The sequence below is a fragment of the Prionailurus bengalensis genome, chromosome B2 (assembly GCF_016509475.1).
Source record: "Prionailurus bengalensis isolate Pbe53 chromosome B2, Fcat_Pben_1.1_paternal_pri, whole genome shotgun sequence".
Lineage (NCBI taxonomy): Eukaryota > Metazoa > Chordata > Mammalia > Carnivora > Felidae > Prionailurus > Prionailurus bengalensis.
The window spans coordinates 128,169,097-128,313,275 of record NC_057349.1 but is presented as its reverse complement, the minus strand read 5'-3'; the positions used below and the strand labels follow the sequence as shown (position 1 = coordinate 128,313,275).

At 37.1% G+C, this 144,179-nt stretch overlaps 2 protein-coding genes and 1 pseudogene across 2 annotated transcripts; 1 reads left to right on the top strand and 2 right to left on the bottom strand.

Moving 5' to 3' along the window:
* The window catches only part of LOC122489037, a 1,368-nt pseudogene extending 77 nt beyond the window's left edge, over nucleotides 1–1,291 (top strand).
* Nucleotides 1,292–52,272: 50,981 nt separating this feature from the next.
* VTA1 (vesicle trafficking 1) lies at nucleotides 52,273–122,043 on the bottom strand. The gene is given in 9 exon segments (XM_043592478.1): nucleotides 52,273–53,658; nucleotides 60,383–60,463; nucleotides 66,721–66,894; nucleotides 79,632–79,740; nucleotides 96,679–96,754; nucleotides 97,422–97,549; nucleotides 100,371–100,465; nucleotides 121,918–122,001; nucleotides 122,004–122,043. Coding segments are annotated over 9 exon segments (918 nt in total). The 5' UTR covers nucleotides 122,029–122,043; the 3' UTR covers nucleotides 52,273–53,512.
* An 8,833-nt stretch (nucleotides 122,044–130,876) lies between these two features.
* Nucleotides 130,877–133,541, bottom strand: GJE1 (gap junction protein epsilon 1). Its single transcript, XM_043590545.1, has 3 exons — nucleotides 133,308–133,541; nucleotides 132,439–132,621; nucleotides 130,877–131,902 (listed from the first exon to the last, which is right to left on the bottom strand). Exons 1-3 carry the CDS (start codon nucleotides 133,344–133,346, stop codon nucleotides 131,507–131,509), a joined length of 618 nt encoding a protein of 205 aa, XP_043446480.1. The 5' UTR covers nucleotides 133,347–133,541; the 3' UTR covers nucleotides 130,877–131,506.
* Nucleotides 133,542–144,179: the final 10,638 nt, after the last annotated feature.

Sequence of the window (144,179 nt, the reverse complement as noted above, 5' to 3'; positions counted from 1 at the left end):
AGGTGCTGGCAAGCATGTGCCCAGGGCAGTGTTTGTAGACCTGGAACCCACAGTCATTGATGAAGTTCGCACTGGCACCTACTGCCAGCTCTTCCACCCTGAGCAGCTCATCACCGGCAAGGAAGATTTTCCAATAATTATGCCCAAGGGCACTACACCATCGGCAAGGAGATCATTGACCTTGTCTTGAATCGAATTCGGAAACTGGCCACCCAGAGCATGGGTCTTCAGGGCTTCTTGGTTTTCCATAGCTTTGGAGGGGGAACTGGTTCCAGGTTCACCCCCCTGCTGATGGAATGTCTCTTTGCCAATTATGGCAAGAAGCCCAAGCTGGAGTTCTCCATTTACCCAGCTCCCCAGGTTTCCACTGCTGTAGTTGAGCCCTACAACTCCATCCTCAGTACCCACACCACCCTGGAGCACTCTGATTATGCCTTCATGGTAGACAATGAGGCCATCTATGACATCTGTGGTAGAAATCTTGATTTTGAACGCTCAACCTACACTAACCTCAATAGGTTGATTCATCAAATTATGTCTTCCATCACTGCTTCCCTAAGATTTGACGGAGCCCTGAATGTTGATCTGACAGAATTCCAGACCAACCTGTGCCCTATCCCCCATCCACTTCCCTCTGGCCACATATGCCCCTGTCATTTATGCTGAGAAAGCCTACCATGAACAGCTTTCTGTAGCAGAGATCACCAATGAATGCTTTGAGTCAGCCAACCAGATGGTGAAATGTGACCCTCGCCATGGTAGATACATGGCTTCTTGCCTGTTGTACCATGGTGACATGGTTCCCAAAGATGTCAATGCTGCCGTTGCCACCATCAAAACCAAGCGTACCATCCAGTTTGTGGACTGGTGCCCCACTGGCTTCAAAGTTGGTGTTAATTACTAGCCTCCCACTGTGGTACCTATGGAGACCTGGCCAGAGTACAGAGAGCTGTGTGTGTGCTAAGCAACACCACGGCCATTGCTGAGGCCTGGGCTCGCCTGGACCACCAGCTTGGCCAGATGTATGCCAAGCGTGCCTTTGTTCACTGGCATGTGGGTGAGGGCATGGAGAAAGGAGAGTTTTCTGAGGCCCGTGAGGACATGGGCCCTTGAGAAGGATTATGAGGAGGTTGGTGTGGATTCTGTTGAAGGAGAGGGTGAAGAGGAAGGAGAGGAATACTAAAGTTAAAAATGTCACAAAAGTGCTGCTTTTACAGGGAAGCTTATTCTGTTTTGAATATTGAAAAGTTGTGCTCTGATCAGCTAATTTGTATGTAGCAGTGTATTCTCTAATATACAATTTCTGACCTATGCATTAAAACACAATGCTTCATTATAGATCCAAGCTGTACATTTCTCTCATGGATTTGAATAAAGTATTCCCTGTCTTAAGTGAAAAAAAAAATTAAAAAATAAAAGTAGCATTTATAATCCCTAGAGCCACCACTAACAAATTGGCAAGATATATGTTAAAAAGTAAATACAGGATGCAAAATATTTGCTCAACACAGAGAGAAGAAGCAGGGAAAGGAGGAGTAGAGGAACAAAATAGAAATGAAACAAATAAAAATAACAACAAAGTGGCAGACTTAAAGTCCATAATAGACATAATTTTATTAAATGTGAATTGACCAAATACACAAAATAAAAGACAGAGATTGTGAAACTGGATTGAAAAGGCAGGACTCTATGCCATGTGGCCTAAAAGAGGCACCCTTAAATACAAAGATGCAAATAGGCTGAGAGAAAAAAGATAGAAAATAATGTGCATGCAAACAGCAAGCATAAGCAAACTGGAGTTGCTGTATTGATATAAGACAAAATAAACTTCTAGCCAAGGAATGTGACTGCAAAAAAAGTGAAACATTTTATGAAGTTGAAAGAGTCAATTCAACAATTGTAAATGACATACATCTAATAACAGATCTCCCAAAACTGTCAGAAATAAAAGGAGAAATAGAGGAAATAAATTTAAAACCATAGTAGAACATTTTCATATTCCTCTCTCAGTATTCAATAGATAGGAAAATCAGGAAGAATATAGAAGACTTGAATGACACTATCAACCAACTAGTTGACACACACAGAAGACACCACATAAACCAAGAAGATCTACAATCTTTTTAAACATATATGAAGTATTCGCCAATACAGACCATAGGCCATACAACAACTGTCAATAAATTTAAAAGATTGAAATTGTACAAAGTGTATTATTTAATAACAAAAGGAAACTTGAATTCAAACATAAACATATGTGGAAATTTGTCAAAATGTTATGAAATTAAATAATTTGGAAAGTAAATAAGTTTTTAGAAACCAAATTAACAAATTAGCCAAAAACTAAATCAAAAGGGGAAGTAGAAAATATGTTGAGATGAATGCTAGTGGACACACATAATAGCAAAATTGTAGAATGAAAATAAAGCAGGGCCAAAGGGAAATTTGTAGCAACCCATGCTTATCTTAGAAAAGAAGAAAGATCTAGAATCAATGATATAAAATTTTAACTTAAAAAGCTAATATAAAACCCTATCTAGGGGCACCTGGGTGGCGCAGTCGGTTAAGCGTCCGACTTCAGCCAGGTCACGATCTTGCGGTCTGTGAGTTCGAGCCCTGTGTCAGGCTCTGGGCTGATGGCTCAGAGCCTGGAGCCTGTTTCCGATTCTGTGTCTCCCTCTCTCTCTGCCCCTCCCCCGTTCATGCTCTGTCTCTCTCTGTCCCAAAAATAAATAAAAAACGTTGAAAAAAAATTAAAAAAAATAAAAAATAAAAAAAATAAAACCCTATCTAAATAGAATGAATGAAACAAAAAAAGAGTGGAAATTAATGAAATAGGAGTAAATCAATAGGGAAATATGTGAAACAAAAAGGTGGCTTTTTAAAAATTTTGATAAAATTGGTAAAACCCTAGCTCACCTGATCAATAAAAAAAGACACAAATTATCAGTATCAGGAATGAAAGAGATGAAAGAGAGTTTTCTATAGATATTAAAAGGATCATACATGAAAAACTGTATGCCAATAAATTAATACTTAGATCAAATGGATAACTTCCTCAAAAGAAACTATTAAAATCTGACTCCAAGAAGGAACAGAAAATCTGAATGTCCCAGTGCCAATTAAAATACTGAATTCATAACTAAAATGCTTTTTACAAAAAAAATTCCAAGCCCAGATGGATTGGCTGATAAATCCTACCAAACATAAAAGAAATAATATTAATCCTACACAAATGCTATCAGAAAATGAAAAAGGGGGATATGTACCAACTTGCATTATTCCTCTGGCAGAAAAATCAGAAAGAAAAAAAAAATTACAAGACAAAAAACCCTACAAATATTCCCCAGAAGTTCAGCTGCAAAAATCCTTAATGACATCAGCCAATTAAATACAATGCGACCCAAAGAGTGTAAGAAGGGGAACAAAATATTTGCGTTTGAGATGAAGTATGCAAGTTGGAAAAATTCCAAATGAAAGGAAGAAACATGAAGAGCATCACTTTAAAGTCAGGTAGAGGCAGATTCACATTCTGCCTGCATTATAACTCTGGAAGCTTACTAAAACTCTGTGTACCAACTCTAAAATGGGGAGAAGAAAACTCACGTCATCGGATTGTTGTGAGAAGTAAGTAGTAGATAATGTATGAACACTACTTACAACAGACCTCAGGCTATGGAAGAAGTTCAATAAGTTTTAGATACAGAAATGAGGCTGAGAAAAGCGTGAGAAGGAGCACAGAATTAGAACAGCACGGACCTGTTTTGGTAAAGACCAAAATACATTCTTCTTTTCCTGGATGACTCAACGTGAAGTAAGGGAATCAACTCTTGAGATGGGGAATAAGAGGCCATATTTTGAAGATTTTGCTAAGTAGAATGTGCATTTTATCCCACATCTATCAATGGATAGTTGAAGCAGGTTGCAAAATATTCAAAACTTTAAGAATAGTCTGACAAGTGTAGATAATGGGTGGGAAAGTTAAGATATTAGTGTGTGCATATTTCAGTAGTTTGGGCGAGGAAACAGACCTTAAACAGAAGAGAGGGATCTTGCTTTCTGGGGACAAAGAAAGAGACAAAATGGTTCTGAGCTTATATCTGGATAAACAGAAAGATGGTCATTATAAAATGAGATAGAGGAAGACGCGTAGGCAAAAGAAAAAAAAGGTTCAATAAGACACTTATGATATTAAAGTGATCCGACTCTCCCTTTCTGGGTATAGTATGCTTTGCAGACATGAGAACTTTCTGCTCTTTAAACAAGTCATTTAACTTGTCTAAGCTTCAGATGACTCATTCTTTATTGAAACAGAAAATGTAAAAAGAGAGGAATTAACAAACCCCAGACATCATCCCAGAATTGCTATATTGCAGTGAGGATAAAGACCTATGTCAACATGAATATTACTGTTATTACTCAAATGGACATAATCTAGTCATATAGAGCATTTACTTAAGCCAGGCTGTTTTCTGGTGTAGAGCATACTTTTCTTATAGCCAAAGGCAGACTCTGTGTTGACAGGGTTCTCTAAAGTCCTAGTTCAGGGAAGCATCCTTTGTTCTCATGAAAGAGAACACTTTGTTCTCTCTCCTCATCTCTTGACTTCAGAATTAAACACTGTGAAAATGACTTGCTCCAGGTTTAGGCCAACTCTCTTATGAATTAGAAGCAGGGGGTGGAGGGAAAAGAAGGAGAGAGATTTACAAAATACATGTGTTCACAAATCAGGAGATCAAACATTTGCAAAAGTGACTGCAGTGCAAGGGAGTATGTGTGAATATCATGACATTGGTTGCTGAATCCTCCTGGATTTGATAGGAGAGAGGCACCATTTTGCTTCTGATTGGATCACATGAGAAAGACTTCAGGGAGAAAGTGGCATTAAATGAGCTCTTAAAAAAAAGTGAACATTCATACTAATCTCCCTTTTATAAAGCCTCCCCTTTTTTCCTTCTTTATCTTATACCATCTCCCGCATGCTTCTGATCCAGGGTACCTCACGGTCTTTCTGTTTCTCTCTCTCCCCTCATCAAAATCCACCGCCAACTAGAAAGTTGAGAGAACCATAAGTAAATGCTAAAACCAGAAGGGTTACAGCTGCTTTCTTCCCTGGGTACTTATAGTTTAACACATAGGGAACAAAATTGATAAATATCTAGTGGTAAAATTTCAAAAATTGATAATATTAGCAAAGGTAATTTTTAGGAGAAGGCTTTTGCCAGCACCTGGGAAATCAGTTCTGTCTACCAATTTTAAGTGGCTCACAACCTGCAGCTACATTCTAGTGTGAGTCAGAAAAATATCACAATGGCAACTGGAATGTGACATTTGGGGGGGGGTGGTCATCCTTAAAAAGATCAAAAGAAAACAGCACCTTGTTATTATACAACATGCCCATGTCGATACAGAACCCGAATAGTTTATAAGAGGATGTGAAAAAAAAAAAGACTGTAAAGGCTTTCGCTTGGATTGTGTCTGGAGCACTACAAGGTCAAAACAAAACAAAACAAAACAGAAACCATTTACGTACCTCCCAGGTATACAGAAATGCACATCACGGACACTTGCTTTTTGAAGTGTTGACAAACCTGAATGTTAACTTGGTAGCTATGCCCCACAGTTGTTCACGGCCAAGTCGTTATTAAATTCCTCCTTAAAATATCCCATGGGTTGAGTGAAGGGAATATTTTGATAAGTGCCTAGAATTCCACTAGAAATTTGTATACTGTCTCTGTACTTGAGGCTAATAAAGATATGCCCTCTGGAACTTCCCTAAATGTGGTTTCTATGAGGTTTCCTTTTGTTTCCTTTTATTCTGTTTGCAGGAAACTTTTCTTTAGCCACCTGGACGTCATAGCACCATGTGTTTCTCTGCATTCCCGTAAATGCGTTTGCCTAATGGCTAATTAATAAATCAAAAGAATACCTAATTTCCCTCCCTCGAGGTAGGAGTTTCTACCAGAAATGTTCGCTGAAACATGTGGTTTTAAAATTTTTTATGCATGAAAAACAAGGATCTGGTGGGTGGTCGGTACAAGTCGGTGGTCACAATGGAAACCAGAGCAAACTGAAAAGCGTCTTGTTTCTTGTAGGAAACACGATGTATATACTTAGAGATAAATGTAAAGACCCAGGTTGGACAGGGAGCTTCTACAGAAAATGTAAAGGGGTGCGTGGGTGGCTCAGTAGGTTGAGTGTCCAACTCTTGGTTTCAGCTCAGGTCATGATCTTACGGTTATGATTTCGAGCCCCGCATGGGGCTCTATGCTGACAGTGTGGAGCATGCTTGGGATTCTCTCTCTTTTCCTTTTTTCTGCTCCCCGCCTGTTCATGCTCTCTCTTTCTCAAAATAAATAAATAAACATAATATATATATTTCTAAATATCCTATAAAGTAAATTTAATGTTGTCTTAGAATGAAGTTTTTAGTCGTTTGGCTTAAAAGGTAAATAACAACAACAGGTGATAGAAAAAAGCATGAAATGTCATCGAGCTAAATCAGTAAATCAGTGAAAAATAAATTACTGATAAAAGGGGAATAATGAACTTGTTTTTTAAAAAATAAGAATGCTGATATGGGTATAAATCATCATCCCAGGAGAATTCTGCCTGGATACAAAGATGTGAAACCCCTGACGACCTGTTGACTTTTTTGTTTTTCTGTGATTGATTATTTATGTTTACTGCTGAGTTAGAGTAAGGAGCCAGAGCTCTGACTTCTGCTGCCTCAGAAGCTCCTAACTAAGAAAAAAAAAAAGAGAAAGGTATAAATGATCCCAGAGCTACTAAAGAGGCAGCCTCTCAAATTGCCCATAACATACTGAAAAGTTATGTGGGGGGTGGTTCATGGAGGTCCTGAGGTTTCTGAAACAGAACACGAATGACAAGTAATGACCATCTCTGGGACCACTCTGATCTCTGTTCCATGAACATTTCTGAGCTAAAACAGTTGGATACATATTCAAGTTTGATTCGCTTTAGAAAAGAAAAAGCCCAGAACAACATTGAGTTCTCTGACTCCTCAGATATAATTCTTTCCCATTTCTTCCTTTCTGTGGAATTCAATTGTTAGTGACTGACATCCCATGAATGCACTTAGCAGATGGCCAGCTTCTTTGGAAAGCTGAAAAGAAGTGAAAGATGTGATTCATCTGGATGTATGAATGAGATAAATGTGAAAAGGGTCAGGGGGAAGGAAACATACTTCTAGGCAAAGACACTATCATCAAAAAGTATTGCAGTTGATATAAGTAGGAAATATGAGATATACCTGGCTAGATGGCACATTCTAAGAAGAATAGAGAATGATGAAACCCGCATTTTATGGAACATTTTAAAACAGGGGAAAGATATTATCAGTCTTGCCTGAGAGGTCTTTGACTTCTTCCAGTTCCTTAGAAAGTAAAATACACATTTCACCTGTCTCCTTTGACCTATCATCGATCGATGCAGTAACAACTACAATATAACTAACATGTTGTAGCTACCAGGAACTGTTCTATGTGTTTTATATTCGTTACACATTAGTTGGGGATTATTTGCACTTTATACTTTAAAAATCAGAGACTCAAAGAAGTCAAATGATTTATCTAAAGTTGTACACCAAGTAGATAATGGAGATTCAAATGTAGATTCTCTGACACCAGCATCAGCTCTTAACATTTCCTTTTCCCTAGATAACCATAATTGTTCTCAGGAGCTTCACAGGATGTGTTAAGGGTTACTGACAGCCAAGAATAAACATGGTATATATTTCTGGAATATCCATTTACCCACCAAAAAAAATCTGAAAAAAAATCACAGATATATTAAAAATAACGTTAATTTTAAAAATAAATGAAAAAAGTAATCAAACCTCGGTCTTTAAGGTGATGAGACAAAAAGCTCTCTAAAGGCCTGAGGTATAAGGGTGGCCATTTTAGATTTCTTTCTAAGTCAACATGACTGCACATAAACTTTGTTTAAACCATAAGCCTGATTTATGACCACCAAGCATACATTGTGCACCTGTTTGTAAATGAGTACCCTAAAGGGAAACCATCTTGGTCTCAAGATATTGATCAATATTCCCACTCCCTGCATGCCTTGCCTTAAATCTTGTGATTCCTGCTCGTATGATAATCTATAATCTTTTGAGCTTTTACAAGATGTAAAAAGGTATATACTCCTGTAAAAACTGTTCATTCCCCAGAGCACTTTCTTCCTTGTGAAGATTGTTTTTCCTGAGCAGCTATCTTAATTTGGGCTAGAATAAAACTCTCTTCTAAAATCTCTACAAGTTTTATTCATTTTGCATTGACAAAGGAAAACTTCGAGGGTGATTTGTCATTAAAGAAAAATTCAGGCTTTCTTCAAATTGCTTACTACAGTGGATGGATGTTGGTGTCCACTCCTCAGCACCCATTCACTCTTTTTTTTCCTTGGATATTTACATCTCCGAAGTTCCCATAGCCTTTCATTGTTTGCAGTCTTGGAGCTATCACAAAACAGTGTGCCCTCCCTGACTTGCCAAAAGGTTAGCCGAAAGCCTTAACTATGCTAATGAGCTTTTGTCTTCTAAGGATTTTGACTCTTGAGCCTAAAGTCAGAAAAGATTGTTGGAGCTTACACCTTCTAGTTTGGGTGGTTCACTGATAAAGGCAATAGGGTTTTTATGGCCACAAGGACCCCTGGAGCTAACTGCTTCTTGAACTTTCTTACCCTGGGTCTTATACTTCTTTAATTCTGTGATCTCAGCAACTTACAATAAATTCCCCTTTACTTAAATTGTACAGAGTCTGTTTACTCTGCTTGCAAATGAAGAACCCTGATGAAGGTACCATTTTCCCCTGTGCAGCTAGAACATTGGTTAATATAAAAACAAAACAAAACACGATTTAAACACATCTTGCCCATGATGTACAATGTGATGTGATGTGTGTGTGTGTGTGTGTGTGTGTGTGTGTGTGTGTGAGAGAGAGAGAGAGAGAGAGAGAGAGAGAGAGAGAGAGAGAGAGAAATATCTCTATATAGATTGAAATAGTAACAGAGGTTCAGGTCAGGGAGAAGTTATCAATCTGGTATGAATGACCTTTTGGCTTTTTTCCAGTTCCTGAGAAAGTAAAAGACATAAAATCAATGAATATATCCAGACACTCTTGTCTTACTTTTCTTGGGCCTCTGTTAGAACATGTAGCCCTCTTTGTTCTATAGCCACAGGTCCACACTGGATGCACATCGAGTTTGCCTAATAGAAAGTAAGCCCTTGTCCATAGGATCTATGACTCATCCATCCCTCAGTCTACCATTCCAGGGGACAGGATGCACAGTGCTTAGAGGTTCCTACATACAGTATTGTTGCCTGGAATTATATAATTTGCACTTGGAATTGTAGAAATAGATTACTGAAAGAGATTTAAAGATTATTTATTCAGGGCTTTATTAGCAAAGAAGTCAAAGGCTAGAATACATAAAGTGATTGCCCTAGGTGATCTAGAAAGTTTGAGACAAACTTGGCCTAAAAGTCCAGATCTCTTGACTTTAAACCCAAGTAACCCTCCCACTTCTGTCTCATGGCCACACTTCATCATCTAGGAGTCTAAATGCATTTGACTTGATATTAAGTCAAAACAAGCCTTGCAAGTTTGTCTTAGGGAAGAGTCATTTCAAGTCTACTCAACTGAAATATAAGCTCCTAAGGCAGGATATATGCCTTCCTCTTCTCTTTGTGAGAAGCCTGCTGGGAGTACAAGGGGAGTCAATAAAATCTCTGTTAGGTATGTGCATTATGGACTTCATCCTGACACCTGAAGAGCTGAGGAAGGACTTGGCCATTAGAATATAGCATACATGAATCAGAAGCTACTTAAAAGGGATTCCTCTGGCCTTTTGGAGCAAACTAGTTGCAGGCAGCCCTTTGATCTATTTTCCTCCCACATCAGGCTGACTTTCTTAACATCTGGCAGCCACCTTCTCATTTCCCCAGATTTTTGTATATCACATGGAAATACTGATGTCTGGGTCTCAGTTCCCTCCCAAGAAAGGCATCTTTGGGGATGGACTTTGCAATTTATAACTGAAAAATCTCTGAATTAAGTGAAATTCATACAAATCCACTTGAGCTTACTAAAATATTTAGAAAAGAAGGATGTGGCTGGTTAAAAATGTTACCCCAAACACTTTCCTGATGAACAATTGAGCTCTTCCCATGTCTTGGCATTGAAGAGGGAGCCATGTTTTCTTAGACAAGCATGCTTTTTAGAGATGTCTGACACATATTTGATCCACTCACATAGCTAAGAGCTTTTCTGTTTTGGTGGCCTGGCTGAAGAAGAAAAGGAACAACAAACTTCACCATGGAAAATTGAGATGGAGAGTTATCATCACTGTCTGCAAACATGCGTTTTCTGCATGGCTAAGATTAGAATAGCACCAAATCATTACAGGGCTGTTATTTATGAAGAAATTATTTTTTCCAGAAGAAATAGAACCATCTACAGAGAAATTATGACCTTTTAGGCAGAAAAAATGAGTAGGAAGCAGTTTTTAAAAAGAGTCAGAATGAGTGCCCTTGGCAATGAAAGTTAAATAATAACGTCTTGACCTAGGTATGCCTAGTTCTGTTCCAAGGTATGCCTACTGTTCCAAGTAGATTCACTCAGCTGCCTGGATTACTACGGAACACTGTGCTATGATTTTAAGTACATTATTTCATTAATTCTCAGTTACTCCATGAATAGATATTAGCATTATCCCCACTGTGCAGATGAGAAAATTTAGGTTGAAATCACATAGCTAGAAAGTGATGGGACCAGCTTTTGAATCCAAATCTTGTCTGCCTCCAAAGGGCATCTTTTGACCCATATACTTTACTTCCATACCCAAAGAAATAACAGCAGGTCCTAGAAAAGAAGGGATCAAAGAATATTTTCCTCAGGAAACAATCTTCATAGCATCAGAAGAGATAAACACTTAGAATTCCCTCCTCAGAAGGCTGAATGCCTGCTGTGAGTGAAACAAGTCTGGCTAAACATGTAAGCCCACAGATCAGAGCTACTTAACCAAGTACACAAAACAGTGACTCATTTGTGGCCCTCACAGCACTTAAGCAAATGTAGACACATAAAGCAATTTCACAGAGCTCCTTAAATTAACATGACAATGATACATAGTGCAAAATATATAGTCTCTGGCATTGGATAGATTTAGGGATAGATTCTGTTTTTCCCACTTATTGACCAAGGTGACATGTTACAATTCACTTAACTTTTCTGAGCCTGTTGGTTCATTTGCAAAATAACAGTAATAAAAATAATAATATGTGGCATTATTTTTAGGATTAAATGAGAAAAGTAAAGCTTCAGGCATCTCGCACTTTTGTGACGACTCTGTTCTTTTTCACTGGGTAGTTCTTATTTTACAACAGTCCACAGCCTACAGTCAAATTCTAATCCAAAAGCAGGACAGACACAAAAGGGACATGCTGAGAATTCAAAGAAGAGAAAGATGACGGTTGGGTCCTTCGATGTGTACAGCTTTGCTCTTTCGCCCTCAATCCCCTGGACATGGTGTAGTGGGCGTGGTCTGCTCTGGCTGACATTCATTGTGACACCCCCCCCCCCACCCCCCCCCCCCGTTGTCTGAATCTTAGGGGCAGGCATTGATCTCATGGGAGGTGTGACAAGAGGCATGTTTAGAGTCTGTCTCTATGGTAACAACAACTGCAACAATAATAATAACAATAAAGTATCTGTGAAATTCTTTAGCCGTATTCTTACTAGTTGAAAATCCTATTTTGGATTCCAGAGCCTGGTCCAAACTGATAAATTCGTATGGGCATGAGAGTGTTCATTGTCTTTCTCTGGCTGTATTCCCTTTTCTGTCTTGTCCCCAGTAGTTCACTTCTTTCTCTACGTTTGAGCTAAGAATTGGGAATTCCATCTGGTTTTCCCTTTGATGGAGCTGGAAGAGTGAGCACTTTCAGGTCCTGTGTGTATCTGGAAGGGGTGACAGAAACTGATCCTTCCTGAAATACTCTACCTAAAATAGACGTATGTCTTCAGACATATGTCTCCTTGGCCTCTTGCAGCTTTTCTGGTACATCACTATGCCAAGACCTCTGGCACTATTGTTCCATTTACTAAAGAGTGATAAGATGGCTTGTTTTGTTTACCCTGACCTGGCATAGGTCAGGGCCCCTGGAGGAGGGTAGGGAAGCTCCCTGAAATATGATAAGTGGGGGATAGAACTCCTCCTGTCTCCTCTGTATGTAATTAGTTTATAAAGTAATTTTGCATAGTGGGATCAATGGGCAATCAGAAGGTAAATTTCCCGAAAACACAGACTTCACATAATTCCTATAAAAATATGGGAAGGAAAATATATATCATGTTATAGAGTGACAATGCAACGTACACTTTGCTTTTATAACATTGCACAAAACCATTTGTGACATTTTATGCATTTTTAAAAATCATCGTATTTCTTGAAATGAAGACAGTTGTATACTATTTTCTGTTTTGCTACACTTGTCAAGATTAGAAATCAAATTGAATGTACGTCTTTCCTTCAAGACACACTATTAATAGTGATTTTTCCTAAATATATTATAAGATGATCATTCACTGAGGTTTGGGAGCTACACCAAATGTGCCAGAATGTAAAATGTGAACGGTAGGGGGTTTACCTGGTTTTACCCCGTTGTATCTCAGCTGCCAGTGCAGCAGGCACTTACAAAGTTTTTATGGAATTAACCAACAGTTTATAAAAGGGCACTTCTGTGCCTATGATAACAATCTCTATCTCTGACCACATATTTCTCTCTATTGTAACCAAATCTTTTCCATCTCCAGCCTTTCCCTCAGTCTTTACTTTCCCTCTCCTCCCACCATACTCTTACTCTACTGCCTATCCTCTACCATCCAACACACATACACATCCACCCCCAACTCACCCTCACACACATGCATGCACACTTCTTTACATTATTCTCGAGCTCTGTCTGGAGATCTGAGAAATTTGCTATGTTATTCTCAATCTATTGACAGAATTTGGGTGCCCATAAGCTAACAGATTTCAATGTACATGGAAGTGATGATTTTATGGGATGTCTTCTTCAAAAAGTAGAACTTTCTCTATAATTTTTGTATTTCTCTGATTTAGTTGTAGTGAATGGAATGTTAAGGCAAGGCCACAATGAGTTTCCCAATGTGAAGGCCCCAGTTGGGATGGTCATAACCACCTAAGTACAGTTGGTTGACAAAGTGAGAAGTAATCTAGGAAAAACAACTCATATGCCCATAGTTTTTTTTGTTTTCCACCTAAAAACTCTCTTTTTTACCCACATAAGATAAAATCTACAGTAGGGTTGTTTCTCAATTTTTAAAATATCTTCAAACATGTCATTTAAAAATAGCTATTTGAGCCTACATTCCCTTTATGGCACCCACCAGAGAGTGGTGAGGAAAGGATTTAAAAAGAACATTTGCTCTCAAATGTGTTTTACTTAAAGTACATGATGGCAGCTCTTCTCAACCAACATGAGCTGCTTGTGTACCAGGAGATATTGATTCCTTCACCACTCTGGGGGGCGAGAGCCCTGGGGATGGTCATTTCTGACCAAGAGCAGATTTGTCTGGATCTTCTCAAATGGTAAGTGGTGACACAGGGCTTAGTGGCACACTTCCCTGTCTCTGCAGGTGACAAGCATCCAGCACTTCCCATCCCTCAGTGATATGACTGGTAAACCAAGATCATCGGGAAGTTGTCATACCACTGGGACAACTCCATGAGCAACCAGCTTCAGAGAACGCCACTGCCCATCATGTTCCTCCCGTGGGGAAGCCGTGGGATGACCTTATGTGCCAGGTGCCCCAGGGACAGGTGACAGACCAAGGTCAGCTGATGTGAGGAAGCTTGGCCAGATCCCCCGGCAGCAGTAGCACCAGGTGGTGGTGACTCCAAGTCTGTGTGCTCACTAATCAGGACACATGGTCATAGTACATTTATCCACAAAAGAAGAAAAAGAGACATTAGTTTCTTTAGTAAAATTTCAACTTTTGTAAGTTTTGGGGTGGGTAAAACAAGAGGTTGTAATACTTCTATCACTGCTTTGTGAACCAAGTATTTCTTCATCAAAGATAAGGAATTCCATGTTGCTATTTTAAACTGACTTTGAAAAGTTACACTCAAAAAAGCAAGTTCAAGTTTCACGTGAAATATTTTGGAAATTTTAATTTTGACGTTGTATACTTCTTGTCTTTGTAGATTTGCATGTTGAAGCATATATGAATGCTATATAATTTTAAAACAAAACTTAAATTTAAAAAAGTGTTCCTAAATATCAAAAATTATCTTAAAAAACAAGTAAATCTACTTTGCATTTATTAATGCCACGAGTGTGCCAAGTAGAAATATTTCAAATTACTTTAAAATACAGAAATTCATGTAGTTTTAGTAAGTTATCAAGGGACAGAAGAACTGCTAAAATGCTTAGTTCTTTCAATAATTACATTGTTAGCAGTAATGATGTCATTATTCTGAGAGTGTTCTGTGAATCACATGTATTAAATCAAATGAGTAATGATGTGATATTCAGATTTCAGCATCCCATTATCCTGTAAAACTAGAATTCTTGGTTTGGAGAAAAGAGACAAAAATTTAAGATAGTTGAGGATACCTAAAACCCATACAGTTCTGAAATTGCATTGAAATAATTGTGCCAGAATTAATTTATATTTTTTTGTAGCTCTGTTCACTGAAAAGGCCTCGAAATAGTGAGTAATAGAAAAGCCTGACCCTGAGTTATGGTCCCTGAGTGCTATTTTTCACTAAAAAAGAATCTTATCTTAAAGATATATAATTCCTAGGTCTGGGACAGGAAGTATATAAGATGAGCCTGGAACATGTTATCATAGCAGATGAATGAACCTATGAAAGGCTGGAATTGGGTCAGAAGGACTTAGGTTCTAACCTAAAGCGGTCCCACCAATCAAATGTGGGACATCTATTAGGATGATGACTACAATGGGTGAAAACATATCATATATGCTTATATCCATGAGTTCTAGTAATTCTGGGAACCAAAAACAACCCAGTGTTTGTCACTAGAGGATGCTGTGGAACTGATTGGTTATTACAAGGATGGTAAATAAAGGAAAAAAGTTGAATGTGTGCTCTGCCTTTCCTATAAAATAGATGTCAGTGTACAACCAAATCATAGTCAAGAGGAGTTTCTCTTTATAGATGGGTTCCAGGCAGGCGATGGAAGTAAGAATGACATTGTAACCTGTAATGACCTAATGAATCAGGTCCTTGAGTATCACTGGCTGTAAACATCACAAAAAGAAGGAGAAGCACTAATTATGTGCCTCTTTATGGAAGAACATGACACCAATAAAATGGTCTTCAAAACTATCAACATGAATCTGGTCATGCTGCGTGCTTATTTAAAGGAAATACATGTTAAACCGCACCACAGTGTGTTATAATCTGCAAAAATAACCAGGTATCTGCAACAAATAAATTGGGCAACAACAACAAAATAAATAGAACTAGAAGGAGAAACCTCAGTATAAAAATATACATAAAAACAATGGTACACGGTAAAACTGACTGGGGAAAAGAAAAGTCACGGATTTGTAATATTTGCCAATTTTCCTGGTAGAAAAATTCAAAAACTACAAGACCTCTTCAGTATCATGTTGACTTTTCTGAGTCTTTTGCCTTTCCATATGAACTCAGTACCAAAGCACTATTGCAAGTCAGGTTTAGGCAGTAAGCGATGAAACTCAGCCTTGTACAGGCTTCCCAGCTCCTAGAAAACCCAGAGGAATGGGGGGAAAAAAGATAGTGAAGGCAATGACTACCCTAATACTCTTCACACATTATCATTCTTCTCAGGACCCCCTCATTTTGGAGAAAAGGATGTATGCCTTAGGGACTGCCTGCCCTATGGTCTTGCCCTGGCATTATAGGAGACACCAGAATAGTGGTTCTCAACTTTGTACACAAAAATCAGTATACCACTAGTATACCACTAGAGCTTGTGATTTGCCTATGGTCTGGAGTGGGATCAGGGTATTCGCTTTTTTTTTTTAAAATCTCTTCAGGTAATTTTAACGTACAGCCAGAGTTGAGAACCACCGTGCAGAGAAAATCCCTCTGCAAAATAAAGCAGATTCCAGACAGTGTGCTTCAAAGGGATTAAGAGAGTTTGAGATACTTATTCCCTCAGTCCTCTGAATTACTTGGGCCCCTGAACCTTTGCCTGGAGCAGCCTCCATTATTTTCCATAATGTGCTGCCAATACATTATCCTTTTCAACGTTTATTTATTTTGGGGACAGAGAGAGACAGAGCATGAACGGGGGAGGGGCAGAGAGAGAGGGAGACACAGAATCGGAAACAGGCTCCAGGCTCTGAGCCATCAGCCCAGAGCCTGACGCGGGGCTCGAACTCACAGACCGCGAGATCGTGACCTGGCTGAAGTCGGACGCCTAACCGACTGCGCCACTCAGGCGCCCCTACATTATCCTTTTCTATGTGTGCCCAAACACACACACAAAAAGCCTGGGAAATGTGAATGTAAATGAGAGCAGAGCCTTGTTTCCAGAGAGCACTAGAAAATGCCCACTTGTTACCGGGGCAAGGAGAGAGACACAAAAGGGGCAGATCTCTATTCTTTCCCAGTGGAGATCATAAAAACAGTCCTGCAGTGGGAAGCCTATCTGACCAAGCTCCAGCTGTTGCTCCCATCACACCCCACATCTCCATCCCCTGGTTCCCTCCCAGCCAATGGCTGAGCACTGCAGGGGCATCAGGGCCAGCCATTCCTACCTGGCGGGGTCTGCTGTGATGGGTAGCTTTGTCCCAAGATCCCTCCATTGGCCTGGCCAAAATCTCAGAACTCTGCTGTAGTCTGACACTCTCTCCCCACCCCAGTCCTCCTGCCCTCACTCTTTCCTTCACAGAGGTCAGATGGAAGGTTCTCACATCCTCCCCTATTCCCTTCCCTTTAACCTTCAGAAGCATGTCCCCCCAAAACTCTCTTGCACTCCTAATTCCATTTTGGCATCTGCTTCTCAGAAGTCTAAAACTAACACACTCCCAATTAGCACATTAGTGAGAATCAGTACATCAGACAGAGTAGCTGTTTCCTTGGAAAATAGAAAAAGTCCAGCTTTGAGAGATCAGATAAGAAAATACATTTCTAGAGAAACTAAAGGAAGTCCTATTCAATTGGTTCAGGAAAGAGATCTTCAGTTATGAATAGGGAGACCAGAGTTTCAGGAGGTGTCCAGCCCTAAATATAAGGAGTGAGTTGGAAACAAAGAATAGAGCCACAACTCCAGAGGAGAGTATTATAAGTGAGTTACTGGAAAGGATGTGGGCTTATAAAGTGGGGGCCATGCATTCATTTAGTAATTAAGGAACAAACATTTGAATGTCTACTCTATGCTAGATATATTGAATATTATTGCTGAAAAGAAAAACAAAAATCATGGTTCCTTCCTGGTGGAGTTGCCGTGTTATCGTGGATACTAAAGGTTAACTCCCTACTTCTCAGTCTGGCGTGGGGGCAACCCTAAATTTCACTTCTCCGACTGCCTGCAGTTGGGATGTTTTACTCTCCTCTGCGCTGTTAATGCAAAAGATTTTTCTTCCCTATCTGCTAGTATTTTTCTAACCCAGAGTCAACCTTGAACTAAGCCTATTGTGTAACAATTTTGTTTGGATATCTGCTTTTGCAAGTACACTTTGAACTTCATGAGGTCTCCAGACTCCAACATAGTACAAGGTACCTAACAGGAATTCGATAAACAAATGCTTACTAAGCAAAAAGCAAGACAGGATATTGAAAGACATAGCTTTTAGGAGCAGCAGTGCTCAATGTATGTTCCTGGAAACACTTACCAAGTAAGAGGGTCTGAACTAAGTGGAGGATCACACAGTCTTGCACAGTAAACCTTTCTCTTGAAGAACAATCAATCAGATTAACAAAATAGAGGCTCTGAGAAGTCCTGTAATGAAGAAAAATTAATTTGTTTAATCTGAATTTTTCTAAGTTCAGTGTATTACTATTTACACAGATCTGTAAATTTATCCAGAGGCAGTGAACAGTGATCTCTTTTTAGATACACAATTTTCACATATAAAAACACCCTTACGTTAATATCTTTAGCCTTCTCATAGCAATGCTCTGACTGCTGTATCATATTTTATTGATCATCATTTTTTCTAAGTTATAATTTCTCTACATTAACTATTCTCCTTGGTAGATGCACTGCATGGAAGAACAGGACAGTATCTGCAAGATCAAACATTTACGTGAAGAATGTCAAGATGAGGGAGGTTGGGTCTTTTCAGTCAAATGAACAGGAGAGAATATAGCTGTATCATTTAAAGTTATATGAAGAAGGGTTTTCTATCTAGCATGTTATAATCATTCTTTTTTCATATTTTCATTACACTTCCGTTAGCATTTTATTTGTGTTTATTACTATTAGAATTCGGATTAGTAAGAAGAGAAGTTGACCAGGGAACTGCACGCACAAAATAGCTTCAGTACAAAATTTTAATAACAAACCAGTATCTTGGAATGTACTCATTCTTCCCGTCTCAGAGCACAGAATTAGATTGAAATGAGCCCACGCCTGTGCACTTTTATAAAGACTGGGCAAGAACAATCACCACGAAGTGGCCAAGAGCAGCCAAGGCAATTAACCCACCATTAAAAGTTGTGATGTGTCTTAGATGATTTTTTCATACTTCTCCGTGTTAAGGATAAGGAAAGTAAGAGAGTGTAGCTTAGTATTTCATAGTAAGAATTAGAAACAGATAAAGTTGGATTCAAATATTAATTTCACCACTTATTAGTTGTTGCTTAATTAGTCATGTGAACAGTTAGTGGTAAGAGTACAAATTGCTACCTTGTATTTTTGCTAAAACTGTAAAGAGTTTGTCAGTATATTTAAAGATGAACGTGAAGTATAGATATGAGCCATTTTGTTGATATATAGCAATAGTGGTTTCATTTATTATTATTCATGATTCTGCATTTTAAAAGATAAAATTTTGGCTTCCAATTTTTTCTAGGGCAACGATCAGGGGTGTTTATACATAAACCTTTAATTATGGGAAAATTTGGTAGATCAGTAGAATTTGTAGTACAATGTAGTATAGCACAGAGTAGAGAAGAATGCTCCCTGAAAATAACATAGAATACTTTCCATGACAAAATAATGTTGAGGGGCGCCTGGGTGGCTCAGTCAGTTGAGCGTCAGACCTCAGCTCAGGTCATGACCTCACAGTTCATGGGTTCCAGCCCCACCTCAGGCTCTGTGCTGACAGCTGGGAGCCTGGAGCCTGCTTCAGATTCTGTGTCTCCTTCTCTCTCTGCCCCTCTCCTGCTTGTGCTCTCTCTCTGTCTCTCAAAAAGATTTTGAAAAAAAATTTCTTAAAAACAAAATAATGTTGAATATCTTCAATTACCTATAAAAATATCTAAAGATATCTGACATTTTATAATTTGATTTTGGACTGAAAGAATTTTGCCCACCAACTCTTCCCAGAAGCCTGCCCCAACCTGATGGCAAACCTTTATTTCATTAACAATAAGTAAATTTTCAATTTTGAAAATTTCACAGTTCCCACTTCAAACACAGAGAAGAGCATAGAAGATACTAGAACACACGTGTACCCAATGCTGATAGTAAGCATTCGTAGTTTGCCGTATTTGTTTCAGGTCTGTAAACTACAATTTCCTCCACCCCCTCTCCTTTCCCCAGCTCACTTGCCTGAGGCAACCCTTACCTGAAAGTTGGGAGTTTTCTGTCCGGACGTTTTCCTGTGTTTAGCACATTTGTATGTCTCTGCAAACAATACACACTTGTTTTTTTCTACTGTAAAGTGTTGAATAAGTGGTGGCATGCCAAACATACTCCTGCCACTTTATCTGTTTCTCAGCGTTTTATGTTTTACTTTATCTATGCTGATCTCTACGGATGTTTTTTAATTCAATGACAGTGTAAATTATATTGAATGCAGAAAGCACTTGGTTATTTTTCTAGGATTTAAAAAAATATTTGGTATGTACTACAGATCTAATTTCATCTTTGTCTCCCACATTATTTTGCCCTGAAGCCATTTATTAGATACCCTTGTTTCCCTACCGATCTGCCTTCTTGCTCCCTTCCCTGGGTCTTCCAGAACCTCATTCTCTCTACCTTTTCATTCCTCAGCCATTTACAACAGAACCGCACTGACCTATAAAATGGGAGCCGCTAGCTACCTGTAGCTATTTCCATCTAAATTAGTTTAAATTTAACTAAATTAAGGGGCACCTGGGTGGCTCAGGCAATTAAGTGTCTGACTTTGGCTCAGGTCACAATCTCATAGTTCGTGGGTTCAAGCCCCGCATTGGGCTCTGTGCTGACATCTCAGAGCCTGGAGCCTGCTTCAGATTCTTTCTCTCTCTCTCTCTCTCTCTCTCTCTCTCTCTCTGTCTCTCTGCCTCTCTCTCTCTCTATCAAAAATATATAAGCATTGAAACAGTGTCCTTTTAAAAAAAATTAAAAACTTATTTGCTAAATTAGTCTAGCCCCATTTCAAGTGCTCAATAGCCACATGTGGCTAGCAGGCCACTGAATGGGACTCCACACTACATATAGAACATTTCTATCATCACAGAAAGTTCCATTTCTTGGACAGGGATGTACTAAAGTGAAAGTGACTAATGATATATTTCCTTCAGGAGGATCTGTATTTAACTAAATTCACTTACTAAATGAATCCAGCTCTGATATTAGCCTTTGCTATTTATTTTTCATTTTGTTATTATTATTATTATTATTATTATTTGGCCTTTCTTTAAAAGGGAGCTATAAGCATCCAGCCTCTGGGCTTCCCCCAAAGCACACCACTGAGGCCCTTGTTTCCCAGAACTAACTGCACATTAGAATCACCTGAGAAATGTAAATTATAATGTGGGTTGGTGGCATTATTGGTTTTAAAAGCTCTGCGGGTGATTCTCATACTCAGCTGGCCCTGGGAACCACAGACCTAACTGGTGGCCTGGCATGGCCTGATCTGCGAGCTTGCTGATTTTGCTGCTCTTGCTGTGGCCTCCCTCCTCTGTCACGGTCATCTGCCAGCCCTCTGGTCTCACACACCTGTTTCTGGACTTATGATTTACAGCCATACCCTAGCCCAGCCAGCCTTCCCACAGCAGATTCTGCTGTACCTTGAACTCTGCTTTGGCCCCAGCAAACTGCTGATTTTTCTTTACTTCACAGCAATTGTTAGAGTTTCAGTCTAATTGATATTGATAAAGAAGTTTCAGTGATGCTGTTAATAGGGTTAAAGTGAATTTACACAGTCAGACAGGGAGTCATTGGTTATTTGGTTTCTCCTGTTCATTTCCTATTATTAGCCAAAAGAAAATTAAGGGGAGAGAGAGAATATTTTTCCCAGAGTTGTCAGAGAACCCAGAACCAGGAGCCATAGAAGGACCACTGGAGACATGTAGTCTAAGGTAACATTAGCATAAAGAGGTACAGAGACGTGGAAAACCCACCTGGACACACTGAGAACTCAGCTCTGCTCACGCCCAGGCAGAGCTCTGTCCAACATAGGCTGCCATCTTCCTTCAAATAAACATTCATTTAAAGCAAAATCAAATAACTTGTAATCCATATAACAAAGCAATTATTTAACCGTCAGAATGACTTCTTAAAAAGTATGGGCTGGGAAGGGAGAAAAATCTATGTTTTGTGGATTTCCAATATCGTATAGTTTGTGGGACTCTCATTATGGAGAAGAATGAATCAGGTAGGAAAACAAATACTTATTTAAAAATTAAAAAGAAATAATAACTAATTTTCAAAAACCGATACCACAAACCTGAAAATACAGAAAAGGTATTTCATTAATTAACTGCTGAGCCACCTTATAATACATTTTTACTATCTATTTTTTGCCATATATAACAACTGTTATTTTACTCTTTTGACAAGAAAGGGAAGAAAATTCAATCTTTCCAACATTATGAGAGGCTAAAATGATTAGTCATTAATTAGTTTTTGGTATCTTAGAAAGCTTTCAGATTCAAAACCCAATACTGATAATGTTATAAATTTTTAGGATTGTTATAAATTTTTAGGATTTTTTAAAAGTATATTTATTTATTTTTGGAGAGCGAGAGAGAGAGAGGGACAGGCAGAGAGAGGGGGAGAGAAAGAATCCCAAGCAGGCTCCATGCCTTCAGCACAGAGCCTGACATGAGACTTGAACCCAGGAGCCCCGAGATCATGACCTGAGCCGAAACCAACAGCCAGAAACTTAACTGACTGAACCACCCAGCTTCCCAATTTTTAGGATTCTTACCAAATCTAGAGAACCTCTATCAAGTTCCTTTTTACATTTACAAGTTATAGGATTTTTGACATTTAAAGTTTTCTATTGACTTATTTTTTTGAATGTTTTTTTATTTATTTTGAGACAGAGAGAGACAGAGCGTGAGCAGGGGAGGGGCAGAGAGAGAGCGAGACACAGAATCAGAACAGGCTCTGAGCTGTCAGCGCAGAGCCGGACGCGGGACTCGAACTCACAAACCGTGAGATCATGACCTGAGCTGAAGTTGGATGTTTAACCGACTGCGCCACCCAGGCGCCCGTCTATTGGCTTATTTTAAATGCTCATTGAGGGGCGCCTGGGTGGCGCAGTCGGTTAAGCGTCCGACTTCAGCCAGGTCACGATCTCGCGGTCCGTGAGTTCGAGCCCCGTGTCAGGCTCTGCGCTGATGGCTCAGAGCCTGGAGCCTGTTTCCAGTTCTGTGTCTCCCTCTCTCTCTGCCCCTCCCCCGTTCATGCTCTGTCTCTCTCTGTCCCAAAAATAAATAAACGTTGAAAAAAAAATTAAAAAATAAAAAATAAATGCTCATTGAATTGCCAACACTCATTAACCAGTTTGTCGTTGATGAAATTAATAAGGACATGAACAAAAAACATGGTCCAGGAAAGGAAGGAGTGAAGTTTGGATGGAGTGTGGTGTAGAGGGAGAGCAGGAAGGGAACATCAGCTAGAAAGGTCTGTTTCAGCCAAGTAGGACATGGAAAGTCGTGTCACATGATGTTTGGTGGCTGAGGAGAGACTACCATGCTTTTAAATGAAGGAAGCAAACACTCGTGTATGGATCACTAAGCACATGAAATTTGGATCACTAAGCACATGAAAAGCAGGGAAGGGTCAGGAGCATTATCAATGGAGCCAGACAAACCTCTAAATCTTACCTCCACTAGACTGTGATGCCTCCCTATAACCCTGCCAGACATAGAAGTGACTGCAAACTATATAAATAGATTTTGCTAAACCTAAACTAAATGTATCGTCGACTCAACTCCCCATTAGCTGGATTTCAAAAGTGACGTGGTTACTCCAGCTCTAGTCGGCTTGAGAGCTCTCAAGTTGGAGTGGAAAGAGAGAGGGAGAGTATTCTTGATCAGTGGGCTAAAATATCTTATTTTTGCAAATCTTGTAAGAACATATGACCATGTGAAGATACTACGGGGGTTCCACCCAGAGCCTGGGAGTGGTCCATGCAAATGAGAAGTCCCAAAGTTTAAGCTTCATTAACTCATGGTAAATTCTTAGCTTAGAGCCAAATGCCTGGGTTTGAATCCTAGCCTTGTAACCTTTCATAAGTTACCTATCTGGTGACTCCAGGCCATAGTCTCCTCATTTGTGAAGTAGCGATAATCATATTATCTACCTCGTAGGGTCATTGAGAGAATCAGTTCATATACATAAATAGCTAATAATGGTGCTTAGCACATAGCAAAAATCTTTTCATTTCAGAAGTAAATTAGTAATCGATTGCATCTGTATGGTATTCTTAACTTTCAAAAACCTTCATTCTAATTCATCTGATCCTTTGAATATGCATGTGGTATAGTTATTTTTGTTTCCATTTTTCAGGTGAGAAAATCCAGGTTCCAGAGTTTAAGCAATTGGCCTCCCAATATGTTAGATGTCTCTCATTGGTTGGGGCTTCTTTGCATACTTTTCTTAATGCACAAATTATATTGTAACCTTCGTATTTGTCCATCTCTTTTATTCAAGTCTAACCATTGAGGAGACAGGCCAAGGTTTTGTCTGACTCCAAATCCCCAGTGCCTCTCGGTGGGCAATCAACACACGTGCTCTTTATATGCCTACATTTCTTAAATGACTAGTACTTATGGCCACCATCAGGCTTCACTTGTAAGCTCTACAGGTGGTTCTTCAAGATATAGAAATATGAACATCTCTGGGCATGGTAATGGTAAGAATCATTTGTAGTTCCTATTCTTTAAGAACAAGGCCCCCTTTCTCACATACAGGTCCTTCATCAATTTTATTTTTGTGAATGGTCTAAGAAAGTGGTCTAGATTCATCCTTCTGCATGTTGCTGTCCAGTTCTCCCAGCACCATTTGTTAAAGAGACTGTCTTTTTTCCATTGGATGTTCTTTCCTGCTTTGTCAAAGATTAGTTGGCCATACGTTTGTGGGTCTAGTTCTGGGGTCTCTAGTCTATTCCATTGGTCGATGTGTCTATTTTTGTGCCAATACCATGCTGTTTTGATGATTACAGCTTTGTAGTAGAGGCTAAAGTCTGGGATTGTGATGCCTCCCGCTTTGGTAACCATCAAAACCCTAGAGGAGAAAGCAGGAAAAAACCTCTCTGACCTCAGCTGCAGCTATTTCTTACTTGACACATCTCCAAAGGCAAAGGAATTAAAAGCAAAAATGAACTATCGGGACCTCATGAAGATAAAAAGTTTCTGCACTCCAAAGGAAACAATCAACAAAACTAAAAGGCAACGGATGGAATGGGAAAAGATATTTGCAAATGGACAAAGTATCCAAAAATCTATAAAGAACTCACCAAACTCCACACCTGAAAAACAAATAATCCAGTGAAGAAATGGGCAGAAGACGTGAATAGACACTTCTCTAAAGAAGACACCCAGATGGCCAACAGGCACATGAAAAGATGCTCAACGTTGCTCCTCATCAGGGAAATACAAATCAGAACCACACTCAGATACCACCTCACGCCAGTCAGAGTGGCCAAAATGAACAAATCAGGAGACTATAGATTCTGGAGAGGATGTGGAGAAACGGGAACCCTCTTGCACTGTTGGTGGGAATGCAAACTGGTGCAGGCACTCTGGAAACAGTGTGGAGGTTCCTCAAAAAATTAAAAATAGACCTACCCTATGACCCAGCAATAGCACTGCTAGGAATTTACCCAAGGGATACAGGAGTACTGATGCATAGGGGCACTTGTACCCCAACGTTTATAGCAGCACTCTCAACAATAGCCAAATTATGGAAAGAGCCTAAATGTCCATCAACTGATGAATGGATAAAGAAATTGTGGTTTATATATACAATGGAATACTACTTGTCAATGAGAAAGAATGAAATATGGCCTTTTGTAGCAACGTGGATGGAACTGGAGAGTGTTATGCTAAGTGAAATAAGTCATACAGAGAAAGACAGATACCATATGTTTTCACTCTTATGTGGATCCTGAGAAACTTACCAGAAACCCATGGGGGAGGGGAAGGGGAAAAAAAAGTTACAAAGAGGGAAGGAGGCAAACCACAAGAGACTCTTAAAAACAGAATAAACTGAGGGTTGATGGGGGGTGGGAGGGAGGGGAGGGGGGGTGATAGGCATTGAGGAGGGCACCTGTTGGGATGAGCACTGGGTGTTGTATGGAAACCAATTTGACAATAAATTTCATATATAAAAAAAAAGAACAAGTCTCCCTTTTACATTGTGGGAAAAACATGTAAATCTTCTGACTATATTAAAGCATGGGAACTACTCATAATGGGGAAATAAAAAAAAATCCTTCCTTTTAACTGCAGCCAGTGGAGAGAGACAGAGCCCTGCAGGCTGGAGCCCGGGCCATCCTCACCATTTTTGTTGGCCTTTTTGTAATAATTGGCATTTCCTTTGGAAATCACTTATTGTAGGTAGTTTCCCTCCCCTGGCCCACTATTTTTAGAACACACTTATTGGTTGTAATTTCTTGCCAGCGTGTGAGTTATTTGTAATGTTTTCCACCATCAAGCATGCCTGTTGTGGTTTATTTTTAATGGACTTATTGCCTATTCCCAGTAGGAAAGTTTTATGATGGAATTTATAGCTACTCAATTACTTTCTTCACGTGTTTTAGATTTGTGAAGCTCCTGGGAAGCAGTGTAGAGCAGAAATGTGGATCTGGCTCGGTCTGTGATTTTTACTCTGTGCCCCTGCAGGAGTATTCCAGCCTGCACAGTGGCCAGCCTTACCTCCTCCCCTGTCAGGTTGTGGTACAGCCTCATCCATCAGGAAATTGAACAAAAGTAAAACTGGAAAGTTCTCCCTTACACTCAAAATCATTCTCGGTTCATTTCAATTTTGTTTCCATTACAACTTTGAAGCACCTCAGCTGTGTGGGAAAAAGGAACTTGAATTGGGGCTATTTTCAGGCCTGAGCAGATTAGAATTGTTTTTTAATTATGGGTTTTCTTTGTCTTTGAAACACACACACACACACACACACACACACACACACACACACTTTCATCCTTTTGAGAAGATTCTTGCAAACTGAGTAATAATTTTAAAAACTATGCAACTACTTTTCAAACTAAGAAGACTTGGTGAGTGAAAGATCTGGGTAACCAGAGCTGTTCTGGGACACAGATGTCCCCCAAATGTGTCTGATAACCCTTCAAGGAGCAGACGCCCTCCCCCTCCCTTTTTAAAAAATGTTTTGGTTTTGTTTCCATCTAAATTCAGGGGGGAAGCATTTTGTTACTTAACTGATATTTAAAAGCGAACATTGATGAAAAATTAAGACTTTTTTGAGCAGAATAAAACCACTGACTGGGAATAAAAAGTTAACGGGTAAAATGGAAGTTAGTGGAGTGATAGCAAAGACAAAATATCAATAGTATCTGCATTTTTTTTTTACATCTTTAGACTTTTTGAATCTTTAACATAATTTTCACTGATCCACATGTAACTTCCCTGAGAGGCCTAGGAATAAAAGATAGGACTCTATCACTCCTTCCCAATAATAGGAAAGAGAGGGGAAAAGGATATTTCATAACAAATGAATTGACCTTTTTTATGTTAAATGTATTCCAAGACTCCAATTTCTAGAAATTTTAAAATAAGGAGCTTTTCTTCATTATTAATGGAAAGTTACATCCACTTAAAGGACTTAAAGTTTTGAATGTATCGTTTGGGAGCACTTTAATGAGTAGGAATGTCTTACTCATTCTTTCATGATCTCAGTATTAATAAGGGTAATTCAAGTGCACCATAAAGGTTCAAAGAATGTTGATCCCCCGGGAGTTAAGGTCCTATTTTTCTTATACATTGAAGAGGTTAATTAAGAGGCTAAAGGACATGGGGTAAAGAAACAGAACAGTATTTCAAGTTTTTATTTTGTTATTAACTCACCAATCCTAGCATTCTTAACCTCTTTCCTTTTCCTTAGTTATCGTTAGTAATTCTGAAGCATCTGCAGAACATCTCATGGTCTTTTAGGAAGGACCCAATAGGAAGCAAAATGGAGTTAATCAAGAGTGGATTTAGAACACCGTCCTTCTTGGGAAGTCTGGTCCATTCTCTGAAGCTCCAGAGAACCTCGGGGGAAGGAGGCAACTGGATCCTTGAGTGTGTTTGAAATCATGATACGTAAATGCTCTTTATACTGAAGGGCCAGTAAGAGAATAAACAGCCCTATAACACATTCCTTGGTAAGAACGTAAAATTAAACAAGACTTCACTCAACAAGTTCTACAGGCCAGGGATCATATAGCCAATGGAGGATAATACAGAACTCCCCGTAAAGGTTGGGAAGAGTCAGCCCAATTCAAGGGCCAGATTTTATATTTTCCAGTGCTCAGGTATTCAGTTTGGTTCAGTTCAATAAACTCACTGAAGGCCAGGTGTGTGTTAGTGACAGGTGCTGATACAGTGCATAAGGCATATGGTTTCTTCCTGCTAAGAGCTTGTCAATCGATCACCCAATGAACTGAATCTTGAATTCTTCCCAACCTGACTATCGGTGCAGCCCTGGGTTCGTGTGGAGTTTTGCTTCCAAATATAAAACAGATTCAGTCTCTTACCTGCCTCACTATATGTCTTAGTCCTTTTTTTTGGGTTATTTGTTGGTGGGAATGGTTATTGAATAGTTATTCTAGATATATGGGTCTCTTTATTACAATTTCACTTAAGCAAGTTGCCTTTTCATGAGCCTCTTGCCCTTGAGATTTATCCCTGGGTTTTTCCAAGCCATATATTATTAATTTCCTTCTCTCTTTATCCCTGGTCCTGACACATTTCTCTCTCTTTTTGTTAAGAATAAATCAAAGGCAGAAGGCAAAACCTTGCTGCAAAACCAAAATGAAGGCTAAAAAATATTAAAATATTTAACAGGTAACTAGGGACGCCTGGGTGGCTCAGTGTGTTAAACGTCTGATTTCGGCTCAGGTCATGATCTCACAGTTTGTGGGTTCAAGCTCCACACCGGGCTCTGTGCTGACAGCTCAGCGCCTGGAGCCTGCTTTCGATTCTCTCTCTCTCTCTCTCTCTCTCTCTCTCTCTCTCCCTCTCTCTCTCTTTCTCTCTCTCTCTCTCTGCTTCTCCCTTGCTTACTCTCTCTCTCCTTCAAAAATAAATAAACTTAAGACACACACATAAACACACACACACACACACACACCCCAGTATTTAACAGGTACTACATACAAACTCGATGATGTATTTGGCAAATAGAATGGGAATAAAAGATTATGGTACTTCAACTTCGTGTGTAAGGACTTATCTCGTTAAAAAACTCTGAAGTAACTACTCAGAAAATGTGAGGAGCCTGTTTGCTTCAACAGGCAGATCCATTAGTTTTTGCTGTCCTTTGAACACTGATTTTAGTTTGTAGAATTCACAGGTGAATGCGTGTGCTCACACCACACACTCATAACTTTTCTGTGAGGATAAAGCAAAAACTTCTTGGGTGCTTATGAAATAAAATACAAATTCTTAGTCTTAGAAATTATGGTCATCTGTAACTTTTCTGTCACTTACCTCTCCAATCTTTTTCTCCCTCCCTTCCTTCTGTTTCCATCTTGCTGCCTTCTTACTGCTCTGTGATTTCCTGCCTTCCCACCTGTGTTCATGATCTTCCCCCCCCCCCCCCCCCCCCCCAGCTGCATGGCCCTGAAGCCTACCTACTCTGCCTTCACTGTCTCTCTCATCATGAACCTCTTAAAACATCTCAGACCTTTGAGAATAATAATAGTAACAATAACGTCAACAATAATGTTATTAGAGGCAACCACGTGTGCCTGCTTTGTAGCAGCCAATTACCATGCTAAGCATTCTGCCTGGTTGGAATTGAAGCCAAGCAGAGAAAAACCATGTACTTTGAGATAATATCTTAAATACAACCTGTGGCATTTTTCTCTGAGTAACTGAGGTTAGTCCTTGGCAGCCTTTCTGCCAAGAAGGCTAAGACCTAAGCCTGATTTTATTGCTTAACGGCAGCAGAAGGAAGATCCAGACAAAGAAATTTTTAGACAATAATCATTGTTCCGCTTTGAAGTTCAAAGAGAAAATTTTGAAGTCCGTTACGAGATGACAGTCTGAAAGAAGTCTTTTGATTTGTCAGAGCCTTTCTTTGTGGGAGAGAAAGAGTGTTCTTAGAATTTCCAAAGCTAGGCTTTGAATATTAAGAGTCATAAACAGGACTATAGCATAAAGTCTTTTTTTTTTTTTTTTTCAACGTTTTTTATTTATTTTTGGGACAGAGAGAGACAAAGCATGAACGGGGGAGGGGCAGAGAGAGAGAGAGGGAGACACAGAATTGGAAACAGGCTCCAGGCTCCGAGCCATCAGCCCAGATCCTGACGCGGGGCTCGAACTCACGGACCGCGAGATCGTGACCTGGCTGAAGTCGGACGCTTAACCGACTGCGCCACCCAGGCGCCCCTAGCATAAAGTCTTAATATTAAATTATGGAACAAAGAAGGATGTGGTTGTGACATGAAGGCAGTTCCTGTTAGGGAGGAAAAGGAAATCAAAATTCTTTCCAAGTCTAGGGGGAGGAGCTGGGGTGTGTGGGGAGAGAGAGGGTAGAAGAGAGAGCTCATGAACGCAGTGAAACACGAAGAGAGGAGCAGATGGGCCAACTGGGGATCCAGTCCATGCTCCATTGCTGCCTCACCAAGGTAAAGGAGTAGAGGATCTGGTGCCAGGCCTTGTGGTGGAAAAAAAACCCAGTTGGTTTGGGAAAATCCCAAAGAGGAGGACTGTTCCTTCTTTCCTATGGCATGGCCCCTCTGAAAAGGCCTGCATTCAGCATAATCCCAGAGCAGAATGACATGCCAAGAATACAGTCATGAACAAAACAGTAATGTCAGTGACAAAGAAGGGGTTTAGGCGGATGGGCCTTCCGTGTCCCTCCTGGTTCCCAGAGCCTGTGTGTGGATTGCAAGGTATCCAGGACTTTCTGTATGTCTTGGAAAGGAACACGGAAGTGGTATGAGACCCAGCAGAAGCCATGAGGGCAGGACAGGGCGGCAGACTAGGTGATCCTTTCCTCTTCACGCAACAGGGCACAGAGGCTACATGAGACGTTACATCACCTCCGGTCAGACAAGCACAAAGGGAAGACGCAGAGACAGTTGAGGGAGGAGCATAAAATGCATTCTAGGATTTAAACAGGAAAGACATTAATGAATATAAATTGGCAGGCAGAAAAGGCAGGACAGCATGTGGGGTTATCTTCAGACGAGGCAGTTTAGATAATTTACAGAAAAAAAAGTTTACAGTTTTCTTGGAGCGCGTGGGTGGCTCAGTCAGTTAAGCATCAACTTTGGCTCAGGTCATGATCTCAAGGAGAGTTTGAGACCCTCTTTGGATCCTTTTTCCCACTTTCTGACCCTCCCCCCACTCATGTGCATGCATGCTCTCTCTCTCCCCAAAATAAATAAATGCTATTAAAAAAAAAGATTTTAAAAGAAAAATAAGTTTAAAGTTTTCTGAATCTGAGTTAAAGTGGGTCCATTCTGATTTCTCCACTACAGATGATCTCAAATCAACTTTGTACTTTATGGTGTGGGACCCAGATTTGTGTCATTAACAAATGGAGGCTATCTGGTAGCTTCCTATGTTAACTATTTTTTTCTCAATATGTAGGTGCTAAACTCAGATATTAAATTTCAGAATTAAGAAAACATTGTTTATTAAAAGCCATGTGCCTTATAAATGTGAATAGTTGGGACAAAGTTCTGGTTGTCCCACCACAATTACACTGACGAAAATAGGGAGCATAAAGAAAAAAAAAAGGCTTGGGAGGGAAATTTATGAATTCATTATTTAAAAAGTTTTTAACGTTTATTTATTTTTGAGACACAAAGAGAGACAGAGCATGAGCAGGGGAGGGGCAGAGAGAGAGGGAGACACAGAATCTGAAACAGGCTCCAGGCTCTGAGCTGTCAGCACAGAGCCCGACGCGGGGCTCGAACTCACGAGCTGCAAGATCATGACCTGAGCTGAAGTCAGACACTCAAATGACTGAGCCCACCCAGGGGCCCGTATGAATTCATTATTTTAACAAAATTTTTATTTTAGAATAGTTTCAGATTTACTGAAAATTTGTAAAGATTGCACAGAGGGTTTTCATCTACTCACACTCAGTTTCTCGATTCTTAACCTCTTAGTGTGGTACATTTGTCACAATTCATGATCATATATTTATACATTATTGCTAACTAAAGTCCAGACTTTATTCAGATTTCCTTAGTTTTAATGTCTTTTTTTTCCTGTTCCAGAATATCTTCCAGATTACTACATTGCATTTAGTTGTTATGTCTCCTTGGGCTCATCTTGTTTGTGATGGTGTCTCAGACTTTTCTTGTTTTTGATGATCTTGTCTGTTTTCAGGAGTACTGGCCAAGTATTTTGTAGAATGTCCCTTGATAGGGATTTGTCTGATTTTTTTTTTTATGATTACACTAGGATTATGCATTTTGGAAAGAAGACCACAGAGAAAAAGTACCATTTTCATCACATCATGTTAAGGGGATGTACTATCAATATTGTGGTTGATCTTGATTATCTGACTGAGGTGTTTTCCAGACTCCTCCACTGTGAAACAATCCTTTTCCCCTCTTTTTCATACTATACTCTTTGTAAGGAAGTCACTGTGCACAGCTCACACTTAAAGAATGGAGAAATATGCTTCACTCCTTTGAAAGAGAAGTTTGTATAAAAAATGAATTTAAAAAAAAAATTTTTAATCTTTACCTTTGAGAGAGAGACAGCATGTGAGCAGGGGGAGAGCAGAGAGAGAGGAAGATACAGAATCTGAAGCAAGCTCCAGGCTCTGAGCTGTCAGCACAGAGCCCAACGTGGGGCTCGAACTCACAGACTGTGAGATCATGACCTGAGCCGAAGTCGGACGCTTAACAGACTGAGCCACACAGGTGCCCCAAAAATGAATTCAGTTTTGACACACAGAGTTTGGGATGCCATAGAAATAAATAGTGGATACTCTCTGGGTTTTGAAAATGTAAAATTGTAGCTCCATGGAAAAATGATGGTGAGAAAGAGAGAAAAAGACATCAGTGTTGTAGAAGGATGATATTCAGCAGATATTCAGAAGATGAGACAGATGGAGGGAGAGAGGGAGAACTAAGATAGAATAATGCACTGGAAGCCAATAGAAAACAGTTTCAAAAGGAGGAAAGATTTTATTTTTTTTTCTTATTTTTTTTAATTAAAAAAAAATTTTTTTTTAACATCTACCTATCTTTGAGACAGAGAGAGACAAAGCATGAACGGGGGAGGGTCAGAGAGAAGGAGACACAGAATCCGAAACAGGCTCCAGGCTCCGAGCTGTCAGCACAGAGCCCGACGCGGGGCTCGAACTCACAGACCCCGAAATCGTGACCTGAGCCGAAGTCGGACGCTCAACCGACTGAGCCACCCAGGGGCCCCAGGAGGAAAGATTTTAAACACTGTCAAAAAATACAAGAAGTTCTGGAGGCCTATTAATTAACAGACACTAGAACATGTTCTTTTGAGTTTATATCATTGTCAACTCAGCCATTCCCACAGTTGACATGCCTGCCTCTCCACTGAACTCTGGCCATGTGTTATCTTGGTTTTCCAATGAATTCTTTACTACCATTATTACAAATTGGCATCCCACAAACCAGTGGAAGGCAGGGATTCCTGATGTAACAAAGTGTCATATGCTTTTAGATTACAGTTGGGTATTGTCTTATGAAAGACTTTTCTTGAGTGAGCTTCTTTTAAGTTCAGTGGTAATGAAGAAAACTAAGGGATGAGTAGCCAAATAGTGTTCCAAAATGATACACTGGGAGAACATTCCTTGGGAGTTCAGCATACAAATAGCACCCATGCCATCAGTAAGAGATGTAGAGGTGCAGTAGGAGAGGCAGGAAATGGAGTGAGGAGAGCTACACAGTATCCTGATCTGCATTTCTCTTCAAGCTGCATGATGTCACAGGGAGACCCCTCCTCTTCTGAGTTGACTTCATCACCTATAAGGTGCACCTGTAAGGTGCAGACTGGGCTTGCTGCACCCTATGTGTCTTTCATTACGTTATGTGATCTGAAGTGTACAAGGTTTGATATTGAATAAACTTGAGATAAAAATAGATATTTTATTCTATATATCAGTAAACATCTTCTAAACTAACTCCTTTTAGGCAAAGGAGAAGAGCACATTTATACCTCAGTGAGATCCATTTATTTATAAAGTCAATACTATCCAGGGTTGCCTGGGTGGCTGAGTCAGTTAAACATCTGACTCTTGATTTTGGCTCAGGTCGTGATCTCATGACTTGTGGGATGGAACCCCACATCAGGCTCTGCACTGACAGCATGGAGCCTGCTGGGGAGTCTCTCTCCCCCTCTGCCCCTCCCCTGCTCACGTGCTCTTTCTCTCTCAAAATAAATAAACACTTAAAAAAGTAAAAAAATCAAAATATAAAGTCAATACTCTCCCGACAGCCTCAGGTCTTTGTCAAATATTTCAGTCAGAGCCACATCGGAATTTTTCTCGCTTAAAGCTTACTGTAGAAATGGTCAATTCTAAACCAAATACTTGTGATCCCACATAGATGAAAATCAAAAGGAAATTAAGGCTTTTAGGGCCTTGCTTTTCAAACTCTGCCCTTGAAGTAGTATTTGGTAGATGAAGGGAAGGTTGTTCCTAGAAATCAAAACATTGTTGGGAAGACTAATTCAGGGCTCTAGGATAAAAATTTGTCTAAAAAGACAATTCTGAGGGAAAAAAAAAGAAGAAAAAGAAGACTATTCTGAGGAATTCTGATAGGGATCATACATGTAAATCCCCCAGAACCATCTCTGGTTCATGATAGTAACTCAATATATCTAACTTTTTATAACAAGGCTTAACTTTCATTGGGTACTAATTAACTGCCTTAACAATGGGCAGCCAAAGTACTTTTCTTTTTCTCCTAATGCAACATTAAGGCGCTAGTGATTTCCTTTTTTTTTTTTCTTTCAATTTTTGGCTTTCTCAGGAGAGTTATGTATAAATCTTTTATATTTTGAGCCATTTAAAAAATTTACCAGTGAAGATAATACTTATAGGAAACATGACTTTTGAAAATAAACATTTTATTTTTTAGAAATTGGGCTGTGGAGAAAGATTTCCAGGATCTTGTTGGATTTATGCTAACCAACCCCAACTGTGGAAAGATTACCCTGCCTGTTCTGGATGGAAGCCTGATTTCCATTCCATGTACACCAACTTGAAAATAATTAAGTCCAGATGAATGCTTATCACACTGTTGTACTTATTTATTTACAGGTCTCTGTCCCTTGAACTAGACCCTGAGTCCTTTGGGAAAACGTATTGTGTCTTTGCCTGGCACTTGGTAGAGTACATATGAGGTACTCAGTATATAGTCAAAGGACAGGTGTTATCTTTCGGCTCCAAAAGTAAGGATAAAACCAGTTCTTCAACCCAAATTTCTGAGATGGTGGTAAGGGGTCACTGGGTCTGACTGGTGGGTAGAGGTTGTGGTTAAACATTCTCCATAGTCTTCACCACCACCAAAGGTACATTATTAAATAAAGTCAGAGTACAGGTCAACCACGCTTCAAAGCAGATCTGTCTGGTTCTCCTTCCAAGTAGATGGCCTCTAGGCCCAGCTACATAGCAATTTTAGAGCTGATGGTGCTAAGTTATATTTGAGTGCTTTCTGCAACTGCAAGTATTCCATTGATGTAAAAATTTTATTCATGAGCTTTGAGAATTTTCCCAGAGCCTAGATTCATTGTGTTTTTCCAAGAACAAATGCACTGGGTTTATTGCATGTTCATCATTTTACACTCCTTCAGAGGTGAGCTCCTTAGAAGTTAGGAAGAGCAATTTTTGCTCTCTTTATAATATGTCCTTCCATTTTACGGGCTTTATGGCTAGTATGATGCTTTTTTGCATAGTCAAAGCTCAATAACTATTTTTTTAGGTGAACCTATATGCAAACCCACCCTAATGGACTTATAACCTCATTGCTTTATAGACAGGTTGTTCACATTGCTCTGGGTTACTCAGTGGCTGATGCCCCCTGTGATCTATGCTTGTACCTGGAGAAGCCTCTGCAAGTAGACATCAATAAAATATCAAGAATAGTATTCATACTACTACTTTTCACCGTGTCTCAGTGACCCACTGTTCTACCAAAATGAATAAATGAATTAATAAGCTCCTAAAGTATTACTGTATCTATTACATTAAGCATCAACTCCATGTAGTAAGCAATCCAGGCATTTCACACCATTATTTATGGCTGTTTAAACAACTCTTCGTTGTTATTTCCCTTTGCAGGTGAAGAAATTGAGGCTCAGAGAAGTTAAATAACTCTCCTTCACATAACAAATGGCAGGCCCAGGTTTGTAATACATTGACTGCAAAAGCCTCATTTTTTTGTATTACATAACCAGCTTCCTCAGATCAAGATTGCCTTGGCTTCCCTTGAATAAAATCTCACAATTTCCCCAAAGGATTGTTTAAATAGTGACTCTCTACTCTCACTTTTAGCTTTATAGGGTTTGAGAGAAAAATTGTTTTTATCATGATAACTGTTTTGATGCTATTCCAGGTGATAGTTTTTTTTCCCTAACTAGATTAATTTATTCCTTAAAGAAAACTCCCTCAACAGGTATATATATATATATATATATATATATATATACCATAGACAAAGCCCTGTTCAAATTGTGCGTCTTACTGGAAAAGTACCAGTGTGCTGGGAAGACCTCAAATGTATAAGATGCACCTTTTCATTGAGATTTTAAGGAAATTTTTAAGCTAACAAATATAAAAAATAAGACGTAGAATATAACATTTTTATGCATCATAATTGACACCTCATGATTTCAGAGACAGGTCATGTTCTGCTCTGCTCCACAACACTTGGCAGGTGTCCATTCATTCTCCTCTGCCTTCCAGAGACCATTCGAGAAGCATCGACTTATTCTATTTTCAAAAAAGCAATCCCCTGCCCTTTACCAATTATGTCTCCCACTTTATTTAGACATTTTTTTTCATATTTTAACATATTTTTTCTTCAGAGACTAGAGTTTTGGATATGTCAATTCTATAGCTTGAAAGGGAAGAAGTGGATTTTAGGGACAGCTTTTCCACTGATGGTCACTGCTGTGCTCTTACTTCATGCTGAGAACCAGATTCAGAAGATACAATGTTTTTTTCATCATCATGGATTAGGACTCTTTGCATCCTGTGTTGATTTATCACCAACTTGAGTGTCCAGAGATGGGAAAAGTTGATGGGCCCATCTGCATGATTCATCACCAGCATGCCCTAAAACATGTCCATATATATTTTACTCTACACAAGACATCACATAAGTGCTTCAAAAATATTCTATTTTTATTCAGGCAAACCTTATGTGGTAGGTGTTATTATATCCTCCATTTCATAAATAAGGAAACAGAAGTTTTGTAGTTTTAAGTAACTGGTCCATGGCAACATGGCTAGTAAGTTGCTGAGCTTGAATTTGTTCTGGTTACTGGAACTCGGGGCCTGTATTTTTGTATTTGTTTATTTTTCCCCATGAGGAGATAATTATTGGCATTTATCATACACCCAGAAATACAAAATTAGAGATTAGTTTATGTACATAAGCATGCACTTACTGATTCTACTGAGGTTGAGAGTGGAAGACATACTTTTAACAACTGCCTCAAAGGAAGTATTGAAATGTTACAGTTCTAATTGGAGATAAGAGAAATATTCTCTTGGCTGATCAGAATCCAGTGCTGAGTGATAGAAAAGAAGTTGGTGAAAGCCATTGCCTACCTCTTGTTAACATATCTAAAGGATTTGGTTTTTAGATAAGTTGGACACATGCACAATAAGAAAAATCTTTTTCTTCAATGAAGATGGCTTTTTCCCATCATAAACTAAGACATTCTTAAGAGTAGGGTCTGGTGACTGACTAGTTACTCCCAACAGAAGAGCTCAACATCATAACATTAACTTCTACACACACACACACACACACACACACACACACACATTTTGGTATACATATCTAACATTCAAAAACTACAGTTCTCAGTCACTCTTTAGACAAATTAACTGATTCTGTTACTTTGGAGACGTTTGAGGGCAACTCTTCCTGTTGGGGCCATCAGAGTAGAGTATAATTTATACTAGATTTTCTGAAGAATTCATGCTTTATGTCTTTCAGGATTACTGGTACTTCCTGGCATTGAACTTTCTAGATTAAAATCTTTGTCATTATATTTTATGACAAGAGTCAGGAAACTTTCTCTAAAGGGCCAAAAAGGAAATAGTTTAGTTTTTCTTTGGCAGGGAGCTATACAGTTTTGGTCATGACTACTCAACTACTTGCATTGCATCATGAAAGTAACCACAGGCAATACATAAATGAATGAGAATGATCATGTTCCAGTAAAACTTTATTGGTAAAAACTAGTGGTGGGCCAGATTTGTCCCATAGATCATAATTTGCTGATCTCTGTTCTATGATATAGAGTCCTGAGGTTTCTTCCTATGGGTAGCATTGTTTAATACCTTGACAGAATCAGTGCTAATTTGCCCTAATGAAGGGATGCATCTTCTCCAGGCAAATATACTCTTAGTGTTCTTAATTCTTATAATGAAATGTCAACTTTACTTGAATACACAGTGAAGTATGAGAAGCACTTAAATTACTAATAAAATATATATTCATTAGTAATTTTTCAAATTTTTCAAATTTTTCAACTGTAAAATCTAGAACTTAAGATCTCTTCTTGCAAAAGTGTGTTAAAACACAAATGTTTCCATATGCAATCTATCTGATGTCAAAAATGAATGAGATTGAACGAGATTAAGTACAGAATGAAGTTGAGGGAGAGTGTTTCTAGGCATAGCTTCAGTACATGTGAAAATTCTGGGACAGGATACAGCAATGACTTTGGGGGACCAAGAAGAAGCCTAGGGTGGCTTAACCCAAACAGCAAGGCAGAGAGTAATATGAAGCCAACTAGAGAGGCAGGTGTGGATCAGATGACAGAGCACCTGAGAGGAATGGTGAAGGATTCTGGTCTTTATCCAGAAACTTGACCTCTGCTCAGCAAGTATTGCTTCTTGAGATCACACGAGTGCCCTCCTCTTCCTCCCGGTGGTTTTCCTTCTTGTGTGTCCTGTCAGAGATCCCAATTCCCCACACATCGCAGAAAGTAGTCAGCCATGATGGGGGCGATGGGGGAGGGGGTTGTCATCCTCCAAGCTCCGTGCAGTGGGTGGATGAGGGTGGAAGGTGGCCTCATGGGGAAGAGTTGAAGTAACTGTGTACAGTGGGGGTTATGGTTTTCATGATTCTTATCTATCCACAGTGTTAGGCCAGAGAGAGTGGAAGACGGACCAACACAGACAAATGGAATTTCACTAAGAAAAGCAGGCCAGCCTAGGAGATTTTGACATGCTTTTTCTACGTAGATATAGCTGAAAAAGTACAACAGACATTGGGATTTCTCTTTACACACAGATGCTAAAAGAGGTGAGTGGGTGAGATAAGCAGTGAGCTATCAGTATTTCTTGGGGAGGAGAGCTTTTCTTTTTCAAACTCTTCACCACTGGCGAATTGCTAATACTTTGTTAAGGATTTTTCCGTTTGTGTTCATCAAGGATATTGGCCTGTGATTTTCTTTCCTTAGGGCATCCTTGTCTGGTTTTGGTAGTATGCCATTTTCTGTGAGAGAAAATTAATTAAAAAAAATCAGAGCTGCTAGGTGCAAACTGTTTGCATCACCAATATGCATTTTCTGCCTGTTAACAGCATTTACCATACAATGCACAAGCATTTAGGAAGTGTGTAGTTATATGAAAATACCAACAAAATGCTAGTCTCAGTTGAGGGTTGCTATTAGAGATGTGAGATGTTTTTCAGGTGTGAAAGTATGCAACTGCTTTAGTGAAAAAAACTTCCTATAAAACACAAGTTAAATATTTATGGATTTTTTAAGCTAGATTTTAGCATCACGTTTTCACATGTTATTCATTTTAATCTTTTTTTTAATGTTTATTGATTTTGAGAGACAGACAGAGAGCACGCATGTGTGTGTGTGGGGGGGGGGGGTAGAGAGAGAGGGAGACAAAGAATCCCAAGTAGGCTCTGTGCTGTCACCATAGAGCCAGACACGGGGCTCGATCTCACAAAACCTGAAATCATGACTTGAGCCGACATAAAGAGTTGGACGCTTAACTGACTGTGCCACCCAGGTACCCCATACTTTTTTACATTTTAGAAAACTCTGTATAAGGCATTTAAAAAATCTTCCATGTAAAAATACGCGTCATTTAACACAACTTTATGTCCCTGAGGCCAGAATGAGTATGCATCTTTAGTAATGAGAAATATTAGCTTTGAATTCCTGAAAATGCATTGGGGTTCGTGAAGTATGGAAAGCAGATGTATCAACTAAATGAGACCTTGCACAGTGGAAAGCTGGCAACATTCTAGGTTTGGCATTCCATTTTGTCCAAGGTCCAGATATCATACTTTATTATATACTGTATGTACTTGACCTCAGCAGAACTAGCAGCTCTGTCTTTAATCACCCAGAGGAGCCAGTCCTGGGAAAGGAAGGTTAGATTGTTTTACGCATGTTTTCCAAAGCACACTGATCAATAATTTAGAATTTTACAATGTTTGCATTGGCAGTTCTAATTTTTTTTTTGTTTTCTGTTTTCTTAAGATCCAAAAGCACACATTTAGCAAGACTGCTGGTAACAAGAGAACGCGGACACGCAGAGGGGTGTGTTGTAAGTTGTGCCTCAGAGCAGACAGATGCCGCTGCTGTTGACAAAGGCATATTCATGTTGCTTCATGATTGTGGTTTTCTATGGAGGAAGAAACATCTCTTTTGGAAATACAAAGAAAGATTTTTTTTTTCATTCTGATACACACAAAATAATAGATAAGAATGCACTGGTAGAATTCTATCAGGTACTTCCCTAGAACTTTACAGAACCCAAACATTGTTACCAATTCTAATTAATCAGATACTTCAAAAGGTGCCATTTACTTTTAACAAGTAAGGAAATGAAAACTCTTTTTTAAAATCATTTTTTGCATTAACATGTTGTAACAAATTAGGAATTGATCCCAAGAATTTCAGTAAAGAATCTTCAGAGACTCTATCACCACTGGGAATGGAAAACACATCTCCTTTGGCACAGGTCCTCTTTATTCGGTTTTCATTTCCTTACAACAGTTCCCTCGCATGATATTTTGGAGGCTGCTGGGTTCATTTGGAAGCTCATAAAGTAATAATGTCGATTAAAAGGATTAAAATCACTCCTCCCTTGGCTCTCATTCTCACATGAATGAGCTGCATATATGAATGTAATCCAGATCTGGAAATGTTGGAAGCCAGAAAAAATACGAAGCACTGAGAAAGAAGGTGGGAAGAAAAGTAAAGCTTGAATAAGAACTATAGTTGTGATTTTGCTACAAAAATTTCTACAGGAACATTTGAACCATTGTCAAAAAAATATACAATCTACCTTTGGGGCCCCAATACATACTGACAGGTGTCACTGGGCAACTAAGGTTTTCCTTTGAACTGCAGCAACAGACAGAAGTGGGCAGGAGTTTTCAAGCTATTTTTGTGCGTAAATGCCCTTGGAGAAGTTTCTCAGAGTATTATTTTTAAATATATAAAATAAATAGTATACTAGCTTTCTATTGCTGCCAGAACAAATATCCACACAGTTAGCTGGCTTAAACAGCACAAATAAACTATCTTCAAGTTCTGAGGGTCAGGAGTCTGACAGAGGTCTCAGTGGGCTAAAATGAAGGTGTTGACAGGGCTGCACTTCTTTCTGGAAGATCTAAGGGAGAATCTGCGTTCCTTGTCCAGTTTCTAAAGGCCACCCACATGCCGTGGCTGCTGGCTTCCTTTTTCCACCTTCAAAATCTGCGAAGGTTGATCAAGTCCTTTTCACATTCTCCTCTCTGACCACATTGGGAAAGTTCTCTGCTTTTAAGAATGCTTGTGATTAGGTTGAGCTCACCTGGATAATCCAGGATAAGCTCCCCACCTCAAGGGCCTTCACCTTAATTACATCTGCAAAGTTCCTTTTGCCATGTAAGGTAACATATTTACAGATCCTGGGGGTTAGGGTGTGGGCATCCTTGAAGGCCATTATTTTACCTAATTAGGATTATGGATGAAATAGTTACACAGAAACAAGTAATAAAGATATATTAAAATCCAAATGTGCAATATAATAATACATGTTTGCCTTTATTAACACACTAATATCTAGAACAGGTCAAATATTGTCTGTGAATTCAAAATAGTGGTAACCATAAATGACTTTTCTTTTTTTTTTTTAATGTTTGTTTATTTTTGAGAGAGACAGAGTACGAGCGGGGGAGGCAGAGAGAGAGGGAGACACAGAATCCGAAGCAGGCTCCAGGCCCTGAGCTGTCAGCACAGAGCCTGACGTGGGGCTCAAACCCACAGGCTGCAAGATCAGGACCTGAGCCGAAGTCAACCATCCGACCGACTGAGCCACCCAGGTGCCCCCAAAAATGACTTTTCAATATATCAGTAACAACTGCAATGGCTGTAATGAGGTAGGAAAATCTCTGTAATTTTTCTTGGTGACAGAGTCACAAGAAGTGCTAATTCTACTGATTTATTGTTTGTATTCATAACTGCGGGAATGTTAAATGTCAGCTAGAGATTAAGAAAGAAAAGATGTATTTTTTTTTTCTCATCCAAAACCACAGATCCTTTCTCAGGATAAATAAAAAAAAAAATGTTCTAAAGAGACATCAAGAAATGATACCCTGAGGTCGCTCTGACAGTGGCAGAAAGACCACAGAGCCTTATACAGTCAAGTAAAGTATCCTGGAGCATGAGGCACAGTGAAGATAGCAGGTAAGTGGGAGTTTCATTGACGCCAGGAAACCCTATTATGTTCAAGCTCTGCTTTCTCCATAAAGCTGGGAATCAAAGAGTTCATGTCACATTACTAAAATTTTTAACACTTCATTAGGACTGAGTTCGAGTTTCCAGGAGTATTCAGTTTCCCCAAGCCGTTTAACAATTTAAATGTCTGAAGATTGAGACTTTCCTGAGAAGGTAAATCATGACTCTATCACACACTCTCCTAATACAATTTATTCCTTCTTTCAAAAGACTCATTTGAAGTGACAGGCTATCTCCAATCCTAGTCCAATTCTTTCATACCCAGATGAAAGAGGGATTAGTTGGTAAGGTCTTCAGAAACTTTTTTATGAAAGCACGCTGTGAATTTTTCTACAACTTTCTTACAGAACTTTAAGCATCCAGGTAACATACCTGAAGCACTCCCTGAACAGACAGGGCAGCAGTGAGTCTCCGAGCAGGACTTTAGTGACTTTTCCTGTAAATTGTTGAGACGGCGTTGCCCCCTTACTTCTGTCTTCTAAAAATCTTAAAATATCCACCTCTTCACCTGCCTCCCATTTTCCTCCCTACCCTGCTCTCCCCACAACCCTGTTCTGTCTTGTCTGTTCCACAGGACTCTCCCCAGGGTGAACCCTTCCTTCCTTCTATCCTAGTCTCTAGGAGATGTAAGGCACAGAGCAGCATGGATGAAGATTGTCAAGAGAACTGGGCTTATATCAAGTTGGCATCTACAAGCAGATACATGTTCAGCTTCAGAAAGAATAAAAACACTTTATTTAGGAGGATTTAGAATTTCCTTAGGATTTATATAGTAGGAAAGGGTTTAGACTCGAATCTGTTCCATCTTTAAGAGATTTTGCTGCCTATCTCTCTGGGACGACATGACTATACTCTGTTAGGTGGTTTCTCCTTATGGCTGTTTTGCTATAATTGAAGAAAAGGTATCATGCACTTTCCCACTACTATATTTCTCTTTTTATGCTTTTCCCTTTACCTTAATTACCCACTTCATTTTATTGGAATAAGGTGCAGCTCAAAGGTCACCACCCCAGGAAAATGTCCTGTCCAGATTCCGTAGTTTGGGGAAAAAAATTATTTTATTTTATTTTATTTTATTTTATTTTATTTTATTTTATCCTATCTTATCTTATTTTTGAGAGAGACAGAGCATGAGCAGGGGAGGGGCAGAGAGAGAAGGAGACACAGAATCCGAAGCAGGCTCCAGTCTCTGAGCTGTCAGCACAAAGCCCAATGCAGGACTCGAATCCACTGATGGTGAGATCATGACCTGAGCCGAAATCAGATGCTCAACCGACTGAGCCACCCCAGGTGCCCTGGGGAAAAAAAAAAATTATTAAGTTTCAATAGCAATTCATGACTTTTCTCTTTATGGCACTTAAAACTATGCCTCCAGTTATGTTCACTTGTGCACATCTGCCTCCTTACATAGATTTTAAAACTCCTGAGCAGCAGAGACTTCTAATAAAACATCGTGCTCTTAGGTTACAATAATAGAAAATAATTTATTTCCTAATTTTCTTTGCTTTTTGGTACACATAATTTTAAAGATTATTTTCAAAAGGATTACTACTATCTGATACATAAACATCAATATATGCATATATGAGATATATATGATAGATAATATTTTATAAACACACACAAAATATATACTTAATGGGATTCTCTATGTTATTCTATCTGCAGTACTGGTATTTTTCTCAAAAATGATACAAATAAATAATAAAATTAATCTGAGAGTTTTTGCTATAGTAACCTGGAATACATTTTTTCCCAAGCTGCAGACTTACAGGCAGCTTGGGAAAAAATGTATTCTAAGTCACTATAGCAAAAACTCTCAGACTAATTCATTTTGAAAATACATAGAATATCAGGGATTTTTAAAGTTTATTTATTGGGGCGCCTGGGTGGTTCAGTCAGTTGGGTGTCCGACTTTGGCTTGGGTCACGATCTCACCACTTGTGAGTTCGAGCCCCACGTTGGACTCTGTGTTGACAGCTCAGAGCCTGGAGCCTGCTTCCAATTCTGTGTCCCCCTCTCTTTCTCTGTCCCTCCCCCACTCATGTGCATGCTCTCTCTCTCTCTCTCTCTCTCTTTCTCTCAAAAATAAACACTAATAATTTTTTTAATGTTTATTTATTTATTTTGAGGAGAGGGAGTGCACACATGAGCAGGGGTAGGGGAGAGAGAGAGAGAGAGAGAGAGAGAGAGAGAGAGAGAGAGAGAGAAAGAGAGAGAGAGAGAATTCCAAGCAGGTTCCATGCTGTCAGCATGGAGCCCAACTCGGGGTTTCAACTCATGAACCGTGAGATCATTACCTGAGCCAAAATCAAGAGTCAGATGCTCAACCAACTGAGCCACCCAGCTGCCCCTATCATGGGTTGTTTACAAGCAGCATCACAAGACAGTATTAAGAAAATAATCAATAAGTATATATACTCAATAAATATATATACTCATTTATAAATAACTGAACACACCCATTTTATTAAAAAATTAAGTTTGTTTATTTTGAGAGAGATAGTGAAGTGGGGGAGGGGCAGAGAGAGGGAGACAGAGAATCCCAAGCAGGCTCTGCACTGTCAGCTTGGAGCCCGATGTGGGGCTTGAACTCACGAAACCATGAGATCATGACCTGAGCTGAAACCAAGAGTCGGAGGCTTAACCGACAGAGCCACCCAGGCGCCCCCACTCCCATTTTAATTCATCACCAAAAGAGGCAGACATGTTTGGAATCTTCACACATATAGAAATAAACTCTCCAATCATGAGAAAAACAGTCATGAGGACAAATCTAAGGGTCCAGTATACCAGTCATATTTTCCTACTGTTCTATCAATTATTGATATGGGTATTAAAATCTCTGATTATAATTGTGGATTTGTTATTTCTCCTTGTAGTTGTATTAGTTTTTGCCTTATGTATTTTGAACTTCTCCTGGTAGAAACATAAACCTTTAGGATTGTTATGTTCTCTTGACTAATTGACCCCTTTATCATTTTGAAATGATTCTCTTTATCCCTGGGGATATTCTTTGCTCTGAAACCTTTGTTGTCAGATTTTTGCTCACTGGGAATCTTCACATTGGCAGAAGAAAATTCTCTACCCAAAGGAACAGTAATTATTTAGCCGTCCTGATCCTTCGTTTCAATATTTATTCAAAGGGATGTATTGCTGAACTCTTGACACATTGACCTAAGATATTCAGGGGATATTTATTTATGAAATAGGATGGATGTAAGGATTTAAATTTTGAAAACATAATGTAACAATGAATCTAGTTCAGTAAGAGGCGATTCGAGGACCGCAGACCTCAAATTTTGTCTACAGAAGTCTAAGAATTATTCAGAAGCATAAAGAATCTTAGATCTTCAGAAGGATGTTAGGTCTCCAGCCCCGCCCCCTCACGCTATCTGTGACAGGATTAATGCTTAGAGGAGGGTCAGGAAAGGCAAAGTCTGTGGTAGAACCGACTATGGCAACAGGGGGACCAGAAACCCAGTTTCCTGTCTCACAAAAGAATACTCTTTACGTTATGTCACCCTATGCCCATGGCTTTATAATTGTCACTCCTTTTTTCAGTTGTTTGTCTTTGGACCAATGGACAGAAGAGAGTATATGTATTGAGGAAAAAAATTCAAATGAGTTCCAACTTCCCCAAAAGTGTTCAGGTTTCAGTGTTCAGTGGCAGTTTCTATCATTTTAAACGTCCGCTTCTTTGTCCATTCACCTGTAAAAATGATTTTTCAGTTACAATTCCCTCAGACACACTAATTATTTTCAATTACAATACAGTCCATGTATTTTCCCCCTATTTTTAATACATGCAGGTTTTTCTGTTAAATAATTCGGATGGCTTGAGCATATTAATCTCTCCAAGAGTATGGATAGACCAAGAACACATAAACTATCTGCAGAGAACATGGATGTTGTTATTCGGATGTTATTAGTGTATTAGGATGCTCTGAGGACATCTGATTCACTGTTACACTTCACGATTTCAACAGATAAAGAACCATGCATTTGAATTAGTAATCAAGACTTTCTGGGGGGCATGGATGAACTCTACCCAATATCCCACTATTCTGATGTTACCGAATGAGGATTTTTTAGATAACAATGATCAATGATTTCAGAGTTTTTCGATGCAATTCTCATTCTAGTTTTATCTCACACTACAATAGCAGGGAACAGAGTTTTCTGAACATAATGAACCTTAATTTGATGATTTCAGTATAATTTCTTCACTCAATCATCTATTAATTTTACCAGTTAGTGGGGTGCCAGGATGGCTCAGTTGGTTAGGTGGCCGACTTCAGTCAGGTCATGATCTCGCAGTTTGTGGGTTCAAGCCCCGTGTTGGGCTCTGTGCTGACAGCTCGGAGCCTGGAGCCTGCTTCGGATTCTGTGTCTCCCTCTCTCTCTGCCCTCCCCCTGCTCACGTTCTGTCTCTCTGTCTCTCTCAAAAAGAAATAAACACTAAGAAAAAAAAATTTTTTTTTAATTTACAGGTTAGAGATACTTAGTCTGCATCAGGCATCACACAAAGTACTAGGGATTTACAGATTTAAATAGCTCTCACCATTAAGGAGCTTAGCATCTAATGAAAGATTTGTCATAATAAAGCTTAACCTACATGATATACAAAGTGAACAGGTAAATTGCCAAGTTATAGTCAGTCGGGTATAGTTTCATACAGAAAGTATAGAGGCACGGCACAACAGACACATCTAAGTGTCCTTCCTTCTGAAGAAACTCTGAATGTCCCCCATACTGCCACACAAATACCATATCTGAGGGGTCAGAGCCAAGAACAATTCTATGGGTTACCCAATAAAGCAAGCAATGGATATAGTCGAGAGCATATTTGAGCAAAGCCTTTATAGAGATTTGTAGATAAAGACCATTTTCAAAAGTGCACATTGGGCCACAGACTTTAGAGGAAACTGAGAATTGGAAATCATGCTTTCCATCACTTTCGAGATGAAAATATCAATTCTTTGGCAGGACTCTCAGTGCCTTTATCCTTTTGCCCCTGTTTTATTCGGCCTGGGCTGCCATTACTAAATACCACAGACTGGGTGGCTTAAGTGATGAAAATTTATTTTCTCACAGTCTGGAAGCTAGAAGTTCAAGATCAAGGTGTCGTCATGGCTGGTTTCTGGGGAGGTCTCTCTTTTCCAGCTTGTAGATGGCTGCCTTCTTGCTGTGTCCTCACATGGCCTTGTCTCTGTGTGCGTGGAGAGAAAGAGGAAAAGAGAGAAAAAGGGAGAGAGAGAGGGCAGAGGAGAGACACAAGAGAGATATTTGATGTCTCTTCCTCTTTTCATAAGGACACCAGTCCTATGGGATTTGGGTCCCGCTCCTCATTTCATCTTAATTATCTCCGGAAAGGCCCTATCTCCAAATATGTCACACTGTGGGGGCGGGGGGCGGGAGGTGAGGGGGCTCTGGTGGGGAGGGCTTTAACATCCAGTTTGGTGGGACACAATCTAGTCCTTAACACCTCTTCACCTGTGTAATCTCACACTTACAACTCCTGTTCTTGACAGGCGTTCTGCCATAGCAACACTTATTCAAATTCCCCTAATTTCTTACATTTTTTTTTTTTCCTGATGCTGCTGTGCATGCTTTTATTTTTGCTCACTTCTCCCTGCTTCTCTGCCTGGCATACCTATAATTCAACCTTCTTCTTCGAGACCTTCCCAGATTTTTCCCAGGAAGAATTACTGGGTCTTGTATATAACCTCCAAGGATATAGCATTATCACGTTGAACTTTAATTGACAAAGGATGCTCAATACATATAAATATTTTTGAACATATGGAAGATACTAATATTTTTACAAGATCTCCTAATATCGTTGAACTACAGAGCTAATTCTCTAGAAAGCTCTGTCGTGGACTATTGTTATACAATAATCTCTGCCCACCCCCCCTCTCCAAACAACAGGGGGTTGCTGAAGAGACAGGTGCTCCTGCCTCAGACTTTCAGGGAGAAGTTTGAGGAAATAACTAATTATAAAGATTATTGTTAATTTTATATTGACGTTCATATTCCAATTGCATTTCCTGAAGGTAAAGTCTAATGTATTTTTAGAATAAAAATATTTAAAATAGACATTATATATTTGAAATGAAGATAATAATGCTATTTAAAAAATGGGAAACTCGGGTCTCCCTAGCAATGTGGGACACGCTTTTCAAGAGAATATATTAATCCATTTGTATCCTGGGTATTTTCTCCCTGGACTCAGTCCATTTGCTGCCAGGCCATCGGCTCCAGAGTTTGTGTTCATGTTTTTTATTCACTGCCTAGCACCCCCAGTTAATTGGAACACATAGGCTAGATAACAGAAAAGTCTAGCTGAACACCTCTCACTAATAACAGGAATTGTGACCTTGGTTGTGACCCATAACCTTGATAATGTGGGGTTCACTTAGAACTTCTCACTATACTTACAATAATTTAACCGAAGATTTACCTAATGGGTGATTTACCTAAATGGGTGATACATATTGTCTGAAACAGGTAACCTGAGCTTAGAAACTTTCAGTATTAGCTGTTCAGCTTCAGCCACATTTACTATCTGGTGGCTCAGTTTTCTCACCTATAAAACAGGGACAGTGAATGATAGGACCCCCTCTCAGGATCGCTGGCAGGATTAAATGTATTAATACATTAACAATCATTAGTTAATAATTTTAATTATTGATTTTAATTAATTTTAATTAATTAATTTTAATTAATTTTAATCATTTTAATTAATGATTATTATATTACGATTATAATCAAAAATAATAAATAAGTTAATACAATATATTTAATATAATTTTACATTAATATAAATTTATACTAATATAAATTTATATTAAATGCTTAATATAATTAAATAATAAAATATTAATGATTATTAACATTAATGATATTATTATTAATTAGTATTAATGTTAATATTAGTTTTAATACTTAGAATAGTGCCTGGTCCCTAGTAAGCACCTAAATGTGAGCTACTATATTTATTAAGTAGTCTTACTTAGAATTACTCCTACTTAAATAAAGTCCAGTGAATGAGGTTTTGGTCTCAGAATTCCATACACACATCAGAGATTATAACCAGGTAAGCATACCTCCACGTGAGGGGTGTCTTAAAATTTTGTGAGCAGTACTGGTGGAGGTTTACTTATGGTCCAAGGTAGATGATCTGCTCCAACTGCTCGGATACATGAAATGAAATTTTTTTTTTTTTTTTTGATGGGGATAGCTAAAGAAAGCTGTGCAGATAACCAAAACTCTTCAACCCCTTGTCAGTTATCATTTTTTCAGTTGAAGGTATTTATAACGATGCTGCTAATAGGGTGTAAGTTTCTTTAGAAAGAACAGCATATAATCTTTTAGTGCATACACAGTAACCTCAAATTTCTACACGTCATATAAATAGGGAGGTCAATTCTATGAACACCCTAGGCTGTTAATTTTCAGGACCTGTAACCGGGATTTTTTTCTTGGAGTAATCTTGAAGGCTGCATACTTCCTTGGCCAGGCTAACCATGGGCTCTGTCCTTGGCTTCTAGCTCCAGTTCAGCAGTGATTTGGTGAGATATCTGTGACAATCACTATAGACAGAACTTATCTTTTTTCTTCCCCCTCTGTCTGCATTGGCAAACCAATGTTATCGAATAGCTTTACTTGGGATGGTCATCAGAACTTGGGAACATTGTACTTCAGCCTAAACGTCAGCAGAATTTGGCCACTATCCGTATTGCAATTAACAACTACTCTTCTAAGTGTTCAGGTTGCACATTTGGGAGTCAATCTTCACTCCTTCCATGCTCAGATCTCATATCCAGTTTATCAGAAATTCGATGTCTCTACTTAAAAGGACAGCCAGAAACCAAAGTCATCTTATTACCTCCACTGCTACCCTTGATCTAAGCCATCATATCTCACCTTTATTATTGCAATACTCTTAATTGCTCTCTCGGCTTCCACTCTTACCCACCCTATGGTCTAGTCTCCACACAGTAGCCAGTACAATCCTCTTAAAAGTTAAGTCACAATCAGGCCACTCTTCTGGTCAAAACCTCTCAGCAGCTCATTTTGTTCAAAGTCTGGTCTCTTATAAAAAGCCTGTATATGTTCCTAAGCCTGTGGCTCCCTTCGCCAACCTTTGTCGCTTATACCTTCTGACCTCTTCTGTCTACCTCCCTCTGCTAGGAATGCTCTTCCTCTACCTCCCTCAGGCAGTCACCTCAGTGAGGCCCATCCTATCCTACTTAAACATGAGCATGCATGTCTACACCCATCTAAGCATCTCCTATCCCATACTCTAGTTTTCCCCACTGAATTTATCACTACTACATAAACTCAAGTATGATCCCCAGAACTTTCTGGTAAGTTCCCAGGTGATGCTGATAGCTAGGGGTCCAGGAACCATACACTTTGTGAGCTACTGCTTCAGGAGAATCTCTCTTCTCACGTTCTTATTTGTGATTTGGGTAGGACTGAATTACTTAAAACTTTAGGGACCATCAGACTAAAGTGTTTCTTAACCCAGAATGCTGGGCCCCCACCCTTACAACTTTCTGATTGGATAGGACTGGGGCAGAGCCTAAGATTTGCCATTTCTAACAATTACCCTTTGAAAACCACTGGTTGAATATAAACTTTTTATTAAGTTTGTTTCCTTTCCCTAAGAAGATAAACTCTAAGAGGCCAGAATTCTTTTCTTGTTCTCTGCTGTTTTCTCATGCAAAGGACAATACTAGGTACACAATAGCTGCTCAATAAATACACGTTGAGTGACTAAATGAAAATCGCTTATTCTAGCACTACATCAAACAATTTTAACCTTATTTTGACAGATTTTATATAAAGACATGCAAAGCCAAAAATCTCTACAGTTCAATCCTCTCAGGTAAGAAAGCACTGCCAGAGACAACTGGGATTTCCTGATATTTGGAAAACAAATTATTAATAATTTACATTATCTTAACATGAACATTAACAATAAACATTTATGGTAAGCTACTGGTTCTTGAGCACTTCATGTAAAGTATCTCCTCTAACAAATTCTGAGGAGGCTGGTGATATGGCTTCCATTTTAGAGATAAGGGCTGTTATAACACAGCGCACTTATCAGCGGACTCCAGGGTTTCCACATTATCTTTTCCCCTCAATGTGCTCTCCCAATAGGGAGCAACAAAGTAGGGTGTGAGATGGGAGGTGACAGTTTTCTTTCTGGTATCCACACACGTTAAAATCTGAATTAAACTTCACTGAATTTATTTACTTCTTATAACATTAAAAGATCATCCTAGACACTCTTGTACTACAATAAAGTGCTAGAGGAATGTTTCAGAGCACTGGAGTTCTAGATGCAAATATCAAATTCCACAAATGTTATAGGAATTTAGTTGTGAAAGGTATGAAAATGTTTTTCAGGAGGCATGGTTTGTGGGCTTGTTTTTGTAATGATTTACAATAGTTTATTCTGTCTGAATATTCATTCTATCAAATGCTATGCAATAGCATTATACTTACGCAAAGAAAAACTGAAAGACGAATGGTTATGAGATAATGATTCATTTTCTTTGGAATAGACTGTTAGAACAGGTTCAGCAAATGTTTTCTTAAAGAGCCAAAGAGTAAATATTTTAGACTTGCAGGCCATGTGATTCTGTAGTCAGGAAAAGCAACCACAGATTAAACATAAATAATGGGCAAGGTTTTAGTTCAATAAAACTTTATTTACATAACTGGTGGTCTGCCCATTGACCGTACATAGTTTGTGGACCCCTACGTTAAATGACTCCAATCTCAGTGGGATGAATGAAATGGACCAGATAAATTTCAGGTAAATTTAGCAAATTTACCTCCCTCTTTTTAAAAATTGTTCGCCTTTTACTTTAGAAACATCCATGTTCCTGTAATTAAACATAATGACTTAAAAAAAAAAAATGACAACTCTAGCATGCAAATTAAAACAGACATTTGGCTTTGTAATAAACGGAACGAGTTAAAAGAATCCTTGTATTTATTTTTTACACAGCACAAATGTAGGTGACACACAGTAAGTCCATCACTTCCCACAAAACTTATAAACTGAACAACTGAGAGTCTAAATTCTTGTAGTCTTCTGCAGCGCTCAGAGCTATCCACTTTATGGAATCCATTCCATAGCAGCAGAGGAGAACCTTAACTTAAAGCACCAAGTTTCCAGGCATTACTACAAATGTCTTCTTTTCATTCCCTAATACATGCAGTCAAACTGCCTATGAATAAATACCAATTCACTTTAAGCTTCAATGGAGAAGGGAAAGCTGTTGGGAAACCGACATTATTCTTAAGTCTAAAAGTGATTCTACCTCTTTACCTTGGTTTCTTCTGTAACAATTTTCACTTTTAATGTAGTTCTATTAAACATGAACATATTTTAATTTTGAACATAATCCCTTTCAAATTCATCTAACAGTTTAGGATGTTCATATTTGTTTTATAAATTCAGGGAGGGGGTGGAAACATGATCTCTTATCTAGAATATTCTGGCAATTTCTATTAAAAGTTAAATTTAGAATTTTATAGCAAAGTAATATAGCCTGTGTGCCCAAATTATAAGATTTTTAAAAGTCTTTAATTTATGTATATTAAGATACACTGCGAATCCCAATACATTTTATAGAAGTGTGATTTCATTCTCTGAAGCAGGGTTCAATGGGCATTTCTGGATCTTGCTAACATCAGCCCAATATACCCGGAGATTACTGGATCCACTAAATGGACAATGAAAACTGGTTGAGGCTGCTGCTGAATGCTTCAACAGGAATCTGATACACAGACACAGATTTCATTGTTATAGTCAATGCAACTGAAGTCTTCCTTAAAACTGTGCTCCTGATAGGCTGAAGAGAGAGTAATGGACTGTTAGTTCTTTAAGCCAAAAATGTACGGACGTGTGGTACAAAGGCTTCATTCTCTGCCCGTAGTTAGCAACTTGAGGGCCTTCTGTAGATTCTGCACCGCTGTGCTGACATCCTCATACTGCAGAGCACTGCCAGCATACTTGCAGTATTTCTGAGCTCTGGCAAAGTCCTCTGGTGTTAGACGGATATCCGCTGGAAGACACACAGAATAATTAAGACTATCCGTAAGAATAGAAACGTATTGTTAGGTTAAATGCTTACATTTAAAAGTATAAAAAAAATATTTAAGGTTATAGAAAAACATGAAGGCTTTGTTCAACCCCAGGGTATTTAAGTTTTTTCCATGCTTTTCAAATTTTTTCTTACTCATATCAACTATACACATGCCACTACACAATAACTTATATGAAAAGGTTTTTTTCCCCCAAGTAATAAACTAGAGGCTTTTGTATTTTGGTAGATTAATTGCAAAAAAAAATTATACTCTGTGTAAAATAAGGACAGTAGTTTAGGTGTTTATGTTAGAATTGCTAAGCCTCTCTTTTCATGGAACAATACACACAGACTAAACCACTGAACCCTCATTTGAACTAGAATATAAATATAATTCTCAATGACAAAAATAAGTAACATTTTTAAAAAATTACATAAGCCATTTGACTTTTATTTTAGCATGAAAATATTTTGTGTTTTTGTGCCATCCGTATATAAAACTCTAAGGTTTAACGAACATACTATCATTGAACTACAAAATTCAACACGTGAACAACTTTTACAATTTATGTCCAAAATTTATTCTTGGCAAGTTTTCCAGTTACATATATGGTTAATATGGGTAGTGCTCAACTAAATAATCTGGGTAAAAAAGAAAACCAAAATGCTAAAAACATTTCATTTATTCTAAAATTTGAATATACCTGAATATATATATATTTTTTTTTTTAATTTTTTTTTAACGTTTATTTATTTTTGAGACAGAGAGAGACAGAGCATGAATGGGGGAGGGTCAGAGAGAGGGAGACACAGAATCTGAAACAGGCTCCAGGCTCTGAGCTGTCAGCACAGAGCCCGATGTGGGGCTTGAACTCACGGACCGCGAGATCATGACCTGAGCCGAAGTCGGCGGCTTAACCGACTGAGCCACCCAGGCGCCCTGAACATACCTGAATATATATTTCTAAAGATGAAATTAAAAACTGACTTTATGTCTTGTCTTTTGAAATACCATTTTCTTTAGAATTTTTTATGAGGATTCTAAAAAGAAGTGATAGGAGGCTGAGGCACAGAATATAACGAGCAAATAATATATTTCAAATTCTATTTATAAGTCTGTACTTATAAACAGACTATTTTTGTTTAGTTACCTTTAATTTTGCCAAAGATATATGTGCGTATGTTATACATATCTATACATATAGCAACGGCAGGTATCTGGACACTAAGTTCTGACCCAAATTATTGTTTTCTTTAACATTTTCAAAAGAGTTCTGAAATAATGGATCATAAAGTTTCTAGGGCAGGGTCAGGCACCGATAAATGTTGAAGAACTTTAATGAATGAATATGTTTCCACTTCATATTATTTCCTACATTTTAAAATGAATCAAGTTCATACAGAATTACATATTAATTTCTGACTTTAAGAGAATATAAATATACACATAACTACTTATGGTAACTAGCCAGTGTGCTACATATAAATTCTTCAAATACTTGTTGAATGCTATTAAAGTTATAATGGTTAATCTTACTATTGTGAGAAATTACACATTCCAATTTTGACAGAACTTACTTCAATTTTCTTAAGTTCCAGTCTTGCTTAAAAAGCAAAAAAATACAAATCAATAAACTAGTAAAATGTAATTATATATTAAAAAAAAGTTCTCCAGTAGTACTAAAAGTTTTAGTACTACTGAAAGTACTAAATTCTTTTAGTATTTAGTGACTTGGCATTTGTTACCACTTAAACTTAAAAACCAATTATCCTGCAGCTCTATTGACAATTTAGTCAGGACACTTTAGGTTGTATTTTTTTCTTGAAAATACCTACTAGATTTTTCAAAGTTTTTTCTAGATATATTAACAGGCTCTGGTCATCTAGAGCTAAACATACTATCTAGGTGTGTGAGACATCTTTGAAAACTGAGTTCACCCCACTCATCATTTTGTACTTTAACAGCCTGTCCTCTTATTCCAGGGCAATTTTTAAATATGTAGGGCATCCATCTAGAATTTACTGGACTTGCTGGAAGGAAACCCAATGCACAGAACTAATAGTTTTTATACCATTGGCCTTAGCACTGTTTTGCTGACATACCACTTACTTATTAATAAGATGTCTGTAGTGGCAAGAACTCTGTCACTATTTTAGTTTTTACAAACTAAACTTATACACCAATGATAAAACTATCTTAAAACACAAATATTCAGAAAATATGAATGGAAGTATTTTAACAGGAAAATGTCATTACAGATACATATGTATCTTATAAACTTGTATGAAATTATGTAACTAGCAGATAAAATATCATTAGATAATAACCATCTTACACATTCAGATACAAAATGTAACTTACAGATTTATATAGAGATGTTAGATTTATTTTCAACAATTAAAAGAACTTAAAAAGCCATGTCAAATAGTTACTTTTGCTATTCTGTAACACTTCAGGCTTTCCTTCATTTAACAAATATCATCTAAGAGTCATCAATAATAAAACATGTCATTAAACTTTCAAATTAAAAAAAATGAAATCTGCTTAATTATGATTCTTTTAAATTAGCAGTTGAAAACTGAAGTGGAAAATACATAAGAGAACAAGAGTTCAATTTCAGTATCTGATATTATATTCCAAATTGTAAAAACTTCTCCGTGCACCCATATAGAAGCTGTTTTTTCAATTACTAAAGTTTACTAGAGGCCATAATCAGAGCAGAGAGAGCGTATTGTGGACCTAAAAGGTGTTTAAAGGATTAGAGAGGCTGTCTAACAGAACATCTCTTTTCTGAACCCTATGCCTAATATGTTCCAAATGGCTTTAGGCAAGACAGTCCTCATCACAGGGCTGCTTTTCTCCTTTACAGGGCAGTACGAGAAGGCAGAAGACAGCTAGGGCTATTAGTGAAGTTCCCTATTGCAGCACAAAGAGCCTGGGTCAGCACTGGATCAAAGATAACATTTTTGGTGTAAAGAGAAAATCTCTGCACACTCAGTTGACAGGACAGAAGAATCCATTTCCAAGGTTGATTTATCTAATGTCATGACAGAGCATAGAATATTTCATTGTAAAAATTTCCAAAATGGGTCTTTAAAGACTCTTTTCTATCTAACTTGGTAATTTTAGAAATTCACGTCAGGGACTTTGGATAATCTGACCCTAGTGGACTCTATAATCCTCTGACTTGAATGGAAAGCACAGGCAGGATCACAGGGGAACCATCTGATACCCAGTAAACCTTAAGGGTAGAGACAAACCTCAGTACTAAACCCTTATATGCAGGCACTGCCAAGATATGTCACTTAAAAATGGCAACAGCAGTAATGATTTGAGGCAGAATTTGACTGCATCGGGCACTGTGCTAAATACTTTTCAGATATTCCATTTAATCTTCCAAAAAAACTTACGAGGTACGTTGTTATTCACATTCTAATACTACCTAAACAAGTTAAAAAGGGAAATGCTCTGCTTCCTGTATCTACCACCTTTCCAATCCCATTCTCTTCTCCACAGTCAGCCACAGACTCACTACAAAAAATATTTAATATATTAACACACATATAATATGGGTATTAAAAGGCGAGGAGTACTAAGCACTAAAGAGAAAAATGTAGCAGCAAAGGGGTTTAGGGAGTATTAGAGGTGGTGGTGAAGCTAGTGATGGTTATGAGACGACTAGTTGTAGTCTGTGCATTCTCTAGAATTTTTCTATGTACTTAAACACATATGTACATGTGGCAAGGCAGAGTCTTAATTTTTTTTCCCTAAACAGGCTCATACTATACAGAATGTTCTACAACTTGCTTTTTTAATTCAGTATGTGGAGGAGATCTTTCATGTCAGAGTTACTATATTCTTTTTTAATATGTGCTCAGTAGTCCATAGGACAAATGGACCATAATTTTCATTATTATTAAATAATACCATAAGATTATTTTCTACTACTATGATGATGTTGAAATAAAATATCCTTGTAAACATGTTTAGTGTTCAGGTCTACGTATTTCTTTAAGACAGATTCCTAAAAGTGGAATATAGCCGGGTCAAAAAATTAGTGACATAATAGTGCTGCAAAAAACTTTACTAACGTATACTGCCCAGCAACAGCATGCCAAGAGTCATTCCCTAGGTCTTCACTGACACTGTAAATTATCAATCCTTTAAAATATATTTTAATATTTGTAATTAAAAAAAAATTACATTCCACGTTAGTTAGCATATAGTGCAACAACGATTTCAGGAGTAGATTCCTTAATGTCCTTAATTCCTTAATTCCTAATTCCTTCATTTAGCCCATCCCCCTCCCACCACCCCTCCAGTAACCCTCTGTTTTTGTTCTCCATATTTAAGAGCCTCTTATGTTCTGTCCCCCTCCCTGTTTTCATATTATTTTTGCTTCTCTTCCCTTGTGTTCATCTGTTCTGTGTCTTAAAGTCCTCATATGAGTGAAGTCACGTATTTGTCTTTCTCTAATTCTGCTTAGCATAATACCCTCTAATTCCATTCACGTTGTTGCAAATGGCAAGATTTCATTCTTTTTGATTGCCAAGTAATACTCCATTGTATGTGTGTGTGTGTGTGTGTGTGTGTGTGTGTGTGTGTGTATATATATATATATATATATACACACACCCCACATCTTCTTTATCCATTCATCCATCGATGGACATTTGGGCTCTTTCCATACTTTGGCTATTGTTGATAGTGCTGCTATAAACATGGGGGTGCATGTGCCCCTTTGAAACAGCATAACCTGTATCCCTTGGATAAATACCTAGTAGTGCAATTGCTGGGTTCTAGGGTAGTTCCATTTTTAATTTTTTGAGAAACCTCCATACTGTTTTCCAGAGTGGCTGCACCAGTTTTCATTCCCACCAGCAGTGCAAAAGAGATCCTCTCTCTCTGTATCCTCGCCAACATCCGTTATTGCCTGAGTTGTTAATGTTAGCCATTCTGACAGGTGCGAGGTGGTATTTCATTGTGGTTTTGATTTGTATTTCCCTGATGATGAGTGATGTTGAGCATTTTTTCATGTGTTGGTTGGCCATCTGGATGTCTTCTTTGATTCATGTCTTTTGCCCATGTCTTCACTGGATTATTTGTTTTTTGGGTGTTGAGTCTGAAAAGTTCTTTATAGATTTTGGATACTAACTCTTTATCGGATATGTCATCTGCAAATTTCTCCCATTCCGTCGGTTGCCTTTTACTTTTGCTGTTTCCTTTGCTGTACAGAACCTTTTTATTTTGATGAGGTCCCAATAGTTTATTTTTGCTTTTGTTTCCCTTGCCTCTGGAGACATGTTGAGTAAGAAGTTGCTGAGGCCAAGATCAAAGAGGTTTTTGCCTGCTTTCTCTTCGAGGATTTGATGGCTTCCTGTCTTACATTTAGGTGTTCCATCTATTTTGAGTTTATTTTTGTGCATGGTCTAAGAGAGTGGTCCAGGTTCATTCTTCTGCATGTCGCTGTCCAGTTTTCCCAGCACCACTTGCTGAAGAGACTGTCTTTATCCCATTGGATAGTCTTTCCTGCTTTGTCAAAGATGAGTTGGCCATATGTTTGTGGGTCCATTTCTGGGTTCTCTGTTCTGTTCCATTGATCTGAATGTCTGTTTTTGTGCCATAAAATATTTTCTTATCTATTGACATAAAACCAAATTCCTACTAATTCTCAATTTCCCTGATTATTAGTATGGCTGGGCATCCTTTCATGTGTTCACTGCTTATCTGTGTTACCAGCCATATTCTCTGTTTTTTTGTTTTTTTTGGTGAACTGAGTTTTAGTTATTCGTTTGTAGAAGCTCTTTATATATGCTCTGGACATTAATTCCTTAAGTTTCAATTCCCTCCTGGTCTATTAGTTGCATTTTAAGAATGTAATAGGGAAGAGGGAATCTTCCGTGGTATGGAATTTATTATTTTTCATTAGTTAAGCCTGTTAAGATGCAACTAAATCAGATACGAGAACTGGGAGACAGAATCTAATATATATTTTTTCCTGATAACCAACTGTTGTAACATCACTTCTGAATATATATTCTTGCAACATTGCTCCAAATGCCACCTTTGTCATTAATTTCCATACTCTGTGGCCTGGTTTCCAGATTCCCTACTGTGTCATTGATCTATCTTTTTCAGATATTTTCACAGCAGATTTTAGACAGAGCTTTTAAAATTGAGGGGGATTATAGAGGGGAGTCTGGAAACCAAGTTTAACAGAGGAATATGGTATTCATTGGGCAGGTGATATGTTTTCCATTATGTTGTTGGGTAATCTGCCAGTTTATTAAAGGTTCTTTTTTGTTTTTATTTTCAATTACAGTCACTTCCCTTTTCGGATAATCTAATAATTTAATGTAGTAGATAAGGAAGACCATAATCATAACACATGGTAATTCTGAAGTAAAGTCATCTAGTATAAGCTTTCATGATAGCTTTGGCTATATGTTTGTGCCACTATATCCATCATTATACAAAAAAAGGAACTGTAAAACTAAAAAAAAAAAGGGAATGCCTTCAAAGTTGGGTATTTTGGATAATATGAAATAATCTTGGCTCACTGGAGAATCTAGTGAACACAGCCATTCAAAGAAATGTGTTTCAAATTACCTAGGCATTCAAATATACAACACTCTTAAGGTAAAATTACCAAACAACGCCCAAAGCAGGAGATACAATATATCACAAAAACAGCTGACTTACCCTGGGACACTGTACTGAAAAGAGCAGGATCAATAGCCGGAACAGTCTGGGGAGTAGGCTGGATAGTATTACTTGTTACACCTGCAAATCGGAAAAGCACAAATGGGTATTACAGTTATACTTAATTATACACTAGGAAAGCGTTCAGAGGATCACGAAGGAATTTCATTTCTTAGTATTTTGGAACCTTAATGAATTATAATTTGACACACTTGTTTGATGTTGGAAGCTGCAATGGAAAACATGCAGGAAAATATATTTTGAGTGCTTACATAACGTATTTAACGCAAATGGTAATATGTCTGCATACTATACTATTTTGTACATTTTTCATTTAATATATTTTCGCAATTTACCTTATTAATTTACATGGGTACATAAGTGTTCCATTTCATGTATGAACCACAATTTATAAAGCAGTCCTTTACTGATGGACATGTAGGTTGCTTTCATTCTTTTGTTACTATAGATAACACTACAGTGAATATTCTTATATACTGTGTACATATACATATGTACAATGTGTATGAATTTATTTATAGGAAAAATTTAAAGAAGTGTAACTGCAAAGTCAGGTTTTAATTTTAAACTGACTAATTTAATGACTATCTTTCGCTTGATTTTGATAATTGCTAACCAAATATATTAAACTATCAACATCTGACATAATTGTTCCCACAAAACTTGTTAACCTTTAAAGGCACATAATAAATAACATTAACAAAAAAAAAAAGGGAATGCAACCTTTGGGAGGGATCTTCAAGACTACCTAATCAAGTGTAGTGTTTTGATGTATCTAAAGCATAGAGACGTGACTACATATTTTTCATTGATGTTAAAAAAAAATGAGCAGATCAATCTAGATATCATTGCCATTCCTTGCTAAATAATTTGTGTTTCTATGTAAATTAAGTTCTCCAAACAAATCTGTTCCTCTATGGAGAAGGAATATTTTTATTAATCAGCATCTTGTTATTTAAAAAATTTTAAAAATGTTTATTTATTTTTGAGAGAGAGTGAGAATGAGTGGGGGAGGGAGAGAGAGAGGGAGACACAGAATCCGAACCAGGCTCCAGGCTCTGCGCTGTCTGCATAGAGCCCGTTGCGAGGTTCAAACCCACAAACCTCGAGATCATGACCTGAGCCAAACACTTAACCTGGACACTTAACCAACTGAGCCACCCAGATGCCCCAATCAGCATCTTGTTATTAAATTTTAAATGCTTATTTGTACATCTTCACATGACTAAGTAGACAATATTAATTAACAAGAACAAAACAGAATTTGCACAGAAATTTAGTTATGTAGTAAAATTTTATTTAAGCAATACTAAAAAAAAATTATGTGGTGTGTATTTTATTAAGAACTTGTGGTCACAGTCGTTCAACAAAGACTTGAACTGACAACACAGGCTGCTCAGCGCCTCACGCAGCAGTAAGAAGATGCTGCCTCCATTTGTCCTGATGCACGAGCCAAGGGCTGTCCTTTGGCGGCCATCATGACATGTTCCCAGGGGGACCTAGTGTACAGGCCCAACACAAGCTCATAAATACTTGTTTTGTTTTTTTACATTTTATATATTTTTGATAGACAGACAGAGCACAAATGGGGGAGAGGCAGAGAAAGACGGAGACACAGAATCCAAAGCAGGCTCCAGGCTCTGAGCTGTCGGCACAGAGCCCGACACAGGGCTCAAACTCACAGACCGTGAGATCATGACCTGAGCCGAAGTCAGGCGCTTAACTGACTGAGCCACCCAGGCGCCCCTCATAAATACTTGTTGAATTTGTAAAAATAGCTTGTGGTTTATGTTACCTTTTTTTTTTTTTTTTCGAGATGCCCAAATCTATTTTTCTTTCTTTCTTTCGGGATTTGGAAAGGTCTCATTTGTCAATTCATAAATGGATCGCAGTCCCCAAGACTGCAATATGCTGGAGTGATGTGACCATAAAAACATTCCTGGGGAAAGCAGAACTGTGTTGGAAATTTCCTTCCTTCTGTTATTTAACAAAAAGATATTAACAAGTAACTTCTGGTTAATTTTTAAGTAGATGGTTACATAGCTTATTAAATGGCATTAATATACATTCAAGAATTAAACATTAAAAAATGTCTAATTAAGTACTGAATTGTTCTACTGCCTACATGATGTGGGGATTCTGAAAAGGGAGAAATAATAGGTAGTGGTTAGAAAACTAGAAGATTATCCAAAAAGTATAACCCTAAAGAGTAGCATTTGGAGAGGCAAAGAAAAGAAAGACATGCTATCTACAAGGAACACTGTAAGCAGAGGTAAGAAAATGGGAGGATTGGGTTGAGTAAAACCTCAGTATAATCACGGAAAATAGCATTGATTGAAATGGTTAGGACAAAATATTAACAACTCTGAAAGCTGTATAGGAGAACTCAAATGCAGTGCTGATACTTAAAAGAACAACAATAAAAGCGCTAAGTTTTTGATCTCTGTATGTGCTGAGCTACATTTATCATCAAAAGGCTAGCATTAAGTATAAAACAGTTCTAATATTTAACCTACTTAGATTTATTACTGAGCTCTTCTTCCTGAGCACTTACAGGCTGTGTAAAGCGTATGTTTCAAGAGAAAGGAAAAACCACCTGCTCCATCACCTACTTCTGACAGTCCACAGTGGTTCAATACAAGAGGCAAACACTCCCCCTGCGTAAACAAACGTTATCGCTGCCCTCCTTGCACCTCGGTGCGTTTTTGTGGAAGAACTAAAAACTGTATATTAGTACATACTATTCTTTTCAGCTATCTTAAGGATTTCCCTTTGATAAAAGTGCATCCTGGATCTTTATATGAGGGAAAGTAAATCAACCTTAAAGTGAGCAAGAGGGGAAACATCTGCTATATTTATAAACTAGAAATGTTATTTCATTTGCTATTAGGCAACTGTGGACTTTTTTTTTTTTTAACTGTTTTAAATATAATAGAAAAAAAAATCTGCCAGCTAAGAGGAGATTCCAAAACCTTAAACCAGTATTAAGGGGTAAATTACTATATGGGAAAAGTAGATTTTGATTTAACAGGGTTTTAGTTCCTTGGAGGAAGAGACATAGAAAGGAGGTGCCAAAAACAGAATCAGAAAGACACGGGTTCAATTTCTAGTTCTGTCACTAACAGGTATGCCTGTACATTTGTTTTCATGGGACAATTGCTTAATTTCTTTACAGTATGTAAATAAGAGACAACAATTTCTAATATAGTTGCTGTAAGAATTAACTTATAAAATAGCTATGGCAATTATTTAAATGCTAAGTCTATTTAGAGTGTATATAAAGTAACACAAGAGAACCTCAACCTAAATAAGTTCCAAGGCTTTTGGTTTTATGTGCTTGCTCTGAGGAACAAAAGAGAAAACATAAAATAAAATAAATAAGGTTTATGCCAGTTAACTGGATCAAAATTAACTGCTTATGCCAGAAAACTTCCTAACAGAAAACTACCTCGATATCTATCTTTATGTATGTCATGAATATTCTAAGCAGGAGATACTGTTAGTCTGAATGTATGGAACTACTAATATTTGATCAATTTTGTTGTACCAAACCTAATTCAGCTTTCCTACTAGAAATAAGCTTTCCCTCTTCTATATATGTACTGTAGAACTATATATTAAATATACAAATATATGCCTATACAGAATTCTGCCCAAAGATATTTTGTCTAAACCAACACCCCTCACGCAACTTTTTTTAAGGTCAATACCCTACCCCCAAAGGTGACACTTCCCTTGATTCACAAAATGGTTTTAAGTGTTCATTAGCTTGGTGCTAAATACCCTGTCTTTGGCACAGAAATAGGAAGGAAGCGAAAAAAAAAGGAAAAGGAAACTAATTTGCTGAACACTGATTTTGTGTTAGGCATAGTAGTAGTGAATTTTCAACCTTTTCCCCTTTAATAATTAAAATCACTATGAGAGTATGGTTAATTTCATTTTAGAAAGAGGCAAAACCTAGGTCAGGAGAAGCTGTATCACAGTTGAGTCTGTGCTTTAGCAAGGGGTAGGCACTAATAACCAATACAATTTGACTTCAAAATGCATTTTATTTTCTAAAACTGGTGTGTCTGAGGCTTCTGGTTAGTGTTTAAATTCACTAGTATAATTAGAATAGTATTAACCTAAAGCAAATACATATACGTAGTTGGTGGTGTTGCTTATATTGTTCTACCTGAAAATATTGAGTATTTCTTTCTTTTTTTTTTTTTTTTTAATTTTTTTTTCAACGTTTATTTATTTTTGGGACAGAGAGAGACAGAGCATGAACGGGGCAGGGGCAGAGAGAGAGGGAGACACAGAATCGGAAACAGGCTCCAGGCTCTGAGCCATCAGCCCAGAGCCTGACGCGGGGCTCGAACTCACGAACCGCGAGATCGTGACCTGGCTGAAGTCGGACGCTTAACCGACTGTGCCACCCAGGCGCCCCTTGAGTATTTCTAAAAGAAAAGAAAATATTTATAATTCTGTTCCATGATACTTACAGAACAAACTCAAATTGGTGTGTCTATTAAAGTCATCATACAGACCATAAAACAAAGTCAGGTTAAAATATGCAGAATGGTGACACAAAAGAGGTCAGTGTTAAAATGACCACATTCATCAATATTCTTCAAGACAAAAATAACAGCAATATTTGCAGGTAATATAAAACTAAAAGTTTTAAAGGTTTTCTTTTTGTTTGTTTGTTTCTTTTATTTATCTGAGAGAGACAGAGGCTCAGGGAGGGGTGGGGACAGAGGATCTGAAGCAGGAAATCCTGACCTGAGCCAAAGTCGGACACTTAACTGACTGAGCCACCAGGTGCCCCTAAAGCTAAAAAAGTTTTAAAATAGGAGCAAAGAAACTAACAATAGCTGGTACTACAATGGTCAAGTAGAACACTTTTAGATAGTGGTCAACTCATGCAAAATAACCTAGAATGGTTTGGGTAAACTGAGGCTGAAAATTTAAAAGTCAATGAAGTAATGATGTGTTATTAATGGGGCTCAAAGGATGACTTTCCTATCGATCAAATATTCTTTTTTTTTTAAAAAAATTTTTTTTTTCCACGTTTTTATTTATTTTTGGGACAGAGAGAGACAGAGCATGAACGGAGGAGGGGCAGAGAGAGAGGGAGACACAGAATCGGAAACAGGCTCCAGGCTCCGAGCCATCAGCCCAGAGCCTGATGCGGGGCTCGAACTCACAGACCGCGAGATCGTGACCTGGCTGAAGTCGGACGCTTAACCGACTGCGCCACTCAGGCGCCCCTCGATCAAATATTCTGAAATGTTTGGGGGAGCCTGGGTGGCTCAGTTGGTTAAAGCGTCTGACCCTTGATCTCAGCTCAGGTCATGATCTCACGGTTCATCTGTGGGACTGAGTCCCATGTCAGGCTCTGTGCTGACAGCAGGGATTCTCTCTCTGCCCCTCCCTTGCTCACACGCATGCTGCCAAAAAATAAATAAACATTAAAAAATATATTTTGAAATGTTTGTACAGTTTACTACCATAGATTATGTGGAGATAAAAGAAATATTGTAAGAATAATTTTTGGAAAAAAATCAAGATATTAAATTATGGTTTTAAATGCCCTTCTATTTGAAAAATAAGGGTGATCTGTTGTCAACAATGCAAGTACATGTCTGCAATTTTTAAAAGTATCTTTCATTTACTGACATTGACATTACTAGAGACTAGTGTTGTCAGATCTCTTCCATGAAAGCACAGACCTATGATACTGATTTATTCAAGGATAGTAGTTATCACTTCACTTTTTTTCCTTTAGTCACCTGTTTGTAATATTAAAAGAAACAACCCAAATCCCCTGTTTTCAGTTGTCTGTGATTCCACTGCTACTGAGATTCTGTGCCTCAGTGCCTGCTCCCTCCATCAATAATGTCTATGTTGAGGGCAGAGGTCAGGTCCTAAGGAAATAAAGCAAGAAAAATGAAATCTTGCTCATACAGTGGGACGCTGACCAACACTTCCTGTAATAGACCAGCTCACCTCACTGCTAATCCTGAACAGCACTAAAGGGCAAAAAAAGGGAGAGGAAAAAAAGAAAATATGACTCATGAAAAGCACAGAAGTTCTTAGTAATAAAACATATAAAGTTAATAGTAACATATGTAAATGTTTTATCATTTCTCAAAAGAAAAGACAATTACTATTAAAACTTCAACAAAAAGGATTTAACATTTTTTGTGGGTTCAAATAGAATTTAAAGATCTTACCATGTTTTATGACCATCACTATGAGGCATAAACATAAGGAAAAGGCGGTTCTTGTTTACGAAAGGAAGAGTTCAAAACTGGTTAACTTGAACTTCCTACCTGCGCTGGAAGGCACTTCCGCTGGCGTGTTGGCTGGAGCGTGCGCACCGGGGGGGATCTGGATTCCCGTGAAGCTGCTGGACGGCACACTGCCTGGGTCGTAAGCTGAAGATGAAGGCCGGGGTGGCTGAGTAGGCAGGGGTGTGGCCCCAGCATCTTCATTTTCTTCAACATCTATTATATAATATATATGTAAAGCGAAATTAGGTATTTTGAAATAAACACGCCAAATATTCTTATCTCGCTATACAGATAAGACAAACAGACCTTCAAAGGCAATTCTATTTAATGCAGTCGATAAGCAGGCTTTATCTCTTAAAATACTAGTTTTAACTGTTTTCCTTTTTTGAAACACTTAATTGTGCCTGACAATATGATTGTCACTTCTTTTAAGTTAAGACTTTTTACAATTATATAAAATCTTTGCGTATAGTATATTTTTCTTAAAAATCAGTTTTTTTTAAACTCACTCTTTAAACTTATGAAAAACAGGATATTTTTGGCAAAACATGTCATATTTAATGTTATCCATAAGAACTTTATTTTTCTGACAGCAGCCTTTTACTCAGCATTTGTTGTTTACACTAGTTATAAAATGATTACCTGTGTGTTTGTTGTTCAAGTATTAGGTTCATCAACAAAAACAAAGAAAATGAAATTTCACATTGAGCTACCTGCACAGAAAGTAGTGACAGACTTGTGTTGAGAAGTTTTGAGATACAGACTTAAAATATACTATATTATTAGCTGAATTTGATAACTACCTTGGGAAAGTTAAATATTGACAGTCTATTTAAAAATTACAATTAGTGGGGCGCTTGGATGGCTGAAGTCAGTTAAGCGGCTGACTTTGGCTCAGGACATGATCTCATGGTTCATGGGTTTGAGCCCCATATCAGGCTCTCTCTGCTGTCAGCACAGAGCCTGCTTCAGATCCTCTGTGTCCCTCTCTTTCTGCCCCTCCCACTGCTCATGCTCTCTCCCAATCTCAAAAATAAACAAACATCAAAAAAAAAAAAAAAAAAAAAAAAAGAAAAAAAAGAAAAAAAAGAAAAAAAAATGACAATTTGCCACTTTTGGGAATCTTAGTAATTTGAAATGCAAACTAGAGCAACAGATTTCTGAAATCAATTTATTTCCTATCAACTTTTTAAATAACATTTTTGTCTGATCATAGCCACATTATATATCCAATGCAGATAATTTTAAGCAACCAAAAAAATCTACCTACTCTGAAATATATGTTACTAAGTAACCGTGTACATGTATTTATATTTTATATACACTAAAATAATTTTCTCTTCTATTAGAGAACTGTAACATTAGTTCACCCTAAATGAAAGATAGGAAGGAACCTCTCAGTCCAATGTTTAAAGGCACTAGAAAGTGACTAAAAGTCGGAAGAAACCAGGGTGAAGATGGCCCCCAGGAGAGGAAATCTCACCAGGCAAGGTTTGCTTTCATGTGGCTTTTCACCTGCAGCACTCAACAGTCTGAGCAAAAGAAAGAACTGGAGAGAAGTGAGCCTTGAAATATGTGTATGAACCCCAAGTAAATACTGTACGACCCTGAATTACGCACGCGCAATCCAGAGAGATTCTTGAGGGTCCTGGTAAAGGTAACAGCCTTAAAGGTGAAAGACGGACAGTGTTCGAGTTCAGGCAAGTTAACTGCCATTAGAACAATAAGCAAGAACTTGCAGGGGAAGATAACAAAATGCAAAGGAGCTACAAGAGGTGATCAGCAATAAAAATTAATAGAAATATGGGTGGGAGGGAGGAAGAAAATGTGACCAGAGTCAGGAGAAAAAGAGAGTCTATAGAAATAGACCACAAATGACCCAGATATCAAAATTAGTAAAATAAATAAATAAATAATCACTTTAAAGCAGGTATTATAAATATGTTCAATATCACAGAAAAAAATATAGTCATAATGAAAGAAGAAAAACTCACCAGAGAAAAGAAACTGTAAGAGGGACAAAAACAGGACTAACAGAAAACAAATGGTAAAAATAATAGGCTTAAATCTAGCTATAGAAATAATTACATTAAATGGACCAAATATTATTTTGAAGGCTGATGTTGACCGACACAAAATACAACAACAAAAAACAAACAAAAAAGGGGCGCCTGGGTGGCTCAGTCAGTTAAGTGCCTGACTTCTTGGGTTCAGCTCAGGTCATGATCTCACGGTTTGTGAGTTCGAGCCCTGAGTCGTGCTCTGCACTATCAGCATGGAGTCCACTCTGGATTCTCTCTCTCCCTCTTTCTCTCCCCCTTCCCTTCTTGCTCTCTCTCTCAAAATAAATAAATTTTTTAAAAAATGAAAAACAAACAAAACCCTATATGCTTTAAGACTCAGATATGTTTATACTAAAATGATGAAAATAGATATACTATGTAAATACCAAGTAAAAGCTGAAATGGCTAAATCCAATAATAGACACAATAGGATTCATTTCAAGGAATATTAGTAGAGATACAAGGAGATGTTTCATAATGATAAAAAGGTGAAGTCATTAAAAAAAAAATCAAACAATTATAAAGGTGTATGTGCCTAATAAAAATGAAACGAAAGCTGACAGAACTAGTAAAATCCTCACAGTTGAAACTTTAATATGCTTCTATGACTCACATTCATGGGCCACCACACAAATAAATGTAGAATATTTTCTTTTCAAATGCAAGTAGCATATACACCAAGACAGATCATATTTTGTACCATGAAATAAATCTTAGTATACTCTGATATATTGAAATCTTGCAAAGTATGTTCCCTGACCAGAGAATTGAATTAGAAATCAAAAAGAAAAGTCCCAAATATTTTTAAATTACACAATATATTTCTAAATAATCCATCTCTCAAAGAACAAAGGAAATAAATATTTTGAATTAAATGATATCAAAATTTGTGAGATGTCATTAAATCAGTCCCCACAGGGAAGATAACTGATGCTTTAGGTGCTTTTTCTAATAAAGAAGAAAAGCTTAAAATAAAAAGTCTACATTTTCTCTTAAAAAGCTACAAAATCAAAACTAAAAGAAAATTAAATCTCAAGTACAAAGAAGGAAAAAATAATATAAAAACAAACATAAAGGAAATAGAAAATAAAGATATTATTAGAACAATTAAAAAAACTGAAAAATAACCAGATTAGAAAAAGGACAGAGAATTGGGGTGCCTGGGTGGCTCAGTCGGTTTAGCGTCCGACTTCGCTCAGGTCACGATCTCACGGTCCGTGAGTTCGAGCCCCGCATCAGGCTCTGTGCTGACAGCTCAGAGCCTGGAGCCTGCTTCAGATTCTGTGTCTCCCTCTCTCTCTGGCCCTCCCCCCGTTCATGCTCTGTCTCTCTCTGTCTCAAAAATAAATAAATGTAAAAAAAAAAAAAAAAAAAAAAGGACAGAGAAATGGATAATATAAATATTAGTAATTAAAGAGGCACTATCAAGGGGCGCCTGGGTGGCGCAGTCGGTTAAGCGTCCGACTTCAGCCAGGTCACGATCTCGCACTCCGTGAGTTCGAGCCCCGCGTCGGGCTCTGGGCTGATGGCTCAGAGCCTGGAGCCTGTTTCCGATTCTGTGTCTCCCTCTCTCTCTGCCCCTCCCCCGTTCATGCTCTGTCTCTCTCTGTCCCAAAAATAAATAAACGTTAAAGAGGCACTATCAATACACATTCTTCAGATATTAAAAGGATAATGAGGAGAGAAAGGAAATATAAAGTCAATGAATTACACAATCTAAGGGAAATGTCATTATCCTTTCAATGTCTGTATGATTATCATCATTATGAAAAATACAGACACAAACTACCAAGACTTACCCAAGAAGAAATGATCTGAATAGTTTGGTATCTATTGAAGAAATTGAACTCACAGCAAAAAAACTTTCTATAAAGAAAATGCCTAGCCTAGGTAAAGTGGCAAATTCTATCAAAATTTAAGTAAGAGATAATATCTGTCTTACGCAAACACATTCAGGAAACAGGAATAGGAATCACTGTCAACTTATTTATGAGGCTGGTCTAACTCTGATAGCAAACCTCATAAATGTGAACACATATCCAAAGATCCTTAGAGTGAGAACCAAATCCGGCTATATATTGTAAAGACATTACACATCATGACCAAATGGCGTTTACCAAGGAGTGCAGAATTGATTTATCATTTGAAAATCAATGTCATTCATATTGACAGAATAAAGAAAGAAAAAACCACATGATAAATTCAATAAATGCATAAAAAGCACTTGATAAAATTTAACCTCCCTTTAAAACAAAAGTTTTCAGTTCCCTGGAAGTGGGGCTTGGCGGGGAGGGGATTCCTTAGATGAGATGGGGCCATAAACGAAACAAAACCACACACGTAAATATCATTGCTGGTGCAACAGACAAGAAAAAGAAAGAAAAGACATAAAGATTGGAAAGAAAGAAGCAAAACTGTCTCTCCTTACAGATAACATGATTACCTACACAGAAACTCTCAAGGAATCTACAAAGCAACCACAACTAACAAGTAAATTTAGCAAGGTTGTACGATACAACATCATTATACAAACATCAATTGTATTTCATATTAGAAGTAAACAAGGGAATGAAAAAACACATTTCTTGGAAATTAACAAAAGAGGTTCAAAATCTATATTCTGAAAAATACAAAATACTGTTGATAAAAATTAATGCAGGCTTAATAAATGGAAAGATGTATCATATTCGTACAATTAAAGACTCAGCTTTGTTAAGGTATACATTCACTCTAAATTGATGTATAAATTCAATGTAATATCACTCCTAATTCCAGTAGGTTTTTTTTTTTTTTTTTTTCTTAACAGAAACTGAAAAAAACCTACTTTAAACTTTATGTGGAAACTCAAAGGATACAGAACAGCTAAGAACATGTGGGTAAAGAAGATACCAGAACAGGTGGATGATTTCTGCCAGCTGACCTCAAGATTTACTGTAAAAAGATGGAAGGCAGTGTGCTATTAGTATAGACAAAAAAATGCACCAATGTAACTGAACAGAGTCCAGAAATAGAATCACACAATTAACTGAATTTCTGACAATGTGTAACAACTGGTGATGAAATAATAGGATACCCTTATGGGGGAAAGAATCCTGAATCCCTACCTCACACCACGTGCACAAAAAAAATTTAAGGTCTCTCACAAGCCTAAAAGTAAAAATGCAAACTACAAATCTTCAAGATTAAATATATATAAAAGAATTTTTGAGATAGAAAAAAAGACTTGGCAGGACACAAGAAATAGCCATAAATTTTTTTAAATTATAAATTATACTTATCAGGATTAAAGATTCTTGTACTTAAAAGATAATTAAAAGAACAAGGTAAGCAACAGACTGGGAGTCAATATTGGTAAAAACATGTATGTGACAAAGAACTTATGTTCATAATTTATAAAAAAAAATCAATACTAGAATGACAGATAATCCATTAAAAACCGGCAAGTATACTAATGTTCATAGCATTATTCACAACAACCAAAATGTGGAAACAATCACAATGTACACCACTAGATGAATAAATACAATGTGTATATGCATACAATGGGATATTATTCAGCCTTTGGAATGAAATTCTAAAACATCCTATAACATGGATGAACCTTGGGGTGCCTGGATGGCTCAGTCAGTTAAGCGTCCAACTTCAGCTCAGGTCATGATCTCACGGTTCATGAGTTCAAGCCCCATGTCGGGCTGTGTGTTGACAAGTGTGGAGCCTGGAGCCTGCTTTGGATTCTGTGTCTCCCTCTCTCTCTGTCCCCCCTGCCCCCTACTCACACTCTGTCTCTCTCTCTCTCTCTCAAAATATTAAACATTAAAAAAAAAAAAATGGATGAACCTGGAATACATTACACTAAATGAAAGAAACCAGTTACAAAAGGTCAGAGACTATATGATTCCACGTGTATGAGGTACCTAGAGTAGTCAAATCCACAGATACAGAAGACAGAATGGTGGTGACCTGGGGCTGGGAATCCACAGTGGAAAGGGGACTTACAATTTAATGGGTACAGAGTTTCAATTTAAGAAGATGAAAAATGTTTTGGAGATACATGCTGATGATAAACTGAACAAGATGAATGTATTTAATGCCACTGAACCACACAATTAAATAACTAAAATGGTAAATTTTATGTTATGTATATCTTACCACAACAAAAAAGAACAGGCAAAAGATTTAAACAGATGCTTCACCAATAAAGATATAGAAAAAGCTGATAAATACATTTAACAGAGTTCAATAACATTTAGTCATTGGGAAAATGCAAGTTAAATCACAGTGAAGAGTCACTTTACATGGGTCAGAATGGCTAAATTTAAAAATGCTAACAATACCAAGTGTTAGCAATGACATAGAATGACAGAAACTCTAATACATGGCTGTTGAAAGTGTAAATGGTACAATGACTTTAAAAATAGTTTGGGAATTCCTTAAAAATTAAACGTATATAACCTAGCAATTCTGCTCCAGCTATTGACCCAGAGCAATGGAACACATGCCATGTGTTCACATATAATGTGAAGTATGTCAAAAACCACATGTATTTGCATTTAAATGTCACGTATTCAAGTGTCAAGAAGCTTAATTCTTCATAACCTCAAACTAGAAACAGCTAAAATATTCATTAGCAGATGAACTGATAAGTAAATTATTGGTATCTACAAAGTGAACTACTACTCAGCCGTAAAAAAGAATGGATTACTCATACACAAGACATAGATGAATCTCACAGATGTGATGCTGAGAGAAAGAAGCTGGGTGCAAAAGAATATTGTATGACTCCATTTACACAATGCTCCAGGTCAGGTAAAACTAAATTTTGATTAAACAAACAACTAAATCAGTTGCTTCTCAAGGTAGGAATGGACTGGGAAAGAGTATGAGGAATTTTGAGAGGTAATGGAAATATTATTTATTTAGAGGGATGTGTGTCAAAAGTCACCGAGTCACTGAATTACTCTAAGTAAACAGGTAAACTTTAATTTCTATCTTTGCTTTTTTACAGTGGTACAGATTACTAATTCTGACTCTATCATTTGTTTTTCAGACATGAGTAAATGGATGACTAAACTGAAGCTAATGAAAGCTAGAATACTTAGTGTTGAAGAATGAAAATAATGTGTGTGTGTGTGTGTGTGTGTGTGTGTGTGTGTGTGTGTGTCTCCCTTGCTCTGTGTTCTGAGAAGGCCTAGAAGCAATGATATATCAGCAGCAATGCAGACACCTAGTGCCTATCATGCCCAGGTTCCCAGGTCTTGGCTTCCATTCTCCAGTAAAAAGGACCAAGGGCTCTTTAAAGAAAAAGTTGATTCTAGTGCTGGGTCAAAAAAAGAACTAGATGCACTTGTAGCATTCTGATGTGTCAGAAAGCGAGGAAGTGTATACCACCAAGAACGATAGAAACACACAAAAAGGACACAGGAGCCAGACTGAAAAACTCCCACTGTCTGAATCTGGGACAATTTTGACCACCATAAAAAGAGATGATAGTAATGGATTATAATCACTGAATATAAATTCATGAGCCCATACTGACATAAATAATTAAATGAGTAAATACACAGATGAAGGAGATAGGAACACTCTTACAGTATAATGCCAACTTATTAATATAGAAGGAATAATGGTGTTAGAAAATCATCAGTAGATGCTAACGATGGTGGGGTAATATTCCATTAAAAATAGGGTATTTACATAGCCTCAAAGTATCTTCCACAAACAACTTATTAATAACAAAGGGAAAATTATTTTAAAGTATAATAGCCCAGAGGATACCACATTATTTGAGTGATCAGTTAATATCACCATTATTTCACCAATATGTCACAATATTATACACTTCCAATGTGAGGTAAGGAACACAATCTCATTCTAGAGTATTTCTGCTAAAAATGCATAATAGTAATCTAATTATGAGGGGCAGTCTATAAGTAACTAGCCTGTGCTCTTCAAAAACATCAGGCCAAGAAACACCTATAAAGGCTGAAGAACCATTCCAGGTGAAAGGGACTAAGGAGACATGAAAAGTAGATGTAATGGGTTGATCCTAGACTGGATCTTGGACACAAAACGCCACCAAGGAGATTACTGAATCAACTGATCAAACTTAATATTTGAAATATTTAGAAGTAAAAGAGTGTATCTCCAATTTATTTTCAAATTCTTCAAAAAATGTGTATTTGTAAAATTATATCCTTTTGTAGAGCCATAAGCCATTTCTGAGAAGATACTGTTAAAGTTATGACATTAACACTAGATTAGGACACTTTAAGATTACATTTTAGATTCATAATGTATTGACTTATTTTATATTTCTCATATTCTTCAACTACAGGTCTTAATAGGAAATATTTATCGAGGCTAAAAAATGCTGAGGTTAACTGTATCTTATGGTTTGTTGAAAGAGAGTAATTTTAAATCACTAGAAATATGAAATATGTAATTACCTTCATTAGTTTTTATTGCTGGAGTATAGGTTAATAATGACCAGTCAGAAGTAATACCATTTTGCAGATACTGAATTCAAATGGACATGAAAACCCAGAGTTTGAATGTTAACAGAATTCCCTTCAGTTGAGCCTTTTCCCTAGAATGCTATTTTTGTACTAAGCATGTGGCTTCTTTATGGGCTTAATTCCATACAGTACTATTTTCAGGAGTAAGTATATTTCTCTTTTTTCTTACTCTAAGTTAACTAAGGTGTGGTATCTACTTTTTTAAAAATCGTTTTTACTAGAAATTAAATTCCAGAGAATTAGACTTTTGTTAAATGTAATACTTTTTACGTCAGGAGTTAATTTAAGAACACTAGAGAATATAATGGTATATCGAGAAAATCATAGTTTAAAGAAGACTTTTCTCTTACACATTCAGATTTAAGGACATCCTCTGGTAGAGCCATAAACCACTTCTGAGCATATACTGTTAGAGGTTATGACAATGACACTGATTATGCCACCAGGTTACATTTTAAGTTGTTTTGAAAAAGCACAGAGTGAAAAAAACTCTTCATATTTTAAAGGATTTATTACTGGTATTCTGTAACTCACCATTTTCTACTATCTAGAAGCTCCACAAAAACAGAATAAAAGTAACGAATACAAATTACAAGCTCCACTTAAGCCAACTTTTGGAAAACACAACAAAAATTATATAGATCTAATATTCTAATAAGGTAGTATTATAGAACCTAAAAGAAACCATTTCAGAACAAAAGTGATCATGATAATAATCAAAATGTAATACTTTCAAGGGCAAAAGTTAAAAATGTTAATATTAGAGAAGTCATTGATACTGAAAGAATGTCGAAAAAATAACACTGATTATTAGGCATTTTGATGTACCTAAAATGACACATTTGAAATAGTACTGAAAAAATAAAATGTTTAAAACAAAAAAGATATTTTCATGGTATATTTAAGAATATATGTATACCATATACAAGAAGTAAAGTGTCTCCAACCAAATGTTTGAACGTAATGAGAACTAGAACATGAGTAAATTTACTACAAATAATGTGTAAAAGGCACCTTAAATGTAATCAGATAATAGAAGTGGTTCAGCTTTGGTTTCCAATTTAATGTAATTACTGAATGTGAAGAAAGTTTCCATCTCTGGCCTTAGGTCCTAAGCTATCCATTCTCCATGGGTGATCCAACATTTTACTTTGGTTTCATCTCTTGCTTTCAGGCTGACAACTCCAAAGTTATACCTTTAGCCCAGAACCTTCTCCTGCAATCTTTGGAAGAAGATCTGCCACTTGCGACTTCTCCAGGTAGTAATCACATGACTATCTCAGTGTCTTCTCTTAATTTTCCCCACCAAACCTGCTCATGTTGTATTAGTCATTTCTTTGAAAGGCTGGAAACTTAGGGATCATCTTCCATTTCTTCTGTCACTGAAGTATTCTATGTTCTATTGATTACACTTCCTTCTGTTTATCCTCATGGCCAATATCTCACCCAGGCTTTTGTTATTTATAATTTAGGTCATTAATAGCCCTTGAATTCATCTCACAATATGCAGAATTATCCTTCAACTCACTCCCCAAAATGCTCCTCCCCGCAAACAATACTTACAGTCCAGCCAGTTCTCAACTGGCCTCCCTGCTGCTTTGGAAGATGCTTTTTTTCATCCTTTGTTTTTTGTTTACCTGACTTAATTCAACTTCTCTTTGGAGACTCAATAAGCACAATCTCTTACTATCATGTATTTATTATAACTCCTTATTAAACCTATTGCTCCCCATGAGGACGTAGGCTGTTAAGTAAAGGAGCTAAGCTTCTAAGGAGCTTGTAAGCTCCTAAGTAAAGGACCATGTCTCTTATTTATCTCTGGTACTCCCTGGTATCTATCCCTCGTACTATCCCTGGTACTCAGCATTAGCTGATAAATGACTTTTAAAAAATGACATTAAAACAAATTTAAATGACATTTAAAAAATTTTTCTTCAAAAATGAATGAAAAAAATTACATTTAAAAAATCTAAGTACAAAGGTATATCCTGGGAAGTGGGAGTTCATTCCAAATTTAGGGCTCTACATCATGTCTAAAGCACAGAAGTGTTCCTCATAATGTTGGTACTATGCTCTCAAGAGAATGTTAAATTAACAGTTATGTTGACTGGCTGACGTAGAAATTTTCTTGTAACACTCAGTGGGGAAGACAAATATGTATTAAGTCTTGTTATCTAATGTCAAACTGGTTGAAGGAAAAAATGCATCTGCTTAAATGTATAACGAGAGTACAGACTTCAGAATTAGAAAGATTTGGGTTCCAATACTGAGTTTCATTAACTAGTTATTAGCGCTTGAACAGGGATGTACACCTACCTTCAGAAACTCTGAGAACTAAATTATATATGTAAAATATTTAGCACAGTGCCTAATACCTAGCAAGTGCCCCATAAATGATAAAAATTAACATAAATTATGAAGATACTTTATTAAATGCTATATATTTTATGAAGACTTTACAAACATATATAAACAAAATAGCTCTGCAGAAATTCAGATGAAGGAGAAAATATCACAGACAGGATTCAGGTAAGTAAAGAAAGATGAGTATTTTAGGAGGGAGATATGGTAAAGTAGGTTGATGCCACATTGTGGTTACTCTTGCTTTGTAGCCTGAGGATGCTGGCTATTTTCCCATGGACGCTTGTTAACAGTAGGCCTGACATAGAACATTCTGGACTACAGTCGATATGAAAGTAGGAAAGGAAGAATGTAAAAAACACAGGACTCCGAGTAAGTGGGCCAAGGCTCAAGTTCTAGTTCTCCTCTGTGAGGTTCTAAGTCCTTAGGCAGGCCCAAACCCCTCAACTTCCTCCTTCGTAAAATAGTAGTAACAATTCCTAAGGGATTTCTGAGGGCTTCAGAAATGTGAAAATAATCTGTAAGCTTTAAGGCACTATATGAATGCAAGGTATTTATTACATAAAATAATTACAAGAAGAATTCTATGTGTAAAAGACTATTTAAAACATTAGATAAGGGGAGCGCCTGGGTGGCTCAGTCGGTTGAGTGTCCGACTTTGGCTCAGGTCATGATCTCACAGTTTGTGGGTTCGAGCCCCACGTCTGGCTCTGTGCTGACAGGTCAGAGCCTGGGGTCTGCTTCAGATTCTGTGTCTCCCTCTCTCTCTGCCCCTCCCCTGCTTGTGCTCTATCTCTCTCTCAAAAATAAATAAACATTAAAAAACACTAAAAACAAAACAAAACAAAACATTATATTAAGGGCATATCATGAAGAGCGCTTCAGGGATAGCAAGAAATTAACCTGAAATGAAAGCATGAAATGCATGAAAGCTTGCATCTCTAAGATGTGGACTACAAAATCATTTACACAGAGTATTCATATACAAAACCACAGTGTACCTTTCTCACCAAGTGGCATTATAACACTCTAAACAGTCTCCTGAATACTAAATAAATAGAACACAAAGGTTTTCTTTGTCTCCCCCCAACCCCTTTGGTCTTTAAAAGGCAGGTTTAGTGATATATAATTTATATACAGTAAAATTCTTACTTTTTGGGTATACAGTTTTGACGAACTTATATACTGTACAACCACTACATCCCATCATCTCCAAAGCTTTCCCATGTTCCTTTGTAGTAAATCCACTCCCTCACTCTAGGTACTCACTTATCTGATTTCTGTCCCTAGAGCACTGCCTTCTCTGGGATGTTATATCAATACAATCATATAGTATTTAGCCTTTTGTGTTTGGCTTCTTTCACTTAGCATAATACTTTTGAAATCAGGTGATATGGGCTCTGCTTCAGATTTTCTGTCTTCCTCTCTGCTCCTCCCCCACTCTTTCTCTCAAAAATAAATAAAAACCTTAAAAAAAAAGAGGATATATATTCCTATGTACTTGTAAATTCATAAAAAATCATATGGAAAGGTACACAAAAAACTGAAAATAATGTTTATTTGGGTTTTAGTAGAATCTGGGCAAATGAGGGATGTGGTGGAAATGAGAAACTCATTTCATATATTTTATATCCTCTATAACTTTTGAACCATGTGAATGTACTATCTTCCCCTCTGCCAAAAAAATCTACCTCAAATAGATATGTAAAAAATAACAGTGTCTTTGTGGTTTGGAAATATTTTATAAATTATAAATGGATTACCTGTTCTATGTTGGAATAAAATCTGATTATAGGTAGGAGAGACGCAGGCCATTTTGTTGACACAGACATTAGAGCAGTTTGGCCCTAATCTCTCACTGTCCCTAGATTTATGATTTCACACTTAACTTTCACAGATTTTAGAACACGACAAACAAAAGTGTACAGTTTCTTCCAAAAACTTTGAGTAATAATATTTGGAACAATTATGATTCTGCTAAATCATTTTGCTTAGATAAATAAATACATACCATTATCTTCTTCAATTCCAACAGGCCCTGCTTGAGGAGTCTCTCCATTCTTTAAACAGTTATGGATATATGTTGCCTTCCACCTTGCATACTTTCTGTGTTTCACATTCTAGAAGGAATATTTTAGTATTAGACTGCAGTAAATAAGTCAAATGAAAATATACATTTGTGATAACCTATATGGTATTTCTAAGATAAAACCCATTTTTCCATGTTGTATCTCTGCAAGAATATGGCAAAGAATCCCCTTTCCCCACTGGATCCTACCAGCTGTCTGGTGCTTGACAGACCATAAAAAGCTATCTTCCTCAAAACACATGCCTAGTTCCCTTTTATGATTTTCTAATTTTAGAAAAGGTCTGCAATGAAAATATGGGAGTGTCCTTCCAGCAAAACTTGTAACTCTAATGGACAGGGGAGAACTAAGCTAAATGGAATTCTAAAATTAAATGTAAAAGATAGTAACAACAGATTCAACTATTTCACCAAAGAAGAAAAAATTGATCTGTACAAATCTATGAAAACACATTATGAAAACAAAAAGAAAAATAAGATGATGCAGTTGTTAAAACAGACACTAGACAGACAGCTAGGCAAATCTGACCTTTTAACTTTTTGACCACCTCCGAATCTCAGTTACCTCAATTCCAAAAAGGGGAAAAGTAATATACCTCATGGGGTTGTTATGAGAACTGAAAATATCAATAAAGAACCTACGAGTTGCCTCTTCTTCTTTCCTGCCTTCAAATTGATGCTTACACACTATAAAATTAAGACAAAAATGTGAAAGCTTTTAGAATTTTGGATGGGTTAGTAATTTTTAGTTTATATTCCAACTGACCTTTATGATAATCATGACTGGAGCTTGTTAGAAATGCAGAATCTTTAAGCACCTGCCAGACCTACTGAATTAGAATCCGCACCATGACAAGATCTCCAGGCGACTTGTATGCGGTTTCATGTTGGAAACAATTATAATTTGCCTTTTGCAAAGATCCACTGAGTCGCCAATAAATAGAAATACTGCACACAGCACAGATACTTAGTTTTTTATGCAAAATGATCTAGATACTACTACAGATAAGTATATAGATACCTAAAAAAAAGTTAACTCCCAGATTACTGAATTCGTACCATATTTAATTTCCCTTTTCTTATCAAACAATCCTCATATATTCTACTAAAAAGTCTTTTGTACAGGGTTTCCATTTTCTTCCAGGTATGATTATAATTTATTCTACTTCACAAAGAAGCTCTTCAAAAGAAGCATCCGCATTTAAAGTTTTCATTTCTTCACAGTTACTCTAGAGAAAAAAGTCTCTATTTCTCTTCTGTTTGGTTCTCATTTTCATCACACAAAAGGTCAGAGTCCAGATAGGACTGGCTCACCTACAGTGTTTTCTCATGCTAGTCTCCCTATCTAAGATGGTTTCCTCTTCTGACAAAAGTCTCCTTAGGCTCAGTTCAAATGTTTACTTCCTTATCAGGCTCCCTGAATACCAGCAAGTCAACACATAATTTATCATTTATTCAAGTCAGGCACTATGCTAAGTGCTGGGGATAACGATGAACAAAGTAGGTGTGAACTTTGGAATCCAAAGTGAAAGCTGGGCAATAACTTCCATTACTACACGTGGCACTTGTACTACCCAAAGTCTGTAATCTTTCCTTCGCCTTTCTTAGGATTCTGCAATCCCATTATTATAAATATGAGGAAATGGCAATACAAAAGTAAATGGTTTACCCAAGATCACACTATTTTGCAGTGAAGCCAACTACTCGATTCAGGGCTGCCTTAATAAGCTATAATTAGCACAGTGCACTTTGCAATTTAGGAATATATGAAATAAGGGAACACTAGCTTTAAAAGGTCAGCTACTTAATGCATGTTATATAGGTTGTACTTTGGTATATATAAAGAGGACCCCTTTGAAAGAAAATGAATAAATTGCTTAAGAAAGTTTAATTTGCCTTCTTCAGCTTTAAGAATAGGACAGATTATTCTTGGCATGAAATAATTTAATGCTAAAGACTGAGTTGGGTTAAGTTGTATTGTGTTAACCTCAGGAGGTTCCTTCATTCCTAATATCATAGTACAAATAGTGTAAATATTTAAACCACATTGGGTTCCTTCATTAGTATGTGAAGTTTAAAAATGTTACGCTAACCTAAGATGGCTTCATTTTAGTATATACATTAAAAAAACATTTCCCCAGAGCAGATAAATCCATACAACAGTTTGTTTTTTATTCTGCACTGTTTTCAAAACACCCCTGCAACCTGGAGCTTATAATATGTAATACAGAACATTTTGGCAATTGTTACAACGAATTTGCTTTTTAATTTTATTTTCTTTAAAATATAGGATGCTAGATATAAAACAATGTTTTAAGAGGAAATTTTCAAGATGTCAATATTTTTGACATCTTTTAACTCTTTTTGGCTAATTAGACATCCTTTCTGGGAAACAGGAATTACAAAAAGAACTTTTACTTTTGTCCTTGGCCTTTAAGTTCCTGTTTTGTTACAGGATTGATGAGAATCACTGACAACTGCAAATTTGGGCCCCTAGAGTCAACAGTGGTAAGTAGAATTTCCATTTAATTTTTAAATCATTTGCGCTTGTTATACTGAAGAATGGTTAGCAAATACCAAGCACAGGCTACAGCAGGGGTTCTCAAACCTGGTGCATGTAAGAATCCCATGAAGATACAGTAACAAAACTTCTTAGCCTCAACTATGGGAAATCTTATGAAAACATTCTCTATTAGCATACCAAAAAGCCACTTTGAAAAAGAATGCTCCAATTCTTCCTCTTGGATTTTGGTCTTGAGCCCACCCAGTCAAGTTCTTGCTTTTGTCTAGGTTACAGATTACTTCTCTCTTGCAAAATCCAGAGTTTAGACGTCATCTTACTTGACTCTATCAGAGTGAAAAGTTGAGCACTTCCTCCTCTTTGCAACCTCCTTTCACTTGGTTTCCGGGTTATCAAGGTCATCTGGTTTTCTTTGCCTGGCAGGGTGCTCCTGATTCTAGCTCCAGGGTGGGGAAGGCCAGAGGCTTCAGTTCTTGCTTGGACTTCTCATCTTCTCTTCTGACACTTTACCTGAAGGATCTCATCTACTCTTATGGCCTTAAGTACCACGTTAGGTGGCCAACTCCCAAATTCGTATCTTCTGCTCAGTTCTGTCTTGTGAAAGTCAGGACTTATATTCACCTCACATTTCACTTGTATGGCAGATAGTTGAAAACATTCAAAGTTCAACACCAACTTCTGATCTTTTCCTACTAAATTTGTTCCTCCATATGCCAGTAAATGGCAACTCCATTCCTGCAGTTGTTCAAGCCCAAACCACTGGAGTCATTTTTAGTCCTCTATTTCTCTTACAATCTACCAACAAATCTTTTAGAGTCTGTTAGCTCTCTGTTCAAAATATATCCAGAGTCCAGCCACTTCTCAGCATCTACTACTGCAAATACTGGTCTGAGCCAGTACTACTTCTGGTTTTGATTATTTAGTAATGAACTAATGGGTCTCCCTACTTCCACACTTGACCATTAGAGTGAAAGAAATACTTTAAAAATAGCACTTAAATCCTATCAATTCTCACTGAACTCCTCCTCCCCCAGTCTCACTTCTATTAATCTCTCTCACTCCAGATTCAGCCAGTCTTCACTGCTACTACCTGAACTTGAACAGACCTCCTTTACTATTTCAAAAGGTTTGTACTTTCTCTTGTCTCTTTCTGAACATCTCTGTATTTCATTCCCTTTATCTTTCAAGGCATTGTTAAATGTTGCTAAATGTGAGGCCATCGCCAACCACCCGTTTTAAATAGACCTTCCTATCTCTACCTTGAGTTTCTCCATGGCACTTGCCATCTGACATACTATGTATTTTATTTATTCATTTTTTCATTGTCTGTCTCCACCAGAGAAATATGATTCCCACGAGGACAGGGATTTTATTCACTGCTGCATTACTTGTGCCTAGAACCATGTTTGATATATAGTAGAGCTTAATAAATATTTGATGAATGATAGGATACTAGATTCTGAAATACATGTTTTTTTAAAATCAAATACCCCAAATGATTCTGAAGGTGGCTGTCTTGGAACTATACTACAAAAAACACTAAACTGGAATGAAACATTTTTCACTAAGGAATAAATGTGAATATTACATTCGAGTATGCAGTTTGACTTGGGCTTGCAAAGAAGGGTCAGTGGTTAGGGTAGAGGGTGTCTGTGAAACTCGCAGAATTATATGCAAAAATGTGATGCACAAATGCATGGGAGAGAATCCATAGCTTTCATAACATTTCAAAGCACTTAATGCTACAAAGGAGAGGAATAATCTCTAACTCTGTGGCAATACCACAGATAATATATTTATACTTAGCCCCTCGATGCTCCCAAATATAGTATAGAAACAAGGGCTCTATTAAATTCCCAGGAACACTGGACAAAATACAATGAGAAATGCTTGAAAAACACACATTCAACAAATTTATTACCACAATGACTCAAACACTGAAGTATTTATAATCACAAATTACATGTACAAATATTACATGTATTATTAAGATATATTTAACATTTTTATACTTTTATATTTTTCTTTTTTTTAATGTGTATTTATTTTTGAAGCAGAGAGAGACAGAGCACAAGTGGGGGAGGGGTAGAGAGAGAGGGAGACACAGATCCGAAGCAGGCTCCAGGCTCTGAGCTGTCAGCACAGAGCCCCATGAGGGGCTTGCACTCACAAGCCGTGAGACCATGACCTGAGCCGAAATTTTGGAGGCTCAACTGACTGAGCCACCCAGGCGCCCCTACTTTTATATTTTTCAAAACAAGTAGAATTTTATAAAACTGTACCAAAAAATCATACCCATAATACATAAACATTTAAATTTACATGTACTTACATAAATAAATATACAAAACTATAATACATAAATACTTAAATTTAACTATCCTAGTTTTATAATATTTGGAATGTACATTCAAATTTAGCCAAAAGATTTTCAAAGAAGGTATGATTATTAACTGTTTAATACTTAATCCACTGGGGTAAGAAAGAACCAAAATTATCTTAAAATACATATATATATATAGTGAGAGAGAGAGACACACACACACACAGCTTTGTGAAATAATTTTTTATACAACTTCATGAAGCTTAGAAGAAAGTTTTACAAGACACTCTCTCATATACCTTTCTTTTAGATGCCCCAATTGTTTACATTTTATCAATCCATTAATATACACATATTTATGCATATATCAATATGCAAATTGCTTATTTATATATATGCATTTTTTTCTGTACCATTTAGGAGTAAGTCAGAAGTCACTGTGCCCCTTACCCTTCCATTGTGCATTTTCTAAGATCAAGGACAATCTTATACACAATGGTTATTAAAATCAGGACATTTAACACTTATATAAGAATATTCTCTGATCCACAGTTCCAACAAATTCTGTCAATTTTATTAATGCCCCCAGTAGTTATTCCTCTTCTGGGTTTATATCATTTAAGAAGCTTGCATTATTTAGTTGTCATGTGTTTTTAGTCTTTAATCTGGAACCGCCAGCCTTTGTTAGTGTTTGCTTCTCAACCTCAACATTAAAAAACAAAACAAAACAAAACAAAACAAAACAAAACAGCCTAAGTTGTAAAGCATGTATTTATTAGGATTTGTCTGATATCTCCTTATGATTAGGTTCAGGTTATGCATTTTTAGCAGGATTAGCACTGAAGTGATGTTTGTCTTTTTCACTTCATCTTATTAGAAGGCATATGGTATTGGTTGGTTCCAATACTGGTTGTGTTAGATTTGAGAACTTGGTTAAAGTGATGTCACACAGGTTTCTCCATTGAGACTATTTTCTGCTTTAAAATTAGTACGCAGTTGAGAGGAGACATTTAGAAACTAACAGAATTACCTCACTCTTCATCAAACTTCCCACCCATTCGTTTTAAACCCGATTATTTCTACCTTTATCATTTTTCTACATTTATTAGAATTCTAGTGTAAAAGGCCTTCTCTGTTTTTCCATCATTCATTCATCCATTCATTCATTCATTCATTCATGTATTTCATTGTATGTTTCAGTACAGACCCATTGATTCTTATTTTATTCATTGAGTTATCACTAATATCATTCTCACTTTGATTCTCAAATTGTCCCCAGCATGGACAGTGGAAACCCTTTCCAGTTGGTTTCTGGATCCTTTTGACATGTTCCCAAGATCATATAAACATTTTATTTTCTAGCCCAAGACAAAGGACCAGCTTCATCTAGTGTCTTCCCTGACCCAGTCCTAGATTCAGCCTTTCTGTAAGAGTCCTGGTTCCTTTTATAGATGAACAGTATTTAGAATCCCAAATCAGACACTGGGGTACTCTCATTGCTATTGGTGCATCATTGCTTCTAGGTCCCTTATAAGAACTATATTTTATGTGCATGCATACACACATCTATGTATGTATGATATGTGTATATACACAAATACATATATTATACATACATTTATAGTATATATACTACCTATACTACTACACAATTACTATACTACATGTATCCATTTTGCTCTATTTATCTAATATATTTAATAAGCACAAATAATATGGACATCTCCAATTCCAACCCAACAGCATAACACAATCTGGTCTTCTCCCATCCTATTGTAACTTCTTTCCCCAGAAGTGAGAAAACTGGCTCTCTCAATGTATTTCTACTCCTATGCTCCATCCTAGATTACAGAATAAGCAATTTTGGAATTGCCAACCTAATACCATTAAGAAAAACCAAACCTATAAATAATAGTTCAATATTTAACCTTTTTTTGCAGCAATAGTGATACACCTTGAGATGCATAAATCTTGTGTATGAGTTTTGACAAATAGATATACCTATATAAAACATACTCCTATCAAAATAGAATACTTCTAGTTCCCCAGAAGTTTCCTTTATATCTCTTTCCAGATCAATTTGCCCTTGCACACACATACACAGACACAAACCCTAACTTTTTCACTAGAATAAATTTGTATATTGTACTACTTTATATGAAAGGAATCACAGTTTGCATTCTTTTGAGTCTTCTTTTGCTCAGCATAATCTTTTTAAGATCCATCCGTGTTGCAGGGTATATCGGCAGTACCTTTTTACATCTCAGTAACAGCTGAGATCAATTCATAGGTTGGTAGGCATCTGGGATCTTTCCAGCTTTGGGCTATTATGAATAAAGTTCCTATGAGCTCTCTTGAACAAGTCTTTTTCTGGACATAAGTTTTCATTTCTCTTGGATAAATACCAAGGAGGAATTGCTGGGTAAAAGGGTAGGTGTATATTTAACTTCATAAAAATATGCCAAATCTTTTCCCAAAGTGGTTATAACATTTATCATTTTCACCAAGCAATGTATGAAAGCTCTTATATTTTCTACATTCTTACCAATATTTGGCCAGTCTTTATTAATTTTACTGTTTTTAAACTACTCATTCTAATGATAACTGGGGGTGTTAATATCTGAAACTGTGATTATGAATTTTTCTATATTTTTATTTCTATTAATGTTTGTTTTATGCAGATTACAACTTAGTATGTACACATCTATAACTATAATACCTTGTTGATGAACTGAACCCTTTATTGTTATAAAATGTCCCATTTTACCTCTACTAACACATCTTCTTAAAGTTTGCTTTGTCTAATATTAATATTTCACCAGGAATTTTGTTTATTTAGTATTGGCATTCAGTATTTTTTCTGTCCTTTCATTTTCAAAATATGTTTCTGTACTTAAAAAGTGTCTCTTGTAAACAGTATAAAATTATAGCTTGCTTTTTTATATAGTTTGACAGTCTCTACTTTTAGAGTGTTAGTCCATTTACATTTACAGTATGTATTGATATAGCCATATTTAGGCCTAAAATTTGCTAAATGGTTTTATATTACTCCCACCTGTTTTTACTTTCCTCTCTTCCCTTTATCTGCCTTCTTTTGGGTTTACCAAATATGTATATATAGTTATAATAATTTTTTACTTAAATAGGCATAGATCTTTTAAAGAAATGAAGGAAGAGAAAAAATATATAGTCTTTTAAATATATTTATTTACATATTATGTCCAGTGTACTTCATTCCTTCCTGGAAATCCAAGCTGCCATCTGGTATCATTTTCCTTCAGGCCAAAGAAACTTTCTTTCTGCTGTTCTTTAGTTCTTTAGAGCAGATTTGCTAGCAGTGAGTTAACCTGCCTGAAAATGTCCTTTATTTTACCTTCATTTTTTGAAGGACAGCTTTGCTCTATACAGAATTCTACACTGACAGGGTTTTTTTCCTTGCTTTTTCCTTTCAGTGCTTTAAATATGTGAATTTCATTATCTTTTTGCCACTACTTTTTCAAAAAATGAGAAGTCAACTATCCTTCAAAGCACTGTTACCTTCAAAGCACATTATCCCTTGTACAATGTATTATTTCCCAAGATCACTCTCTCAAGATTTTCCCTTCCATCACTGAACTTCACTGGTTTGACCAAAATGTTCTCAGGTATGGTTTTCTTTGTATTTATTTTACTTAGGGTTCACTGACTTTGTTGGATTCATTTTAGAAAATCTACGGTCATTTATTTCTATAAATATTTTTTCTTCTATATTTTCTTTCTACTCTCTTTCTTGGGACTCCAACTGCACATGATGGGTCTCCAAACATAGTGGTAATGATATATAATGCCTACTTATTTCTGTATAATAAGTATTTCTGTATAATAAGGCATAAATTCATCTGAAGTAAATACATAAGATTGAGCAATTTAGGATAGTTTGCATTAAAACTGCCATGTATTTGCTGATGCCCTTTATAAATATAGTACAGTACATTATCCATCAAGGAGTGAAAGCAAAAACTAATGTTTTTTAAGCATCTACTATATGCTAGGCACTTTGCTAAAGGCTTTACATGCAGTTTTTCATTTGAAGTCTAGAAAAACTTGAAAGAATAACTATTATAATTTTCTTCACCTTACAAACATAGGAACAGGCTTATATAAATCAAATAACTTACCAAAGTAACACAGTGATGAAGTGCGTATGGAATTCTGAAGCCAATGCCTGTAGCATTCTTAGTCACATTGTACTAACACTATATGCAAACATACTCCATTCATTCACAATTAAATGAATATGAGGTGCACACACTTCTTGGCAATTATTACACAGAAACAAATACAAAATATATGGAATTCCTACTCTAGTAAGAGATACTACCCTCATATTTTTGTTTGTTATTATAATTGCTGGGACCTTCAGTGTATATACAGTAAAAGTATAAAAACCTAAGGTATGGTGTATGTACTGAACACATGCTTTTGTAATTAGATAAATTACTCCTGATCCACCATGGTTTCTAGGTTAGCAATAAGATGTTGCTTAATTTAGAACCTTCTAGTGCAAATGGATACTTTAGACAGATTATCTCCTTCCCAGCCTGCTATTCATATATATAATCACTGCGGTAAGGTTGCAAAGCTCTGTTTTCTGAGCAGGGAGAGTAAGATCAGGATATAAACAGGATTCTCTGGGGGCTTCAAGAAAAGCCAATGATCAGTGCCAATCAAAAGACACTCAGTATGGGTGTGCAAACTGTTTACCAGTTTGTGACAAGATAGTACAGAAATTCAGAGTATTTAGGAAACTTATAACAAATTAGGCTTGTACTTTGTATGTCTTTTTAAAATTTTTTTTGTTTTTAATTTTTATTTTAGAGAGAGAGAGAGCTTGTGACTGGGGGAGAAGGGCAGAAGGAGAGAAAAAGAGAATCTCAAGCAGGCACTGTGCTCTGCTCAGCGTGGAGCCCAATGTGGGGCTCAAGCCCAGGATCCTGGGATCATGACCTGAGTCAAAATCAAGAGCCCGATGTTCAACTGACTGAGCCATTCAGGTGCCCCTTACACATCTTTTTTAAATTTCACCTTTCTAGTAATTCAATTATTACTTGTATTTTATGAAACTATCAGTCTGCAACATAATGGAAAGTACAAAGTAAAAAAAAAAAAAAAAAAAAGAAAGAAAAAAAAGGCTGGATGTTCATCAGAGTTTGAGAATACTGTTCCGGGCCACCGCATCTGGGGACAAAGTACTTATATTTTTCTGATTGGTGTTCTTACTGTAATTCAGAGTCGTAAAAGGTGAAATAAGGTTAATCTAAATTGTGTAAGCACAGTGCCAGGCAAGTGGCGGGAGTGGAATCTCTTCCCTGTACTTTATCATTACTACACCATATATCCTCATAATTAGTTAGCTTCTCTTTTCAAATTAGAACACAAGCTCCGTGAGGGCAAGAAAACATGCCATATTCATTTGAGTCCCCCCCCAAATTAGCAGAAACTCAATAGATAAGAATAGTATTTTTACCTTTTACCTGCGATTTTTATTTTCTTCCTAAACTGCAGTGTTAAACCTAAACCAAAGACCATGAAGGAAAAAGGGCAAAATGCTGTCTGCTCCTCAACACTGCAAGAAGTGAAACAAATCTAAAATACAATAGAAGTCTATCAACAATACTGGTCATGAACAGATTGCACAAGATACCATAGAAGGAAAATAAAGTATTTATGTTTTAAACATCCCTTGCTTTAAAATACAAAATTAAAAATTTTAATATATATTCTGGTGATTCTATTGCTAAAACTGGGACACTGATTTCCATGTAGCTACAGAAATGCCAGAAGTTTATTTTAACAACAAATTTAAATACGGAGATGGAATTATAGAAGGCACAGTTAAAAGAGTTAAACAGGTACAACTAAAACAGAGATAGCAGAGTTAAGATACAGAATGGTGGCAGATAAAATATTTAAAAAAAAAAAAAGTCAAAAACTAAAGAAGATACAGACTTTACTTTTGTGCAACTATGACCTGAATTTAAAATGAAAATTATCAGGGAACAGACCAAGAAAAATGCTGTGAGTAAATGAAGTCTATTACATTTTAGAAGAGTTAGGAAAGAAGTTCTGTGTAAACAAGTCTGAACCTTATCTCCATCTATAGACAGAAAAATGAAAAGCTAAACTATAGCAACATCTGAAGTACCAAATAATCACTGTTATGTTTTTTAATTTTTTTTTATTTTTCTTTAAAAAAATTTTTTTTTTCAACGTTTATTTTTATTTTTGGGACAGAGAGAGACAGAGCATGAACGGGGGAGGGGCAGAGAGAGAGGGAGACACAGAATCGGAAACAGGCTCCAGGCTCTGAGCCATCAGCCCAGAGCCTGACGCGGGGCTCGAACTCACGGACCGCGAGATCGTGACCTGGCTGAAGTCGGACGCTTAACCGACTGCGCCACCCAGGCGCCCCAACTGTTATGTTAATGGTACAAAAAAGCCTCTGTTTTTTACTCTGAGATTTTCCTCAGGGTGGAAATTTACACTTAATGCCAAAGAAGATGTAAGAGTAGAATGAGACAAAGTCCCCCCTGCAAGGCAATACATTATAGAAGACTCAAAATTTTCACATACAAATGTCATACAGAAGGCCCCAGGTGGTGTTCAGCTTGCCCACTCTCTGTGTTACAACACTCGGATAACGGTCCCTTTCCTCTCCCTTCCTCTTACTAGAAATTTGTACTTTGTGATATTCTCAGTGGGTCTACTTCCCACTTTCATTTATGTAACGATGTAAGTTAGCTTTTCACCCCTCCTTTTGTAGCTTCTAACCTAAAACTATTTTTGCTTTGCTTTTCTCCTTATTTTGTCTGCTTTTTCATCTGTTTCTCATTCTCCTTTTCCCAGCACCTCTCCCACACATGGCACATATACTCATAGACTGGTGGAGCTGGCCTCCCAGTTTACAGAAGAAAAACCAAGTCCAAAGAGGTAAAATGACTTCTTGGTTTGGAGTTGAGTGGGGCTTGCATTTGACAACCACTATCTCTTTACTTTTAAAGTAAATTTTCAGGGGCGCCTGGGTGGCGCAGTTGGTTAAGCGTCCGACTTCAGCCAGGTCACGATCTCGCGGTCCGTGAGTTCGAGCCCCGCGTCGGGCTCTGGGCTGATGACTCAGAGCCTGGAGCCTGTTTCCGATTCTGTGTCTCCCTCTCTCTCTGCCCCTCCCCTGTTCATGCTCTGTCTCTCTCTGTCCCAAAAATAAATAAACGTTGAAAAAAAAAATTAAAAAAAAAAATAAAAAAAAATAAAGTAAATTTTCAGGGCTGATAGCAAAAAAACCCAAAAAAACAAAAAAAAAAACCAAAAACAACATTTTAAGAACTTTAAAAAACATTAATTTAAAAACCACCATTCCCTTGTTTGTAAAGATGATAAAGTTAAAAGATAATTTAAAAATACAAAATAAAAAGTATGAGACAATTATAATGCTTTTCTCCTCCCCACTGTGTTGTTATAGATTTTAGCATTTCTTAAAACAGCATTCTTTGAGAAGCAAGGAAAACAAGTATTTCTGAGGAAAGCTGCAGATTTGTTAAAAAGCTTTGGCATATATCTAGTTAAATGCAGCACTGCATTCACCTTATACATGAACAAATAAGTTATAGAATCCTGAACTATACCTATAGGAGTATATATAAAAAAAAAAAAAAAAATCTGCCTACCTGAAATCCTTAAACTCATTCTTTTCCCACTTGTTTCCTGCTAGTGTTTTTCAAGTGGATGAAACTAAGTGGAAGTGGAAAGGAGGGAATGAGTTAAAACTGCTAAATGCTTCAAGTAGCCAGTTGATACCCATAGCTTTTGAAACAGTTTTGTTTTTAATTTTTTAAATGTCTTATTCAGTTTTTGAGAGGGAAAGAGACAGGGCGTGAGTGGGGGAGGGGCAGACAGAGAGGGAGATACAGAATCTGAAGCCGGCTCCAGGTTCTGAGCTGTCAGCACAGAGCCCGATGCGGGGCTCGAACTCACAGCCTGCGAGATCATGACCTGAGCTGAAATCGTGATGCTTAACTGACTGAACCACTCAGGCACTCCTAAAACAGCTCATCTTTTTAACAGTTATTTTGAAATAAGAAATGTTATAAGAGTCAGTGTCTTGTTTTAGGCATACTGGGCTTACATCACAAGTAAATAAGTACAAGCCTCAGATTTTCTTAGGACACCCACGAAGACGTAGGGGAGAGGGTTGATGCCAATCACCATCCTGCTCATCTGTACTGGTGACAGCTGGTAAAGTCACAGCCAGAGTGGATTGCTCCCGATTCCACTCAGTGGAGCTTTACCTACAATTATCTGACATTTCAAACCATTATTTGGAAAAACCTAAATCTCAGTAATAATGATGAAGATGCCATTAGCAGACATGGAACATGATGAAACAAAAATCCAACATTAAAAGTAAGAGAAAAGAGAATCTGCAAGTATGCCGATAAACTGGTAGGCCCAGGCATTATGTTAATGGCAGATGGACAGTCAGTCTCACCCTTATTTTACTTTCCTTGTTGGCCGACTCTCTCTATTTAGTTCATGGTCAAAAATCAGTTCACAAGTCATACAAGAGCACTGTATGATAATGAATATGAGAAATGTCAGCACTGTGTGTCAAGCAATTTGTTGATTTTGATATGCACAACTTTCAATGGATGTACAAACTTTGCATGTTATAACATATGTAAGTCAGTGAAAATATAATTACACATAAATTGTGTGTACACACATTTCCCAATTTAAATGTGCACAACTGGGCACCTGGGTGGCTCAGTCAGTTAAACATCCGACTTGACTTTGGATCAGGTCATGATCTCATAGTATGTGGGTTCGAGATCCACATCGGGCCCTGCACTGACAGTGTGGAGCCTGTTTGGGATTCTCTCTCTCTGTCCCTCTCCCGCTGGCACTTTCTCTCTCTCTAAATAAATAAACTTAAAAAACAAGATTGCTTTTAATCAATCAATCAATATGCAAAATTTACATGGTGAAGGTGAAAGAATAAACCTCACCCCAATCAAATAACTAACAACACTTTCTTTTCAGGCTGGCCTTAGAATGCCTAACTTCTTTTCTCTGTACCATCTTGGACCCCTCCAGCTACCCGGATCCTTTAACCACCAACACAGATGCTATTTGAGTCTAGTACCAATGCAAGGCAGAAGAACTTAGGTAGCAGGTTGGGTGGTGAGACAGGAAAAGAAAAGAGCGTCAACATTTTGGGAAAGTGTCTCTTTACTCTGTTGCTACATATATTCTTCAGTATCTTCAGTCTCTAAACAATCTCCCCTAACTCCTTCTGAAGCCCTCCCATTTACCCAAATATTCAGAGTCCCTGCCCTAGTTACTATACTCAAATAACTAAGGAAGCTGTTCTCTGTTAGGGATACCTAAATGTAAACCTAGATTTTTCTTCTGAAATGCAGATGAACCTCATGCTAATTATATGTGCAAGTATCCATGTATCTTTTAAGTTAAAAAAAAAAAACCTGCATTACTCACTTAGGACTTCTGGACATTTTGTTCTTTTCCCCTGTATTTTTACTTTATCTACTATTGGGGATCCTCACAGTTGGCATTTAAAAGTTCAAAGGACTGTGGTCTTCTGAAACAGCAACAAAAGCAGCTTCCCTAAGTAAGTAGAAGAGGGAGAAGCAAGGCCAGTCCTTTTGGAAGTCTTGGGCAAATTCGATCTGCTTTTCTGCCTTATCATGATCTTCTCTCATATCTTGACTTTCTTCACTTCTGTATTTCTTAATTCACATCTTCCTCTTGCATTTTCAATAGGTGTTTACCAGACCATCTACTCTTTCAAACTATCTTCTTCCCCTAGTGTTTGTATAATCTAACTTGAACTGTCACCTCTATTTTTGCAGATTTCTTGTCTTTATTCCTTTTTTTTTTTTTTTTTTTAACGTTTTATTTTTTGAGAAACAGAGAGAGGCAGAGCACGAGCAGGGGAGGGGCAGAGAGAGGGAGACACAGAATCTGAAGCAGGCTCCAGGCTCTGAGCTGGCAGCACAGAGCCCAACGCGGGGCTTGAACTCACCAGCCGCAAGATCATGACCTGGGCCGAAGTTGGATGCTCAACCAACTGAACCACCCAGGCGCTCCATCTTGTCTTTATTTCTAAGAGTCTTGTGTTGATTTATTTGTGGATGTCATACCTGCATCTCAAATTTTATAATCTGTCTGAACATATCGTTTTTCCTCAAATAAAAAACCTACGTTGTACAAACTTCCACAATAATTATTAACAGTTCTTTCATCAAATGACTTGCAGTTCTTCCTCCTGCTAGTCCATTCTACAGATTCCTAGCATACAAAGCACACCCGAGTATAGTTCTTTATTCAAAAAACCCACTAACTGAAGATTCCAGGCCTTCCATCTTCCTTCTGATCTGTCTTATGACTTACTTGTCTAATCTGAAGCCTCATTATTCTCCTTCACCCACCTGGTGCTCTCCAAAACCATACTGAACTATCTAAAGCTTTAAACGTGACTATTCCACCATCATGTTTAAACCACTTCTGTATCCTCAAGTATCTAGTATGGTGCTGCACACCGGAAAAAACAGAAAGAACATCAGATCAGCAATAAAAGATGGGAAAGGGAGCTAAAACAGAGTGGATCTATAGGGACCTCAGAATACAAAGAAGGGATACCCACTGAGAAGCATCTCAGGTTTCACACTCCAAGTCTGTTTTCTCTTATACTACTTTGTCTCAAGGAAACTCAAAAACACTGACTTACAATGGGCATTGCCCCATACCCTAGGCATTGTTTTGGAAATATCTGGGGGTGGCTTCTGGTTATCTGAATGATTGGGAAATGCTATGTGGGCAAGGCCAGGGATGCTTGATGTTTTGAAATAAAAGAGACAGTACAGTTCCACATAATAAAAAACTGTTCCTTACTGGGCAGAACCTTGAAACGTCCTGTACATCTCTGCCAATGCAAAAACCTAGCTTACAGTCATCAAGCCCAGAGCTTAACTTAAGTTTACATATAAACATAAATAATGGTGGGGCGCCTGGGTGGCTCAGTCAGTTGAGCCTCCGATTCGGCTCAGGTCATGATCTCACGGTCAGTGAGTCGGAGCCTGCATCCAGCTGCATGCTGACACCTCAGAGCCTGGAGTGTTCTTTGGATCCTGTGTCTCCTTCTCTCTCTGTCCCTCCCCTGCTCACACTCTGTTTCTCCCTCTCAAAAATAAACACACATTAAAAAATTTTTTTAAACATAATGTTTTATACAGTTTTTCTATTCTGTTTTATGAAAGTGCAAACATCTCATAAATAATATTTCATTTTGTTTTGAACTTTATACTATGAGCTGCTTATCATTTGGAAAAAACTCACATCACAGAAAGCAATGTTCTTCATAAATTCCAAATCACTAATATAACATGGCTTTATCAGTCTCATTTGTAGCTGTTTTTTTTTTCTGTTTCTAGATTAATATCTCCCCTCTCAAAAAGCACAATTTCCACGCCAATGGTAAAGTCTGCTACAGTGAAAACAACACTGAACTCACAGCAATAACTTCATCACTTAGCCTCAATTTGCTCATGTATAAAATGAATATATGCTCTACTTACCTTAGAGGTTATGAGAAACAACATGATAAAATGGATATGAAGCATCTCAGAAAATATCAAGTTCTATGGGTACTTTACAATGAGACAAATCATAATATTTCTGACTAGAAATGAAATAGGAAGAAGGTCCTAAAAGTCTCTGCCCCCAGTATATTGATGAAATAACAGTGTAGAAATTTACTAGTATACAGGATTAATAATATTTAAACACTTAATAAAACCAAACCCTAAACCTGTGATACCCAATACAGTAGCTATGCTTTTGCCAAATTGTAAAATACACACTAGATGTAAAGAACATATACTATTAAAAATAAAATATATTATTAAGAAATGCTTCATCTTCTTACTTTTACAAATGTAGCTAGTCGAACATTTTTTGCTTACACTGCATTTCTGACAGGCATGCTGCTGTAACTAAGCAAGGCAATAACAAAACCAAAAAAGCGTGACAATACCGATCTTTAGCTAATAAAACAATAAAGAATGCATACTCACTTCATCAGTGAGTTCTCCAAACACTGTTATGACATCTATTAAAAGACTTGCAGTATAGAAAGACTTGATCATGTTTCTAAACAAGAAGAGAGAGCTGGTTGAGTTAAATGAAAACCATTAAGCTGCAGAATTAGTCAGGTAACTATAAGAAAAAAAATTCTAGTGTTTTATAAAAGCAGTCAAAAATTAATGTTTTAAATAAAATCAGATTTCAAGACCACAACAAAGCTCCTTTTATAATCTGTATTGGGGGAAAGTAACAACACTCATAAGTAAATATACTACAGCAAAGTTTTATAGTCTACTTTTCATTAAAAAATGCAATTATAGTATTATCCAAATCTGTATCAAGCTACGTTCATTTCTTTGTGTTATTATTAAAATAATGACAAATCATTTCACTTGGCAGGTTGTGGTAATTCAAAAAAATCAGTTTCACTGAAACAGGCTGTTGTTGGCTAAAATCAACTCTTAGATTTTACCAAATGTTAAATAACGGCTATTTGCAGAGTATTCACTGAAAAAATAAATCTGCCGTTGGTATTCTTCCTTCAGCAATTTTCTCTAAAAAGGCAGGATTGCTCTTGTAACTCAAAATCATTCTGAGATTCTACAAGTAATTAAAAAAAAATATCTAAATCATTAATCAAGAGGTCTGAAAGCATTCAGTGGAAGACTGGATAATTCCAGTTACACAGTAATTTCAATTTTTAAGTTTAATTTAATTTTTCTGCCTTACTTACTTGTGAAATCGTCCAGCACGATCTTCATTATCTGCATACAAAAACATTTTCAAAGCATAATTCTCCAAGTGGGCAGAACCAACTATTTCTTGAGTAATAGCTTCATTATCACCCAACTGTTTCTTAAGCTGAAATTAAATCAGGTACAAAGCTTAAGATTTGGACTCACAAGAAGTCTACTTAAGTACAAATAATCCTATAATCCTAATAATCATTTTATATTTTAAAAATTACACCCATTTCAGTAGATCTATCAATGAAATCTCATAAAAATTGCTCTCCCTCAGCCCAAGGTTTTTAGAAAATCCAATGTTTACAAAATTTTGAAGAAACATATTTATAATAACCTGAAAGGATAATTTAGCTCTAAAAATCAAAATAAGCAAGAATAAAAAGATAACACATCCAACTATCTATGTAAAGCATCAGACAATATTTCAAGATAATAGTCAATATACTATCAGGTATCCTAAAAACAGAATTGGGAAATTCTTATGATTAGGAATTCCTAATCACAATTTAAAATTTTAATTTATTCCTATTTCAATTTCTTCTATCAAATATAAAAAATGAGATTAGGGAAATCATTATATCCTAAAATAGTATCACTCAGAGGATACTGTGAAAAAAAAAAAAAAAGATCTATTTCTACAGTATAAGATCACAAACTGAGACTAGGATTACAGAAGTTTTTAAAATTTAGCCTAATACCTCAAAGTTAAAACACAATTCGCAACTGTAAATTTTCAGTCAGTACATCCCTTTCCCACACATACAATAATTTAAAATGTCTTAAAATTTATTTATTTATTTTGAAAGAGAGAGAGAGAGAGAGAGAGAGGAAGGGGGAGAAAGTGAGCGGGGGAGGGGCAGAGAGAGGGGGAGAGAATCCCAAGCAGCCTCTGCACTGTCAGTGTAGAGTCGATCTTACAATGGTGAGATCGTGACCAGAGGTGAAATCAAGATTCAGATGCTTAACCGACTGAGCCACTCAGGTGTCCCAATAATTTAAAATATTTTAAACACAACAAATTAAGTTCCTACATCTTACCCAGACTGTTCTACTGGAATGAAATGACTTTCTGAAATATTAGATCTGAGTACCACACTACTGTTTAAAAATGGTTTTTCTCAAAGACACCATGAAGTAAAAAATCAAATTTAAAAAAGGCTTCAGGATTTTTCACAAAATCAGGAAAATAAGTATCCTTAAAATTACAACAGAATAATTTAAGTTCCAGAAGAGATATAATGTTGGAATTTAAGAATGTTTTCCCTATGCTTATCCTGATCAAAAACAGAAAAAACCCACATCTAACACTAGTTTACTGTATCCATACTATGATATGCTTCAATTCTAGATTTAGTTCTAGAAAAATTTAGCGGGAGTATGTCATTTCATCTCATCTTCAACGTGAAATATAGGCAGCAAAAGCATCATACATTCAGTTTACTAACTGCAATCTAAACATTACAGCTCAGTGGTCACTTCGGCAGCACATACACTAAACATTACAGCACAGGCCGATGGGCTCTCACCATGCAATATGCTTATTCTACCTGCTGTGCAATTTAGATAATAATACACTCCTGCCGAGTCCCTTTATAAATGTGATTTTACACTTCACTTACTATAAAGAACTATTCTGAGTTCTGTCTTATCCGTAAGCTATTATTTTAGTCATTATTTTTATACTGTGAAACTAATAAAGAGATATATGCTATATAGTTTATTAGTGACAGGATTTTAAAAATATATTGTTATGTGTGGAACATATTTCTCCTCTCCTAACCCCACCTTCCAAAAAAAGAGTACTCAAATTTTTCCTGTACTTACAGAACCCATGTTAGAAGTAGGACAGACAGCCTTCAAGGACAGCTGGGTTTCCATCACTGGTGCCACTAGGTTCACCATCAATGGTTAAAAGTTACAATGACAGGGATTCCGGGTCAGAAGGCCAGATATCCGTATCAAGTTATAACCCTACTGCCCATGGCTGTTTAATCTAATAAGGCTTTGATCTGGATAACTTTCAACATTTATAAAAGCTCTGGGCTGACTATTATAAATGTTTTGATTTTTAATGTATCTAAATTTTGTCTCTCTAAATAAATAATGCAACTAGTCAAATAAATATTTAGATTTATAATTCTCCTGAGCAGGAGCACATAATTAAATAAGTAAATAAAAAGTTGCAGCTATTAATATAACAGCCTCTGAAGAGATGAATTAATGAGGAGTAGATCCTGACATTGTTAAAAGAGAAACCAGGACGGCTGGGAGAGGAGGCACAGGGTGGAGCCCTGATTACTAAGAGGGATTACTATGGCTGCCCCTGCCTTCCTGTACTTCAAACCCATTCAATTTTCCCTGGATCGATGCCTCTATATAACCTGTGAAATTATTTCATGGTTCAAGAAGGTGACTCATACATTAGTCACCTACCACATTTCTGCTAGCAGGGAAGAATGCCTGGACCAGAAAAGTATCTTGTGTCCTGGTACTGAAAGTTAGACAACGAGACTACAGGCAACTGATACCATTTTCTTCAATGTCCCTTTCACTAAATAAATAGCCCGTTTCATTATTATAAGAGCTATCTAAGAATTCTCAAATCAATCATCCATGTGACTGCATGAAGTAAGGTTAGAAAGGGTCTGTCACCTGTGAAAAATGACTCAAAGGCCATCTATAACATGTATAATAACAAGATATAGTGGTAAATGCAAAGACACTGAAAACTACTTTATGCTTACAACTAACTCCCTTAGCAGTAAGATGTAAACAAACAAACAAACAAAAATTGCGTCTAATTTTTTCTCAGCTGTAAAAACTTTGTGGATTGCTGTCAAGGGGAGGAACTAAAATGGCAAGATACACATACACAAATGCAATAAAATGCCACTTAAAACATTAATCAGAAAATCGATGATCAGTGTTTAACTTACAGCTTCTAACTGATCCATTAGCTTTGATAAAAATTTACGACATTCTGGAGTTTTACTATCAATCTTCATTCCAGTTTGCATTGCATATAAACGACCTACAAAGAAAAATAAGATGGTTTGAACAATCTCATTTTTTAATGTTCCTTTCTATTACTAAATGTTTAAATATTTTAAATGTTTTTATTTGTTTTTGAGAGACACAGAGAGACAGAGCACGAGTGGGGGAAGAACAGAGAGAGAGGGAGACACAGAATCTGAAGCAGGCTCAGGCTATGAGCTGTCAGCACAGAGCCCAATGTGGCGGGACTAGAACTCACGAACTGCAACCGCGAGATCATGACCTGAATTGCAGTTGGACATTTACCTGGCTGAACCACCCAGGCGCCCCTCTATTACTGAATGTTTAAAATATGTGTTCTAATAAATAATTTAAAATTTAAGTGAATTTAGAAATAAAACTTTGATTTACTATAGATCTTATTTACAAAAATAAAGAACACACAAATATTATGCAAAGAATGCAAGAAATTCATAATGATAATAGCAGTGTTTTTTACCAAGACCTTCTTTTTTGACATTATGATTAAAAAAAAAAAAAAAAAAAAAAAGACCAGGTCCTAAGCTGACAAAAGGCCTGTAATTTATTTTTTTTTTAATTTTTTTTTTTCAATGTTTATTTATTTTTGGGACAGAGAGAGATAGAGCATGAACGGGGGAGGGGCAGAGAGAGAGGGAGACACAGAATCGAAAGCAGGCTCCAGGCTCCGAGCCATCAGCCCAGAGCCCGACGCGGGGCTCGAACTCACAGTCGGACGCTTAACCGACTGCGCCACCCAGGCGCCCCTAAAAGGCCTGTAATTTAATTGGCAAGTTAAGGCACTCAGAAAAACAACCACTTACACAAGAGCACTCATCCAAGTGCCAGTTAAGTGATACTGATAAAATATATAATATGGGATAGAATACTGGGAAATGTATCTTGAGCTCAGGCTAACAGGGAGAACTGTTTTAGTCATTTTTATTTTTTTATTTAAAAAAAAATTTTTTTTTCAACGTTTATTTTTTTGGGACAGAGAGAGACAGAGCGTGAACGGGGGAGCGGCAGAGAGAGAGAGAGACACAGAATCGGAAACAGGCTCTAGGCTCTGAGCCATCAGCCCAGAGCCTGACGCGGGGCTCGAACTCACGGACCGCGAGATCGTGACCTGGCTGAAGTCGGACGCTTAACCGACTGCGCCACCCAGGCGCCCCTAGTCATTTTTATATATACAAAAAAAAAATACACACCCTTTCTTTTTAAAAAGTTAATAAAATTAGAGAAAGGCTAAAGCTAAAAACCTTTGTGACACCATGACCCTAATACCTTTCCCATTGATGGGAGCTATGAACAGTTCTGTGGTAGTTGTTGTTACCATTGGTGTATACATATACCACCTGTGATTTACTCTTATAGTCTATAAATATGTTCTGGAAATCTGTGATAGTGCTACAGTGCTCCACCCTGTGGACAGACACAACATTCACATTCAGGTAGTTCTTGGATTTTGAGGACTATAAATCATATTGTGCTACTACACCTTCTTGTGATACATTCAAGAGTTCCCGGAGGCAAATACCAAGAAATGGAATTCCTGGGTCACAGTATATGTATTTTTTTCACTTCTGAGAGCTACTCTAAAGCTGTCCTCCAAAACAGATTACCAATATGCCGTTATATCACCAACATATACAAGCACTCATTTCCCCAAACCCATGAAAATTTGATACTATTAAACTTCCTATCAGTCTCAGGATTTTAAGTGATTTTTCATTTTCATTCCTAAAAAAGTACTGCATATTTACTGCATAGCTCTATAGTCCCCTGTATCAATTAGGAGTAGTTATCAAGAAAAGAAAGAAGATCTGTCAAATTTTGTTGTTTGCTTTTTAACAAATTGTCTTGTGGCAGTTCTTTACACAGTATAAAGGAGGAATAGAATGTTTTCCCCTCAAATGGCAGCTTGTGAACACCATCCCTCTTCCCTGCTTTACTTTTCTCCTCAGCACGTAATCATATTCTATTTATTTATCCACTATCTCTACTCCAACTCAAATTTAAACTCTGTGATGATGGCGATTTTCGTCTACTCGGTTTGCTGATGTACCCTTGGCTTGGCATGTAGGATAATGCTTGGCCTTCGATAAACATTTTCTGAATAGATAAGTACATGGACGAAAGAATGGCTCATTCTGCCCCACTGACTGAAATGCCACTTTTAACATTCATTATCATATATTAAGCTTCCGTGGGATAAAAGGGCCCAATTCTGTATACTGTCTGTCCTGTTTCATTTGTCTCCTGCCCTATCACTGCTTTATTTACTAGAGCTTTATAACATGGCTTGGTATCTGTTACTCTCAGGATTTCCAATTCAATTATGTCTACTCGATCATATCTTTTAAAAATATATTAAGATATATATACATATATAATATGCAGTTATTTACTCTCTCTTTTTAACTTTAATAGCTTAATCTGAAGAAACTACTTTTTAATGCTTAGGCTTTTAGTTTATTCCATGTTACATACAGAGTTGGATGTTTATTAATGTATTTATTTTCATATACCGAATTTAAGGGTCTGATCCATCTAGGTTTTAATGCAAGAAAAAAATGGAGTTCCAAAAGTACTGTACAGATTTATACTGCTACACAGTTTAAAAAGCATGGTGTTTTCATTTTCCCTGCACACCAGCCAGCACTGGGTATCACTTTGACCCAAAACCAGGTTCTGGTTTGAACCTGCTTTTTGAAAAGCAAAAAACCCGATCATTTTAAACATCCATTGGTCACAAATGTGACCAAATTTTCTTCTTCTTCTCTTTCTTTTAACCAGTCATATTTCTTTAGCATGTTGTCTGTTAGGTTTCAGTCATCTCTCCCTTCCCCCCACACCTTTTAAAACATGGTTGAACACCCTTTCCTTTTAAACCAGTCACATCTCTTTTGAGCTGATCAAGATCTGTGCCTGCCTTAAACTCCTTTTCTTCTTATGACTGTGACTGAACTCCCCAAGACTTCCTCTTTGTGAGCTGTTCAGGTTTTTTCTTCCAGCATTTTTGCTGCATTTTTTCTTCTAAAGTACATCACATGAGCTCTTTGGAAAGCAAACATATTGGCTGCAAATATCATGCCGTCTTTCAATTTTTGAATGCTGATTTGAAACACAGAGGCTTGAAATATTATGTACTCAAAGCTATTATTTGTGATTTTTTTTTTCCTTGTCAATTCTGTGCTTGGAAAAGTTCTTTTATCTCCAAGGGACTTGATACTCATTTACATGATTTTTCTAGTTTTTCCTACATTTTAATTTTTCAAATTTAACTCTTTTACTTGCATTTCCTCTCCTCCCAAGTTACTGGCACCAATCTCAAATAAACTTAATAAATGATCCTTCCTTTCTCCAATGATCTGTGGTTCCCTCTTTAATATATTTTTATTTTTTAGATTTCCTGGCTATTTGATTTGCTGAAATCACAGATCAAATGCCATCTTTACAAATGACAATATCTGTAACTGGTAATATGCTTTTTCTTCCTCCAAATTTAATCTTGCCATGTTTTACGGTATTGCCACCTCCTTTGCCACTACCTCCTTTGCTAAGGAGCCCCCTTTATTATTAAGGGCATTGTAATGTACCTAGCCAAAAGTACATTTCCCAGTATTCCTGAAAGCACGATACGACCAAGTAACTAAAACTGGCACCATATTATCAGAAGTTGTTGGAAGAGAATTCTGGAAGTCACCTTAAAAGGGGGAATAACAGCTGGGGAAAGGTTTCATTGACCCTTTCCCTCTTCTACTTCTGCTGCCTAAAATAGAAATGGTATGACTGAAACTCTAGTAGATACCTTAGATCACAACGCAACCCTGCAAATGGTAATAATCATGTGCTGGCTTGTAAAGCTGAAATTGGAAAGCACCTTGGTCCCTGCAGACTTCATGGATTTGGCACACACTGGGTACTACCAACATCAGACTTTGTTTTAAATGAGGAAGTCAAGTCCTTCTTTTACTTAGCCATTGTTATTCTGGATTTTCAGCAATAAGAAAGCAAATCTAATCTTAAAAATACATAGAACCATCTTCTCAATTCTTATTGACCTGGTCTCCAAAATTTGTACGCACTCTCCCTTATATGCCAGTCACTCCATAATTAAATTACCACCTCAAACTGTTGTACTTCCAAAATCAGTATATTAAGTACCAAGTCTAAATACAATTTCCCTTTTTTCCAACTTAAAGTTATGCCTATTAAAACAGGTGTCCAGTTCACGGGTGTCTATTTCTTCATTTACAATCAAGTCTTTTCTCCTTTAACTTCTCTCGGCAATCAGCTTTTATTTTACAATGTATTTTTCTAGAATTTCATTGCCCTATGTCCTTCTATCCCATAATCTTTTTACTACATTCCTCTGGCAAAAGTACACTCATATATAAACTCAACAATCCTCATTCTCTATGCCTATATTTGAGAAATACCACTAGCAGATTAGCACCATTATAATTATTCAAATTATCAACCTCAAATGAGCTTAACACATGCCTTCCCAACCTCCCAAATAACTATTTCAAACATACGTCAACCTATTTTTTTTTATGTTTATTTATTTTTGAGAGGGAGAGAGACAGAGTGTGAGCAGGGGAGGAGCAGAGAGAGGGAGAGACACAGAATCTGAAGCTGGATCCAGGCTCTGAGCTGTCAACACAGAGCCTGATGTGGGGCTTTAACTCATGAACCGCGAGATCATGACCTGAGCCGAAGTTGGACATTTCACCGACTGAGCCACCCAGGCACCCTTTGGTCAATCTCTTTAAACAACAACCTCAAAAACATGCACTGAAAATGTAATATACATTAGTTAACTATTCACTACCTATATACACTACTGGCTAACATGATGTCATGAAAATGTGAGGAAATACAATACAGACAGTTTGGTTTTCCTAGGAGGTCTTTCTCCTTACCTTCTTAACATGGTAGTGAACACTACATGAATCCTACAATCCATAGAGTGTAATTAGCTATTTGGTGAACCAACTTTGGGGATAAATGGCTATCCAGCATAGACAGGTTGAAAAGATGAGATGGATTCTTAGGTTTCCAATGGCTTAAGTGGCAGCCATCTAGGACTTAACCATTAAGGAAACACGCAGAAATTAATTGAGCAGTTTTCTTTTTACCACGAGAAAATGATTTAAGTGATTTATTCATATGCAAAAAGTACAATTCTCAGGGGGCACTTGGGTGGCTCAGTCAGTTAAGCATCCCACTCTTGATTTCAGCTCAGGTCATGATCTCAGTTTGTGAGATAGAGCACTGAGTCAGGCTCTGTGCAGACAGCGTGGAGCCTGCTAGGGATTCTCTCTATCTCTGCCCTTCCCTGGCTCTCTATCTCAAAATAGATAAATAAACTTAAAAAAATTTTTTTTTAAAGTACAATTCTCAGTTTCTAATTTGTTATTTTTAACTACCACTGTTATTTACAATAAAAATGGAGAGTATCTAAATCTTATTTCTTCGGAAGCAAAAAATCAAATTTTTCTCAATTCACTATCACCACAACCATTATTATACTTCCTCACAACACAGTATCAGCTCCTGTCCTTTACAAGTTAACCTTAACACAGATGTTTGATACTTGCTATAAAATGTAATGACAATACAGTTCATTGGTTTTGCCTTCATGCATTTTCTTTCTTGGTTTATGTGCATAATTTAGTCTTTGCAAACACAAGTAACACCTTTAATTGAAGAACTGGAAAGAATCATCACAGAATTGGAAACAGGATAAAATTGGCCTGGCTTTAACATTTTTTAATATCTCACATGTTTGATTTCTTAAATACAGAAAATTATCTTCTGATACATTTTTTAATATTAATAAAAGTGAGAAGACCTTAAATCTACTTGTGAAAATTAATATGTACACAAAAAGATCTTTTTGCCAGAAGGGATGGAAAAGGAATCACTTTCATGTACAGCTCGAGACAAGTAATTCATTGTAGCAGCAGCAGGATGATGAAAAATTAATGTCTAACATGGAAAATTACCTACTAAAGCAGAAAAAATATGTAGCTAAAATCATGTATAAGAAAATATATTTGATTTATTTCATCAAGGAAATGTGTTTATTTTTATGAATAAATATTATTTGAAGATGAGTAATGAGGCACATTTGCAAAAGGATTAACTACTTTCCAACCTAACTTTAATTTAATGTGAAGCATTTAGGAGATAAACATTTACAAATCCTGAAGGTATGTGTAATTCAAAGTTCCATAAAATCTAAACATTAACATTCTAACACATCCTTGCTTAAACATGAGAAATACAAAACTATGAAATGCATGATATAAATATACAAAAAAAAGATATATAAAAGCAGTTGTGAAGAGTGATGCTTTGATAGGTGAAATAAACATGGCACTCAAATAGGAATCATTATGATTTACACTGATGTTTAAAAGAAGATTTTTTTCCAATAAATAGAACTGAATATATTACTCTATTTGTAAGTATATTATAAATATTTGCTATATGGTTAGTATTAGCTTTTGTGAAGGGACTTCTGAGCCAAAGATTAAAAAGAAAGTATGAATGAGTGTCTACTAATAAAGGGTGTTTACTTTGCTCATTCCTTCATTTAACAATATTTTTGGAGCTCCTGTCATAATATAGTAGCTTTAAGAAAAAGTGAACTACTCTTGAATTCTTACTAGAAGATTATGCTGGTATAGAGCAAATACTAAGTGACTATTTGATTACTAAAACGAGACCAGATTCAAATTTTGGCCATGATGGAGTAATGAGACTTGCCATTCACCATAAACATCAAAAAACTAGACAAAATATATGAACCACATTTTCACAAATGGAAACAGATGGGAAGACCATGACACCTGGAGAAAGGAAACAAATGAGACGACCACACCAATGATCAGCCCAGCATTCTTCCTGGAGGCACATTTTTCTTTTTAATACAGAGCGCGAGTGGGGGAGGGGCAGAGTGAGAGGGAGACACAGAATCCGAAGCAGGCTCCAGGCTCTGAGCTGTCAGCACAGGGCTGGATGTGGGGCTTGAGCTCAGGAACCATGAGATCATGACTTCGGCTGAGGTCGGAAGCCTAAGCAACTGAGCCACCCAGGTGCCCCTTTGGAGGCACATTATAAACTAAGGAGTAGGGGGGAGACCCAAGCAGAGCATAGTCTAGTAGAGTTGAGAAAACAGACTATAGAGTTCAGGTCTCCGGAAGCAGCTATAAATGGAGGCGCAGAGTTCGGAAGAGTGGAATCCATGCAGAAAAGAACCCCAGAAATCTGACCAATAAACTTGAGGCTAAGCTGAATACTACCAGGTGTAGGTGTACAGGGAAACTCCACAAAGTCAAAGAGTGAGCAGAAGCCGTGAGTGGAACCATCGCCAAAGCACATCCCCAAAACTGGGGTGCTTTCAAGTTCCAGCCAGGGTGCAGAGCCCTTAATGCTTATCCAAAATATTCAGTAGAGACCCTAAATTTGGTTTATGCTTTAGTAGAGGATTATCGTGTCCTCAGAGCTACTTTAGACCGGCTGCCAAAACTAATAACAAACAAAATAAGGCACAAACATATCACACTGAACTGCAACTAACTTAACTGTAGGCCAGATCAAATCTGTTCAAAACTATAAACTCTAGATGTTCAAGAACTTAAAATTCACTGTCCTACAATGAATCAAAAATTACTAAGGTGGCAATAAGCAGGAGAATGTGAACAGCCCAATAAGATCAAACACTGACAAAATAACAGAAAGTGACATTAAAAATAGCAGTGACATTAAATTACTGGGAAATCATAATGAAGTATTTAATGGAAAACATGAATGAGGAGAGAAACAGAACATATATAACACAAATGGAACTTCTGGAGATGAAATATACCTGAAATAAAAAATGTATTGGATAGGGATTAACAGAAGTTTAGACACCATGAGAGAAAGATTAGTGTACTTCAGAACACAGCAATAAAAACTACTCTACGCAGGGAAAAAGGGATTGAAAAGAAAAAGAAAAAGAAAACCAGAGTCTCAGTGAGTTATGAAAAAAAAAAATGTTCTAATGTATGTGTAACTGGATTCTCCAAAGAGGGTGGAGAGGTGTGGTTAAAAAAAAAAAAAAAAGAAAGAAAGAAAGAAAAGAAAGAAAAAGAATTGAGTGCTGAAGAAAAATATAAACAAATTAAAATTCTTTATCCAGCAAAAATATCTCAAAAATAGGTATGAAATTAAAGTCTGTTTCACACAATAGAAGCTGAAAGAATTTGCCAGCAGCAAGCCTGCGTAAGAAATGATAAAGCTCTTCCACAGGAAAGAAAATGATACCAGATTTCAAAGTGGGATCTAACGAGAGGAGTAACAAGTGCTGAAAATGGTAATTATGTGTGAAAATATTTCAACATCTTATTTCATTTTATAAATTTCTTGTAAAAAATGACAGTTAATGAAATTGAAATGTATGCTAGGGTTTATGACATATCTACAAGTAAAATGTATGGAAACAAAGGATAGGAGAAGGGAAAAGGAAAGTTCTTACTTGGAATCTGAGGCAGTATGTTATATGATAGTAGACTATGATAAGTTAACATAAACGCTAGAGCAACCACTAAAAACATAAAACGAGGAGGAATATCTAAGAAGCCCATAGTTGAGGCACAAGGGAATCCAAAGTGCTTCCAAAGAGAAGCAGTAACTGAGGTTAAAAAACATCTAAAAACCAAAAAACCCTGACAAGCCACAGAAAAATAAACGATGAAGTGAACGAAAGCAGGAACTTCACAAGCATTGAAACCTCTTTCATGTAATAACACGCTGCTCAAAAATAAGTTTTCACCTCGAACGTCAAATGTAATTGTCATAAAAAAAGACGCTTTAAACCTGCATGGGTGCCAAAGCAAAACGATGACAGTAAAGGACAAATTACCTGACACCAGCCCCCTGGGCCTTCAACCTTAGGGACAGATCGAGAATCTAAAATGAAATGATTTACTTCACTCAAAACTAGGAGGAACTATTAAAATGATCATTTAAAAAAAATAAAAAACTCATGTTTGCAACACAATTCCAAAAACAAACAAAAGGTAAATAAATGGGGAATGTTAATGGATAAATCAGCTGTCCAACTGTGCTTTATTATTAACCTGTGATTGCTACAATCATGTAGCCTGAGTCAGCCTGTAATAAAAAATGATAAGTACTCTAACAACAGGACTACAGACTTCCATTAATCACAGAGATTCACAAATCAGTAAGAAAGGGGGAGATCTTTACTGGTCTAGTTAAGTTTGTCTCACTGGCTTCAAAAGATCTAATTTCTGTGTGATTAACAACAGAAAAAAAATAATAGGCAACTGGTTATTAATCCTCAAACCTGTCTGATTTAACATATCAATTAAAAACTCTCTTATTATTTAGCCTTTATTACTAAATTACAATTTTACACCCCATGTTCTGTTACAGCTCAGAATTGAAATGGCCATACCTGTTTACAACTTCCTGAACAACTGTTTTTAATTTTCCTATGATCATAAACAACTGACTCTCAAAGAACATCTACGCTTTCATTAAGTCTGTTAATTGTACACTGTCACCCTCTAGAGGAAACTTTAAAAAACCGACTTGAAACTATGTTTAGTTACTTAAGCTAATACCAAGGGAAGGACTCTTTATGGGGTTTAGCTTTATCTACAACACCAAATCTGACAGAATCAAAATATTTACCATAAAGAGTCCACATTTAGAGACCCAAATATTTTCTGGCTTCATTAAAGGAAAAAAAAAAAAAAAACAAAAACAGAGAGAGAGAGACACACACACACATGTTGCTCAAAATTATGTTAATAACATCAAGCCTGTCCTCCATTTCTACCCTTCAGTTATCACAATCTCCCAGATTACACTGCATTGGCTTTTTGCCCCCCTTTCATTTTTCACCAATTAGGATAGTCCCTTTACCCTCACTCACTCTGCAACTGGTTTTCTAATTACCACCTACTATCAAAGATTTTTCATACAACTATTTCTCAACTAGCATCTGCCATTCAGATCCTGGTTCCATCACTTACTAACAGAAGAATCAGGATGATTGTAGGGTTCAAATCAGATATCCTGAAAGAAAGCATTGTTACAAATGCCAAGAGCTACATGAATGTTATTTGTCTGCTTCTTTATCCAGTGACAACTCTATGGCCATAGTTCCCTCTAGGGACCACAGGTTGCCTTACAATCCAAGTCAATTTAACAGACATTTTTGAGCCCTTTTTCTTTACTGTGTCAATATCTCTAGTGGCCTAGCACTAAGTGACACTGTAAATAGATAAAAAGCACCCAGAAGGGTGCTTAAGTTTAAAGCCTAGAAGCCACAATAGGCCTTAAGTTTAAAGCCTGGAAGAGACAACAGAAAATGAAAAGCAGTTAAGGTAAAGCCATACAAAGCACAATGAGGACAAAGAAAAGAAGCACCTTAGGAAGTTTAGGAGAAGGCCTCCCAGAAAAAGTGACATTCAAGTAGTACATAAGGATAAAGTAGAGTAAGGGTGGTGAAGAAGTAAAGAGTTGTCAGGACAGAGAGAACAAAATATTGGAAGACTTGAAGACAAGAGACAAATGAGAAAGGTTCGGGAAACAATGAAATTCAGCTTGATTAGAACTGCTAAAGACGATTTCAGAGTTCAAATAACTAAGGGCACTTACATATGGAGCTACTATAGGTGGCTTTTATTTAAAAAAAAAATTTTTTTTTTACGTTTATTTATTTTTGAGACAGAGAGAGATAGAGCACGAACGGGGGAGGGGCAGAGAGAGAGGGAGACACAGAATCGGAAACAGGCTCCAGGCTCCGAGCCATCAGCCCAGAGCCTGACGTGGGGCTCGAACTCACGGAAGCGAGATTGTGACCTGAGCTGAAGTCGGACGCTTAACCGACTGAACCACCCAGGCGCCCCTATAGGTGGCTTTTAAAAAACAATTTGGTTTTAATATAGCTTTTGCTTTGAAATTTTTTATGGTATGGAATATGTTCACTTACAGAACAGAAAGCAAACAACAACAAAAAATTCAAAAGAAACACTATATGAAACTAAAAGCCACAATCTTTTTCTCCAAGTATATACACATTAAAAAGTTCAAATTATGTGTGTGTGTGTGTGTATACACAATTTTATATCCTGCATTTTCATACAAACTTCCTCCCATGTTACAAAAGATGCTTTGTAATTCTTAAATGATTACATTACTTTCCACCCAGTAGATATGCCATAACTTAATTAACCATCTCCACAGTGATCTGTATTTTGGTTATTTCGCATTTTCCACAAATGTATAAATAATCATCCAGAGAACTCCACATAAAGCCCTCAATATATTTGTAATTATTTCCTAAGCACAAGCTTTCCAAAACTAGAATTACTGAATTACAGATATTTTTGTGATTCAATCCATTTTGCCAAAATGCTTTCCAAAACTTTTGTACCAATTCACACTGCCTTGTCAATGGAGATTTCACTGTAAATTCATCTGCACTGTTACAATTTTACAGCCAAAAAAAGTAAGTGATTTTTTGTTTTTAAAATTTTTTAAGTTTATTTATTTTGAGAGAGAGAGAGAGAGAGCAAGGGAGAGAGAAGGGAGCTTGAGTAGGGCAGGGGCAGAGACGGGGGTGGGGGGAGAGAGAATCTCAAGCAGGCTCCGCACCATCAGACTCAGGGCTTAAACCCACCATCCAGGAGATCATGACCCGAGCCAAAATCAAGAGTCAGACACTTAGCCTACTGAGTTAGTTGCAAAACGTAAGTGATTTTAATTTACATTACTAGTTATGCTGAATTTTAATGATCCCCATTCCTTCCTTCAGCAGTTGTATATACATGTTCTTTGTCCATTTCTCTATGGGTATCTTAGGTTTTATAAAATGATTTTATATGAGTGTTTTATGTATCACGGATATTGGCCCTTGGTCTCATCTACCGGAAATATTTTTCCTACGCAACGTTTTTAAAATTGTAGTGTGTGTCATACAGAATTTCTAAGTGTTTACAGTTAACTCTATCATTTATTTGTTTATTTATTTATTTAAACTAAGCATTTAAAACAGACTACCTGTTCTAATCTAGTGGCTCAAGGGATGACCTGTTTGAAGTAGAAACTTGGAACCTCTGTCAGTAGTTTAGGTGTAAGATAAGGGTATGTATATACCAAAAGAAAATGAGGAGATAAGTAAAATTTTTAAAATTTAACGACTGATTGTGAAAGATATGAGGGAAGGGATAAAAGGTTCAGCTTGTAATTTCTAGTTAATAAATTTGCAAATCTGACAGAAATGGAAGATATTCTAGAAAACTTTAATATATCAACACAGGTTCAAGCCAAAAATGTGTATTTTTTAAGTTTACTTATTTATTTTGGGAGAGAGAGAGAGTGCGAGTGAGGGAGGGACGGAGAGAGAGAGAGGGAGAGAGAACCCCAAGCAGGCTCCTCACTGTAAGTGCAGAGCCCGATGTGGGGCCTGAACTCACGAACCATGAGATCATTGCTTCAGTCCAAGTTGGATGCTTAACTGACTGACCCACCCAGGTACCCCCAAGCCAAAAATATTTTAAATGGAAGAAATCGGTAAATATATAAAATAATTTCCCCCCAAAGAAAAAAGGTCTGCTCTACAAGGACTTCTTTAATCAAAAGAGAGAGATAGATCTACTGTGTTTTAGTCCAAGTCAGATAGGAGAACCTTTTCAACAAATATTTAGGAAACCAGCATGACATTGGTACTAAAAATCTGACAATGATAACACTCAAAAAAAAAAAAAAAAAAGAGCTAAATCAATATTATTTCGGAACTCTTCTTGGGGGAGAAAAACAGAAAAAACAGACTAGGACACTAAGAAAAATACACAATAAAGCATACAGATTTGATACCAACAGCATATAAAAAAGCAAAAACTGAAAAACTGGGTAGTAGCAAAATTTAAAACTTTGTGACTCTGTTATGAAGACAAAAGAGAAGCTACAGACTGGGAAAAATATTTGCAAAACACATATCTAAGAACTTACAGTAACTACAATATATAAAGAACTCTCAAAACTGTAAAGATAAAGGGGGGAGGGGCAAAAACACATTTTGTTGAAAGGTGATATACAGATAGTAAATAAGCACAAGATGTTAATTTCAGTAGCATGGGGAAATAAAAATTAAAGCCATGATGTTAACATAACTACCAGAATGACTAAAATAAAAACAGTGACACAGGAAGCCTGGGTGGCTCAGCTGGTTGAGCATCTGACTCTTGATTTCATCAGATGCTCTGTGCTGAGCATGGAAGTCTGAGATTCTCTCTCTCTCCCTCTGCCTCTTTCCCCTGCTCACACACACACTCTCTGTAAAAATTAAAAAAATAAAAAAAGAGTGACATACCAAATGCCAGCAATAACATAGAGAAACTGGGTCACTCGCCACTCACGTTGCTGATTGGAATGTACAATGGTACAGCCAATCTGGAAAAGTTTTGCTAGCTTCTTATAAAACTAAATACCAAGAAGGGGTAGGGAGCTCTGTGGGATCTCTTTCATAACAGATCTCTTTCATGAGGGCTCCATTCTTATGACCTAATCGTCCCCCAAACACCTCATCTACTAATACCATTACTTTTGGGGGGTTAGGATTTCAACATGAATTGGGGAGGAGGGAGGCAAACATTCAGATCATAGCACAACCCAAATGTCCTTCAATGGCTGAACTGTTACACTCTGGTACATTCATACCATGGAATATTACTGAGCATTAAAAAGAAACAAAATAGTGATACATGTAACAACTTAGACGAGCTTCCGGGCAATTATTACTTGCTGAGTGAAAAAAAGTCAAGTCTAAAGGGTATACAATGATTGCATTTATATAATATTTTTTAAATGATAAAATTTTAGAAATGAAGAATAGGTTAGTGGTTGCTAGGATACAAGGATAGGGTAAGGTTGACAAGAGACAGATGTGGATTTAGAAAAGTAACATGAGGGATCCTTCGTAGGGAACTGTTTTCCTGACTATGGTGATACAGGAACCTGTATCTGATAAACTGCTTGGAACTAAATACACACACACACACACACACACACACACACACACACACACAGGAATATACATAAAACTGGGGAAGTCTGAATAAGATTGGTGGATTTTATCAATGTCAATATTCTGGTCATAGTACTATCGTTTTTGTTTTTGGTTTTTGGTTTTTTTTTTTGCAAGACATTACCACTGGAAGACATGGAGTAAAGGGTACAGGATCTTTCTGTATTATTTTTGGGACATGCATGCGGATCTACAATTATCTTAAAAAAAAAAAAAAAGGGGCGCCTGGGTGGCGCAGTCGGTTAAGCGTCCGACTTCAGCCAGGTCACGATCTCGCGGTCTGTGAGTTCGAGCCCCGTGTCGGGCTCTGGGCTGATGGCTCAGAGCCTGGAGCTTGTTTCTGATTCTGTGTCTCCCTCTCTCTCTGCCCCTCCCCCGTTCATGCTCTGTCTCTCTCTGTCCCAAAAATAAATAAACGTTGAAAAAAAAAAATTAAAAAAAAAAAAAAAAAGGTTAATTAAAAAAAAAACAACTAATGGGATTCTTTCCAGGAATGGAAGGATGTTTTAAATGAGAACATTTACTATTTTGTTATAACTTACTAAATTAACAAGTTCAAAGAAGTAAGCACAAGCACATTACCACTTGCACAAATAGTACAAAAAGGTAATTTGATACATAGCATTCAATATACATTCCTGATTTAAAAAGAAAACAAAAGGGGCGCCTGGGTGGCGCAGTCGGTTAAGCGTCCGACTTCAGCCAGGTCACGATCTCGCGGTCCGTGAGTTCGAGCCCCGCGTCAGGCTCTGGGCTGATGGCTCAGAGCCTGGAGCCTGTTTCCGTTCTGTGTCTCCCTCTCTCTCTGCCCCTCCCCCGTTCATGCTCTGTCTCTCTCTGTCCCAAAAATAAATAAAAAACATCGAAAAAAAAATTAAAAAAAAAAAAAAAAGAAAACAAAAGACCAAACAACATAAAAATATAGAAATATTAAGGTCATAATTTAAAACATGATAAAACACTAGGGTATTCACATTAAGCCCATAGATAAATCATTTCTGGAAATCATATAATACCAAAATGGAGGAGGCACAATAACTATACCTTACGCTAGATACTATACCTATGACTTCATCTAAAATTATAAACATAGTAAGGTAAGGGGCGCCCAGTGGCTCAGTTGATTAAGCATCTGACTTCAGCTCAGGTCATGATCTTGCAGTTCATGAATTCAAATCCCGAATTGGGCTCTGTGCTGTCAGCTCAGAGCCTGGAACCTGCTTCAGATTCTGTATTTTCCTCTCTCTGCCCCTCCCCCACTCTTTCTCTCTCTTGTGTGTGCTCTTTCTCTCTCTTAACGAAGGAATAAACATTAAAACATTTTTAAAACATAGTAAGGTAAATTATAAAACAGAGCATTGGAATTCTTTCCATTACATTTCCTTACTGTAGCTAGAGCATGTCAAAAAGCTATAAATTACTCTATAGGCACTATATAGTTCATTTATTCAATCAACAGACAAAATTTACACATATCCACCATGTCTTAGGTACTATATTAGGAGTCAGAGATTCCAAGATCATCAAATAAGACATACTTTGCTCTCATAGAGCTTATGCTCTAGTGAAATGTTAGTAACATTTAGAGAGATGGCATTCATTAAATATTTATGAATGTCAGTTGTGTGCCAGGTGGTGAGAGAAAACAAGATACTTATTCCCTGTCCTTCAGGAGAATCTAGAAGATTAAAAGGTAAAAAGGTGTTTATAACACTATGTAATTAAGATGAGGGGCACACTGGAACAATTTCTAGACTATCCTTTGGAGGTAATGAAAAACAGCCTATAAAATGTAGAATTTGTATTGAATCAGTACTAGTAAGTTAGCCAGGTGAAGAGGAAGTCAGGGGGATTCCAGGCAAAGCCTCAGAAGTAAAAGACAACAGGGAACTTTACTGGTCAGCAAGTACTTCAGCATAATAATCTTCTTTTTTTTTCCTCACCAAAAATTCTTTGCTCTAGGAAATTTAGAAAATTGTTTGCACGAAGATTATAGAAATGTATCCCTTCACACACTTTTAAGTTGACATCTATCACTTTTCATCAGATATTTAAGCAAGTATAAAAGATGTAACTTCTGTACATCAAATTCATACATCTAAAATTGTATCATTCTTTCAGCTGTTAAGTATCATTAACAATTTGGTATCATAACCTATTTTAAAATGGAAAAAGCTCTTTCTTCAAGAGTCAGAAATGATACATTTTGTTATTTCTTTTAACCTACATTTCCATTTACTTATCCTACTGAATTTTATTATAAAAGAATATATTTGTATGCTCCCAAGTCCTAACCTGATTAGCATACTTCTCTGCAAAAAAAAAAAAAAAGTATCAAAATTGGGGGCATCTGGGTGGTTCCGTCTGTTAAGCATCTCTTGATTTCAGCTCAGGTCACAGTTCATGGAATTGAGCCCCACAACCAGCTAAGCGCTGTCAGTGCTGAGCCTGCTTGGGATTCTTTCTCTCCATCTGCCCCTCCCCTGCTTTCTCTCTCTCTCTCTCAAAATAAACATTTAAAACAATTTTAAAAATGTATAAAAACGGAAATTTAAATTTATCAAAACTTCCTGTGAAATAAGGTGCTAAGCATTAAAGTTTTTCCTCTGGATTTGAGGTTTTTGTGATTATTGTAATGAATAATTGATCAAAACAACATCAATATGTTATACATTTCAATAATAATTAAAAAGAAAAAGTAAATTTTACTGTTAATGTATCTTATAATGAGCTAAACTGTGTATCTAGGAATCAGTATGATTTACTGTCATAATGAACCAGAGTAATGTATTGGTTCTATTCCCACTTTTATGAATTTAACATAGGAGAAAGTTCAGAGAAACTTTCTCTTTCAGAGAAAGTTCATTCACATAAAGCAGTAGATGAGAATGGAAGTTTTGTCACAGCAGAATCATAGAATTCTTTTCATTCCTTCTGGGTTACAGGCTAAAAAGCATATAATCATCTATCGTCAAATACTATTTTTAATAATCTCTCTTAGCTGATATTTCATATAGGTCAGCCTCAAAATTTGTTTTAAAACGAGAAAAGGACTTGTCACCCCATCATTAGAGTTATTCACTTTCTCAATTCTGTGAAGCATACCAAAAAATCTTACGAGGATTCATCATGTCCTTTCATTCAGAGGCTTGTTTATTCTAAGACACTGAAACAAGATTGGGAAAACTGAAATGCTGTTCATTTCAACATGCTCTGGCAAAGAAAACAAAAACATTAGAAAAACTCAAAACCAATTCAAATGTTTTTATGTTATTACTTGCTTTAAATGTATTTCTGAAAAAACAAAATACCTCAGAGCCGAAAATTAGGCTCATTTAGTTGGAGCATGTCTATCGTGTAACATAAATGGCAAAACCTGCTGCTAATGCCAAACCAGCCTGCCAATGGTGGCTTACTTTTCAGAAAAATACGATTTAATTTTCCAATCAAATAAGTGTTAACCCATGTCCCCATTCACCGCATCTCATCTGACTTCTAATTCCAAAATTTCAGTCAGCCACAAATCCTTATGTCACTTGGATGAAACAAGGCACTACCCCTTCCAGCATTTCTCCTTTGCTTTTTGGGGTTTGCTCTTCTATCAGGAATGATATTCTTTCATAATGAATAGAAAATGAAAAGGTGAGGTCATTTCAGGAAAAGTCTTACATTCTGGGAATTCGGAACACTGCAACTCAGGCCAGGTTTTAATGCGAGGCTTTGCCCTTAAACAGATACATTTATAAACATACGAGACCTCTGAAAGACAGACTTTTCCACTGTGGTCCTTGCATGTCTTTGTCCTCACAGCTAAACCTTTTCACACTCTCTCACACATGACTCTGATCCCAAAATGTCCCTCACCACCCCTCTGGATTAAATCCCAAATGATCAAACAATGGCTACTAATATCTAAGGACAATCCTTTCTCTTCCCCCTCATAAAATGTTCTGGACTCATTCCCCAAATTAGAATGTTGCTTTTGACATCTTTTCTCATGCCCAGCGTTTTCAAATAAAGGCTTATTCTTTGCTCTGATTTTCTTCCATATAAAAAAGGGAAGGGCAGGAAGCTCTCCTTAATACCTTAATTAACAGAAACTTCACTATACCAGTAATTTGAATTGTCCCTTTTTTCCAGACACCCTGGAAGGTTTTCCACCTTCTCCCCCAGGGCAACACACCATAAAAATACTCACGAGGCATGGGAGTGTGCCTTTCTTCTTTAAAGTAGGAGAAGGACAATTGTGAACAGGATGTGGGAAAAGAGAAGCAGCATACTACTTTGCTACCCTGATCAAAGGAGCTTTGTTAGAAAAGAAACACAGAAGTTGAGAACTGGGGATATGATTCCTGTAGAATTACTTGCACCCCAAGGTTTGAAGAACACTGGTTTGGTATGTGTAAAGCACAAATCACAAGTAAACGGGTCACCACGAGCAGTCTTCTGTTACACAACAGAATCAGACTCACATGTACAGCAGCTATAGGAATGATCAGAACACAAATACAAACAAATATTTATAAACCTTTTAAAGAAATAAGTGTTTAAAAATATAGTAACAAAAGACTATCAGAAACGGCTGGGCCAATTTAAAAACAACAAAAAGAGAACACCCAGAAATAAAAAATGAAAATAAAAATTCAACAAATGGGTTATACAATAGGATATATGGAGGTGAACACAGACCTGCAGAAATTATACACAATGTAGCACAGAGACACAAAGGGATGAAAATATTAAGAGACAAAGGAGAAAAGTGAAGCACGTGTCTCATCAAAATTTCAGTAGAGAACAGAGAATACTTGAACAGATAATAGAGAATTTTCCAGAATTTATGGAAGACACCCATCTGCAAATCCAGTATGCCAAAGTCCCAAACAAGGTAGATGAAAAGAAATCAAGTCTTGGAAAATTAGAATATAAATCAGGAGAGTGATACATTGGCTATATTTTAAAATTAAGAACTTTTGAACATCAAAGGACTTCACAGAGTAAAAAAATCAAACTATGAGCTTGGAGAAGACATCTGCAATGCACATATAACAAATGATTAGTATATTATTAAGAAAAGATAAACACTGAAATTAAAAAAAAATAGAAGCAATAAATAGGTATTTCAAAAGGGAATCACAAATGGTAATTAACATATGAAAAGACGCTCAACCTCATTAAGACACAGTGAATTGCAAATTCAGCTTGAATTTCATGCTCACCAGATTGGACAAAATTTAAAAGTCTAATAACTTCAAGTATGGTGGGTACCTCAGTGTTCATTTTATTATTCCTTAAACCATACATGTTATATGTATTCTTTAATATGCATATGTTTCATAACAAAAATATTATTTAGCTACCACTTGGATTTATCAATGCAAATGTTTGTTCATGGCCCTGTTGAGAGCAGTTTTGGTGAAATAAAAGGCATGAAAAGCAGACTGCAATGAGCTGAAAAGGCTCTGGGAGAAAGGGAGGTAAAGACAATACCCACGACTATTTCAAGCTTACCTTTGAAGTTAGCCAGACAGGAATATAACTTTACAAGAATGTCATAGTGGCAGCTTTCCTTTTTTCTTTTTAAATTAAAAAAAAAAAAAAAACAAAACTGGGGCAAGTTTAGAAAGAAATAGCGAAAGGGGGAAGATGACGACACAGAAAATAAAAGTCCCTAGGTATTCACAAAGGTATGTAATACAGAACTCATGAACGGGAATTTGTTTTAGACAGGAACAAGGGTTCCTACTTACTTCATTGTTATAAGAAATTACCTCTTTGACCTTATCGCATCATTTTTCTCCTTGCTATAGCCACTCCAGTTACAATGGGCTCCTTGATCCTCCTTCAAACAAGCCCCTGCCTCATGACCTTTGCATATATTATTCCCTCTATATTTTCCAGATGATGCAAAGCCTGTCTTCCTCTTCGTTCAAGTCTTTGCTCAGATGTGAACTCAGTGACACATTCCATAACTACCTTGAAAGTGAAATCCCCTCCTTGCTCCCTACCACCCTACTCCTAGTACTCCCTTCTCTTTTCCTTGCTTTGTCTGTCTTCAAAACCTTCTACTAGTCCATATAATATGCTCATTTTATTGTTTAATCTCCTCTCTTCCTCACTTGTATATATGCTGCATGAATGCAGGAACTGCAGCCACAGTGCCTAGTAATGCCTGATACAGGAAGAAGTTCAATAAGTACAAGGCGATTAAATGATTAATAGTCCTTCCTTACTTGTGGAACCTGAAAAACAAATATAATGGAAATAACACTGTATGATTTGAACAAAATGGGAGACAGCCTAGAGAATAATCAACTTACTGCCTACAGAAGAGGTGACATTTGGGTTAGATCTTGTATCATGAGGAGTTTGCCAAGTGGGAAAAAAAAACAGGTAGACATTCCAAGAAACTGAAGAATGTAGAGGTGCGAAAGGGCCCTGAATACTTGAGAAATGGAGGTACTGGAGTTTGACAGGGATGAAAGTAGACCAGAGTTTAGTGAACGTTTCAATGTTCACAAAAGAGGACACATTATATTGAGCTTTTCAATGCTAAAAGTCCTTCACAGAAGATTACAATTGCTTGGTAACTTGTTTTATTTGCCGTCAAGTTTAAAGTTTACATAAAAAAACTACTAGACATACTACGAAGGAAAAAATTTTAACAACCTAATTTGTTCTCTATCAACTGTAGATTATAGGTCTCATAATCAACCAAAGTGATAGTATTGCTACCAAATGTCTTGGCCCCAGGTATTATTCAAAGAAGACAAAAAATTCCCACTGGTGGGAATGTGGTCAAATTCAAGTGCTAGTTTCCTAGCAACTCATCTCCATTTCATCATTTATGAGTTTCTGAATGGGCTTTCATGTTGTCATAATTAACCTGCACTCATTACTATGTTTTCAATTAGTCTACCTTCTTCCTTTTGTCCACATCACTACCGTCTTCGGGACACTCACCTTTGTTTTAGCCCCAACACAATTAACTTAACTGTCGAGGTGATTTTGGAGACAAGAGACTTGCTGAGTATACACAGAAAACCTTAAGACAGTGTGTCACTGAGCTCATGAGCCCATGCAGCCAGTTTGGCAATATTTAAGCCCAAGACTGGAGAGGCGACGAAAACCAGGGGTGCTTTTAAGTTTTGTCTCTCTGGGCCTGCGAGGGGGAAAAAGGGGGAAAGGTGGGGAAATCCCAGAAAAGGGAGGGGCCGCACTGTGTTCCCAGGGCAGGCCAGAGGTCAAAGCTCAGGTCCAAAACTGAAGGGGCGGGGCCTGCCTTAATAACCAAGGGGTGGTGTGTGGGCCCCGGAGGGTAAGGAGAGGCACGGCGACTCGGAAAGACTCACAGTAATAAGCGACCACAGGGTCCCGCTTGTCATGCTCCTGAGCCGTCCTCAGATGATGCTGTATGCTCTTAAACTGGGGGGGAGTGGGGGCAGCTGAGCAAGCGCGGCCATCTCTATTCCAGGAATCACCACTTCCTACTCGCGCGCTACCGACACTTCCGCTTCCGTCCGGCAGGTCGCGCGCACGAACGCGCAAAAATCCCGCCCACTTTCCGTTGCTCAGCGACAGCAAGTCAACTACGGGCTCCCAGCAGGGACAGCCTCAGTGTACCCGGCTCCGGGGGGTTACACACCAGTGTAGGCTAAGCGGCACCGCCGTGGTGCCGCTTGTGGCACCAGCGCTCTCTGCTGGCTACGGATGGGAGGGAAAAGAGTGTTTTCTTTTACTTTCTTGCGTCCCCCAGGCCTTTTTTTTCTTTCCTTTTTTTTTTCTTTTTCTTTTTTTTCTTTTCTCTTTAGCGAGACGGAAAGTAGAAAGGGGAAAACATGAAGAGAATAAAGTTTGCTGATTGGGAGAAAGGGTAAAGTGAATTGTCGTTGACATCATTCAGGAATTATCACTTCCAGTTCCTCAGATTATTTTAATAGCGTCCGTAGAAACCTTTCTGATTGTAGAAACAGTAAATTCAATTATTGCCTGAGATGAGAGATGATGTGTTTAAAATTTTATATTGAATTCTTTTATATTGATACATTGGATAAAATAACCAGACTTTTTTCAGCTTAAACACTTAAGCACATAAGCTTAAAGAAAATTGAATTTTCCTTCTGAACTGGGTCGGTATCCGCTAGCGAATGAATAATCTGAAGGTCATTTATTTCTGGGTAATGATGAACAATTTGTCAAGTATTTTAACTCATACCATTGTAGACATCAACTTTTCCTTCTACAACCAATGACTTCAATTCTTTTTCTCTCTTCTCATTCTGTCATCTTCTGGGACTTTACACTTCATTTGCCTCCTCCAGTAACCTTTATCTTTATTGCTTTATTTCCTCAGTTCCCAGTTTTGAAGGTTCATCTTAAAACTAGTTTTCATTGAAATCATACTATCTCCAAAGAAAAAGATCTCAAGCTCTGAAATTTGCCCTGCATGCTGTTTGCTAATCACCAAATCATCCTCCCCTCTCCCTAAACCCCTGCAGAAACTGCCCTGTGTCCTGTGTCCGTATTTTTATCCCTACTTCCCCTCCTTTGTCCCTCTCTGTTGGCAGAGTACATTGCTCTAGGTCTGCCTGTTTTTACCTGACAGAAACTGATTTATGTATTCTCCCCAGTCTCAGTAACACATTCACTATCACTTGAGAATATAGGTGCTACAGACTGAATATATTAAAATTCGTTTGTTGAAACCTAATACCCAGTGTGATGGTATTAGGAGATGGAGTCCTTGAGAGGTGATTAGGTGATGAAGGCAGAGCTTTTATAAATGGGATTAATGCCTTCATAAAAGAGACCCCAGAGAGCTATCTGGCCCTTCCCACTATGTGAGGATACAATAAGAGGGCAACAGTCTGCAACCTAGAAGAGTGGTCTCACCAAAACCTGACCATGCTGGAACCCAGATCTTAGACATCCAGCCTTCAGAGCTGTGAGAAATAAATTTCTATTGTTTGTAAACCACACAGTCTGTGGTATTTTGTTATAGCAGCCTGAATGGACAAAGACTGTATGGTTTCTCTCTCCTCTTATTCTCACTATTCTAACTTCCAGTCATAAGTTGCTGGATTGGTAGAAACTAAAGCAGAGTGGGATAACCATAAATGTCATCATTCTGTCCTTATGACTTCTCATTTATTATTTTCCTATTCTTCATTCTCAACTGTGCTTATCCTTAAAGTTCACCTAAGAAGTTTGTTCTGTTTTTGTTGTTGTTTTGTTTTGTTTTGTTTTGTTTGTTTTAAAGACTTATATCTACATATCACCCCCAGGCAGTCAGATGTAATTGCTCTTGGTTGGAGCCTAAATATCAGTATTTTTAAAAGGTCTTGGGGAATTTTAATGACACATCTAAAGGTGAGGACTAGTGCCATAAAGAATCTTCAACACATAGCTGATGTTTCAAGTCTTCTCTGCTGTCTTTAATCTAGACCCTCTGCCCTGATTGCCTTGATGAGACACTAAAGTTCCTGCTGTTGGGATTAAGGTCACCAGATAGGAATTGTTTGACCTCGCCTTTGCCACGACAAAGTAATAACAACTAGCTAACACTTGCTGAGCATCTATCATGAATCATGTATGTTTCTAGGGATTTAACGTCAAAACTCATTTCATCTTTACAACAACCCTATGAATAAGGTATTATTGTTTTCACTATCTTACAGAAGAGAAAAATGAGACACTTAGAAGTTATGTAACTTGCACCAGATGACAGCCAGTAAATATGAATGTTTGTTATTAAAAATCCATGTGCTTTGGTTTCAGAGCCTGTAAATCTAGTCACTACTACTTGACTTTAATATCTCTAGACCAATATGTTATTGTATTTTATGTTTTTCCTATTGAATGATCCTGTGTCTGAAAATCATGTGTTCCTATTCCTAATGAAGTCTATACCTTCCTGCTATTCTCCTTTTTATTATTAATATCAATATTTAATGTTAATATTTTAAATATTTATTTTTTAATATATTTAATATTAATACTTTAATATTTAAGTTTTAAATATTTATTTGGTTTTGAGAGACAGAGACAGACAGAGCGTCAGCAGGGGAGGGGCAGACAGAGAAGGAGACAGAACCCGAACCAGGCTCCAGGCTCTGAGCTTTCAGCACAGAGCCCGGCTGGGGCTCGGGCCCACCAACCGTGAGATCATGACCTGAACCGAAGTCAGATGCTTAAGTGACTGAACCACTCAGCACCCCTTCCTGTTATTCTCCTGATCTCTCCTTTCAGGACCGGAGGTTGCTCAGGTCTCTTTCTCATTGGCATATGTTCTAGGAAGAAAGGGTATGTAAGCAAGTAAGTGAAGTGGTTACAATTGGATTTTACTCCATCTGCCAACACACGCTCTCTTCTTTCTAAGTAATGAACTCCCATTAGGAGAGGATAATTGATAGGAGGGAGAAAAGTAACAGAGACTGTTAGCTTAACAGCACATTGAAATTATGCTGTGAAACAAAATAAATCTTAACATGAGGTTGTTTTTTCTTGTTGATGTTTTATAATGAAGTAGTTACTATGAAGACAGACCCAAACTCTCCTCCATCCAGCTCTGAACAGTTGCTCAGGGATCTTACATCACCCTCCAGATTGGGGCTTGAATCTACGCAAGGTAGAGGAGGGAGGGCATGGATGGAATTCACCAGCGAAGCTGCCTGGGCCTGGCATTTTCTTTGTGGGAAGACTTTTGATTTTTAATGTAATTTCTTTAATAAGTATAAAGATATTCATGTTTTCTGCTTAATTAAGTTTTTAATAATAAAACTTATTTTAATAATAAAACTTTATTTAATAATAATAAAACGCTTTTCAAGGAATTTGTTCATTTTATATAAGCAGCAAACTTATTGGCATAACATTGTTCATGATGTTTCCTTAAAATCATTTAAATAGTCTGTTGTGATGCCCCTTTTTTTTATTTATGATCTGAGTAATTTTCATTTTCTCTTTTATTATCTCAATCTGTCTATGGAGGAATGTATCAGTTTTACTAATCTTTCCAAGAACCACTTTTTGTTCCACTGATTTTTTTCTATTGTCTTTCAGTTTTCTATTTCAAAGTTTTGTGCTTTTTAAAAAATTTCCCTCCTATTTAATTTGTATTTAAACTGTTCTTTTTATGATTTCTTAAGGTGAGAGGCTTAAATCACTTTATAACTCAATTTTTTTTTCCTACCAGAACATTTAGAACTTTTAATGTTCTGTTAACTAGTCTTCTAGCTGTTTTCCATAATTTTTCAGAAATCATGTTTTTATTAGCATTTGTTTATAATAGTTTTCAATTTTCCACATAATTTCATCTTTAATCTATGGGTTAATAAAATTGTATTGTTAGTTTCTCAAATACTTGGGCATATTAATTCCTAGTTTAATTCCATTGTGATCAGCTTATATACTCTGTGATTTAATTCCTTCAGACTTTCTCATGGCCCAGCAAATAGTCTCCCTTGGTGAATGTTCCATATATGCATGAAAAATATATATATATAATCTGCTGTGGTTAGGTGATTTCTAAATATCAATTAGTTCAAGTCATCTACTAGTAACGTTTAAGACTCCCATATCCTTTCTGATGTTCTTTCTATCTTCTTGATAAGTGAGAGATGGGTGTTGAAATCTTTAATTATAATTGAATTTATTTCTTTTTTGAATTTTATCAAGTTTTGCTTCGTGTAGTTTGCTACTCTGTAACTGGTGATATTACAGAACTGTTATGATTCCTGGTGATATTACACTTGAATCATTATTAAACATCTCTTTTATCCCTGTCATTATCCCTTGCATGAAATCTACTTGAGTTTTCTTATATTATAGCCACTTCAGCTCTCTAACGCTTTTGCATGATATTTCTTTTTCCATTTTTTAAAATCTATTTGTAAAAATATTTGAATGGCCTAAGTACTAAATCTTTAAGTATTCAAAAATATTTAAAGTGGGGTTCTTGTTAATTGTTTGGTCTGGCTTTTAAAACAGTGCATTCGTTTAATCTTTGTTTTTGTTTAGGGTGGTAAGAGCTTTTATACGTATTGCTACTATCGATATTTTTAGGTTTAGGTCAACTGTCTTATCTTGCTTTCAATTTGTCCCATGATTTTTTGTTTCCCTTTTCTCTTTCTGCCACCCTCTGGACTAATTGCATGTTTTATGATTCCATTTAATATACTTTGTTGGCTTTTCAGCCCAAATTTTCTTGTTTTGTTTTATCAGCTTATATGTCATAGTATATATCTAAAGATATATTACCACAATATACTTTAACTGATAATATACAACTTTATATATTGTAAGAATCTGATAATAGTATACTATCACACTTAATTTGATCCACCAGATTTATCTATTTTATTACTGTTTTCTAGTACCATTTTATATTTGTATTTTATATGTTTTATATGTTTGTTTTCTAATTTATTACTGTACTTTCTGACTTTATCCTTATTAAACTATTTTAACATTTTTCAAAAAAAGTTTATTTGTTTATTTTGAGAGAGAGATCGGGCAGAGAGAGAAGGAGAGACAGAGAATCCCAAGCAGGCTCCACACTGTCAGGGTGGAGCCCAACACAGGGCTCGAACTCACTAACTGTAAGATCATGACTTGAACTGAAATCAAGAGTCAGAGGCTTAACCAACTGAGCCAACCAGGCACCCTGAATTATTTTTGTATTTTTTAGTTTTTTTTGGAGTTCTTATTTTTACTCTTTAAATTACATTTATTATTTCTTTTTAATAAGAAAATATTTTCAGCTGTCAATTTTCTGTGTACTACAGATTTGGTCCCATCTCTTGGCTTTTAATATGTAGCATTTGACTGTTCATTTATAAATACAGAAAAAAAATTCATTTTAAATTACCTTACTTGATCCAAGAGCTTTTTATGAAATAATTTTAAATGTATTTTCAAAAAAATTTTTTTTTCAACGTTTATTTATTTTTGGAACAGAGAGAGACAGAGCATGAACGGGGGAGGGGCAGAGAGAGAGGGAGACACAGAATCAGAAACAGGCTCCAGGCTCTGAGCCATCAACCCAGAGCCCGACGCGGGGCTCGAACTCACGGACCGCGAGATCGTGACCTGGCTGAAGTCGGACGCTTAACTGACTGCGCCACCCAGGCGCCCCTTAAATGTATTTTCAAATGGTTAAGTATATGTTTAGCTTTTACATTCTTACTAATTTTTTACTACATTTGCATTTTGGTTAGAATGTATGTTTTTTGTAAATATTTTATATTTACTTTATAAATGCCATATTTATATATATCATTTATTATTCAGGAGTATATAGCTGTATGCTAAAATCCTGATATAATTACCAGTGAAATGAAATCATAAAAAAGTAGAATAGTAAGGAATTAAAGATTGTCCAAATCAACTCTCTCACTGAATCTGTATCTTTAAACATAATAACAGGTACTGTTTGCTGAAAGGAAGCAGAGGTAAGCAGGGTTTTTATGGTGGCTTAGAAATGCCATTACCTGTCCAGTGAGGAGAGAGAGTATGGAGCGGGGGGCAGGGGTGGGCAAGGAGGCTAGATTTTGCAGGGCAAGCTACCTTAGGGGAGAGAACTGCAAAGCAAGAGAGCTCCATAGATCTGTAAAGGGTCCCCAATGGAGTCCTGATCGGTGTAACATCTTTAAATATCTTTAAAAGAGAAGAACTCTTGAAAAGATTGAAAGGAACAATATTCAAGATTCACACAAGATTGAGACTTGTTGCTTTTCCTGATAGCCAAAGTAGAAAATCTCTCTAAAAAGAGTTAAACTTTGACAATGTCCTAGAGGACGAATCAGAGTATAGATCAGAGTTATTAGTGATACTAAGGGGAAATCTGCTGTGGGTTTTTGGGAAAAGAAAAAAACAAAAAACAAAAAATCTTCCCTGAGAAAAATCCTAAGAGGCAAACCAGAAGAAGGTCCTTTGCTCTTCTCCCTTCTTGGGTGCGGCAAAGACTTGCTTCCTATAGTTATAGCAATTTATGTTGCATTCATGAGTGTGATAAGCTGAATGTTTGTGTCCCCTGCAAAATTCATATTTTAGAATCCTAACCCCCAGTGTGATGGTAGGAGGTAGGACCTTTGGGAGGTGATTAGGTCATGAGGGTAGAGCCCTTTTAATGGGTTTAGTGCCCTTATAAAAGGAACCGTAGAGTGCCCTCACATTTTTCTACCAGGACAAGTGTGTATCTCAGAAGAGGGTTCTCACCAGAACTTCACTGTACTGGCACCCTGGTCTCAGACTTCCAGCCTTTAGAATTGAGAAATAAATGTCTGTTGTTTATAAGCCGCCCAGTCTATGTACTTTGTTATAGCAGCCCAAAGGGACTAAGAGGAATGAACCAGTTTGAGGATGGTAGAAACATAACATTTCCAAAATACTAACGGGTCATCTGATAGAGTACTCAGAAAGGGTTTGCCTTGGTAAAGGGGAAAAATTAGTTCTTCAGTGAGAGCTGCACTAGTCCCACCTAACAAAACTTGAAAGGATCAACTGCAAAGGATCAACCATTTCTGAGCAACTTATCCGCGCCCCACATTACAGTTTAAGTATATTCATGGGAAGACAAAAGTATCCCACATCCAACAACAAGGTAAAACACACAATGTCTGGTATCAAAAATAAACAAACAAACAGCCTTCCAAAGGTGCAGGAAAATAGATCCAAAAGTGTGTTATCTGTAGAGAATCTGGAAATAAGAATAAAGTGGACTAAACATTGTTGCTGTTTATTAGCACATAGGGCCAGGGATTTTTTTTTTTTTTTAAGTTTATTTATTTTGAAAGAGAGAGAAAGCATGAGCAGGGGTTGGGGAGAAAGAGAGAGAGAGAGAGAGAGAGAGAGAATTGCAAGCAGGCTCCGTGCTGGCAGCACAGGGCCTGATGTGGGGCCTGATCCCAGGAGCTGTGAGGTCATGACCTGAGCCCAAGTCAGACCCTTAACTGATTGAGCCACCTAGGTGCCCTGCAGTGATTTGAAACAAAGATAGTGAATACATAAATACTTCTTCCCTTCAGGGTGGGCTATTTCCACAGCCCCACTCTTTTGGGATGTGTCACCGACCACTCACTAAACATTTCATAAAGATACTAAATCTTGGTTATCTTTGTATGTGAACTCTTTTTTTTTTAAGTTTATCTTTTATTTTTGAGAGAGAGAGAGAAAGTGCAAGTTGGGGAGGGGCAGAGAGAGAGGGAAAGAGAGAGAATCCCAAGCAGGCTCCACACTGTCAGCGTGGAGCCTGAGGTGGCGCTGGAACCCATGAACCATGAGATCATGAGCTGAGCTGAAGTTGGGCGCTTAACCGAGCCACCTAGGCGCCCCAATCTTTGTATATGAACTCTTAATGCAGTACATGCTAACTAACAGATACTTAGTGGCTCTTTGTTGAATGCAAGTGAGTTGGCTTTTCTCCTGTGCTTTTTGTGTGGAGGAAGCCTCAATTATTTAAAATCCTTAAGTTGAGAAATTCATGATATTAAGCATAGGCTGAATAATAGTTAAGAAAAATTGAAAACCTCAGTATTTGACTGACTATAGTTTCTTTACTAATGAGGCATCAGTACAAGGCGGTCATACATAAAGATTATAAATGAGGAGCGCCTGGGTGGCTCAGTTGGTTAAGTGTCTGACTCTTGATTTCAGCTCAGCTCATGATCTCACTGTTCTTGAGATCAAGCCCTATGTCGGGCTCTGCGCTGACAGCAAGAGCTGCTTGGTTCTCTCTCTCTCTCCTCTCTCTTACCTCCTCCCCCACTTGCGGTCTCTCTCTGTCCCTGTCTCAAAATAAACTTTAAAAAAAAAGATTTCAAATGATATCAAATAGATATGATTATTGGTAAAGATAAAAAGAATACACTGAACTAATATAAATTTCTTTGAAATAATTTTATAACTCTTTAGGAAGTCTAACTTAATATAAATATACTTTTCCATTTCAATAATCTTGACCCTAAAAGCTATCATTATTAGGATATCCGTGAGCACAGAGTTTTTTGGTTTTTTTTTTGTTTTGTTTTTCCTTCAATAAGAAACAAGGAAACCAGAACACCTGAGTGGCTCAGTCAACTGAGTGTCTAACTTTGGCTCAGGTCATGGTCTCACAGTTCTTGAGTTCAAGTCCCACATAGGGTTTCTGCTGTCAGGACAGAGCCCACTTCTGATCTTCTGTTTCCCTGTCTCTCTGCGCCTCCCCGCCGCCCCCCCCCCACTCAAAAATAAATAAACATTAAAAAAAAAAAAAAGAAACAAGGAAACCATTCACAATATTTGCCATAGCATTTTTAATTTATTTGGTGGCTATATTACCATATCATTTGATGTTAAAAATTTCAAGAAAACAGTATAATATTAAAAATGTAATTACTCCATTTCTTTAAGTTAGTGATCAAACTATAGAACGACTTTTAATAATTAATTTACAACTTTTGCACTTAAATAAGTTATATTTATATGAATGCAAATATAATTACACCCTCAAAGTTTAGCCAAAAGTGTTCAGCCTTTATATTTAGGGGATCTTAATTCTAATGTGGTTGCATAACTTTGGGCATACATATTAACCCCCCTAAGATGCAATTTTCCACTCTGTAGAAGAGATAATAAAACTTCTCTGGCCACAAAATACTGTGATTAAGATGTTATATGTGTGAGAACTCTATACAAGTTCTATTTTAAAAAGAATTAACATTAGTTCTGTATATATTTTCTAATACGTGACAAAATTAAAATAGAATGAAATGTTTGTTCAAGAATACTCGCCTTGGAACTTAGTATTCTATTTTATATTAGACATAAAGTTTAGACACACTGAGATAAGTTTAAAGAATAGATATTTATGTGTGAAATTGAGATAGTCAGTGAATAAGATGAAACTAAATGAACATGACTGATAAAGAATTGTGGCATATCGGCAGGTAGTCAACCTTTTGGTCATTGCCTAATTAGAAAGCATAATCTTCTAAATATGATTTCAAAAATTTCAGCAACACATAATACTACTGTAATTACAGTAAATGTATACATTGCAATGAGAAAAATGGTCTTCTCAAAGTGTTCTGGCACCATGCATTTTATAATAGTAAATTTTTCCCCAAAAGATCCAGCATCACACAAGTAGAGAGGTTTAACTTGGAAACCAAAGAGGTGAATCTGAAGCCAAAATGCTATCACCTCTAGACTAATTCTTAATAAAACAGAGAGGATATAAATCACAGTGTAGACAGGCTTTTGAAGAATGCATTCTTGATTGATGCTTTTACATGCAGCATAAAGATGGAAAATAGCGCCAGGAACCAGGACAATCACTAGTTGTAACGCCCAGAACACCTAAAGTATGTCAGAAATATCTTAGTCAAATCAATCCACATGTTACCAAAAACACACTAAAGAGACTGTATCTCAACAGAAGCAAACTTAAGAATTCTATGTTTCATAAGTCTTGCAAGCAATAAAAATAATATGATGAAGATAGTATTATTGAACATGTTTACTTGCTAAGATATTTAAAATGTTAAACATCTTAGTAATTGTGAAAATGTCATATTTTGCTGTCATCATCTACCAATTATTAATTATAGTGAAGTACTTTATTTTAGTAGCTACCCAATTTCCATTTTCTAATTACAGGTCTAGAGTATAATTCTAACATAAATAGATAACAGAATTCTGGAGATGGAAGAAACTCTTGACCAACTCATATTAATTCACCTGAAATATACAGCCAGTTAGAGAAAAAGTAATAATTCTACAAACAATGCCTGTTAGGACATTCTTCATCTTATTGTGACATTATTTTACATTTAAAAAGAAACCAATTTTTATCCAGTGTAGAGTAAGGCTTACGTGCCCACAGAAAAACTTACCTGTGGAGTGATTGGCCTGAACTGATTATAACAGAAGAGATTTATTTCTCTTTTGTCTGGATCACAACTGAAGTGCAAAGCCTCATTCCCATAGACCGCAAAGCCTAACACACCAAGGAAGAACATTCTTACTGATCCAAAGAATAGGGTGTGGAATTGACCAATCACAGTTGGAGGCTTCACCTGTTAGTGATTTTAGGAGAAAAAAATGTTTTGACAACAAACATTAAAGAAGCACATGTTAAAGGATGTTTTCTTGATCACATTTAAAAATATTTAATATTCATGAATTTCTGAAGCAAGATATAACTTTAGACATCATTAAACCCAATACAAATTCTGCATTATGAGATTGCCCAGCCCTTTTAACTCTGAAAATATGAAATGCAACTATCAGGGACACATTGCTAATCAAATGTATAATTTTGGAAATATTTAAACAGCTCTGAATTCAATGAATATCCTTACCCCCCTAATCCTTCTGCAATAAAATCAAGAGAATCTTAGAATATCTGGGACCTCTTTTAGAAAATGAGATAACAAATCTAACATTAAACTCATTGGTATGCATACTATCTGAACAACCAAATGATGTTTATTTAATTGCCATTACAGCTTATTTTCTACTTCTTAATTATTGAATTGAGAGATAGTGAGCTACTTTAAAACACTAATAGCTAAAAGTACTTCCTGAATTATTCAGGATATAGTTTTAAATTCAGCATATTTTGAAGTATATGGTTGATGTTTATATTATTCTCCATATATGTAGATGTTCTCATTTATCAATACTTATGCAAATCAGATTAAAATACAAGACAAGACTCAAACAATTATTTTTGTTTGTTTTTTGTTTGCATAATACTTACACATCCTTCATAGAAGTTTTTGATGTAATTTAGAGACATGTCTCAGGAGTTGTTATCCTGGCATCCCTGTGGGTTAATTCTTGACCCACAGTGCCACTTTGCTTCTGCCAGAATCAAACTCATATTCTCCCATGACTCTTACAGCAGAAAACACTTATCACTGCAAATTTCTCTCCCCTCCTCCTTTTCTGTCTTTTTTTTTTTTTTTTCATAGATCTCTGGGGCCCCAGTCAACTTTCCTATCTCTGTCCCAAAGCAAAACAAAAACAAAGAAAAGCTGAGGGCATGTGTTCAATCTAATAATCCCTTGACTTACACTGTCAGCATAGCCAGCCAGCCAGACGGGCATGCTAGCAAAGCAAGAGGCCAGCTCAACAAGGGCTCTGAACACTCAGTGCCTCTCAGTTACCTGAGAATTGCCTATTGGTAAATCAGTGGACTCTTAAGCTTAGAGTTTTCTCCAAAACGTCAAGTGATTTTTCCCCCTCCCCCTCCATTTAGGTGTATCTGAAAAGATAAGCACATAGAAAATATTCCTGATTCTTTCTTGTTTACCTTTATGGAATAGAACTAATTTCTGGGACATTTAAGAAATTGTAACAGATTATGATAGGTGTTACAGCATCGGATATTACTGATGTGTTGCCATATTTATCTTCTTGTCAAACGCTTACCATGGACATAAAAAATCTGTGGTTAGATCTCTATTCTAAGTAAAAGATGGTTTCCTACCAACCAAGATAAAACCGGGATCTGGCACAAATCGTGTGAACAATCCTGCCTTCCTTTCTTTTGTCCTTCAGTAGATACATCGTCTGCTAGGCATTATTATGGGTGCTGAGATCAGCAGAGGCCAAAACAGATAAGGAGATGCCTTCCAACTGATATATCTGTATAATATCTTCCACCCACTGATACTTCCCTACAGCCAATGGTGAATCAGATCTGCTTCCTTTACCTGCATTTCTCATCTTTGTTTTGTGATCTGCAATCTGTGAGGGCTGTAACTCTAGACAACTGCACTGCTCTCCTCAGCAAGTGAAGAAGCAACTGTATAACACATGCAGTTGTAGCCAATGGGCAAGGGGCAGTGGCCTTGTTAAATCGGTGTTGTAGAGGATAGGGAAAAAAAAAACATGGACAACGTAATGATCCCTCAGAGCTGTTGCATGAGAGCAATTGGTCTATATTCTCATCTTGTTCAGAAAAAGAATTCCAGGTTTGCTGTGTGTCAATTCCTATGAAGAAGCATCCAAAAGCCAAAACAATCTTTTGCATGGGATGAATTCTTCTTTGATTTCTACCATGTACAGTAATGAATGTGATCATTTAGACCAACATATGCTAGGGTCAGACAGGTAGAAACCGTCAAAGTCTTCCTGTGTTTTTTCAGAGATGAGCAAAAATTGGCTTGGACCTTAATTGTGTGAAATTGCATGTGTAGATGGGAGAAACACGGTATCATTTTCATTGTTGGGATCCATGTGAGGCCAAATAAATAATACTGCTCTTCCCTTTATAGGTTATGATTCAAATGAGTCATAAGACAAAGGAGTAAAGCAGTTGGAGGCCAGAATAGTGCCCTTATTATACTTATCACCATAAAGATTATGTTGGAGGAGGAACATGGTTTATCTCTTTGGGAAAGTGTGATTCCTAGGCAGACACAGGTGCAGGCTTGGTCAGTGCTGTATCATGGCTGCCTTCCCTGCATGAAGTGCCTCCCTCCCTCTATGAGATTTATGTATGAGAACAGAGTAGAAGTGCTGATGTCTGTGGACAACTGGCTCCCAAGGGGAAAGTCCCAAGAAATGATGAAAGCCTAGTTTTACCTTCCAAATGTAAGATAAACTCACCAGATAAGACGGTGGCTATAGTGATGCTGGCCTCGTCGTATGCATGGCAATTAGTAGAGCTGTTAATTAAGACGACAACCTGAGCTGCTTTACATGCTAAGACGTGCAGAGTACCAGGAACAGGAAAAAAAAAAAGGCAATCCCCAATGTGCAAGCATCATTTAGTCCTCTGCTTGGTTTAGGTTTGCTAATATTAGGCAAAGCCAACCCAGATTTGAGAAATGGCTACTACCTCTTGAAGGATCTGCAGTCATATTGCTTAGTACCAATATCCGTACCAGTTAAGAATTATTTCATAGCAAGGCACTCTCACATTTAATGGCCAAATAGCAAACATTCATATAGCTCATGGTTTGAGTGGTTATTTCTCCTGGTCTGGGTGGCTCAGTGATCTCTGCTGGGTTCTTGCATGCGAATGTGGTCAGGCAACAGGTCAGCTGCTCTGTGGATTATCTGGGATGACTTAACTCACATGCCTAGAGGTTGGCAGACTTTGGGGAGAGTGATCAGGGTGACTAAAGCACATGTCTGTTTGTCATTCTGGAGACTGGCCCAGACTTCTGTTTGTGGAGGGCGTTACAGAGTTTCCAAAGCAGAAAGAATTGTAAAGGCCAAAGTGCGAGAGCATTTCAAGCCTCTGCTTGCTTCAGAGGTGCTAATGTCCCACTGGCGAAAGCAAGTCTCACAGCAAACTAGGACTCCAGCTCTTAGCAGGAAGATCTGAAGTTACATTCCGATGGCGAAGAATTTGTAGTGATTTTACAATCAAGCCTGAGACTGAAGGGCATTAATTGAGGAAATCTGATATTCAAGAATCATGTCTGTTTCAAAATGCATTTTGGAAATCAAGGATTTGTGCTTTCTTCCTAGAAAAGCCTAGAATCAATTAATGAAAACTACAGTTTGGGGCCATGGGTATATGCTGCCCACTGAACCCTTTCTTCCTGATGTGAAAGGGACGGGAAAAGAACTAGAGCAGATGGCGTGGGGGGGGGGGGGAACTGGTCTACAATAAACATCCAGTAACAATGTATTAGCCTATGGAATGGTTTCTATTTGCTATTAAGTATTTAAAACAAATGGTCTCCCTGAATTCTTGCAGCTCTATTCTCTTACAGGTCTATTCTACAGATAGGGCCTAGAGAGGTTAAGTAACTTATCCCGAGTTACAGTTAGTAAGTGGTAAAACCAGGTAGTGAAAGATAGTGAATGAATTGCCTGTTAACTGGTGGGGCTACAGGCACATGAGAATATTATTAGGCTGGTTACTAGGACCTTGAAACATGAGGAATTAAGGGGAAATAAGTCCAGACTTTCTTATTTTCTCCCGGGAAGATCTCAGGGGTTATTGGGATACATAGCAGCTGGATGGTGCTCCAGAGCTTGGCCATTATCCCATGCTCCTGGCCTGACCTCAACAGGAAGAGGAAAAGCCAAGCAGAGAACTAACAAAGTATAACGCGTGCCAGGGGAGCACTTGAGAACCATGAAGGCTTCCACAGAAATTCAGCTAAGTTGCTTTCTCATTTGGTGTCCATGTGAAGAGGAGGAACCATGTGGTATCTGAGGCCATGGGCTCTGGAATCAGAAAAACTATATTTGAACCCTGGTTTCACAACGTGGTTAGATTTGAAATCTCAGGAAAATTATTTACCATCTCTGAATTTCATTTTCTCCAACTAGGGTTGATGGTACTATTTACCTCACAGAGTTACTGTATGGGGATTATTAAAGCATTTGGGAGAATATTCCTCCTTTCTTTAAAAAAATTTTAAATTTTCATTCATTTTTGAAAGAGAGAGAGAAAGAGAGGGAGAATGAGTGGGGGAGGGGCAGATAGAGAGAAAGAAACACAGAATCCTAAGCAGACTCCAGGCTCCGAGCTGTCAGCACAGAGCCCAATGTGGGGCTCCAACTCACGAACCGTGAGATCATGACCCGAGCCGAAGTCAGATGCTTAACCAAATGAGCCCCCCAGGTGCCCCAATATTCTTCCTTTCTTTACTGAGACCTGAATCTATTATTTTCTATTAATTTTTCTTTTTTATGCAGATTACATAATGTTAACAAATTAATCATCCTTTTTAAGCAAGGAAGAGTCACTGCTTTCTCTAACGTAAAGAATATTTGTGTTGGCCATAAGAACATTTTAGGAAAGAATGAATAACATATGCAAATCCCATATCTGTTTGTTTTTTTTAACATTTTTGTTGGGGTATAATTGACATATAACATTATATTGGTTTCAGGTGCACAATGTAAGGATTTGATGTTTGTATACATTGAAAAATGTTTTTTTCTTCTGATAAGAACTTTCAAGATTTACTCTTTCAGTAACATTGAAATATGCATGTCTATTTCCAATGTCTCTCCTCTATCTCTGTTTAATCTTTTTGAGAGGGAGTGTCTCTTTCTTTAGAACCTCCTAAAATGCCAAGATATGGGCTTCTGCTCAGCAAGACTAGTGAGATTGAACCCTGGAGGAGCTTCAGTAAATGTAATCATTAAAATGTACCTCTGCTCTCCTAGCTCCAAAGGTTTTTTAAATGACCAAGTCACTCCCATCAGTTTCCTAAGTAAATGGTCTAAAATTTGAGGCAGTAGCACTAGCTTGCCTAGAGCTTTTCATTGTAGCAGAGGAGTGAAGAAAGGCCCGGGTATTTTTCTACTATGACTACTGCTGCTACTTCTTATACACACATGTACACACACATACACAAACTGCTGACATTTATTCATTACTACTGTTTCCAGTAGTGCTCTAAACCATGGGAGTCTTGTATAATCTTTGGCCAGATACTCTTATTTCTGAGATTAAGACCATTTAAGACCTGTGTGGTCTAGACCAGAAAGGGGATAAACCTCTAATTTTGTGCAGAAACCAAGATAGGATTGAATGAAATAAAGGTGCAGAAAAGCACTAGTTATGCTGGCTAACACATATCAACCCATATATATTTTTTATTATTACTAGTTACAAGTTGCTCTAAATTAACATTTTAAATTTAGTCACATGTTTTGTTTTGTCTTTATTTATTTTATTGTATTGTATTGTATTGTATTGTATTTTATTTTATTTTATTTTATTTTATTTTATTTTATTTTTTAGAGAGAAAGAGCACACAAGTGGGGAGACAGACAGAGGGAGAGAGAGAGAGAGAGAGAGAGAGAGAGAGAATCTTAAACAGGCTCCACAGTCAGTGTAGAGCCCAATGAGGTGCTTGATCCCATGACCCTGGGATCATGACCTGAGCAGAAATCCAGTCGGACACTCAACCAACTGAGCGACCTAGGCACCCCTGCACGTACTGTTTTAGACCTATGCTTTTCTAGAGTTTGTGCTTATTCACCCTTATTTTTTTCATTAACCCAGTAAATATTGATTACCTACAATGTCAGCTTCTATGTACATTGTTGAGAATGTGTGAGAATAATACAGACCTTGCTTTCATGGGTCTTATAATAGCATATGTGCTTATATGTATAAGTAAGTATGTATGTATGTACATATGTATAAATATATGTGGTTTATATAATGCTGGTAATTTGCTTAAAATGAAGAATGATTTATGTGCAATACTTCAGAGTATGGTCACAGACTATCTTGGCTTATTTTACATCTGGAAACAAGGAGAAATAATCTCTTTATAAGTTTCCTCTCTAGCATTCTTTGATTCTCAGAAGTTCTCATTGTGTTACAGTAATTTACCCTCCTCCTCCTGAGATATCCAATGACTTTTGAATGGGATGAAATAGAGATCAATTTAGGTACTCCCAGTAGTAGATTTCACAGAAGGACAGCTGAGATAAGGCAATCTGGACATCTGCCTCAATTCATAAATCACAATCCTTAACCAATTCACATCTCACTGAAATCTCTGACCTGCCAAAATTGGGTTTGTCTTTCTGCATGAATAATTTATGTTCTCTGGAATGGAACTGGGAATGCCTTAGCAGAAAGGGTCAATAGCCAATCATGTTATTTTAGGCAAATGATTTAACTTGCTGGGTTGCATTTCCGGGTCTCCAAAAAGAATAGGCTGGATGCAACAATCTGTAAATAACTTTACAATATTGTGGTTTTAGGATTCTAAGTCTTGTAAACATTCTTGGAGCTACTGTACTTGCTGTGAGATTTATTGTCAGTAATTTGTATGTTGCCAATAATTGCTTGACCTAATGGTTAAATTGAAGACCTCAGTTTTCTTCTTTATCAGTGAGTTTATACATTTTAGATATTACCAATATGCCTATACTGTATGGCTTATAGTTATACAACACATATGACTTCTTTCTTTTTTGGATGCTTATCTATACAGTCAAGCCCCATAGGAGAATACAGTCTATAAATCCAGAAGACCTGAATTTGTGTCTTTTTTACCATCACTAGTTGTTATTTAAACATTCTGTGTTAACTCTCTAAGTTTTAGTTTTTCTAATTACAAACTCTTACCCAACAGATGACATGATTGAGAGAGTAGATGAGGTAATATCTAGCAAAATGCCTGACACATAGTTGATTTCCCAATAAATATTATTTTTGTTCTTGTTATGGAGACTCTACTCATTGTATCAAACCTGAGAAGTATACAGATAGGTATACTTGAATCGGCAAACATAGATTGAATCACAGCTTGTGATAAAAATGCCTAGGGGGAGCACCTGGGGTGGCTCAGTTGACTGAATGTCTGACTTCAGCTCAGGTCATGATCTCACAGCTTGTGAGTTCGAGCCCTGCGTCGGGCTCTGTGCTGAAAGCTCGGAGCCCGGAGCCTCCTTTGGACTCCGTCTCCCTCTCTCTCTCTCTCCCTCTCTGCCCCTCCCTACTTGTGCTCCCTCTCTCTCTCTCTCTCTCTCTCCAAAAATAAATACACATTAAAAAAAAATGCCTAGGGAAAATGAGCTAACAACATTAAACCTCACTTTCCTGGGAGTTGCTTAGCTCTCTGGATCTGTAGATTTGTTTTCAATGAATTTGGGGGCAAAACCAGCCATTATTTCTTCAAATGTTTTTCTGTCCTTTTCCCCTCTTGTTCTGGACTCCAATTACATATATGCTAGAATGCTTGATATGGTACCTGATCCGCTCTAAATTCTTCTCTCATTGTGTGAATAGTTATTGTAATGTCAACGGATCTTTTCTTCTACAGGATCTCATCTAAAGTTGATCCTATTCAGGGCATTTTTATCTGTGATATTGTATATTTACCTCTGGGACAAGGGTCAGTAAACTGAAGCCCATAGATCAGCCACCCCTTTTGTGAAGTAAGGTTTCATTGCAGCATAGCCATGCCAATTCATGTTGTCTGCAGTTGCTTTTGTTCTACAAGGTCAGAACTGAATAGTTGCAGCAGAGATTATGGCCCATGAACCTGAAATATTTACCATCTGGCTGTTTAAGAAAAAAGTTTGCCAACCTTTCTAGAGCCAATCCTGCTCTAGAAGTTGAATGTGGGTCTTTTTTTAATCTTCTGTTTCTCATATCATCTTGTTAATATTTTCCCCTACCCTTTTAAAGGTAAATGGGATACATTTTAACAGCTGTTTAATGTCCTTGTGTCTAGTTCCATCATTTCTGTCATTTTTGTGTCATCCTAATGATCGATCTTCCTCGTTGTGGGTTATATTTTCTTATTTTTTGTATGCCTGGTAATTTATAACTGGATTCCTAACATTTTGTGGGTTGTTGCAATTTGTTGTTTTCCTTTCAGTGGTGTTAGAATTTTTCCTCACATGCAGGTAGGCTACTCAAATCAGTTGGCTACCTTTCAGTCGTGTTAAGATGGGTTTAGATTAACTTGCAGTAGGGCAAATCTAGGTTCACAACTAAAGTAATATGTATGTATGCTGTGTATTCTACAGTATATACCTTGCATTACAAAGTCTTTCCACTCTGGCTGTGGAGACACAAACTATTCTCAACCCAGTTTGTACTTCAACTCTTTATGGGTGGTTCTTTCTCTGACCTTGGGAAGTTTCTTCTATGCTTGAGCAGATCAGTACTCAGTCAAAGCCTCAAACGAACCCCCACTGCTGATCTCCAGGGTTCTCTTTGTTTAGCTCCTGCCTCTATCATACTCTGTTCCCCAAATTCTACCCATCTTTGTCTCTTTAAACACTGATTTCTAATTCTCAATTCAGTGAGGCCAATGAGCTTTGTTAGGGTTTCCATTTCCTGAACAGTGACCTGAGCTGCATGTAGGCTTGCTTGGTTTATTTCCCTTTCCCCAGTGACTTCAGTCCTGTGCTGCTTGTCTTCCAATGGCTGTCTCATATTTTACAATGATCCTTCCTTTTGGGGGTCCAGTTTTCTAGTTGTTTGTAGCAGAAAGCAGAAAGAACATCCGGTCCTCATCACTCTATTTCTACCATAACACAAAAGCCTTTAAAACTAGTTTCATGGTTCTCAACAATGTTCAGAAGACTAAAGGTCGTGGGCACTCTGAATAAATATAATTTCTATTTTGCAGTATGCGTAATACGGTAGGTCTTACTTTATACTTAAAATTTAGAAGTCAACAGAATACTACCCAAGTGTCAAGTGGTATAAGGTCAGCAACAAGTCAAACTGCATTGATAGTTTAGTAAAGTTGCTCAGAATGAAGAAGTCTGAAGTCCTTCATTTCAAGCTGTACAACTCACCAGTTGTGTGATGTTGGAGACATTTCTTCTTTTTTTCATGGTTTCAATTTCCTATCTATAACAACAACAAAAAAGTAATGCCCATCTCATAGGGTTGCTATTGGGATCAAATGAGATAGATTATGTATTTAACATAATATCTAGCACTGTAAGTACAATATTAACATAAATATTATTGTACTGTTGTTGATATGATTGTTATGGAGAAGGTGGTCATTTATTGTACTGAAAATGAGTCTGTAGGCCTTTAAGTACCCACCATGCTAGAGTCCCTGGAAATTCTTTGTGCTTTATCATTTGGATGAAAGCAGACCAATTTACTTGGCTGCAACTGACTGGACCAGCTCTTAGGGCACCAGCCAAAGTCATCCATGAACTGACTTAACTCAGAAGGTCAAGCCTAACAAGGTCTTATTTAAATGGGGTTAGCATGACTGAGTCGTATCTCCCTTCCTTGTGTATTAAAGGCTATGGTATTTTTCCTATATGCTATCCCCCCACTGCTGGGAATATTGGCTGCTGGCCGGGTATGACTACATCCTTCAGAGCATAGCCTTCTTCTGCAGGGAGACTTCTCACCTGAGCTTGTGTTCCTTGCCAGAGGGTGACACATGGCCAGAAACGTGCTGAAGCAGAGCCGAAAGGCCCACTCCCATTCCATTTCAGAACAACTATGAAGGGTATCTCAGTTCTTGGAATGATGGAGCCTTCAGGCACAGGCACAGTGTTTCTTCATCTGCTCAGTCCTGCCTTCCTCATTTCCTTCCAGGGTCAACTCCTGAAAGCACTTCGATAAACCTCCTGCATACGTGTTGCCATTTCAGAATTTGTTTCTATGAAACCCAGACTAAGACACTTGGGGAACATGAGAACCTGCATCTTATAAATGTGATTTTGGAGGGCTCTTATCTGAAGTGACCACAAATTGCCATTAGCAAACGAAAACCTTTGACCTCGGATTGGCTATGTGCATGTGATTAATATTCTTATTAGTAATAGTAACTTCATGATGACTACGAATAGGAGTGTGTTAGCATACACCTTCCAACATGTTCAAGTTTTCATGTTATTTCAAATTATTTCAATGCTAAAAGAGTTAGTGAGCATTATGGCACTGTGACTGGATCCTTTAGATTTATTATTGGAGGTTATTCTCATTTTTCTGAAAAATATTGAATTTTTAAATTTGGGCATGCCCAGTTTTATTTATTTATTTTTCATGAACCAGGTTTCTGTAAAGAGGTACACATCTGATAGCACAAGGTTTTTTTGTTTTGTTTTGTTTTGTTTTAATTATTTCCTGTAAACTCAAACTCAAAAAGCTCATGCCTAATACTACTCTTTGTTGGTCACTTTCCCTTATTTCACACCAATTTTCGTCACTATAAGTTCTGTAAATCATCAATTTGTTGTAAGTTTTCAATGTTGGACATACTGAGAAATTGTAAATACTCCTGTTGTATGCTTTCACGTGCGGAGAATTTGTGATTCTTCTATGTTTGGTAACTGCTGCTTTATTTTACTATATGTTGACTCCTATTTTGTGTTTTTGAAATTCATAGCATTCCTTTAATTTGTGAAATGCTTATACAATCAAACTTTAGTGCATATATTCAGTCTTATGTGCACCAACTCCAGATTACTGAATTAAAACCCCGTGCTAAATTGTTGGGCTATCATTAGAATTTCCATTCCTTATTCCCTTTGTGACATGTTACCAGGGAAAATTCATTGCTTTGAATAATAATGAGCTGGAGACAAATTTAGCCTTTGAAAGCTGATTAATGCCTTTCTCTGTTTTGAACACGTAATATATAAGCCACCTTTACTTCTTTTTATAAGGAAAATTTAATGGCCATTTTTCTATGAATTCCTACTTATTAAGTATTGGAATGTGCTAATTTATCTTTAAAATGCTAATATAGATCTTGGGATGGAAATGTACTGGAGCTAGTAAAATATGAAACCATATGTGAGATGACTTTGTTAATATGCTACTGACTATAATTATTTGAGTTTTATGAGTCATATGAACTAAAACCATCACATATTCTGATAGTTTCAAAAAAATGATTTTCCAGCTTTATATGTTAGGAGTATAAACTTTTCCAGGTGTATTAAAAGGTCCTGTGAATATCTAGTCACCCTATGATCACAAGCATTCTTTGACACTGAAGTGAATGGATACCAATGCCATTTTTTGTTGGTTATCAAGATACAAATAATTTAAGATGAGTGTTGTGCTGTTTCTAATAGCATTTTTTATCTGTAAAATTAATATGGGACTTCTTAACTTATTTTGGGTGAGGTGGCAGGTTTCTAGCAATATTAATCATGATAACGTTAGAGGTTTATTTATTAAAAGCAATTATAT

What these genes read in the sequence shown, in the direction of transcription:
- GJE1 (XM_043590545.1), bottom strand. Translation starts at nt 133,346, where the DNA reads ATGTCTCTAAATTACATCAAAAACTTCTATGAAGGATGT. An exon ending in AAAACTTCTATGAAGGATGT is followed by an intron (nt 132,622 to 133,307) that starts GTAAGTATTATG and finishes AATCACTAACAG; the next exon opens with GTGAAGCCTCCAACTGTGAT. An exon ending in TCAGGCCAATCACTCCACAG is followed by an intron (nt 131,903 to 132,438) that starts GTAAGTTTTTCT and finishes GACATACTTTAG; the next exon opens with GTGTTCTGGGCGTTACAACT.